Genomic DNA, 144,179 nt, shown 5'->3' on the forward strand with positions numbered 1-144,179 from the left:
TTAATCATGTTGAAAAATTCAAGAAATAGTCCTATTCAAAATTGCTACATAATTATCTAGAATTAAATAATCCAAAAAAATGAAATATATCCATTAGGTAAACTCTAAATTCGTTTAAAGCAATTGAAGATAAAATACAGAAAAAGTGGAAAGATATCCCAATTCATGGAATTGGAGTAAAAATACTGTTGATTGTACACACCCCATGAAACCACCTGAGGATTCAATGCATCCTTTGCCAAAGTTCCCGTGACATTCTTTACAGAAAGAGAAAGCATAAACTTAAAACTCACAGAGAGCCAAAGGGAAACTGAACATGCAAAGCCACCTTCGCCCAAAATAGCACTGCCTGGTCTCATCTCTACCTGCACATCAACATGTACCACAGGTGACAGCAGCCTAGAGAGCTGGCCCTGCACGGAACCCACACACAGATGCAAGGAGATTTTGATGACAGGGTGCAGCCACACACATGTAGTCCACTGGGTCTAGCAAAAAGGTCAGGAATCCTTATTGGAAGGATGGTTCTTTACTGAATAGCTCTGGGAAAACTGGACAACCACAGGCAGGAGATTAGAATTAGACCCCCACTCTCACCAGGTAAAATCTCAGCTCCAAATCAATGCAAGACTTACACACAGGTCCTGAGATGTCAAAGCCATGGAAGAAAACTTAGGAGACACTGAAAGGTGCTCACACAGGAGGAGAAATAAGATAAGAACCTAAAAACAAAGGCCATAGAGTAAAAGTGGACAGATCAAGCAGCAGGATGCTCCACAGCAAAGGAAGCTACTGACTGAGGAGAAAATCTACACACTAGCAGAAAATTTATTTGGAAAGCTGTTGCTCCAACAAGGGTCAGAAATGCAGAATGAGTGGGAAAAGCCAACAATTCAGTAGCCAAAGATAACACAGAGCAAATACCCCACAGTTTACTGCACTTGGGTAAATTACCTATGTTCACATCTATCAAAGATCACATAGAAATAACACAAATAACTTATCAAACGCTCAACATCACAAATCACCAGGAAAATGCAAACAAAACCACAGGGAGATTTCAATCCTCCCTGGTGAGATGGCTCCTTGAAAAGGAGGAAGATAACAAATGCTCACAGTGGAAGGGGTCAGGGTACTACTGGGAATGTAGACTGTGTCATGGAGAACACTATGAAGCTTCATCAGAAATAAAATCAGGTCTCACCCATGATGTAGCCACCCAGGTACTGAGTGTTTTTCCATAAGAAATATAATCTGTACATCAAATAATTATTGGAAAACCATTGATTATTGAAACACATTTCACAATCAACAAAGGAGTCATTCAGGGGTAGATGGATGAAGAACATCCACTATGCACAGACCAGGAAATATTTTATAGCCAAAAGAATGGCATCCTGTCCTTCCTGGCCCTGGGCATGGCCCTGGAGCACATGGTCCTAGCTGAAATGAGTCAGGCAGAGGGAGACCATCACCACACCATCACTCATGTGGGTAGCCTACTGCAGCAGGTCCTGGAAAGAGAGAGGACAGTGGCCTCTGGAGATGGGAAGGTGCAGGGAGGGTGGGGGTGAGGGTGGGTGGTGAGGGCCACGTGCAGAGAGGGCCTTGTCCTGGGGCTCTGCAGCTCACAGGGCACTTGTGGCCCACAGCCAGGCTGTGCTTCACAGTGAGTGGGACAGAGCAGCTGGTGGGCTCCCCAGACTCAGGAGGGACAGGTGATGGACAGCTGGGCGTGCCCAGCCTGGGACCCATCATGGCACCTGGCACCCCTTGTGTCAGGGTGCTGTCTCCTCTGCCTCACAAGACTTTACAAGGTTTTAATGTAATCATGAAAATAAAGCTGGAATGGCCAGCTGTGTGTCTGAGGGAAAGAAATGGTGACATTCACAGTGATGTTGATGATCAAACACCCTCATGTGTGAACAACAATATACAACACATCATTATTTATTCAGATCCTTCAAAATGTATTACACTCTCAAGTCCTAAATCTAATTTGTATAAGTACATCCATGTATTATACTCAGAGAAACAGGCTTAAGCCATCAAATACAGGCTGTCTTCAAGTTAGGGGCATTGTGTTTAGGGAAAGTGATCCCAGCATCCACCTGGGCGAGGAAAGAACTGTGTGAGAATGCAGAGCAAGTCCTGAGGTTTCAGTGAAGGAAAGAAGACAGAAATCAAACCATTGGGGGAAATAAATCATTCAGAAATGCCCTCTGAATGCAATTGGGTTCTTTTTAGTCATTAAAACACCAACATTTGTACAATGTACAATAAGAACCTCAGAGACATATAACAAAGGAAAACTGTTGTGTTTTCTTTCTTTTTTTTTTTTGGTCAGTTAATATTTAATTTTAATAATACCTGTTATGTTTGAAGAGTAGCAATGCACAAAGAAAAGAATCCTCTGTGAATGTTTACACCCAGTGTGAACACATGCTTTAAATATGCAGTGGGGAAGGAGAGAATTCACAGTTAACAAAGCTAAAAAACTCTTGTTATAAATTACACAAAGCATATAAAAATATTTCTCTGAATGCATAGATTAAGACTTTAAACTCACCTACCAGCAACTGTGCAGTCTAATCCCACTGCCAGAGTCACTGACCACAGAGGATTCTATGGAGAGAGAGGTCAGGGTAGGGCAGAGCCCTTGCTCCCTCTGCTTCTGAGCCTGGAGAACAACTCTGTAGGCCACCTCCTAACCAAGGGCCTCCACTGCTTCTGAGAATCTCTAATTAATCTAGGTGGCTAAAAGAGTTTTAACCCCAGTAATTTAGACATGAATTAATACTGAACCATTTCTTGAAGGATAGAACCATAGTTAATTGTATCAGTAAGTTGTAACTTTTCAAAGTGAAGGAAGAGGTTAGTACATCTAGATAATGTAGTTTCTGATTGGTTGAAACACAAGGGAGGTTTCTTTAAAGCACTTAAGAGAAAGTAGGTAATAAAGTAACCTTCACTATGCTATGCACACTCCACAAGGATAAGTCACCAGCAGTAAGGGGGGAGGGGATACGAGGAAGTCATTAAACAGAGTGACTCCAAGAAGTTGGCCTTGAGGAATATGTCAGCCTCATTTCAGTACGTAAGCAGCAGCAGGAGGCCATTATCTTAGTACAACATTCTCTTCCATTGACATCTTCTGCACCTTCTTACTCAATTATAGTGTTCTAATAAAATTAAGTTAACACAATCAGGAAGTTAAGTTTCTTTGGAAACTATAGGCACTATGGGGAGAAAGCTTCTTAAGACAGCAGGGATGCTCTCCAACAGCTGGCTTCAACCCCTGCTCTCCTGTCTACCTGGGCAGCTCTGATTTCTAAAGCTAAGCTGTTTGTTTCAACGAGACAGTAGCTTTTCTTTCACCTTAATGATGCTGAAGAAAATGAAAAGAATCCTCAAATGCATTCTTGAACAAAATTCTTATGCCATACTCAATAGTTTAATCAGGTAAGTTTTGTTTTTAAGTCTGGTAGACTCACAACTGATTTTGTTGAGTGGATTGGTGGTGGCAGTAGGGGGAATTCCTAAGATCAAACGATTTGTTTAAAAAAGCAACAGATTTCAGAGTTGTGTAAAAATCCTAATAATTTCAAAATAACCTTTATCTTTGTTACAAAAATAAAGATGCTAACTCCTTTAGTTCAATTTCCCACAATAACCTGTAAAATAGCAACAGATTCAGGCTCAAAAACTGCTTTTCATTTCTAGTGGAAAATGAGAATGTAGAACACGGACTGGCAATGCTTGTGCTCTTCTCAAACAGTGCAATTAAATACATTGATGACAGGAATCGCCTCAGTAAAAATGCAGTGGCTTTTTTAGAAAGCCTCAGAGAGCCCTCTAGTGACCGTGAAGAGGAGGTAAAGCAGAGATGATAGTGGAGACAGAAGCAGTTGTGAGTGTTCGCAAAGGAAAAGTGGGGGAGGGGAAGCTTTTGGTTAACAGCCTATTTACAATTAGGTAACTGTATACTTAAATACTTTTCACCTGAGTAACATTTATAAATATGTTCTAAGAAACCTCACAGCACAAGTCACACCAAAATCCCTTTGTCCAGTACCCGTGCTTTCCCCAGTCTTCCTCTCTAGTCAGTTTGCAATTTCAGGAGAGTCAAGAGCATGCAACACTAAGAAAGGCACGCCCTGCCCTTCAGGTGCACTGTCAACAGGAGTGGCCGGAAATAGGTTCTGTGCTCTCTCAGCTTCTGCTTAGACAACTCTCTTACATTCTGCACATAAAACACACTGGATATAGAACCTCCGGCTTCTGCCTCTCCAGACCACTTCTCAGCTGTTCAGAGCTTCAAGCAATAGGTTTATTGTGCACCAAGAGGCTTGGAAGAGTGGCACCGCTGCTGGGGGACAGGGGCTTCTTGCCTTGGCAGAACAACGATGTTAGTGTACACTACGCAGTGGCACCAGGGAACCTCGTGGGCATCCGAGGCTTTTGGATCAATGGCTTGTCCTTGCCCCAGAGGTGACATACATTGTCACAATACTCAGCGATAAAAGTCCCTGCTGCATTAGTACGTCAGTTTTGAAGCTCTCCTGTTGTAGCAAGGCCTTTCAGTCAGTGTGGAAGCAGCATTTCTGAACAGAAAATTGTTTTCACTTATCATCAGAACCAGTTCCAGCTCCTGGAAATCTTGGAGTCGAGCGACATCTTTGTCCTTTCTTAGCAGTGTATTTGGTAACTTTCTGATCTTCTCCACTTGATCTGGATTAACACCCAGCTCACAGCAACTCACTCTGAGCAGTTCTTGGTATGTAAGCTCTTGTCGGTCCAGTTCAATTTCAATGAAATCATTTTCTCTAAGAGATGGCTTCTGAATCCTTACCTTGAGTACAAGCTCTTGCATATTAAATGAAAATGTTCCAGTAAAAAAAAAAATGGCTGGAATGCTGGCTCCGGTCCTGTATAAGTCCCATTTTGAGGCTCCAGAGTCACTGGTGGCTTAGATGGGACAGAAGAGAAAAGGGAGCGGGTCTGACTCACTGGTGGCTGACAAACAGGACCCGGTTTTGTGCTTTCTGGTGTTCTGAGTATGGCAGGGGGGGCAGTCACATCACAGTTCTGAACCAGTGCCAAAGAAGGGTGGTCCCGGGGAAAGGCTCCTAGCAGGGTGGGTTCCCCAGGGGGCAGCAATGGAGGTGAGCCATCTGTAGGAGGGGATACTGGGGGTGTGGAGGAGCCCCCATTCTGCAACTGGGCTGAATCCTCTGCTCTGGGAGTATAGATAAAAGGGAAGGCTGGGTTGGCCAAATAATTGGGAACAAAGGGCAGTTCTGACTCCTTCTTCAGCTGAGGAAGGGTGTCGTCATCATTATCATATTCTTCCACTCCCATGATCTTCCTGATTTCTCTCCTTGATGTTAACTGCACTGGCATTTCCCCTTTTGTGGTAAGAATTTCTTTGTCAGCACCTGACTGTAACAGGTATAAGACCACCTGACCATGGTTGCGTTTACATGCCCAGTGTAAACAAGTCCAGCCGTTGACCTCATTTTGGGAATTCACATCAACCCCGCTCTCCACCAGTTTCTGCACCTCCCGAATGTCCCCCAAGGCCGCGGCCTCCCGCAGCCTTTCCTGCTGCTCCTTCTGCTCTAGGAGGGCGTTCATCTTCCACTAGTCCTCAGGCCCCCCCGCAGCCCCGCCCTGGCCTCTCAGCGCCGTCGCCGCCTACGCGGCCTGCTCCCGGCCATGGGGAGGGAGCGCTGGGCTCGGCTGCCCTGCTCGCTCCGCCGCCCGCGCCAGGCCCAGGCCCGTGCTCCCTCCCGCCCGCTGCCCGCAGCTCCCCAGGTGCTCCCGGCCAGCAGGCCCCTGTGTTTTCTTTTAGTATGACCAAACATATATAATAAATTGAAAAGATGATGACAGGCAGAGAAATTTAAGATATACAAGGTACACAGGTAAAATTGCTCTGCTATAAAATTGTGTATATGCATTTAAAACTACATCAAAACGGACTACACAATTTTTATTTTTATAATGCACAAAAAATTAAAGAAATTTTAAAAAATGAGATTGTTAACGATAGATGTAGAATTGACAAGCATTGTTACAAATTTTAGTAGTATAAATTTTAGCCACTAGCAAACTTTATATTTAAAATCAGTGCCATAGCTGTCAACCAGCCCATATTTTTCAAATATTCCCAATAATTTAATATTCTGGAATGAACCTGGAGTAGCTTAGGATGATCTGGGATATCAAAATTGCCACTGTTCATCTTCACCCAGACTGGAGCTGGACTTTCAGGACAGGGTAGACACTGGTGTGAGTAGTAACAGAGCCCAGGGTGTCCCTCTCTGTGACCCTGCATCCAGCCACAGTGGCTGGAAACCCAGGCAGGCTCCAAGCTGCCTCTCCCCAGCACGTGTCCTGGAGCTTCTTGGACTTGAGGTCACCTCACACCAAGATGGGAACAGAATGGTCCTGAGCAGAGCATGTCTTCAGGGACCTGGAGCTAGTTTCAGAGCCACCTTACAGCTCCCACAGTCTCCTACATAACTGACCACGCTCCCTCCTGGGTCTTTGCCAAGGGAGCCCCTTTCTCTTCAAGACCTTTCTCAGGTCACCCCTGTCCACAGGCCATACAGAACTTGGAGCCCTGGGTTTTGGAATTGGGTGTCACAGAGCATCATCACTAGGATAGACAGCTCACATACATGAAAGTTTATTCTGAATATGCATATTTCTCTGCATTTTAACTGGGTTTAGGCCTTTCTATCACTGCTTCTCAGTTTCGTACATAGCCATTTGGTTCAAATAATGCCTTGTTGTGGGTAGTATTGTGTGATGGCTGGAGGTTTGGCAGCTACAATGGTACCTAACAACTAATTGCCTTGGAAAATTTCTTTTTTAACAGAAGAGAAAACAAAACTGACTCCAGACATTGCCAAAGGTCCCAGGGGTGAAAGGTTCTGGCAGTATGTGGGCTCTACTGTAACATGTGTTCTATGACCTGACCCATAACAGGAAGCACACTGAGCAGATTGAGAATGGGAAGGTGTCATGAGGAGAGAACAGGGGATCCATCTGAGCATGGAGGGGATAAGACATGGCATCAAATGTTTATAAAGTTAACCTGGATGTGGTAGAGCTCACCTTTAATCCCAGGTACTCGGGATGATGAGGTAGGAAGATAACTAATTCAAGACCAGCCTGGGCCTCTTAGAGAGAACCTGTCTTAAAATAAAACTGAGGCAGGGCTAGGATGGAGCTCAGGGTAGGGCCCCCTGATATGAAACCCTGGTACTGAAAAGATAAGTTTATAAAGTTTACGTTGCAGACACTGGGCAGAAAATATCATTAAAAAATTAATGTTCGGGGGGGGGCTGGGGTTGTGGCTCAGCTGTAGAGTGCTCACCTAGCACACGTGAAGCCCTGGGTTCGATCCTCAGCACCACATAAAAATAAATAAATTAATTAAATAAAGGTTAAAAAAATTAATGTTCATCAAGAAATATTGTTCAGTAGCCTGTGCTGAGCAAGAGAATTTCATACAAGCCTGATTTAGAGAAGGACAAACTTCTGAGATTCTGAGACAAGAAAGATGTAAATAATCTCTATTCATGGTAGTGTTAGGGGGTGTGCTGGCTGGGAAGAAACCTCAGGACATGAGGGGAACTTCACTTTCTTCCCTCTGACCCTGCTCTGGAACTGACCCTGTGTGCTGAGCGCCCCCTGCTGGCCATGGGTGCCCTGCAGGAGGTTAGTGTCTGGGCTCACACTGAGGTCCCCTCACTGTATCTCTGGCACAGTAATAGGTGGCTGTGTCCTCAGTGGTGAGGGAGCTCAACTGCAGGGAGAACTGGTTCTTGGACGTGTCTCTGGAGATGGACACTCGGCTTTTGAGGGATGGACTGTAGTTGGTACCACCACCACTAGTTATGTACCCTATGTAGTCCAGCCCCTTCCCTGGGGGTTGACGCATCCAGCTCCACCAGTAATCACTGGTTGTGATGGAGTAACCAGAGATAGCACAGGTGAGGGACAGGGTCTGCGAGGGATTCACCAGGCCAGGTCCTGACTCCTGCAGCTGCACCTGGCACAGGACACCTGGGGACAAAGACAGTCATACCCTGTCAGTCACCTGCAGCTACAACCTCCCCATGGATACAGATCTGACACTGGGGACACTCACCTTGGGGAGCTGTGACCAGGCACAGGACAAGACCCAGCAGCCTCATCTTCTAGACCACACCTGCCTTCCAGAGAACTAAGCCCTGTCTGAGCAGAGAGCTGGGAGCTCCCACAGCACAGAGGGCATTTGAACCCAGGGCAGGAGGAGGGATTTGCATGTGGGTGAGGCTCTTCTGATATCTGGAGAGGCTGAGTTCAGGCTGCCCAGGTCCTCTGTGCTCCTGAGATGTATCCCTGTCTTGAACCCAGGTGGACCTTTACCTGTGAGAGGAGAGCAGGTGGTTTCAGGGGTTCTGGAAGGCTGTCAGAGGGGGAGCCTACCCTCCTGAGCCCAGGCTGCCTCTTTCAAGCCCTTCCTCCCTGCACCTGGGAGGGTCTCAGAGTGGCAGGAACATGCCCAGCATGTAAGAGGCCCCAGGTTCACCTCCCAGCCCTGAAGGAGAAGCCCTCAGTGATGACTGAACAGAGCCCAGGGCTGAGGATGGGGTTCCCCACATCCAGGAGAAGAGCCCCCCTTTGTTCTCAGGACTAGTTCTTCTCTTTCATCTCTGTGAGATTTGGGGGCTACAGACTGAGCAGGAGAGGAGTGAGCAGGGTCTCATCCTGCTGTGTGCCCAATGCCCTCCCCCACCCTCTGTCCTGCTTGTCCTCCTGACTGTCCAGCCAATTCCTGTGGACAGCAGTGGGTGGGAATCTGCTCTGAGCTCTTACCCTCATCTGTCCTGCCCTCTGGTCTCCACCCAGAGAGGACAGCAGGGAGGTGCTGGGCCAGGTGTGAGTCCTGGGAGAAAAGGCAGCTCTCAGCTGCAGCCTGAGGCTGAGAACCACTGAGTTTACTCAAGCAGCATAGCTTGACATCAGACAGGGCTGGCATGCAGGGAAGTATGGGGTGAGGGAGGGAGCCCCAGGTCCAGTTCCTTGTGCAGTGTCACTGCAGTGAGACCTGTCTTGCCCACAGCCCAAGACCTTGCTCATCTCCATGATTTTACCACCTAAATTCATGAGTGCCATCTGGTGAAGTTTCTATGTCCTAGAAAATCTTCTAACTTAAAAAGCTATTCTTCCAGGCGTACTAAAGGGGAGACATCTTCAGATGATCTTAGCCCTGACCTGGGGAATCTGGACTCTTCTTTAGGATTCTCATTCCCACTTCACCTGTGTCAAGTGTGAGACGGTAGACTCCATCCTGCCAGGGCTTCATATGGCCCTGCTTGAGGTAACATTTCCATCCAGTCTCACTTAGGCTGAGCTCTGCATTTCTGTTATGATCAAGGTGCATGGATTCAATATCTTGTCTCTCAATTCTCCTCCATGAGTTCTGCAGCCAGGACTCACGTTCCTTTGGAACTTTTCTGAGTGGCCTCCTTTTCAGCTCAGATGATTCTACTCTAGTTTGTGAACATTGAGAGTGCTGACTAATTAAGACAGGATCCATTGCCAAGATCACTGTGAGTTATAGCTGAAGAAAAACTTCCTGTAACTCATTTGCTTTCTGTCAGCTTTTTTCATCCTTCTTGCCCCTGGGAAATTCTTTATGATGAATGCAAATAACCAAATCCAAATTCACAGACATTGCAGAGAATGTGGCCCTCCAATGTGGTCAGAAGAAATTTTGTTCTTAACAGAAGACAGTAAAACAGGATACAGTGAAGGATCTTCCTGGGATTGGGTGTGGGTGGGAAATGCTTTCTCAGGCAGCTCATGTTATGGAAAACTGCAAAACTACAACAGTTTCAAATGTGAGTTTGACCTGGATCCTAGGGACGAGCAAGTCTGACTTGGCCTCCAAAGCTGAAACACTCTTGCTTTAGAAGTCTGGAGCAAGGCAAGCCTCGTGTTCTTATGTTCCTATGATGCTGCTTCAAATCCTCAGGTGTGCCTCTTTCTCTGTGTGCACAGCAAATAAGGAGAAGGAATCACACAATATTTAAAATTCTTTAGACTTATTGATATAGTTATCAAGGCTGAGAATTTAATGTTGAAATTCATGAAAAATGTTGAACCTCACAAGTACATGGGCCCAGAGTAGGAAAACAGAATATTACTTACGGATAATAACATTTAACATTTAAGAACTGCAATCAGACAGAGAAATTGGAATTTGTATAATTAGACAAAATATCTTAATACAAACACTCCTCTGGACAGTTCTTTACCTTATCCTGGGGCAGAGCTACCCTTGATAGCCCTGAGCTCCCCCTCCTTGTCCTGAGCTCCCTGAGTCCCCTGAGTCCCCTGCTGATTCTGAGATCCCCTGCTGGTCCTCAGCTTCCTCTGCTGGTCCTCAGATCCTTGCTGGTCCTCAGCTCCCCCTGCTGGTCCTCAGCTCCACCTGGTGGTCCTTAGATCCCCATGGTGGTCTTGAGCTTCCCCTATAGGCAGGTTAGTGACTAGGCGCACACTGAGTTCCCTCACTGGGTGTCTCCCACTGGAATACACAACCATATCCTCAGGTATTAAGCTGTTGAGTTCTAACGATACCTGGCTCTTGGAAATGTCCCTGGTGATATTGACTCTCAGGAGTATTGATTTCAACCCCTGCAGGTGCAATTGGGAAAGACATCTGGGGAAAAGAACCAGCATATGCACAGGTACATCAGGGAGTCCTCAGGAACAGCAGGGGGCTCAGGAACAGGTGTGTAATAGTATCTGCTTCCACCACTATATGTTCTTCTAGCATACTCCAGGACCTTCCCAGGATCTTGGCAGATCCAACTCAGACCATAGGTGGGAAATAAGAATCCAGTGATATCACAGGTGAGGGACAGGGTGTGCAAGAGCTTCACCAGGCCAGGTCTCAACTCCTGGGCTGCACTTGGGACATGACACCTGGGTACAAGAAACATCACCTCTTGTTAATCACAATAGCACCTGCATAACCACAACCTTCTCAGGAAATCCTTGTACATTCTCAAAGAGAGGTGTCACCAGGCAGAGGAGCAGCACCAGAACCTCCAGGCTGCAATGAAGAATTAATGAGAAGGAGAGGGGGGCTGCTCAGCCAAGGCTGGGCTTTCAGCTTGAGATTGGGAGCTGCTTTGCATGAGGAAGTCCTAGGGTACAAGTAGGGAGCAGACGGCAGTGCCACCATCTTTCCCAGGAAGAGTGTTTGCCTTGTGCTTCTCAGAGGCACCGGGAGACAAGCTGGGGAGTTCTTTCATGCTTCCTGCTGGTCCTCCTCCTGCCAGCCATCCAGAAATGGGAAGGCCAAGTGTGCAGGGATTGCTAGCATCACACCAATAAGGGATGTTTCCTGCAGGAGTGCACAGCCATGCAGAGGTGAGTTGCAGCCACACAGAAAGGTTCTGGATGAGTGGTGTGGTGTGCTTGTGGGGCTCTTGCAGGTGCAAGGGCAGCATGGTCAAGGGTCAGCTCCCATCCTTGTTCCCCCAGGATCAGTGAGGTCACTCTATTCTGCACTACTCCTTTTTAAACACCTCGTGATGAAGCTGCTCATACCCCTGGGATGCCTGAGATTCTCAAGTTCTCAGAGGACGTCTGAGGCCTGCCTGTGTCTGTGCCTGCACAGCTGCTCCACCATGAGAACTCCGGGCCTGAAGGTCAGCCTCCTACATTTCTCTCTTCCAGTCTGTCCTCTTCTTATAGAGCCCATAACAAAACAGGAGATACTTAATGTCCTCATTTGTTTAGTCAGGGGTAGAGTTGAAAAATCATATATTTTAAAGACATTCTAAGAGTGACCAGAACAAGAGGGCAACACAGAAGAGGATTTTGTTCCCATGCAGAGACCAGATGCCTCTGGTTGCTACTGTGACATCACCAGCAGGAAGAGAGTCTGATGTCATCTTCTGTGGGGCAGGAATTAACCTTGATTCCTGAGGCTGCAGAACCACCTGTGGATAGTGAAGGGATCTTGGCACAGAGCAGAGGCTGTGGAGGATCCGTCTGGACAGAGGGCACCACAGGAGGAGAGCTAAGTGGGAACCCTCAGTACCCCATGCTGTGCCCTGGGGAGTAACACTTAAAAGAGGAGGATGGGGTACCAGCCTTGAGCAGCTGCAGAACCACCTGTGGGAGAGGTCTGGAGAGCAGGGAGGTGGGAAGGACGTTCAGCTAGCTCAAGTGTGTTCAGGGTCCAGGGGACTCACCAGAGGGCAGCCTCCAGGGAGCACTGAGAGTGCAGGGGCATTTCATAGGGGAAAAGGCACTAGGAATGGAGTGAATGTGAGAAGATATTCACCATCAGTCCAGCCTTTTTATAAACCAGATAGATCCTAATGTAACAAGATATCAGGGGTGTAGTAAAAGTAAAAAATCTTTAGAAGAAATGCCAATCACATTGCACACCTAAGAGTTAACATTGGAGAAAAGCCTTTCACATGCAGTGAATGTGGAGATGGTTTTAGGCAAATTCCACACCTGCTCAGCATCACAGGCTCCATGGTAGAGAAAGTATTTTTGTGTGTGTGCAATGATTATGGTCAGGTCTATAGCCACAAGTCCAGTCTGATTTTTCATGTGTTCTCACCCTAGTCAGAGTGGTGAGTCAGCCTGCCCACACTACAATCTCCAGGTATTTGACTGAAGAGTAACCAAACCCATTTTAATAGCCATGGTAAACTCAGTGCTAGAACTCTTCAGAAAAATCCTGGCAAGCTGCAAACTGAAGAGCAGAGCACAGTAAGTGAGCCACACCTGTCAGGTGGGCCTGGGATGCCTCGACAGATAAAGGAGCAGTTCACTGTGATTCTTTCCTCAGCACAACAGAGGCCAACAAGAGAGTATCTGCACAAGCACAGAACCTATCACTGGATGAAATCCAGCAATTTCTAAGATCAAAGTAACATGAAAGTTTCGCAGGAGGAACACAACAGTGAAGTGAATCCTGCTTTAGTGGGAGACTGTGAAGGCTTTCCCCTGAGACTGAACTAGGGCAAGAAAGCCCCCCTCAACTTTCCTGTTCCACTAAAGTCTGGGACCCTGACAAAGCAATAAGCCAGTAAGAATGTTGAAAATCATCCAAGTCAGAAAAGATGAAACTAACCATGTATGTTGGCTAATGATGTGAACACATGGGTAAGAGTCTTAAAAAATAAACCAACCAACAACATTATAAAGTGCAAAAAAAATCAAGATCAGTCAATGAGGACGGTGACAATCAGAAGGTTCTGTACGGCCCAGAAGAAATGTATATGCATGGAGAGAGAGCCTAGAGACTGGGTGAACACCTCTGCTCTGCTCCTCAGAGAGGGATTAGTACCCAGAATATATAAAGAACTCAAAAGCCTCAACCTTCAAAAACAAATAATCCAATAGCTTATGGGCAAATAACAGACACTTTTCAAAAGCACAAATACAACACACTAAAAATATTTTTTAAAAATTTGCATTTCTAGCAATCAGAGAAATGCCAATGAGAATGACAATAAGATTACTTCTCACTTCAATCAGAATGGTAGTTATCAAAATACAAATAAAAATATGTGCTGTAGAAAACATGGGGAAAGGTACACTCTCACATTGGTGGAACTGCAGATGAGAGGTACCCTGAGGGAAGCAGGGTGAAGATCTCTCAAAATAGCATGGATGAAGCCACATTGTGACCCAGCTCTCCTGTTACTTGATATTTATCCAAAAGACCTAAAGTCAGCAAACTACTATGACCCAGCCACTTCTGGGTTTACATAGTACAATTCCCAAGAGCAAGGTTATGCAACCAGCCCACATGCCTATCAATAATGGATGCATAAAGGAAATGTGTGTCATATACCAATAATGCAGCTCTTCTCAGTCATTAGAAAGCATGAAATTATGATGAAAGAGTGGAGATGGAGAACATTAGGGCAAGAAAGTCATGGTACAGTGTTTTCTCTCATATTTGGAAGCTAGAACAAATAAGGAAAATAAAGGCAGGTGGAATCCCAAGAAAATACAAGAGATCAGTGGAGAGGATGAAGGTGACTAAGGGCGAGTAAGGATGGACAGGAAATAGGAGGAACCAGGAGATATATATATATATATATATATATATATATATATATAGAGAGAGAGAGAGAGAGAGAGAGAGAGAGAGAGGTGTAAACATATACATAGTGTTTATTTAAACAAACGTATAAAACATGGAAGAAAAATCAATAAAGTAATTGGGGAATTTGAGGAGAAGGAAAGAGGAGTCACTAGGGCAGAAAAATAGCTTTTATATTTAATGAATTATATAATCATATCAAAATGAATCCCAATGTTATTGTTTGAATGTGAAGTGTCCCCAAAAAACTCATGTGTGAGACAATACAAGAAGGTTTGGAGGAGAAATTATTGGGTTATAGCTTTAACCTAATTAGTGAATTAATCCCTAATGGGATTAACTGGGTGGTAACTCGAGAAAGGTGGTGTGTGGCTGGAGACAGTTGTTCACTGAGGTGTGGTTTGGGGTATATATTTGTATCTGGCAAGTGGAGACCTCTCTCTGCTTCTGATCCCCATATGAGCTGCTTCTTTTTGCCACACTCTTCTGCATGATTTTCTGCCTCAGCTTGAGTCCCAAGGAATGGAGTCAGCCTTGTATAGATCAAGGCCTCTGAAACAGAGAGCCCTCAAATAAACTTTTATTTACCTAAAATTGTTTTGGTCATATCCTTTAATGGCAAGGTCAAAAAAGCTGGCTGAAATACCAAATGAGTACAATACCGATGCACTATTTTAAAAGAGGAAATACATAACAAAAACAGAATAATTATCTTAAGAGATATCCAGAATTAGTATAGGCAAACCCACAAATCTCCCCTGGGAAGCTGATACATGGAGAGGCCCCCAGATGCAGGAAATCAACCTCCAACCCTCATCTGCACCTGCTCCTGTCCTGGTAGTGATCTCCTGTGTGCTTAGTGCCCCCTGCTGGCCCTGGGTACTCTGCAGGGAGGTTTGTGTCTTGGCTCACACTGAAGTCCCCTCAATGTGTCTCTAGCACAGTAATAGATGGCTGTGCCCTTGGCTCTCAGCTGGCTAATTTAGAGGTAGAACCTGTTCTGAGAGTTGTCTTGAGATGATGAATTGGTCCTTTACCAGGTGCATAGTTGATGACCCCTCTACTATTGCTAATGTATAAGATCTATTCCAGCCCCTTCCCTGGAGCCTGGTTGACCCAACTCATCCAGTAGCTACTGAAGGTGAACCCAGAGGCTGCACAAGAGAGTCACAGGGGCCTCACAGGCTGCACCAGGCCTCCCCTGACCCCATCAGCTGTATGTCACACTGGGGAATCAACATGCTCCACTTGTTCTTTGGTCTCTCTGACAGAAAGACCAGACAGTCTAAGCTCTTGTGGCCTGTGGAGTGGCCCTCATCCATAGCACTGTAGACCTAGCAGTTGGCCACCTGGCCATTATCACAGGTGGTGGCCATGATGGTCTTTCCATGTTGGAGGCAGTGACAAAAACACAGCCCCTGGTAGTGCAGACAGTGCAGGCTGCCCCTGTGACCCCATGTGATTTGGCCATGGTGGGAAATGTGTACCTGAGAGTGAGAAGGAGCAGGAGAGGCCCTGGCATGGTGAGTGACAAAGGCTGCAGCCCTGGGAGAATTCAGTCCTCTCAATGGTTCCCATTCTTTAAGCCCAGAATTTCCTCCTCTAGTCCAGCAAATGTGCTGATGAAGACTGACTACAATGCCAAGTGGCCACAGTTAGGAAGGCTTTTAAATTGTGTCAGTGTTCCTGTACAATTAAGGACATGAGACCAATTGTTGCTCTCTGTGTCTATTTATCATCTACCTTTTAATCTCTCTGTTTCATTATCTATCATCTATTATGTATATATTATCCATAATCATCTTATATTTCTGCCACGTATGATCTATTACATAGTTATCTATGTCTATAAACTATCTTATATAATTGTTATCTGTGTATAAAGTTATTTATCTGCAATCTATGTGTCTACCTGGTGTCTCTCTGTGTCTCTATCTACCTTTCAATATCATCCTCATCATCTGTGATTCATACCTCAGTTTTTTGTCCTTGAACTGTAGGATTTGGGGAAATAGTCTCTCTGTGTAGAACAACTATTTTGAGATCCTCCCGAAAACACAGTCACCTGACAATGAACACCTGAACATTGTTACAGATGGTTCCTATGATGTTTTTACTTAGACTTGGTTTCAATAACAGTAAAGTAGATGCTCTCTTTCACCCTGCAATTATTTGGAGCAAAGTAAATGAAAGAGGTAGAATTAGACCAGAATATCTGCAATTGTTAGAATAAACTGTTGACTCCATAGATAAACACATTTGCCCAAAACTAAATTTCTAAACAGGTTTCCAAATATAAAAGAAATAAAACCAAGAATCAATAAGTGTATATCAACATAGAAAGCCTCTCTGCACAGCACTGAAACCAATTAAGGAATGAAGACAGAACCTACAGAATGTGAAAATACATTTGCCAGTTTGTCCCCCAACATAGGATTAGCATCCAGAAACACAGAAAGACCAGAAAAAAACTTAACACCCCAAAATAAATAACTCAATTACTAAATGGGCAACAAATGTAAGAATACTGATTCTGAGGTCACCTGCAGATGAGGCTAGTGAGATTGCAGGTAGATATGGAAATCCTCCTGGACCCTGGCCTGGAGACCACCTCCACTACACCACAGCAAAGAACTTGTACCATTTTGTGCATGATGTGGCACTTGGTGGGAGCTGGGCTCACTCAGGCTGGAGCAGACTGTGGGATGGACTACCTCAAGGGCACGGGGAGGCCCTAGCATGTGACCTCCTGATTGATGTCAGGCCATGTGCAGGACAGGGAGGGGCAGAGAGGGGAAGTGCAGGCAGAGCTGGTGCTTGCACTTTGTCCAGGAGAGCAGCACACTTGTGGTGCTGCCCAGGAGCTGTGGCCAAGAGGGTGAGGCCAGCAGCTCCACTGAGAGCAGCCAGGGCTTTGCACCCAGAGGATGGAGGAGGTTTCAGGACCCCAGGGATCAACAAGGCCCAGCTTCCCCAGCTCAGAGGCAGAGATGAAGATATGAAGGACCCTCCAGGGCAGGGCCTGTGGGAGAGAGTTCTGGGCTCCTGACCCAGGACTGCCCAGGGCATGGTTTCAGCCAGCAAGGGGCTCAGAGTTTCCCAGCCCTGGTTCATGGGAGGCCAGGACCTGCTTTCTGTTGAGGCCAACCTTGTCCTCAGACAGGAACAATTATACACATTATAGAAGAAATTTTAGGAGGACTCTTCCACAGCCATAGAGGGTAGCACTACTGCTCCTGCATCCATTAGTCAAGGGTCACAGCTGAGAGCCTGGGGCCACTTCCAAGTATCCAGGATGACCCAGAAAGAGGCAAACCCTTTGTAACATGAAAAAATAATAAGAGTCCCTGCTGTCTCTGGCCTGGAGGACCTGTTACCTTTCTATCTTTCTGACATATTGATTTGGAAGGAACCATGTGTGTTCTACATCTGTCCTTCCACTTGAGTGTGGAAGCAGGTATGTCCTGTTCACTTCCCTGGCAGTTGTACAAATAGCAACAGCAAATTGGTTCAGGAGGATTGATTAGGAGGGAGACTATAGCAACAGGGCCAAAGGAAGATTGATTAGTAAATGGGCAACATTTACTAATCAATCTGATTCTAATGGCCCTCTGGTCTGCAGTCTCCTAGACTGTCCTGATTGCCCTAGTGAGTGCTTCCACAGCAGAGAGCTTTTGGCTGGGTTGGGAATGGTGGTGGATATTTCCTGGGCCATAGCTCAGCACTGCAGTAATGAAGGTACTTCAGAGTCACCCATTCATCAGCTACTGCCACAGATGTCATTACACTTGCTCTCCTGGGAAGACAAGTCGCTGGATGTCCCTCAGGTCTCTCCTCTGCCCCTCTTAGCATGGTTTGAACAATTCAGGTATTGGGCCACCTGGAATCTTAGGCAGGATCTGGGCAGTCAGGTTCCTGTTCTGAGGTACGATGTCTGGCAAATCAATTCCAAGCTGAAAGAGCAGTAGTGGAGATATGACAAATTTTCACCTCAATTTTTTTGACAGAGCTATAGTAATAAAACCAGTATGGTGCTGGGGCCAAAGCAGAAATTAAGATCAATGAAATAAAGTAAAAGATACAGAGACAAAACACATAAGTGCAGTCATCTGGCACTTGACAGAGTTTCCAAAATTTTGGAGAAATGACAGCCTTTTTTAACAGATGGTATTGGGAAAACTGAATATCAATATGTAAAAGAATGTAATAGGTCACTGTCTCTTACTTTACAAAAATTCAACTCAGAATCAGAAATCTGAGAATTAGACCAGAAACTTTGCAAGTGCTAGAAACAAATATTGCATCAACCCTCCTATGTACTGGCACAGGCACTGATTTCCTTAACCAGGTTACTAAAGTGCAAGAGACAAAACCAAGAATCAACAAGTAGGACAGTATCAAATTAAAAGCTTCTGTACAGCAATGGAAGCAGGCAAGAATGTGAGGACAGAGCCTTCAAATGGCAGATCTTTGCCACCTACTCCCCAAGTAGGGCATTAATATCCAGAATATATAAAGAACCCAACACACTTAATGACAAGACCCAAGTAACCAAATAAATGAATGGGAAAAAACTCAACAGACACTTCTCAAATAAATAAATAAATAAACAAACACATGTGGCCAAAAAAATATAGGAAAACATAATATTTCTAGCAATCAAGAAATGCAAATCAAAACTACATTGAGAATTCATCTCACGCCAATTAGAAGGCAATCATCAAGAACACAAATAATAACATACGTTGGCAAAGATGCAAGAAAGAGATCACAGATGTATTATTGGTGGGACTTCAAATTAGTGCTGCCATTGTAGAAAGAAGAATGGACATTTTATGAAAGACCAGGAATGGAGCCACAATACGGCCCAGCTATCCACTCCTCAGTATTTATCCAAAAGAAATAAATATACAGCATATCATAGCTGTATAGCCAAATCAATGTTTATACCAGTGGATCTGACAAGAGCTATATTATCTAATCTTAATGTATTCTCAACAACAGAAGAATGAATAAAGAGAAGGTGGTGTATATACAGAACAGTGTTTCACACAGCAAAAAGGAAGATGGAAATTATGGTATTTACTGATCAATGGATAGAACTGGCAAATATACTGCTAAGTTTAAAAGGCAGATTCAGAAGGTGAAATGTCAACTGTTTACTCTCAAATGCAAATTTCAGACCAAAAAAGAGAAAAAGTGCTGGGAGGAATCCCATGGAAATAGAAAGAGATTAGGGACAAGAGTAAGGGGATTAAGGGTGAAGTATGATGAACAGAAATGGGAGAAGCAGTTGAAGGAAATTGAAAAAAATATCCTGTGAACCCGTATGAGGAGACCACAGTGAATTTCCCTTTTATATACTCTAAGAAGCACTAACAAACAAAATTATTTTTTTAATAAAGTCTGTTGATAACAGAAAGGGGAAAACAGTAAGGATGGAGGGGTAAAGGCGAGGGGAGGAAAAGGGAAAAGGCAGCGGACTGAAGTGGAGTAATTATTTTTCATGATTTCATGTCAAATCAAAATGCAAAAATATTTTACTTATGATGCATTAATCAAAGGGAAATATGAATTGAAAACCAGAATTGTTTTCTTCAGAGACATAACATATTAGTAGAGACCAAAATTCCAGAGCTACCTAGGGAACCTCGTTCAAGTTGAGGAAAACCAGATGCAAGAATCCAGCCATCAATCTCTATTTGCACATGCTCTTGAGCTGAGCCTTAGCTCCCTGTGTGCTGAGCGCCCCCTGTTGGCCATGGGTGCTCTGCAAGGAGGTTTGTGTCTGTGCTCACAATGGGGTCCCCCACTGTGTCTCTGGCACAGTAATATGTGGCTGTGTCCTCAGATCTCAGACTGCTCATTTGCAAGTACAGCATGTTCTTCCTGTTATCTCTGGAGATTGTAATTTTTTTTTACACATTCATTGTGTTCCATGATATCACTATTAGCTTTGTTTCATGTAAGAGCAAACCACTCCAGCCCCTTCCCTGGAGCCTGGTGGACCCAGTTCATGTAGTGATCACTGAAGGTGAATCCAGAGGCTGCACAGGAGAGTCGCAGGGAACTCCCAGGTGGCACCAGACCTCCACCAGACTCCAGCAGATGCACCTCACACTGCACACCTGCAAACACAGAGGCAGCCTTCTCAGGACACTGTCACTATTCACTCTTTCTCTCACTCTTGTCCACTCACACACTCAGGATCTATTGTTCTTCATTCATTACCTTTTTTAAAAGCCACAAGGAAAAACCCAGCTAAACCACAAGGAAAACTCCATGGTGAACAGCCTATGTTTAGCTCGGATCACTGAATGGGATAACCTGGGAGTCCAGGGCTAGACTCCTCTGCAGAGCTTCAGGGTCAGGTGGGCTGGTTTTCATGAGCAGAGGGAGGCTCTATTTGCATGTTCTCCTGCTATATAGCAGCACTGGGTGGAAGGCTCAGTTAGAGTAGCACGGAGAGCATATGGGAGTTTCATGGAAAGCATGGTGGATGGAATAACATTCAAGAAGGTAGAATTTTTTAATTTTGATCTGTTATTTTAATTTATTTAATATAAACATAAAAACATGCAATGGAAATATCATTGTTAACTTCATTGTGCAAAAGCAAAATCACACAGAGAAGCATGAATGTTGGTTCACTGTGTCCTACAGTTCATGTGTGGCAAAAGTGACTGAATATTTGGGGTTTTTGGTCTTTTCCTGGACATGAATGCTGCCCTGACCCTCCTCCAGCCCCCAGGTGCACACACTGGTGAGGTCCTCAGAACTGTCCTGCATTGGAAATGTGTTGTGTGTCTTCCCCCCTCTGCTGCCACCTGCTCTCCAGGGAGGCATCCAGCTGAGGGCCTCAGAGGCTCCCTGCAGTGGGAAGGCTGTGCCTCCCTGTGAGGGCCTCCTTCAGCTCAGGAGCATCCAGTTGTCACAGAGCTCTCAGGTCCACATGCTGCTGCCATCTGTGGTGGGCACAGGGCACAAGTGTAGGCAGGGAGAAATTTAGCCTCCATCCTCACTTTTAGTTGTCATGAGCTGAGTCCACAGGGGCCCACATGTAGACCCCTTTTGTGAAAGCATGGACGAAGGACCAGCCACCATCCCCATGGACCTGGTGCTGTGTTCAGGTTCTGGATTAATATACTTTATTTCACTATCTATTTATTTTCTAGGTATCTCTCTCTCTCTCTCTCTCTCTCTCTCTCTCTCTCTCTCTCTCTCTCTCTCTCTCTCTCCATCTATCATCTATTGAACAACAAGCACCAATAATCTATCTACATATATTCTATCATCAGTCATTCTCTATCTATCTATCATCTATCATTTGTGATCTAGGAAGTAACTCTTCCTCCTGTGCATTGTAGACCTGGGGCAAACAGGGTCTAGGTGACTAAAGAAAATGTCTTGGGATTCTCTTCAAAGGATCCATCCCAAGACAGCTACCTTGTCTCCCTCAGCATGTTCATGATATACCAAAATGGAGAAAACAACTGACACCCTGGGCCAGGCCTCCTAGATTCCCTGAGGGCTGGTAGAGTGAGTTCCCAGCATCCTGAGCCCCCAGGGTGACACCAGCACCACTCAGGGGTTCCAGCCCTGACTGCATCTCTTTGCCTCCTGCCTCCTGCCTCCTGCCATGCAGTGGTGCAGCCTCAGGAAGGCTCTGGTCAGGAGCACCACCTTGATGTTTGAATCCTGATTACCAGAGCCTGCTGCAGCACAGTCCTCTAATTATAAATCATCAGCTTCAGGAGCTGCTCAGAGCTTCAGAGACTGAACTCAGTGTTGGGGACCAAGGTGGTTCCTATTAAACATCTAAAGATGTAGACACAGCCCTGGAAATGTGTAAACTGTTGTTCTATGCCAACTCTGATCTGGGTGATGAATAGTCACTCAACAGCTAACTTGGCAGCACCCATGGGGCTAACTCTGCAGACACACAGGGTGCCAGAGTGTGAAGGTTGGTCTTCCTCCACTTGCATTCCAGAAGATGAACTGAATAGACCCATCTCAGGCTGAGCTTTGTCTGAAATGTGTCCCCTACACAGTATCCCACTAGGGTGATGTTTAGTAGAGCCTGGGAAAGACCTCTAAGGCCCCAGCACTGTAGGTATACCATTAGCAGGGCCAACGTGGAAGGCAACAGACAGGAGACCCTACCATGTGCAGCATGGCCTTATGCCAGCAGAGACATGTGGTGGGACAGACTGAGGCTTTGGAACAGGAACTCTGTCCAGTGTGCACAGCAGGTGAAGCTTGATGTCCAACAGGTCTGTTCTTAACTCCATTTTAATGATCAAAAAAGGAGTCCTTCATAGGGTAGATGACTATGAACAAGTGCCATTTGTAGAGCACTCCTGGGATGTGACTCCAATGCTGAGAAGCTCCAGGACACCTGGACACTGGGGAGAGGCAGCTTGGAGCCTGCCTGGGTTTCCAGCCACTCTGGCTGGATTGAAGAATCACACACAGGGACACCCTGGGCTCTGTTCCTGCTCATGTCAGTGCCCACCCTGTCGCTGAGAGTCTAGCTCCAGTCTGGATGATGGTGAGTATTGGAAATGTTTATATCCAGATTTCCTTAAGGTACTCTTAGTTCATTTCAGAAAATTAAATCATCTGTGCATTTTCAAAATATGTGTTTAGAGCTATAGCATTGAATTGTATAATAAATTTGTAAGTTTGCAAGGTAAACTATTATGTTTTATAACAAATGTTGCCTCTTCTATTCCTATCAAGAAAACTTGCAAGTTTTCTTCATTTGAATATTTTAATTGTTCTGTATAATTGTGTAAAATTGTGTGGTTTATTTTGACATATTCACAAACACATAAGCAAAATTTTGTAGCTGAGATATTGCTTCATGCCTATATTTTCTACCTGAAATTTTTCTATATGGTATCTTTTCTATTTATTATTTAAGGTCTCTTCGAATAAATTACAAATTCAATGATGTTCTTTTGTTGTGTGTCTCTGCTGGCCTGAGAAATGCCTGAATAATAATTTAATACTGTACAATATGTTGTAATTTAGTGAACAAAATGGATGTTGTATCTAAATAAAGAGAGAATACTCCAATGTTTTATTTTTCTCAGTGGTTTAGATTCTGTCTCTTTTGCCTCATTGAAACCTCAGGACTTGCTCTGAGGGCCTCACTCAGCTCCATCCTTAGTCCAGGTCAATGCTGGAGTCTCTTTCCCTAATCATGATGTCACTTACTTGCAGATAGTCTGTATTTGATTACTTAAGACTGGTTTCCTGGTTAAAATGTTTAGATTTAGTTATGGAAATTAGATTTAGGGATTGAAAGTTCGATATATTTTGAAAAAATCTGAATAAACATTAATGTGTTGTATTTTGTTTTATTTTACAAGTGATGGTGTTTGATTACCAACATTACTAAGACTGTAAGGATCTCTCTCCAATAAAATAAACCTGGCCAGTCCAGCTTTATTTTCATAGTTAAACTGAAATGTAGTTCTGTTGAGGTAGAGGACAGCACCTGACACATGGGTGCCAGGCACCACAATGGATCTCAGGCTGTGCACACCCAGCTGTCCATCACCTGTCCCTCCTCGGTGTTGGGAACACATCAGCTGCTCTGCACCAGTCACTGTGAAGAACAGCCTGGCTGTGGGCCACAGGTGCCCTGTGAGCTACAGAGCACCAGGACAAGGCCCCCCTTTGCATATGGTCCTCAACCCTCATTCTTACCCTCACACTCCCTGCACCTACCCATCTCCAGGGGCCATGGTCCTCTCTCTTCCCAGGATATTGATGCAGCAACTTCCCCACATGAGTGATGGTGTGGTGATGGTGATGATTTTTCTCTGCCTGACTCATTTCAGCTAGGTTCATGTATTATGTTACCCAAGAGAAAGGTTATGCAATCAGCCATCATGCTCATCAATAATGGATGAATAATTGAAATGTGAATCATATACCAACAATGCAGCTCTACTCAAACATTAGGAAGAATGAAATTATGGTGAATAGACAGAACTGGATAACATCATGGCAAGTATAATAAGAAAGGCTCAGAGAGTTACAGATGAGTGTTTTCTATCATACGTGGAAGCTAGAACAAATAAGGAAAATAAAGACAGGTGGAATCCCAAGGTAATAGAAGAGATCAGTGGAGAAGTCAAAGGTGACCAAGGGTGAGGAAGGAGAGACAGGAAAAGGGAGGACAGGGAGAGAACTGAGTAGATGTGAATGGCCAATTCTGCACACATATGAATACTGCACATGTAGACATGTACCACAGTAAGTTTCTCATATATAAATGTTTACATACAAAGTTAACTCAAAGAAAACTATAAAAACTCAGAAGGATAATCAGTGGAGTAAAGGATATGGGGAGGAAGGAAAGAGGAGTTACTGGGGCAGAAATGGAGCTTTTATATTCAATTAATGAATATGACTAAGTTAATGGAATCTCAATAATAAGGATAACTATGATGTACTAATATTAAAAATAAACAAAATATATCACAAAAACCAGAATTCATATTTTCAGAGGGACCAAAGATAGTCCAGGTGGCTCCCTGGGAAGCTAGTTCATGGAGAGAAATCCACATCTAGGAAACCAGCCCTCACCCCACAACCACACCTGCTCCTATGTGACTCTGAGATTCCTGTGTGCTGAATGTCCCCTTACTGGCCTTGTCTCTGGCACAGCAGTAGGTGTAAGGCTTGTCTGAATTTCCACTGTCAGAGTAGACCACTCCACAATATTTTCTGATTAAATTTTTCTGACATTTTCCACATAGCAACATTTATATGAATGTTATAGACTTGTCTTCTCAGTATCAGGGATGGAACACAAGATGTGATAACCCTTACCTCCAACCCAGCCCTGTTTATGTCTTAGTTTGAGGCAGGTTCTCCCTAAGAAACCCGGGATTGGCTTTGAACTAGTTGTCCTCCTGCCTTAGCCTTCTGAGTACCTGGGGTACATGAGCTCCATCATGGCTGGGTAAATTTTCTGAACTTCTGATGCCATATCTTCTCCACTCAAGCTCATTTGGGTCCCCTGTCCCCTTCCAATGACTCCTTCCCATTCCCATTCCACTCACTGTGATTCCTATGATAGATCAGTTCATCATACACATGTCATTCTATAACTCATATAATGAAGGAAACTTCCACCCGTGGGGACATTTGGCAATGTCTGGAGTCATTTTATTTCTCCAATGTTAAGAAAGTGATAGTCCAATTTAAAGACCATTGTGGCTGCTAAACCTCCAGCTATCAGCCTAGCTTCTGCAGCAAGGAAATAACTAACCCAAATGTTCGTAAACCAAACTGAGGAATGCTGACAGGAGGCCCTAAACTTTATTAAATTCCACATAAATGTGTATGTTCAGAGTGATCGTTGGTGTATATGAAATGTCTATTCCTAAAAATGATGAGGCTGTGTGACATTCATATCCCACACCCAGAGCTCCAAAGGGCAGAGGAAATTAATAAAGAACAAGAGACCCTGAGTGCGTGAGTGAACATAGTGAGAGAAAGAGTGGATAGTTAACAGTGTCCTGACCAGGCTGCCTGTATATTTCTAAGTGTCCAATGTTATGTGCACCTGGTGGAGTCTGGGGGAGGCCTGGTGCAGCCTGAGGTTTCCCTGCAACTCTCCTGTGCAGCTTCTGGATTCACCTTCAGTGACTACTGGATGAACTGCTCTGCCATTTTCCAGGGAAAGGGCTGGAGTGTGTTGGAGATATTAATAAGAATGGTGGTACAATAAACTATGCCAACTCTGTGAAGGGCCAATTCACTATCTCCAGAGACAACACTGAGAATATGATGTGCCTGAAAATGAGGAGTCTGAGTGCTGAGGACATGGTCACCTATTGCTGTGCCAGATAGGGGAGCAATCCATTGTATCATCCTTGGCTCTGACAGGGCACATCAGAAGTTGAAGATCACACCTGTAACAGGTCATTAGGCTTTGGGTACATATTTGTATCTGGAAACTGGAGACTTCTCTTTCTCTCTGCTTCCTGATTACCATGCAATCTGCTTCTGTCTGCAACACTCTTCATCATGATGTTCTGCCTCACCTCCAGCCCAAGGAATAGAGCCAGCCTTATATGGATTAAGACCTCTGAAACCATGAGCCCTCAAATAATCTTTTTCTCCTTTAAAATCATTCTGGTCAGAACCCTTAGTCACAACAGCAAAATGTTGATTAAAGCAGGGACCAACAAATCGAACCCCTACTTTTCAGATGAAGAGCCTGATTCATGTTGGAAAGAGATGGTTTCCAAGTATCATAGTTGCAATTTAAGACATCCACGTTCCCATGCTGTTTTCCTATACATTCACTCAAATGCACTGACACACTCATACACATACACAAAACTGGTTTTTACTAGTTTTCTCTAATGACAAGAACTTGAGAATGTGACCATTTTGGACTGTAATCAATTCCACTAATTTGGAAGTTAAGGCTGGCAGAAAATAATGCACAGCATTTCAGACAGCAGTTGAAGTTGAGTCTGGGCAATATCTAGGTGTCTTGACCCCTGGTCTCATGTTCAGTTCACACCTCTCTTTCTCTGTGAAAAACTGTCCCAGTCAGACACAGGATGCTTTTATAATCAAAATGTCCCTATCACGATTTAAAGTGCTGGCTAAGCCCTCTACTAGGGCTGAGGCTGGGTAGGATGTGGAGGGCTGTGGGCTCAGCTTCATCTCTGGTACTGTGCATCTCAATGAGTCCAGGAGAAAACCAGAGTCCAGGTGGACAGCACTGAAGGCCACTTGTGAGGCATAGGGCCACTCCCATTGCTTCCATGTGGAATCCCATCAAGCTTGAATAGATGGGTGCCATGTATACGTGGAGGCTGACTCAAGAACAACCTATGGCAAGGACACTATCAGACAGAGGGAGAGGGAGGAGCAGCAGCCACAGCAGGAAGACTTGAGTCTCCCACCTCCAGAGGCACTTCAGAGAGTGTCTGGTCCCAAGAGAGGCCACTATCATCTACAGAATCCAGGTGCTTTCCACAGAATCCCCATAAAACTGAGGCCAGCTCCTGATGGCCCCTAAGTCTCCAGACTGCAGAGGCAACCTTTTCTTTCAATGTTTAGGACAAGCTGCCTTGAAAGTTTGCCTTAAGTCAGGAAACTCAGAGGGCTTCTCAGGTCTCCAAGGACTCTTAATACGCTCAGAATTTTTCTAATCATTCTTGGCTCTGAGTTTCTTCTTCTGAAAGATTTATTTGATATGATCTTGAATTTCACAATGAAAATTGGCAATCAGATAAAAATGAATAGAGATAATCAATCGCACATCAGCTTCAACAACTTCCAATTCACAGTGTAATATTTCAATAAATATCCCCACTTTTTACCAAAAGAAGCCCCAGACAAGCCCTGTGCACTGGTGCACACCTGTAAAGACAGCTGCTCAGGAGGCTGAGGTGGAGGACAGCAATTTCCTAGCCAGCCTCAGCAACATAGTGAGGTCTTATCTCAGAATAAAATATTAATAAGTTCTGGGAGTGTGGCTCTGTGAGAGAGGATCTTTGAGTTCAATCCAAAGTCATATACACACACTTTCACATACTCTCACACACACACACACTCATACCCATCTCACAAACCCACAACCCTGACACTCATGTGCAAAACCACAAACACACAAACACATACTGAAACACTTGCACATATTCTCACAAATACACATACTCACACTCTCACACACTTGTACACAAACATTCATATACACACATTCACACACCCTAACACTTTTACACTCTCTCACACTCACAAGCACACACTCACATGGACATGAACAAATATACACTCACAAACACTAACACACAAATGCACAAACTCATGCACTCACACACACCCACTAGTGCACTCACACACACACACACACACACACACACCTTATGCACTCAAATGCACACACCCACTCACAATGCACTAAAACACTCACACATGCTCACACACTCATGCACAATCACATATACACACCATACACTAATAAATACATACACACTCACACATGTACACTCACACTAACACACCATTGACACACACACATTCACCTACATTCACTCACATGCACTGACACACTCATACACATACACATGCACTCACACACTCATATACTCACATACACACCAGCACACTCACACTCACATGCACACAAATGCACTAACACACATTTACACACACCATTCTAAAGGTGCCCCATGGTCTCCATTTCATGGTGCACATATCCTGGTGTAGTAGGGGAAGGCTGTGTGACTTACTTGTGGGCAAGGTATGTGACTTACTTGTAACTGACACAACACAGCAAACATGACAGAATGTATCTGTTAAATAATGTGAGACTGTCATAGCCATCTTTCTGGTAGACTAAAGCCCTAGGCTGCAAAAAACAAGCTGTCATGATGTAGGTATCCCAACATGGCATGGAATCCAGAGCTTGCAGCCTCCAGCTGACTACCAGCAAACAAAGTACAGTGCGGGAGCTGGCCAAAAACCAAATTCTCACTCCATGGCATAAAAATGGAAGTGCACACTTCTTTAGGTAGCCTGGGATGAGCCCCAGCCCTGGGGACACCCTTGTCACAGCCTCAGACAGAAACAGCTGAAACATGTACAGACAGTAGTAGATGGTGCAGTTCTCAGCCTCCAGGTTGACTGTGCATTACTTAATGCAGACCATAGATGGGTGCTGTTCTCAGTCTCCAGGTTGGCTGTGTGTTAACTAATACAGACCATAGATGGGTACTGTTCTCAGCCTCCAGGTTGGCTGTGTGTTACATAATACAGACTATAGATGGGTGCTCTTCTCAGCCTCCAGGTTGGCTGTGTGTTACTAATGCAGACCATAGATGGGTGCTGTTTTCAGCCTCCAGGTTGGCTGTGTGTTACTAATGCAGACCATAGATGGGTGCTCTTCTCAGCCTCCAGGTTGGCTGTGTGTTACTAATGCAGACCATAGATGGGTGCTCTTCTCAGCCTCCAGGTTGGCTGTGTGTAACATAATACAGACCATAGATGGGTGATGTTTTCAGCCTCCAGGTTGGCTGTGTGTTACATAATACAGACCATAGATGGATGCTGTCTTCAGTCTCCAGGTTGGCTGTGTGTTACCTAATGCAGACAATAGATGGGTTCTGTCCTCAGCCTCCAGGTTGGCTCTGTGTTACCTAATGCAGACCATAGATGGGTGCTGTTCTCAGCCTCCAGCTTGGCTGTGAGTTACATAATGCAGACCATAGATGGGTGTTGTCCTCAGCCTCCAGGTTGGCTGTGTGTTACCTAATGCAGACCATAGATGGGTGCTGTTTTCAGCCTCCAGGTTGGCTGTGTGTTACTAATGCAGACCATAGGTGGGTGCTGTTCTTAGTCTCCAAGTTGGCTGTATGTTACATAATACAAACTGTAAATGGATGCTCTTCTCAGCCTCCAAGTTGGCTGTTTGTTACACAGCACTGGTTGACTAATATAGTACAAGTGATTGTTTATTTTAGGTGTCAACTTGATCAGATAAAGGAAACTAGATGGTTACCAAATCTTTGTTTTGGGGTATGTCTATGATGCTGCTTGCAGAGGATATTGGTGCGTTCATTTTCATCAGTCTGGGTAAGGATATCTTCCCTTAATGTGGGAGAGCACCTTCAATTAGCTGGTAGATATAAAGATAAACTGATAGGATAGAAAGGTAGTGGGATAATGAATCACCTTCTTTCCTGGAACTGGGTCCCTCTTCTCCATTCCTGGACATCAGCTCTTCAGCCCTTGCACCAACCCCACCCCAGGGTTCCTGGGCCTCCAGAGTTGGATTAAGTGCTTCCCCAGTGGCTTTCCTGGTTCTCAGCCTGTGGTAGTGAAGTGAGATTTGCCCTGCTTCTCTGAGTATCCACCTGGCAGATGGCCCATTGTGGGACTTTTCAGCCCCATCATCAAACAAGCCAATTCTCTTAATAAATCCCTTTCATCTCTCTACCCGTTCTTTTCAATGGGATACTCACACCACAGTGGCCTTCTTCTCTAATGTCAGCAAGAGTATCCTAGAATGATGGCTAGATAGTCTTCTATTATTTAATATATAGTATTGGTTCTGTCCTGAATCCTGACTAATAAATATAATATGTATCAATAAAGAGTTAAAAACATTACCGTTATCACCTGTGGAGAGTGGTGACAGTGAATGGTAGAGCAGTGCCTGAGACTGGGTTCTCTTATGACTTCATGGCTGTGGCATACTTGGTGCCTAGGAAAGTTTCTGTGCAAAGGTGCAGGATGCTGGTTGCTATGATAATTCTCTCCATAAGGAGGCTCTGTGCTAGAGTCTTACCAGCCTCAACCTTGATCTCAGGCACACAGCTCCTGAGAATAAAGAAACCCTTTTGCTAGACAACCTCAGAGTTTCACTGGCTCTGCTGCTCCTGAACCTTCTCCCCTAACAGTAACTTTAAACAATAGGCTTTCCTGAGAGCTATACAAGCCTCCCAACATTGCACATTGCAATTGTAGTATGTAACTGAGGAATAAGCTGCACAATGTTGCAAACTCTATAAATTTGATGAATTCAAAGAATAATGATTGCATAGACTTTAATCTGATTAATGAGACAGATATAATAAAGACTGCTGGTATAATTCTTTGCACCTGCTTCTACATCATAGAGCTGCTGTTATCTTTAAAATCTCTATATGTGAGTCTTTATTCTTCTAATCTCTCATTGTCCCTCACAGGAACCTGCTAGTTTGGCCACATCAGTCTTGGCAGTAGCCTGGCATGGTGGCACATATCTATAATGCCAGCAGCTCGTGAGGCTGAGACAGGAGGATTACAAGTAAAAAACCAGCCTGAGCCCAAGCAAAAGCATGGTTCTAAGCAACTCAGTGAAACCCTGTCTCTAAATAAAATACAAAATAGGGCTAGGGATATGGCTCAGTGATCCAGTGTCCCCGAGTTCAATCCCCAGTAAAACAAAACAAAACAAAACAAAAACATTACCATGGTACAATTACCACATCTAAAAATAATATAATTCTTTCATGTCATCAAATACCGAATAGTTCTCCAAATTTCCATGCTTATAATTTTCTTTTACAGATCATTAGTGCCAGTTAAGAATGTAAGTCCACACAAAGTCTTCACTTTTAATATCTCCATATCCCTCTCAATTTTTTGATTAACTCTTTCTCCTTTTTTAACATTTGTTTACTGAATAATTGGTCATGTATTTTATATGTGAGTTGGAAGGCTCTCTACCTTCCAATTCTATAATCCCACTGCTTCTCAGTGGGATTGTCTGACTTGGCCTGCAAGCCCCTGTGTGTCTGTTAACTTGCTAGATCATGAGGACTGATCAGATGCTGATCTTTTGGAAAGGTGGGGATTACTTCCTAGATGTCTATGCAGCACTGACAGCAACACATGGGGAGACTCCTGATATCTGGATGCCCATTTTCTGATACTAACATGAATCTCTGGGTTTGGGTGTTGTCAGCATCACTGACTAGAATGAAGTTTCCTGTTGAGCTTTCACTCAGGGAGCAACATTGATGATAACCTAGTTCCATTATTTTATCACAGTTGCACAAGGGTGAGCAATGTCATTGCCTATGACCCTGTCCATCTCCTCTTCCATGGTCTGCTCTGTGGACACCATCCCTGAGCCTTAGCATCCCATGCCACTGTCTCAGGGTTGTGCTTGTGTCAGGCTTCTGTGGTGGTTCAGACATTGGGGGGGATTCTGAAGCTGCAGAGCAGTAAAGCCCACAGTGCCAGCTTCAATCTGGGTGTCTCTTCCTTTCCTACTGTGGTGCTGGGGTCACTAGCCTGTTGCAGCCTGCCTGAGGTTTGCCTGAAAACCCTTGCTCCTTAGTGGATCTTTCTTCATGTTGACGACTTTCTCTCCTGTGACTCATTTTCCTGCCTGCACTATTTATACTCAACTCCTCAAATCTTAATAGGGCAATTTGTCCTCTACACACTCCTACCCATTAAAGTTGTTTCCAGAGGCCTCATCTTCCAATGAGCCACCTCCATAATGCTCTGCTCAAATATCCAGGCTCAGCTCAAAAAATGATAGTCTATCATATTCCCACTAAGTTGAAGGTCACTGTGAAAGAGGGCTTTTGTATTCTCTTCTTACAGATGAGAAAACTAATGCAGGAAACATGGGGAGAAGTGAGATCAACTGAGGTTTCCAAGAGAGGTGGACACCTAGGTGTAAAAGAGGGAGGCCAGGCTGTGACCAAATGGGAAGGGAGGCTGGGTCTGTTCTGCCCTGCAAGGCCGAGTCCACCCACAGACAATCAAACCTCCACTGACACTTAATTATGAAAAGGACACAATTGATTTGTGTTTGGGGTTGGAGAAAAACTGGAGGTAAAACACTCTGAGGAGACTTGGAGGTAAGAAGCCAGGTGAATGCTCTTCTAGGATTTGCCCCTTTGCATTTGGCTGGTGCTACACATCCAGCTGTGGGAAAGTCAGTCAGCATCAGAACATCCTTTTCACTCTCCTGGGGAGGCTGCAAATATGGGTTTTCACACTTCCATGAGTTCTTAGATGGGCCAGCACCAGGCTGCCTTCCAGGGAATGCTCTTGGCTTGTGTCATGTCCTTGTGGTACAGCCAGGAGAAGGCAGCCTGGCTGAGGAAGGAGCAAGCTGGACTCACAAAATGGAGGCCCAGGCCCACTCCCAAGTCATCTTCTCTGGCCTCTGCCTGGCAGGGTGTTTGGAAGCAGACTCACATGCTATCAATAGGCAGTGTGCCCGCCAGGCAAGGGATCCTGAGGATGGAACAAAGCTGGCAAGTAGGCCTGGGCTCACCTCCTGCATCTAGCATGCTGCACAGTCACCACACAATATTCATGGTGAGGGGAGTAAGTGATACCAGGGACTTAGACACCTCAAACATCATCGTCATTTTGTTGAGGTGCAAAGCAAAGGTCTATAATGACTCGTCCTTGGCTGTGAACATGAGGGTGGCAAAGCTGGGAAGCTAGCTCAGGCCTCCTGAGACCTGGCATTTGTTCTGCAAGAATGCAGTGCAGAGTGCTCCTGTCTTCCTCATTGGATGTGAGAAGAGTCAGACCAGGGTTCCCAGCACAGCTGGCATTCACGCCCCCGAGAGGCTTTGCTCCCTGCTTGTGGCCCAACTCCTCAAGCCACTAGCCATTTTGTCACTCTGCTGCAGACATTCCTGGTAGAGAGATCCTTACTTCACACACAACACACACATTACCGGGCTGTCTTCTTCAGAAAATGTCTTCATCCATTAAACAAAATGCTGTTGCCACTGTCACACTGTAACACCTGACGGAAGATGCCAGAGTTATGAGTGAATCTCAGGTGAGTCACAGAATGTGCAAACAGGAGCCTGCACTTCCCACAGCAGGGAGAGCCTGGTGGGTGCTCAGGCACCTGGCCATGGTCAGTGTTAACCAGGCACCTGCTTCAAATCCCACCACAGTTGCAGCTGTGACCTTTGAAGGATTACTGAAGCTCTCTGCCCTTCAGTTTCTGTATCTTATTCAATGGAATGGTTTTCTTAATTGCCCATTTTAAGTAAGATCATCCATGCAAGACCCAGTGGACAGAGTCTGACATACTCTGAGCACTCAAACCAAGAGAGTTCTTTTTGAAATTAAAAAAAAAAACAAAAGAAAAAAAACAAAAGTTCAGCCTCTCTCTAATAAGGGTGAGAATAAGACCAAGCTTCCATAAAACACTTTGGAGGAGGAGAAAAGATGTCATGATATTATGGTGTAGATGTGTGGTGTCTCCAAAGCTAATGTGTGGGACAATGCATGAAAGTTTGGAGGTAAAATTCTTGGGTTATAGGCGCCTAACCTGCTTTAGTCCACTAGAATACTGGGTGGTGACTATAGCTGGTAAGATGTGACTGAAGGAGGGGTCCCTGGGGCATGACTTGGGGTTTATATTTCATCCTTCCTGAGCTAAGCAGTCTCTCTCTGCTTCCTGGTGCCATGTTCTGAGCTGCTCTCCTTCACTGTGCTCTTCTGCCATGATGTTCTGCCTCACCTCAGCCCCAGGGCAGTATCATTGGCTATCTATGGACTGAGACCTCTGAAACTATGAGCCCCAAGTAAACTTTTCCTCCTCTAAAATTGTTCTTGTCAAGTCTTTTGTCAAGTGCCAAAAAATCTAACTCAAACATATGGCAAGAGTTAATATGTTTTAATTTAAAGTGGAAAATTGTGCAGGGAGAAAAGACTTATCTTCCAGAGGTTAGTCCCAAAGCTCACATTTTTCAAGTACTTTATCTCCAAAACTTACCTAGAATGTGAAGGATATCTGCATCTGGATTCAGCAGCTTACCCATCATTACCATGGTGACATTCTGGATTCAGCAGCCTCATCCATGTTTACCACAGTGACATTCTCGATTCAGTAGTTAACCTGTTGTTACTATGGTGACATTCTGGATTAAGTTGTGTCACCCATTCTTACCATGGTGACATTATGGATTCAGCAGCTCATTCTTCACCATCATAGTGACATTCTGGATTCAGCAACCTGCCTATTGTTACCATGGTGAAAATATGGGCAATTACTTGAACTTGAGTCATGACAGCTAAAAGAAAGAGGAATGAATATGAAAATCATTAAAATCCATAGAGTTTAAGGCTGAAATTTATAGCTACTTAAAATTCAAACACAAGTTCTGGTATATTTAGGAATCAGCATAAATCAGGATATATCTTCCAAAAGAATATTTCAATTTTTTTAAAATAACATTAAAATCTACCCATTTATCTTTCTTGGACAAATACTCTTCTGGTGATGAGACAAACAATGCACCAGCGAATGGAAAAAGAAATATAGGCTGAATCAACCAACTGCTGCCTGCATTGCTTCTGCAATTGCTGCTGCCTCTGATTCCACTGCTGCCAACCTGAGATCTCTTGGAGGTCTTCTTTCTGGGTGCTGCTGCTACAGAAGACACTACTGCCCCAGATGCAACTGAAGTCGATACTGCTGCTGACCCCTGGAGATTGTCTGGTGACACTGTCCCCACAGCTGCAATTGCAGCTGCTGCTGCAACTGTCACTGGGGCTGACCCCTTACCTGCCTCCAACAACCACCATCACTCGCACTGCTGCCACCACTTAGAGGACTGCTTCAGGGGAGATTCTAGGTTTGGTTGCACATGGCTACACCCATTTTGGAACACCAGCCTGACCTGGAGCCTGGATGCCAGCAAGTTTACCACCACAAGAGCCTCTGTCTGGGGACCCCATGTGGAACTGCCATGTCCAGTGTGGGGGTGCCTGCAGGTTTGGAGGAGCCTGGGGTCTTCCTGGTGAGAGTGCTGGTGGCTCTTGTCTTGCTGCTGCATCTCAGGGTTGCCACTTAGTATGAGTGTATCCCTGGTGGTCTCTCTGTAAATAGGAGCAGCATTGAGATCTTGAGACTGCAGCATGACAGAGCCTGAGTATCTGAAGCCTAGATCAGTGGGACAGAAACTGGGTTTGTGAGGGCTGATCTGGGTTTGGTGATCTCATGGGATGTCAGAGACAGAAATGAGAAACTGTTGAACACTGAGGGAGACAGTTTGACCTTCCAGCAAGATATATTTTATTTTTTAATTTACTAATCTCACTACCATATTTGGAACAGGATGTTTTTATGAATTAGTGTGTGGAGGACAATGATATATGAATGATGTCTTGCATTTTTGTTGTATTATTGTCTTTATTTATTTTTTGTTTGTTCATATTCTTCCTCTCTCATCTATTTTCTTCGATTTTCTTTCCAACTTTTCTCTAACCAACAGCCAATCTCTGTTGGCTCCTCTTCTACTCTTCTTGTGAATTTTTACTTCTAACTCCTCTCTTCCTCTCTTGCAAATATCACATACTACACTACCTCTGTTCTTTCATGTACCATTTTAAGTTGTAAACCATTTTAACAAATTTTCTGTTTGTACTATAGATAGTTATTGAACCCGTCATTTGGGTTTAATATGAGAAAGCAGTAGACACCTTACTAGATGCCTAATAAAGTTTAAGGCTATATATTGTAGTATGCTGGGTGCTGTTGATATTGGTCTCACCATGAAAGATGAAGCACTGGAAACCTTTAGGGACACTATAGGTCTACAAGGTAGAATTTATCCTGCCTTAGATCCATACTTCTAGATGGGAAAATACACTAATAACATGGAAAAAACAAGGGAATAAAACACCCCAAACAAACCAAGATGCTTCAACGACAGAAGCCACTGATAACAGAGTAGAAGAAATTTCCAAAAAGGCATTTAGATTATATATAGTTAAATTGATTTGTGAAGTAAAGGTTAGTAGAAAGAGTGAAATCAAAGAAAAAATACATGAAATGAAAGACCACTTCAATAAAGAGTTAGAGATCATGGAAAAAAGCAGAAAACCTCAAAATGAAGGAAACAGTAAACCAAATTATAAATTTAATATAAACATCACCAACAGACTAGACCACTTGGAAGATAGAACCTTAGACAATGAAGACAAAATATATAATCTTGAAAGTAGAGTTGACTATGCAGAGAAGGTGGTCAGAAACCATGAACAGAACATCCAAAAATTATGGGATAACATGAAACAAATGAATTTAAGAGTTATCAAGATAGATGAAGGATCAGAGATACAAACAAAAGGAATTCATAATCTGTTCAATAATATAATAGCATAAAATTTCCCAAACCTAAATAATGGAATGGGGGCTGGGGTTGTAGCTCAGCAGTAGAGCACTTGCCTAGCACATGTGAGGCACTGGTTTCTATTCTCAGCACCACATAAAAATAAATAAATAAAATAAAGATATTGTGTCCAACTAGAACTAATTTAAAAAAAATTAATGGAATGAAAGATCAAATACAAGAAGCTTACAGGACCCCAAATGTACAAAATTATAGCAGACTCACATTATAATGAGAATGACTAACAGAGAATAAAGCTAAAATTTTAAAGGCTGTGAAAGAGAAAAAAATCAAATTACTTACCTTCGTAAATTTTCTGTAGACAAAGAATGCAACACATAATTATTTTTTAAAGAGAATAACTAAATGAGGAAGCATGAACACAGGGACTTGTAACTATTAAAAAATAGAGTGGGGTGTGGTGGCCTGTACAGATGCTGATACTCAGAAATAATAAAGTGTCCAATGTAAATTAAGCAAGAAATCACAGAACACATACCGTAAATGATAATCAGTAAAAAGCTAAATCCTTTTAATATTTGATTAATTAGGCCTGAAGAAAAAGAAGTGGCCCCATAAGTTAAATTGGTTTTTCTCCCTCTCTCATTGCAATTAGAAAAAATAATGGGAACGCCTAAAACATTGTGTAGGGTCTTCTATTTATATTTCAATATTATGATCAATAGATTCAGACAACTAGTAGTAGGTATGGCTAAATTTAGTTTCCTTTTAAAACTTTACATAGTTGCAGATAGAGTGTAGGCTGCTGATTTGGGTGTAAATTTTGGAAACTACTGTTTTATATGGTACTAGGGATTGAACTCGGGGTGCTTTATTACTCATGTATATACAAAATTATTTGATATTTTATTTTGAGACCTAGTCTCACTTAGTTACCAAGGCTGGTCTTGAAGTTGTGATCCTTCTGCCTCAGCCTCTGATATTTGGGATTACAGGTATGTACCACTACATCAGGCCTGGACACTACTTTTTTTTTTTTACATGCATCTAATAATCAAAATTATTGTAAATATTTTTGCCTTTTCTTTGATATAAAATATTCAATACTATCTTACCAAATTGCTTTTGACCCTAATATTTTTTTGAAAAGGCAAATATTCATGTTTAGTAGTTATACTTTTTTTTTCTTACCATAACAAGATTTACTCATTAGATTCTATCCTGAGTTAGCAAGTCAATTTTATCTGTGTTTTAGAAAAAACAAATTGCTATAAATTTTTCTGGTAAGTATTTTAATAGAAGTACCTTCTTCTTAGTCATAATCAAAAAAAAAAAAGATAGGAGAAAATTTAGTAAAGTCAAAAGCTAAGATCCAACATTTGGCCAGTTCTTGTTTCAACCAGATGTTTATGATTTATTGTTTCTCTTTTAAATTTCTTCTTCTGATTTATCTGATGGCCTTTTCTATGATATTTAATAGTCAGCTTCATTTAAAAGCACTTGTTTATGTGAAAAGTGGATACTAAGGGAAATAAATATCTGAAACCAATTCATAGTACTCAATATGTTTCTCATGATTATATACAGTTTCCTCCCACCATTCTGGGATTTCAATTTATAGAGCTTTACATGACTTCCATTCTTCACTATATTTCACTATCAGCACATGCAGAAATAATTTCTCAACAAATTTATATTACATAAGTAGCAATTTAGAGAAAACCAGATATAATTTATACCTGTGAAATTAAACAATATATGTGGAAGTTTGCTAAAGAATACTTGGCATATTCAAAGAATAAAATGAAGAAATTTATCAGAATTGTTGCTTTCCTTTAAGTGATAGGGCTCAGTTTATTGACATGTTGTTTCAAAAAGACATTAACATTTTCCTCATGAAAAAATAGTTGTTATTCTTTAACATAAATTTTACTTGATTTTTTTTATTTTTACCCATTTATCTTGCACACTGAGAAGGTTTCTGCTGGGGTAAAACACAGTGAGATACTGATCAATCAATTGTATTTTCAACTAATGTTGTAAAATGCATCTCTGACACATTTGGTTGTTTTCATTTTATATAATAGCATCATGCACAATCAGCATGAGAAGAGTTTGCTCATTATTTTGGTATCAATAGTGGGTTAGGTACATTGAAAAGATGTTGAGAAAATTACATCTATAATGGTGGAATCTCCAAGTTCTTTGTTTTTATCTTTCCTGTGGTGCTTCTGCTCTTGATATTAGTATGTTAATTTTAATTTGCATTGTCCATACAGTTTCTTAAAACATAAGACACTTAGAATTGAGGAAATCACACATAGTAAGTTTATTTCATAAACTGATATAAGACTCAATGAAAGACTTCAGCATTATTAATGTACATTTTATGAAAATTCCATTATATCACGATGGTATATACAGTATTAAAATTTTATATACCTAAAGGTTTTTTTAAACAATGAATGACAGGCACCCTAAGCAAGTATGTAGTTCAAATTATTCATTTACTGAGCTTCATTCATTCATAATATAATAGTTGACAAAAAACACACATCAGAATGTCTGTTTTTGAAAAAATTGTTTGGTGAATTACTAACAATGCAGCATAAATTTTTTATTTATTTTTGGATCATTATACCCACATCTTACTTACATAGTAAGATTGTTATAATATTCAATAAGTTGTAGCTAAAATCATGAAATACCACATATGATATTGTACAGATTATATAAATGCTCTTATTATTGCTTCATTCTTTTTCACAAATATTTATCAGGCACTTACTATATGTTAATTAAAAATAAGTTCATTATAATTATTTCACATATTTGTTTAAAAAAACTGCAAGACCTCATTTGAAAAGAGCAATATAGATTTCAGAAGTAACTACTGCTTCTCTAGTGAATAATGTGTATAGAAATCTGCTAAGGTCTTGGGGTATGCAAATATATTTGAGATGCATCAGAGAGTACATATGAAAAAAACAGTACTATTTATTATGGAGGAGAAATCAGCAGCCCATAGGGCTTTTGAAAGTGGTCTTATGTGAAAAGAGGCTCAGGTGTGGGCACAGGAAATGACATCATTGCCTTGACAATGGATCAAACAGAACATGGAACCCTGGTATCCAGGCACCCACTTCACTGACCAAGCCATCCGAGGAGCTCATTTGGATGGAGACACTGGAGTGAGAAGGATGTTCCCCTGTCCTTGCAAACAATGCCGAGCCTCAGACTCCCAGGAATCTCAGGGGGGCCAACTAGCCCTTTTGTGGTTACACTGGGTGAGGCTTCATCTAGACGCCAGATCCTCTGGCAATTGTCGCAGAGGAGCTCAAGAGTAACAGTGAGTAGCACAGGGCAGGTGAGCCCAGCAGGCCCTCTAGTCTGATCCCTGATGAATGGCAAAGGACTCCTATTCTTACTCTGTGTGTTTGTGTGTGTGTGTGTGTGTGTGTGTGTTTGTGTTTGTGTGTGTGTGTGTGTGTGTGTGTGTGTTTGTACTGATGGGAACTGTCCCATTGTGCTTTGACTCTAGTGTATTGGCACAAGTCATTTTTCTGTTTGTCACCGTTTCCATTTTGAACCCACCATTCTTGGTTCCAACCCAGGGTGAAAATGATCAGAACACGGAGGAGCCCTTCAGGGTACAGAGCCTTGAACCATACAGGCAGGACCAGCTTAGGAATGAGCTCCTGCCTGTCATTGGTGGGAGGAACCTACATTTCAGCAGCAACATGGGGTTAATCTCCTGGGATTCCACCCCAACCCAGCAGGTGCTGGATCTCTTGTTCCCAAGGTAAGCACCAGACCACCAAGCCCAAGTGTGCAGCCCCCTCATGCCTGGGTCTTGCAGCTTCCATGTACCTCTCAGGGACCCAAAGGTTTGTGATACCTAATGAGATAGAGGACCACACTCATAGTGGAATGTCAGCCCCGAATGGGACGAGTCCTGGAGGTGCCTGCCACAGCCTTGCAAGGGGAGTGAACTTTCCCTCTCAGGCAGAGAAACCATCCTGACTCCAGCTGATCCACAGAGGTCCGTGGAGCAGTCCCCACACACTGGGCAACACAATTCAATGGTGTGCACTGAGCTCATTCCCAGGTGGACTCAGTGAGGCCAGGTGGCCTTTCTGGTTGATGTTGGCTTTGTGAAGAATGTAGATCTGTGCCAGAGGCGTCTCAAACCTCAGGCCTTCAGAAAAGCACTTTTGGGTTAATAAAGACATGTTAGTATACATAGTGGGACAGAGCGTCCTAGCTGGGACATAGCTGGACAGGGGCTTTGGACATGGCAGCTCCCACACCCAGAGATATGTGGGAATCAGCAGTTTGGGCTCATTCACTGATGAACATGGAGAAAGCACCCACTCTGTGAAGACACGTTTCCAGTCACGTTTCATAATTCAGTGAAAAATGGGGTGCAAATGACTGCCATTGTGTCCCTTTTCATGGGGGTCAGCCTAAAACCGCAGGTGCCATGAGTACATATCCTACATGTGACTGCATCCCTGACTCCATGAGGCATAACTGCACGTTGTCCTCTTCAGTGACTATGGTGGACCCCTGGACCAACTTCAACATAGAATGGGCTTGGGGTCAAGAGGGTGGGCTCCTGTTTCCAGAATAGGGACCTGCAAGGTGATTTGACTTGGGAAGGCTGAGGAAAGACTGCTCTCCCGAATTCAGTTTTCTGCCTGCAGTGTAAGGTGTGGGGCTTCAACAGTAGGAGGGGTAAGGCGGGGAGTTGTAGGTGGAGTCATGGTCCTCTGGGAAGCCCCTGGGACAAGGGATCCCCCCACACTACACCTCCCTGTCCTCCCCCAGGGCCACAGAGATGTGGTCTGCACTCATGGGAAAAGAGAGGTCCACCGCTACTCAGGGGGACTCAGTGATAGCTCACAGAGAATGAGGTAGCATTGCAGCCCACGCCAGGGGAGGAGGTGTCTCTTGAGCCCCGAGAAGAGTGGGCAGGAGGACAGACGCTCCCGGAAGGTGCATTCCAGGTTGGAGAGCACGTAGCCAAGGGGAAGAAGAGTGTCAGGCCTGCCCAGAGGAGGGGAGAGCTGGTCATACCATGGATCTAACGCTCCTTGGTTGAAGGTTCTTTGCCTGTAGTGACCTGTCCTGTCCCTGCCTGTACAGCCACTGTGTCTTGTCTGAGGTGGACTGGTGTGTTCAGAACCAGGGACGGTTCAGAAGTGTAGGGTCAGAGGTTCTCTCTGGAGGCCATGGCGAAGGCAAGGCCAGGGTGTTGCTGACTCCACACCTGCCTCCCCACAGTGCCTCACCTTCCTTCCTGGGGACCTGGGTGAACTTCTACTCCCAGGCTTCCCATCAGCCTCCAGGCTCTCTGAGTCTGCAGCAGCTGCTGCCATATATGGGTCTCTTGCTGGTTGGCTTGTACCTGGAGCATCAAGCACACCACCTGCTGGCCCCAACTGAAGATGGCATATTAAGCCAGGCAGAGCCTGAGAGCCAGGCGGACCGGGGTGAGTACCTAAGGGTATATGAGGAAAGGTCTGACTCTTGTCCCACTGCAGGGAGTCTGTATGCCTGGTGTTGGGCTGGAAATTAGGATAAGCCTTTGTCCATTCAGGAAGTGACCCCAGTCTGCAAAGAGGTCCTGTGTGGGCTAAGGGCCTGAGTCCTTCCTGGCAGCAGGGGTATTGTCTGTCTGTGAGAAGCTCAGGGCAAGGCAGTCATGTTGGCATCTTTTCTCCTCTAGCTACAAGCTCAGTTCCTGTCACGGCTCCTCAGCCAACCCCAGAGCCAGAGCCTTCTCCCTGGGAAGGGGCAGAGCCAGAGTCCAGGACATCAGGGGTCTCCACTGGGTACTCCCCACGGCCCCAGTACAACAGGTGGGTGAGAGGCAGGTGCCTCATTCAAGTCTACCTGGAAAATGAAAGGACGACACAGTATAAGAGCATCCTGGTGAGTCTTCGAGCAGGGGAGTCTCCTGGGAGCCCACACTGGGGAAGACCGAGTCCACAGGAAACACCTTGGACTAGGCCTGTCTTCTTGAACTGGAGCTTATGGAAGGTCAGGAAGGAGAGCATAAAATGAGGAAGAGAGAGGCGGGAGAGCAGCAGCATGCCAGGTCTGGGTGCAAGTGGGCCTGCGTGTTTTGGGGTGTGCAGGTCAGAAGTGCAGGAGTAAGTGCTGGGTTCAGAGGAAGTCAGAGAAATATCGAGGGTACAGGCCATCCTCTACTGATTTTGGTATTGAGGAGGAGTATATTGAACCGTGGAGGTTGAAGCAGAGGAGTTGGCAGTCATTTTCTTGTGTGTGGGAGGGGATATGTTGCTGGTTGTTGAAGGGAGCTATTGTAAAATGATTAGGGTGGGTAGGTGTGGGTCACAGACAACTGGGGGCCTTGGAGGGGCCCATTAGTGTCCTAGTTTGCATGTATGTGAATAGAGATTTAGCGGGTCTCTCTGCAAAATTTTCCTGGGTGTGGAGTATTCATCCTGAGACTCTGGTGTCCACCTCCAGGGGAGACTTTTGGAACCACTGCACCTGCTGGGTCCGAACCTCCTGACACCCCAGCAAGCACTGACACTCTCGAGCCCAGCAACTTCCATGCCTATCATTAAAGAGTCCTAGTGTGTGTTGTGCCCTGGCTGTCAAGATCAAAGCACCTAGGGTTTGTGCCTGGTCCACACAAAAATGCAGCTGCATCCCAGACCAGAGCAGGGATATGGAAGTCCACTGGACCATTCCTCCCATCTTGATGGGACTAGAGTGTGTCTGTACAAAGCCTTTTGGTCCTTATTCCCTTGACCCTGTAGGGCATAGCAGGTTGAAGCAAACTCTTGTACCAAGATTGGACTAGAGGCTCATAGGAAGACCCCACATGATCACATGAAGGCCTCAGGTAGCAGGGTAACAAGATGGTGCCCTTGTGTTGAGAGCTCTCTAGTCTCTGATTGTCCTTGAGCACTGTCCTCTGGGTAGCTACTCCCAAATTCCCTCTCTGATGAGCTTTCTCCAACCCTGCTCAGGTGACCTGCCAGGACAGCACTCCAGTCATCATCCGCAGGGCCTTAGATGCACACTTGCTCCAGCAGGAGGATCCAGAAAACTATGAGCTTCTGCAAATTGTCTCAAACCATCAGAGAAAGTGGAACCATCAGAGGGTAGGGAGCAGTGAGTCACAGTGGGCTCACGATAACTGGGAGCCAAAACACAGTGTGCATTGACCCAATGCCCAGGAAGAGTATGGTGGGACTTGTGCACAAAACAAAATGTAATGATGAGGCATAAATCTGCAGGTTCTTCATGTTCCCCAGGGGCTGTGGACCTGCCTATCATGTGTTCTTTCCTTGGCCTGAGGAGGCATTGCAAAGCTATTATCCACGTGGGGCCAAGAAGAGAGGCTTCTTTGTCTTGTGTCAAAGAAGACAGACAACCACAGGGTGCCTACTTTGGCAGCCTTTCCTGACCTAGACGAGTACATGAGAAAAGCAGTTCAATGAAGAATCATTTCTGGCTTCCAATCTTTCTATTCACTGCAAACTGAGTCCACTTAGGACCAGAGGCCATTTCTAGAGAGAAGTATGTAGTAGAATAGAACCCTTCACAGCTTGTAAACCCTTCTTGGAGAGAGAGAGAGAGAGAGAGAGAGAGAGAGAGAGAGAGAGAGAGAGAGAGAGAGAGAGAAAAGAAGAAGAAGGAGGAGGAGGAGGAGGAGGAGGAGGAGGAGAGAGAGAGAGAGAAAAGAAGAAGAAGGAGGAGGAGGAGGAGGAGGAGGAGAAGAGGAGGAGGAGGAGGAGGAGAAGAGGAGGAGGAGGAGGAGGAAGAGGAGGAGGAGGAGGAGGAGGAGGAGGAAGAGGAGGAGGAGGAGGATGAGGAGGAAGAGAAGGAGGAGTAGAAAAATGAAAATAAGTTGAAGGAGGAGACCATGAATAAGAAGGTCAAGATGACTATAAGAAGAAGCATGAGGAGAAGATGAAGAAGAACAAGAACAAGAAGGAGAAACACAAGCCGAAGAAGAAGTATAACAATAAATTGATTAAAAATGTGAATGAGACTTATACTCATGAGGAGGAAATGCAGAAGTGGGGAAGTCAAGAGAAATATATTGCTCTGGATGGCACAGCCCTGCTGTGGACACCCTCCACCCACGCTCAACACACCTCCAAACCACACCCCTCAAATTAGTGTAGCCCTGTATGAGTGGATGAATCTACTGGCAAGGTGGAGGCACCCACCATCAAGTGCTTTTCCCCAAACCCACCTGTCATCATTGCTGCAGTGGGGAGAAAACCTTGAACACATGAGTCTTTGGGGACCAATCCAGATACAAAGTCTAGCTGTTTCTCTTTGGTGGGTCCAACATGAACTAAGAGGTTCTGGGGTACAAGGGGCTATTTCCTTGAAATGTGTTCCTGTAGTGGACCTCCTGTGCATAGAGGGTCCTCAGGGAGGAATCAGTGGGGAGTCTTTGGTGGAACAGTAGCTGGATTCGGGGGCTCTCAGGTCTGTGTGTGAGACCTGAGCTGGCAGAGGCTCTCAGTTGTGGGGGATGTTGGGTAGTGTATTCCTTGAGTGTCACCTACCACACCTCTGCCCCTGCCTCTCCATAGCTGAGGATCCCTGCTGATGGGAAAGTATATTACGACCTGGATGGAGGAGTGGATTATAACTTTCTTCTTCGGGAAACAGCTGCCAGCAAGTCGTTGAAGGTCAAGCCAAATGAGGTAAACAGCCACCTTCTTCACTCTTTACTCCTGGTGCCACTCCACATCCTCCAAGGGGCAAGAACCTCAGGTTCTGAATGGATGTTGTAGAACGCCCACAGAACCAACTGCCAGGGTGGGTGGGGTGCAGTTTCTGGGCTTTGCTGATGTTGTCATCCCCCACAGTTCTTGGAGCCTTCTGTGGCAGTGGCATCCATGAACCCAGCAGCTGTGAGCAGCATCTCTGCAGTGGCTGCAGGATCATTGCCCCAGGCCACCCAAAGCAATGAGTGCTGCATGAGAAAAGTCACCAGTAGCAGCTCCTCACTGCTTCACTCCAGCGAGCAGGTGGAAGACAGCCGCTTTGTTCACGTCCTCCTAGAGGGACAGAGCCTGAGGGAGACAAAGTGCATTCTGGTAAGCCCGACAGCAGGGCTGCCTCCTGGGTGTCCACACAGTGGAAGGCAGGAGACACAGCCAACCCCGGGGCTGTGGTGGGAAATAAAGAAGAGAGAGGTCCGTCTTAAGGGCTTGACCTGAGGAGGGAGAGCATCAGCATGCCCAGCTCCAGTGGTGAGTGGGCCTGTGTACTGTGGGTTTTGCAGGCCAGAAGTGCAGTCGGAAGTGCTGTGGACAGATGAAGGCAGAGATATGTCCAGGGTGCAGGCTGCAGTGCCTAGAACTTTGTATTCTCAATGAGTGAAGTTGGAGCAGAGGAGGTGGCAGTGACTTGTCACATGTGTAGGAGGGGATGTGTTCCTGGTGGCAGGGAAGAGAACCTCCTTAGCACGACTAGGTGTAGGAATTTGGGGTCGGGATCACCTGGGGGGTCATGCCAAAGCTTCGGAATGTTAGGCTTTGCATGTATGTAAATACGGAGCTAAAGGGGTTCTTGGCAGAATTTCTATGGATGTGCAGTAGACACTCTAATCCTGCAGGTGTCCAGCTGCAGAGGAGACATGTTCAGTGACTGCCAGTGCTGAGTCAAGTACATCATTACAACCAGACCCGCACCGAGCTTCCAGAGGCCAGGGCCTCTCAAAGCTATCATGAAGCACTCAAGTGCACACTATTGTATCTGAGTCTGTTTTGTGTCGTGGCAGTCAGGACCAAAATTTTCAGTGCATCTGCCTCTTCCACCCACAAAGGCAGCCTGCATCCCAGAGCACACTTAGTGCGCAGATCGATGGCCCATTGCTCTCATCTCAGTGAGATGAGAGTGTGTCTGTGCATAGGCAGATTGGTCCTTTGACATGAGTGGAATGTGGCTCCCCAGGGGGAGGGGAGATGGCAGGTACAGGCAGATATTTGTACCAGGATTGTTCTAGTAGCACACTGCAAGAACCCAGGGGGTATATGGAGGACACACTCGGGTAGCAGGATAACAAGATTGTGCCCTTGTATATGTAGCTGAGATTTCTCCTAAATGTTTGACCACAGGCTTCTGGGTAGCTCCTCTAAAAGCCATTCTCTGATGACATTTGTCCCACCCTGATCCAGGTGACCTGTCAGGAGATGGTGACAAGCCTCATCCGCAGGGCCTTGGACCAAAATTTGTTGCAGCATGAGGATGTGGACAACTTTGAGCTGCTGAGTATGATGTCTGAGGATGAGAGTAAGTAGGGCAATCAGACAGTGGGGAGACATGATCCACAGTGGGCTCAGGATAACTGACAGCCAAGAGAAAGTGGGCCTTGGCCCCAAAATACCAAAGTGTCATGGGCCTGGCAGAGACTCTCAGGGGTTGTGGGTGTTTTGTGGTATAATCCTTGAGTGCCACCTAACAATTCTCTCCACTTCATTCTGCAGAAATCAAGGTCTCTGACCACTCACTCGTGTGTCTGTCCATGAATCCGGGAATAAAATATTTCATCTTGAGGAAATGCCCCCAGGTCAAGGGAAAGGAGGTAAACACCTACCTTATTCAAGCTGTACTTGTGCTGCCATTCCACTCCCACCTGAGGAAATAAGAAGCCTCAGCACCTGGACATATGTGCTAGAAGCCCATAGAGCCAACTGACAGGCTGGGGTGGCTTTCTGTTTCTGGGTTTGCTGATGTTCCATCCCCCACAGTTCTCAGAATCAACCTGCAAGTCCTCCAGGCCGCTTTCCCACAAGCAGGTGGGAGACACCTGCTTAATTCATGTCCACTTAGAAACACAAAGTCCAAAGATGGCCAAGAGTGTTCTGGTAAGCCTGGGAGCAGGGGTGTCCCCTGGTGCTTACACCTGGGTGGGGAGCAGACACTGGTCCAATACCATGAACTACTCATGCCCTCTTGAATTTGGAGCTTCTGGATGATCAGGAGGATAGATGGGAATCAAGAAGGGAGAGGTCAGTGTGAAGGGCTGGAGCTGAGATGAGGGAGAGCAGCAGCTTGTCCACTGCCATGTCTGAGGGAGTCTGTGTGTCAGGTGGCAGCATGCAGTCCAGAAGGGCAGGGGCAGGTATTGGTGACAGATGAGAATAGGACAGGACCTAGGTTGCAGGTTCCCCCGTATGGGATGCTGACGTCTATGGAGGAGGACAGCAGTGTGAGGTTCTCCATGTTCCTTGAACAAGGAGCTGAGAGAGTCTCTCTGCAGAGTCGATATGGATGTGGAGCAAGCACACTAAATGTCCAGGTAACCCAATGACCAAACTTGCCGGATGAGGTGACCTCCTACATCCCAGCCAGCACTGAGCCTCTGGAGGCCAGGAGCTCTCGTGGCTATCTTTCAGCACTCCTGTGTGTGGTCATGTTCCTGGGTCTGTTTTTGGCCCTGGCAATCCAGACCAAAGCCTCTAGGTTTTGTGCCTAGGCCATTCCCAATGCCGCCTGCATCCTCGGGCAGACCTGGGATCTTGGAGGCTATTGTCCCATTCCTCCCAACTTGTGGGATGAGATTGCATCTGTATGCAGGTAGTGGGGTCCTCTCACTCCGAGAGGAGTGCAGCTCCACAAAGAGCAATGGCAAGCCCAGGAAGTCCTATGTACAAGGATTGGGCTAGTAGCCTATGGGAAGAGCCCACACGATGAGCAGGAGGTCAGCCTCAGGTAGTAGGGTCATGGATGTTGCCCTTGTATTTAGAGTGGAGGTGCCCCCGGAATGCCCTGCCCACTGTCCTTGAGTAGTCAGTTCAAGGCCCATTTCCTTAAGGCCTGTCTCCCATGTTGCTCCAGGTGACCTGCCATGATAGGGCTCCTGTCATCATCCGCAGCGCCCTCGACCTACACTTGCTTACTGAGGAGAAACCAGAGGATTATGAGCTGGGCCAAATCATCTCTCGCCGTCAGAGTAAGTGAGACAATCAGATGGCAGAGAGCAAGGTTCAGGATGTGGACTCAGGTCAACTCTTAGCACCAAAGAGTAGTCTCTGACCCCCAAGAACACTCCAACAGGTGTGTTGGGTTCGTGCACAAAGCCAACTGCACTTCTGCTGATGGAAGGTCTTGAGGTCCAATAGTATACCCCAGTGGATATTGCAGCTCCCCACCAGGTGCCCTCCCCTGGACATGAACAGGCATACAAAACTGACATCATTGAGGAGTGAGGAAGAAAGCCTCTTTCCAGGAGCAGTATGCTTTCATGGTCTGTGATAGGAGTGGTTTCAAAGGAACATGGGAATGCATGGGCTAAAGATGGAACTGGCATTTTGTGGATTGAAGCAGTACTATTGAAAGCCTTCTGTGTGACCAGAAATCCACTGCCTGGGCAGAGCATTGCCAGGATTCTAGCAAGCAGTAACAGGAAGAAATTGGGAAGAAAACACAGCCTGGGAGACAGCCTGAATCATTTGTTTTTGCATAAATTCCATAGTCTTCCACACCTGAGTCCACTTGCCAAGGAGTGATCACAATAGCCAGGTTGTGAGATCCCTAACTAAAGTCAGATGAGGGCTTCCTGAGCACTTAGCCACAAAGCTCATCTGATAATAATGCCAGTGCTTTTTCTTTGGTTGGTTGGTTGGTTTTTGTGAGCCAAACACCACAGCAGCCATTATCCCAGCCTATGTACCCTGAAGACCACCATCCCTATGAGTTCTAGGATCACTTGTCTCCTATCTTAACCTACTGTTAGGTTAGTAGAGTCTATGGAAGAGGAAGTCTGTCTGGGGCCTTGGTAGCCTAAGAAATTCATAGCAGAGATCCCCACATCCAACCCAGAAGTGATGGAGAACAGGCTCTAGGTTAGAGGAGGGCGACAGGAAACAGGTGTTCAGAGGAAGGAGAAGCAGGCTGTTGTATTCCCCAACTCGGGGTCATGGCACCACTGGGCCATACACCATGTTGGAGGGAAGCAGTCCCTTTGCTGTTCTTTGGAACCATTGTTCTCAGTAGGGCAGCATTTGGAATGTAGCCTCCATTCTCAGAAGCCTGGTTCACATGGAGGCGGGCTCCACCAACGCAAAAGCATGGCTCTAATGTGGTATCCATGCTGGTCAGCCTGTCCTCACTGTGGCCATACTTGAGGAAAATAACTCAGAGGAGGAATCCTAGGCCTTTTCTCTGGGTTTCATAGCTTTCTCTTTGGTTGTGCACTGAGGCTGTCCTTAAAGCTCTAGGGTGTGGCAGTGGAGAGCTCCTCAGCCCTTGCCACACAGGCATAGACTGGGAGAGAGAGAACGAGGCTGGCAGAGAGGGAGAGAGAGAAAGATGGAGAGGAGAAGGAGGACCTCTACTTGGAGAATGAGGATTCAGTGGAGCCAACAGGAACAAGGTACTGTTGCCCAGGGCGCAACCCTGATTAGGTCTTCCTCCAACCATGCTCAACCTTTCTTCCAGGCCCTCCCACCTCCCAGTAGTGTATTCATCTTGAATGAGAATTTCATGTTGACATTAGAGCACTCACCATCCAATGCTTCCCTCCAAACCTACCTATGAAGATGGCTCATGTGGGGACTGAATCTTTGGCACAGGAGCCTCATGTGGGAGATTTCAGATGTAAATCTAGTGGTGTGCTTTGGCAGATGCAAGAGGACCTGAGATGTTCTGGAGTCCAAAGCCTTTCGTAGGAACAGACTTTAGGTCTGTTGAAGTGCTCTGCTTAGTTCTTCCTCAGGGAGGACTGTGGAGGCTGTCTTTTTTGGTATTGGTGCTGAATTGGAGAGCTCTCAGGTGTGTGGCTCTGGCCTTTTCTGGCACAGGCTCTCAGATGTTGGTGTGTCCTAGGGAGCACCTCCTGAGTGCCACCTTCTTTTTGTACACCCCTCTCTCCCCAGAGCTGAGGATTCCAGCGCAGGCCAATGTATTTTATGCCAAGAATCCTCACAAAAAATCCAACTTTGTGCTGAGGAAAAGGAGCCTCTCCCAAAAGAATGATGAATGGATCCAGCCTCAACCCCCCTCTTGTCCTGCAAAGAAGGCTCCAGCCCTCCTGAGGATGCTTGCGAAACCATTCTGCTGCTGTGTGCCTGGGCGGGGCTGAGGCAGCCCAGGAATATTTACATTGATGATTATTTGCTTCAAAGTTTGAATCTATAGTTTGCCATTGTCCTTGACCTTGTTTAGTAACACAGTTGTTACTCTATCCTGTATTTGTTGTTTCCATTAATATATTATTATTTTAAAATATATATGTTTTTGTTACCTGATCTACTCTGATGATTTGAGTATACTAAATGTAACAGTGATTCCTAAAGGACACATCCAAACCAACAGGAAGGAATGTTTCATTCTATCAGCAAGAACTTTGGTTTTTAGGAGTTTGGCGGATGGCATTATCTGAGTCAGTTTTCCAATGGGGGCAATGAAGTATTGGCTATCATGGTACAAACACAAACAAAGACACACAAACACACACAAGAGCACACACACTCACTGAGAGATAGATAGACAGATGGAGTTGGTCTCTGCTGAAATACTTTGGAGACGTGGTTCTGATTTCTCTCCTTTTGGAGTATTTTCAAGTGCACAAGGTGTCTTGCAAATGAACCCATGTCTGAGGAAGACATGCATGTGTACTTCACATGCCACTTTTCACATAGCAGGAAGGTCATGTCATGTAATATTTTTCATGCAGCTGTCTTTTGACTGTGAACCATCCCATGAGGTCAGCTGTGGAATTTTCAACTTGTAGCATCACAATGGGGATCCACTCTTTGGATTTGGGGATATTTCTGATTTTCTTGATTCAGATTGGAATGATATATATATATTAGTTTTTGATGAAAATTCTGCATTTGATGGTAATGAATGCCATGCATCTAGGAATCTGTAGACTGCAGACAATGAATGGATGCCTACTGTTGCCTGGACTGGTCTGAAAAGTCCTGTAGCATCTGAGCATGTGTGAGGGCTGTACAGGTCTTGCAAAAAGTCCAGGTCAGATGATCCTGCACAAAGCTGAACTCATAGTGGTCTCTACAACAGTGTAAGGGCCAAGGAGAAACACACTTCCACACAGAAGTTGGGAAGCTACCTTATGAAGGTGATCATAGATACGGGATCCTCTTGGTAGGACCCATTTTCTATTGGGCCAGAACTGTGCTCTGAATGTGGTTGCTAAAAGAACTTGGAATTTTCTAACTGAAGCAGTTCGTGCAAGCTGCTTCCACTTTCAGGAACAAAGTGTGTTCTCGTTGAGCACTTTAGGCTGTCCCTGGTTGAACTAGAGTGTCAGAAGCACTTGTAATGATTGGCATTCACGGTTTCACATTGAAGCCTCTGTGCCATCTGTCAACCAGTGATGGCTGCAAGTGGGGAATGGAAGCCATTTGCTGCAAGCAGTTTCAACTTGCAGGACTAACTTTGTTGTAAGTGGGCACATGGTGTTTTTCCTGTGTGAGCTAGAAGAAAGCAAAACTGCTTCTTACAGGTGACAGGCATGCTTTCACATTGAAGCTTTGGTGCTGTTGATCCAAAACAGCTCACTCATGTGGGCACCTGCACTTCAACTGTATATTGTAAACAAGTGTGACAAATGGATGTCAGTGAGACTTTGAAGAATGGACCTTCTTAGCTGGTCTTCTTTCCTCCTGCAAGTTGGTGATCTTTTTCTGTCACACTTTGTGTTTCATGCCTGAACTGTGCTCTGAATGTGCTTGACGAGAACAGTTTAGAAGTGCAGAAGTGAAGCTGTTTGCAGAAGCAGCTTCAATTAGCACAAGCTAACTTGTTCTCAGTGAGCACATGGAGACTTTTCCCTGGTTGAAGCAGTGTGAAGGAGAATTGCTTCTCAGAGCTGGTAGGCATGTTTGCTTTTGGCAAACATTGCCATCTGTCACCCAGAGTTCCTTGCATGCAGAAACCTTCTTTTTAAGTGTTCTCAGAAAGGTCTGATGAGTGGATTTCCATGGAATTTTGTGGAATTGATCTTTTCAGCAGTCCTCATTGGCTTCTCAAAATTGGTGATCCTGGGTGCAAGGACTCTCTTGCCAGCCAACATTGTATTTTGGGCCTGACCTCGGATCTGAATGTGCTTGCTGAGAGTAGTTTGGGAGTGCAAAAGTAAAGCAGTCTCTCAGCAGCTTCAACATTCAGGAGCTCATTTTGTTCTCAGTGAGCACATTGGAGTTTGTCACTACTTAAACTAGCATGAAGAACCACCGCTTCTTAGAGGTGGCAGTTTCCCTCTGAAGCGTCTGTACAATTGGTCAATGTGAGTTCAATGCAGGCAGGCACTTGGATTTCAAGTGAATTCTGTGACAAACAATTGAGCAATGGATTTCAATCAACCTTGGGAAATTGCTCTTCCCAGTGGGCCCACAGTTCTCCTCCAGTTGCTGAACCTAGGTCCAAGGGCTCTCTTGCCAGCACTCTTTGCATATGGGCTGAAACTGTGCTCTGAGTGTGCTTCCTGAAAATATTTTGGAAGTGCAAAACAGAAGAATTTTGGCAAGTAGCTTTCATATTAGGAAATGACTTTTTTCTCATCGTGCCCATTGAGCTTTGTACCTGGCTGAAGTAGCCTTACATCCAATGGCTTCTGAGAGCTGGCAAGCCCAGTTTCCATTGGAAGCAACTGTGCTCTTGGTCAATGGCAAGTTGGTTACTGTCAAGTACCTGCAGTTTCAATGAGTTTTTAGAAGAAGGAGACCAAGGGGATAAGATGAAACTTGTGTAATTCATTTCCTAATCAATGTTGGTGATGCTAGACCAGAGTGGACTTTTGCAATGATACTTTCTCATGTTTTTTGCAGGAAATGTGTTCTGAATGTGCATCCTGAGATGCATTTGTAGGGGGCAAACAGAAAAAGTTTGTGCACAAAGTAGATTTGTTCTCAGTGAACACATGGCGGGTTTTCCTTGGTTGAACATGCAGGAAGCAGAACCTCTTGTCAGAGCTGATGGCACCATTTCACTTGGAACCATCAATGCACTCAATAAAGCAGAGGTCATTGGAGAAAGGGTCATGCAACTTCAAGATAGTTTTCAGAATCCGTTTGAGGAATGGATTCCAAAGAATCTTTGAGGTATTGACCCATCCATGAGACCTATCACTTCCTATCTGAGCAAGTGCTCTGAGGTACAAGGGCTCTCCTGCTAGCACACTTTGGATATTGAGCCTGAACTGTTCTCTGAATGTGCTCAATGAAGTGCAGAAGAGAAGCAGGGTGTACAAACAGCTTCAATTGCAGGATGTAAAAGTGTTTCTAGAGAGCATACTGGGATTTGGGCTTGGTTGAACTAGTAGGAATTGGAATCCTTCTTAGAGCCAGCAGTTACTTGCTTTACTTAGAAGTTTCTGTGTCTTGTATAAAGCAGAGTTTGTTGCTCATGGGTACCTTCGTTTCCAGTGAGTTTTCAAAAAATTTGAGAAAAATATTTCAATGAAACTCTGGGCCATTAATCTTGTCAACCATCCAATGTTCCACGTGAATATTGGTGATGTCCCAAGGGATCTCTGGGTAGCACAATTTGCACTTTGGGTATAAACGTCGTCTGAACGTGCTGGCTGAGAAAAGCTTGGAAGTGCAGAACAGAAGCATTTTGTGCATGCAACTTCCAATTGGAGGAACGGTCTTGTTCTCTGTAAGCACATTGAGGTTTGTTTCTGGTTGAAGCTGCATGAAGTGGAACCGCTTCTCAGAGCCGGCACTCTCAGTTTCTCTCTTAAGCATCTGTTCCATTGGAAATGTAGATTCCCTTCAATAGGGCCTCATCTAGGGAGCCTGCCCATGTGCCTCCCACTTGATTCAAACTTCTCCAGTGCACTTGTTGTCAAAGCAGGGACTCTGAGGAGAGAGGGGCTCTCCATTCTCCACACTGAAATCTCTCAGCAGGGAGGACTCCTCCATGCTTGGATGGCAGGGCTGTGATCACCTGGGAAGGTGAAAATAGGAGGCTGGTGGTGTTCCTAGCCAGGATGCTGGTGACTGCAGTGCATTTAATCTATGGATCTCAAGGAGCCTTATGCTGCAGATTTGTGTACTTCTGCATTTGTATGCACACAGTTCTTCATGTGGGGAAAAAGCAGTGTTCTCAAAGTTTGATTTATATTATACTTAACTGGTAATTTACAAACCCCAGTGTCCCATCTTAGCCCAGAACCATTCCATCAGCCCAGGGCCAGTGGGTGGTCCAGCGGTCAGTACTATGCACAGCTCCCAGGTGGCTCCAGTGTGTAGCTGAATTTAAAGCCAGTGTACTGTAGGATTTTCCCTTGAGGTTAGAATTCATTGACTTCCTCTTATGTCATTTGACTAGTCAGGATGTCTTATTAACTATTTGTGAAATCTTCAAGTTAGCAGTCTCTGGTCATTTCTACCCTCTGAGGAACCTGATTCAACAGTTGGTCATGGTCATGGGTAGTCCTGGGTCACAATGAGGGAGAAGAAGACAATAATGTGGAATGGTGGTGTAGAGAGTCAGGGTGGGGCCAGAGCCCACACTGTGGTTAGGGTAGGGAAGGGATCTGAAGAGACTACCTTGAAAGCGAGCTCTGGCTGCAGTTAACCAGGAATCAGGGCCTGGAATTGGAAGCCATGACAGGGCTTCTGACTAGAAAGGACACATCCTTCTGGGCTGAGTTGGAGGTCCATCCAGGCAGAGGCAAACAGAGAGGATGCAGGAGAGCGGGGGATGATCTAGATCACAGAGCAGCTCCGCCATCATATCTTAGAGAATGGATTTTTTTTCCAGTTGTTGGTAAATGCTAATTCATTCACGTGTTACATTCACATCCACCTCATCCATTGGAAAAGTTGTTCAACTACCACAGGCAGTGATATCTTGGTGGATGTGTGCATTCTAAAAGGAGGTGAGGTTGGCGCCAATAGAGTGTGTGGGAACTCAGGCATTGGCAAGCTTGCTTTGGAGAGTGAATCCTCTAAATATTATTGGGATGGCTTTTGAGAGCTCCTGTGGTTTGGCTAGACGTAGAATTCTTCCACACAATTTAGCATGGTGTATAGTTTAGAGAGCATGATCACTGAGAAGCAGTTTGCCAGTTTGAAGCCGTGAGCATTAACATCTATCAAGTTTCTCACCTGGAGTTGGCTACCTACAACTGGTGACAGTGTTTTGCTACTGCTGAGCAATACTGAACAAGTCTCTGGGCCAGTAATACATTGCTGAACTACATCACCAACAAAAAGACACTGAGTGAAGGTGAGGACCAGAAGAGCCCGGGAACCACCTGACAGCAGCCCTGAAGTCCTGAGCTCTGGCACATCATATGCCAACTCAACTGGGTATCAACCTTGTCCTCCTGGGCTCATTAGAACTGTGTGCTTCAACTTTCAGAAGCAAATGCAGAATGACAGAATCTTCTCTGAGGACACTTTTCTAAGACTTGTTTGCAGCACGTCTTCTAAGTCTTATTTGCAGCATGTCTTCACTTGAATGAGTAGGCATTCGGCATTCTGTTGTACTTAAAATTTCACGAGATTCTACCCCTACTTGGTAGGTTGTGTGAAAGTGACTCGGCCTGAATGCATTTTACATCCCAAAATATGGCTTGTCTTTCCTCCTAAACCTATCAGGGCAGTCAGAGCAGCCAAGGAGTACTATAAATTCAGACATAAAATGGCCAGATAGACTGGGATCACTGTACATCTTTCTAGAACCTTCTTTCATGCTCTGGCTTCCCTGAGGTAAAGTGTGGGAACTCTGGGATCCAGATTTGTTAGAAAGTAGTTTCCTTGGAAGGCGATGCTAGAAAACTCCAGGTGGGAACAGGAAGTGATTAGGAACTGGAAGACAGGGTGTACCAGCCAGTTGTTGTCACTGAGTGACTAAGCACAGTTCTGGTAAGGAGTGCTGGGGGTCCATGTAGATCATGCTCCTAATAGAAGCCTTCCTACAGGGTGAGAGAGCTGGGGTTCTCCACCCAATCCTGCCAGCTATGGCAGGATTCTGCTGCTGGCCTTCACTGTAGGCAAATGGGCCATGGTGCTGGGGGCTCTAGGTCAGCTGGGGTGTGAAGAAATGGCATAGTGCTGGACAATGTCATCCAGCTTTAAATCCCCAGACTGGGATCTTTAGCAGGGCAAGGTCAGAGATTGTACTCAATGCAGCGTCTACTTCTCAGCATAGTGCCAGGCACACAGCAGAACTTCATCAATACCCGTGGAATGCGCTGGCTCGCCCCAGCCCTGCTCCAGGCCTCTCTCAGCTGGGCTATCTCTGCTGGTCCTGTCTGTTCTAGTATATTCAGCTCTTGCTTCTTTGTATTTCGCTTTCCTGAATTATGTCCTCTTTCTCCACACTCCTGTGGTCACTCTTTCTCTACACTCCTGTGGTCCCAAATGGCTGTCTGGTGGGACTGTGGCAGAGAGATCTCATTACTACCAGTGATGGAGTTTTTAAACCAAATAAGATAGGTGCTCTGCTGCTTAGGATTGTCTTCAGCTTAACGTGAGGTAGAAGGTTTGAAATTAGGATTGTCCTCCCAATCTTAAGGCATGTAATCCCTGTGTGCAGACCAGGAAGTGCCCTGGGAAGAAAGGCAGGTGTGGGTTTGGAATCAGACACCAGCATGAGAAGAACACTTTCACTGCTTACTAGACAATGAGCTTGGGCATGTTCTGTAACCTCTTGAGACCTCAGTGTTTGCATATCTGAAATGGGGATAGTTGTACGACTGACTTCAGGAGGTGGGTAGAGAGAATCCTAGAAGTAGAGGAAGAAAACACACAGCATCTGTGAAGCAACCCGCCACCATCATTAGTCTTTCCATGATTTTCTAAGCATGTGTTGATTGACGGTTGGTTACAGCATGCCTGTAGATCTACCTGAGGTCCCGTCTAATCCACATGGATGGAGAAGCTCACTTTTGCTCAGTTGCCACATTTGCAAGGACACCTTCTAATAGAATCGGATCTAGGAAGCTGGGGTCCCTTTGCAGAACATACAGGATCCACAGCAAAGTTCAAGCCCCTGAGACAGAGGGTTTCTGCTGGTGTCCTCATGTCCTCATGGTCACTGCAATGCCTTTCTCCACCGATGTTCATTGAGAGCCTGGTCCAGGCCAGGCCAGGGCTCCCTGCTAAGGATGTGGCAGAGAATGAAGCACATGCCTGGCTGGCTTGTAGGGAACTCAACAATCGGGGGCAAGACAGGCCAGTGATGGTGAAGACAAGACCAGTTAGTTGACTTGTCCGAAGGTCTTGGAGCCAAGCACTCTTCTAAGCACCTTATCATAAAAGCTTCCTGATCCCTCAATAGTTGCAGGAGGAACAGTGCTTTGGTTGTCCCCATTTTCCATAGGTGACAACTGAGGCACTGAAAGATCAGGTCACTTGGCCAAGGTCATGGAGATAGCACAGGGGGAAGTGTTGGCTGCAAACCCTCCCAGGTGGCTACAGCTTTGGGCTCTTTATCACCCACAGCCTGCAACCTCTTGGTCATGCTGTGGCCCCTGTGACTTGTCTGTCACCAAACAGTGATTCACTGCAGGGCCTTTCCCGAGTCCTCTTCCGCCTCGGGCCTTTCCCGAGTCCTCTTCCGCCTCTTCCGCCTCACAGAGAGTTAACCAGTTTCCTGGGCCCCACTGGAGTTCCTGGTTTTGCCAATCTGGGGTGGGGTCTGAGAATGTGTGTTTGTAACAAGGTCTCAGGTGACCCTGAAGGTGATGGGTCTCAACACAGGTGACTTTCCCCCTCCCCTTGGGTCATTTGACAATGCCTGAAGACCTTTTGTGTTATCACAAGTCAGGGGTGCTGGTGCAAAACTCAGGTAGAGGCCATGGGTGCTGCTGAATGTCTACACTGCACGGGGAAGACCTCTGCAGACTAAGAAGGATATGGTCTGATGGGCCAAGGGTGCCAAGGTGAGGAACCCAGTGTGGAGTACAAGCACATGAACTTGGGTGTGTGAAGGTATGGCCTTGGGGCTTGTTTCAAACGTGGCTTCTGTCAGTGCAAAACTCCAGCACCTCTGAGTGGCAGCGTTTCTGACAAGCTCTGAGCAGGGATGCTGGTGCTGATGACCAAGCGACCACACTTTGAGTAGCCAAAGTGAAGTGGAGTTCTTAGGACACCATGAACTTCTCAGAAATGCAAAGTGGACATCTCCTGCATTGGTTCAGAATGAAAGAAACACTGAGTTGGAATAATCCTCTTTGGACTCACCTAGTTGCAAATTTGCCCTTAAAGCAGCGCTGAGACAGCGGGGCCAGGTGGGGGACAGAGCTCCACTCCTCTCCTAGCCGCAGGCAGAGGCCTGCTGAAAATGAGAAGTGAGCAGAGGTGGATGAGAACTACTTTGCTTCAGTCCCCAAGCATCCAGTCAAGTCTATTGTCACCTGGAATGGTGGCTTCTTTTGCAGGGCCCACGCTAGCATTGGGGTTTGCATCTGCCTGAATTTCAGTTCTGCGAATGGAAGGTGGGAACTGGCTGCTTGAGACATGGTTGCTCTCTTGGGAGAGGGTATGGGAGAAATGACAGGACGCCCAGCCCTCCAGAGCCCGCACCCCTGCCCCTGTGATAAATGGCAGCATTAACAAGGTTTGGTTGAGAGGGTCCCCCAGATTTGTGACTTCCCATGTCCGCCAGCAGATGTCACTATGGCTGGCAGAACAGAAGGCCTTTCAAGAGTGAGCAGAGAGGGGAAAATATCATCAAATAGAAGGCAGAAGCCAAAAGTACCCTTGGCCTAGCGGGATATGGTCCATACTATCATTTTAGGAATGGGGGACATTCTCCAATAAACCCACTATCAGAACTTGTCACTGAGGTCCAGCTTCTGAGATTTAGGCAGAAACTCTCCAATGAAACACAAAGTTCCTGGCTTCTCTCAACTGAGAAAGTCTCCAGGTTTTGGCTCCTGGCCTATATGTATCAGGAAACATTTTCTTGAAGGAAACAAACACGTTGCACTGAATAAACATAAATTTGTTGTAGCTTATCCTGAGACATCATATTGATGGGTTTTAAAAATTGATTCATTTTACAAATTCAGCAGCTTATTCTGAAGTTCCATTGCCCTCAAAATCCCTTATGATTGGCACATTAGCCAACAAGCTGAATTCTCTGAAGCCCCAACAAGAAAAAAATAAAGTCAAATTCCTGTTTGTTGACATTTGAGGAAAACAAGGGAGAAGCAAGGGGCCCCACTCATTGGTGACAAGGTCTGGTTGAACATCTTTTATCTAATGCTTACCAAGAACGGTAGCAGAAATAGCACCGGTTCCTCAAACAGGGCAAGAGAGAGGTTGACACAGATGAAGAAGTATGTGGCTATCCGCATGGCCCAGTGATTATAAAAATAGTAAAGTCTGGAGAGGAAACACAGTAAAGGTGGTTATAACCACTGAGCAGGAGTTATATAAAAACTCAAACTTCTGTGCTAAGAGGAACAGGGGCTCGTGGTGGGACAGCAGCTCAGTGGTAGAGCAGTACCCAGCATGCACCAGGTCCTGTGTTCCATCACCAGCACTGCCAAATAAACGGGTAAATAAACAAATAAACAAATAAGACTCGTGATGGGTCACATGCCCTTTAGGTTCTCAGGAGCAGGGGTGATATTACTTGAGCTCAAACTATAAAACACTAACAGAAAACATCAAGACGATGATCATATCTCAAAGCACACTTGATGGACAGTCTCGAGCCAGCTTTAGCACCTTCTTCATGGGGTTGTTGTGACAGTAATAAGAGAACACTCTGAACCAGAGACTGACAAGGTGAACCCTCAGTTAAAGTGACCTAATGCCATGTGGGCGTAGCTGAGTCCAATGTGAAAATGCGCACAGCCCATCTCAACGCGGTATACTCAGGACAGATGTGGCTGCCACATGCCAGATCCCTGCAGGGTGGGACAGTCCCCCACTCCTGCTTGGCAGTCTGGGCATATGAGGTGTTTGTTGCTTTTGGAGACACTGACACCAACCGCTGATGTAAGAGTGGGTTTTTCCTTACTCTAGCCAAGGGCTTGGTCTTAGTTGAAACTTTAGGGGGAGATAGAAAAGGCTGGATTCCCAGGAAAGGAGTGAATGTGTGGGTAGCATTAGGAGGTGACAGAAGGGAAAAGAGAAGCCCTCTTTTGCACTCCAGGTAACGCTGGCTAGAAAGAAAGGTGGCCATGTGCTCCCAGCTTGGGCATTACATCTCCTGGCCTTGGTGGTGTCCATTACCCCCGATCTGCTCTTAACTGACCAGATGCTCCCTGCACGTGGGACACTGTGCTCTTAGAACTTAACCCAAACCAGCAGGCTCAGGGGCTGGGCTGCAGCTCCGGGGTGGAGCACTTGCCTAGCACAGGCCCATCTCTGGGTCAGCTCCCAGCACCACAGAACAAAACACTCTTGGGTTTTACCCAAATTATGTGCAGTACCTAGACCCCTCTGAAAAGTTTCTGTAGAAAGAATACCTCCAGGTTTGTCTCAACCTCTAGAACTTAAGGTGGACAAGTGGGACAGCTAGATGATTAAATTACCTGATAGCCTGAGGGGAAGTTTGGAATGGAACGTTCCTGTTGTACTGGGAATCAGAAACATAGGCAGCTACAAGAGAAGGTTCTGGAAGGGAGAAAACGTCAGCACAGGAACTAAACTGCTTTTTCCTTGTGGGAATGCATCAGGCATGGAGGGGAGCCCTGCCCCTCCACCTCCAGCCCGGCTCCCTAGAGGTTGCCACCATCAGCAGAGCCATAGGTGCCTTTCCTGGTGGGTCCCCTGGGTCCAAGGATCCTGCAGCAGAGCTGGCCACGTGCACACTGCATTTTCTAGAACTCAAATACAGGTTCTCATTTGAGGAAGGAAAATAAGAAAGCACTCAACAGAATATATACATGGCTTACATGGCATATTTACACATAAATAAAGGTTGCGTCTGTCCAAATATACATATGAGTATATGCACACAAACCCAAGTATAGAAACCCAAAATTATATTCAAGCCACTTGGTGGGTGATTGAAGGGATTTTTGAGGCAAAATCTGACAAGTGAATTATCCATGTCTTCCAAATCTACTTAAGGTAGATCTCTATACATACATGGAACTGAAAACCAGTCACAAGGCTTTCATGTAACTCATGGTGGACACTTTTCAGCCAATATATTCTGGACTTTATCCCCCTGTCAGGACACAGAGTTGTATTCTTCTTAACAAGCAACTTATCCTTCTGATAGTACTCATTTTTTTTTCTATTCAAACATAGTTGCATTACATATTCTTATGGGGGTGGGTACGACGGAACTCAAGGAGGCGACAGGAACCCGGAATCTGAAGCTGCTGATGGAAGTGCTTTGAAAACACACTAACATGTCTTGATGATATAGATAAGAAAATCAGCAAAACTAGCCCTATCTCAAGGTCAAGAGAAGTCCCCACACATCTTAACTTACATTCTTCCACTCGGGTTTTTCCTCCCAATGCCAACACTCCGTCTGTCACTACAAACAGTCTTGCCCCCGTCTTGCCTGACTCCACTCCTGCCATAAACTCATCCTGCACGTGGATAAACAGAGCAGGCCCCTGTTTCCCAGGGCCCCCTGTCCAAAAGCTGCCAGTGACTTCTCTTCCCTTATAGCTACTCTCCTTTGCCCAGATAACCAAGTGGGAAATCCTTGGCTTGGCCTTTAGAGGCCCCACAATCCCCTCTCTCCAACTTTCTCTCCCTGGCTTTCCCTCCAGGAACAACATTCTCTGGAAAAAACAGATGGGATTTCTTGTCCACTGCCCTCCACGGGCCCCCCTCCATGCCTGATCTCATGCTCAGGCACTACCTTAGAGTGTCCTTCCTTGGACTCCATCTCACACTGCAGTCTCTCCAGGAGGACGAGTGATCCCACATTTCCACATTGAAATACCACCCGGAGAAGCTGGGGCAGTGCCCATACAGCAGGCATCCTGTACAGACAGCAGCCACAGGTGGAGGGCACTGGCCACTCTGGCAAGAAGGGTGAGTGAGTGAGTGACTGCAAACAGGCATTAGGACAAACACCTCGTGTCCCTCAGCATAGCCACTTGCAAACCAACAACCCACAGGCCAAGTGCAGTCTAACTAAAGGTATGTTTTTTTTTTGGCCTGTAGAATGTGTTTGGGATGTTGGCTACTAATTCAATTTTTTTCAAAACTGGAACTTACACAAAAATTTGAAATTATGATTTCTATTTAAAAGATGGATACCATCTGGCAAGGTGGGACTGTTATACTTAGTTTTTGCTGCTTGCCCCAATACTTCATCACCTGAACTTCATATTCTCCCGTGTTCTGTGGGTCAGATGGGCAGTCCTTTTGGAGTCAACTTAGCTGATCCTGAAGGTCATGAGCACTGGGTGTTCTAGGAGGATCTTGCTCACATCTCTTGGCCATGTGCATCCAGAGCATCGAGGGGGCAAGCATCAACACTCATGGGCTTTGCACACCTCTGCTGTGGACATCTGCTAATGTCCCATTGGCCAAAGCAAGTCCAATGGCCCACTTCAGGTTCAAGGGCTGCAGAAATGGACCCTAGCTGTATGGAAAGGAATTGCAAAGTCACCTTGCAAAGTGGCCTGCAATCAAGGATCAGAAGACTTGGTGAGCATTTTTGCAATCTATGATCAACCCCATGACACAGCTGGAGGTGGGTGACTGTGCTTTTCTTAGGGCAAGGGACATGCCCTCCAGATCATCACAAGGCCTGTCCCCTCTGTCACTGAAGCATTCCCTCCTAGCTGGCCGGTTTTATGTTGCTCTTGAGGGCACTGCAGATTAAACCAACACTGCTATCTGGTGAGCCCAGGGAGCCCTAGCCAGCCCTCTGCAGGCTTCTGGTAACTGCCATCTTCCCCTGACATGAACTTTTCTGCAAATGGCTATAAGGTAACACCAGGGACCCAAGAGCTTGAAAACAGAGTAATCACAGACCTGCATGAAAAAGTTGAAGAGTGAGAACATTCAAATAGAAGCACACAAAATATCAAGAGGTGACCACAGAGGACAGTTGACAAGAAACAGCATGGGCACAGGCTCTCAGCCCTGGCTGCGCCTCAGAATCTCCCAGCAGCCTTGAAGTTACTGGTGGCATGAGCCACATCCTCACCAGTAAAATCAGAATCTCAGGGGCAAAGCTGAACAAAGTACCTTCCTAAAAACTTCCCAATGAGTCTGACCAACAGTGAGGTTGGGAATCCCTAGCATTGGGATATTTCTATTTCAACTCTGAAAGTGAGGGATGCTGATGCATTTTTCAGACACTATGCAGTTTCCGGTTCTGTGACCCAAAGCTAACTTACAAAAGATTAACCCAGTCAACTGGCCACCCACCTCCCCAGATCTAGATGTTCTGCCGCCTCAGAAAATATGGGGCTCTGCTGAGGACTGTCTGTTGGTACCAGGTGCATTACCCTTAGTGCCTGCTACCTGGAGGAGGTCTCTTAAAGACCTGGAGTCGCAAAATCTCTGGCTTCTGTAGACATGCATTAAACAAAACGGCTCACACTGGAGTCAGCCAGGACTCTGACTTATTTTCTGTTCTTCTTCTATTTGCTAAGTTGCTGAGGCTGGCTTTGAACTTGAGATCCTCCTGCCTCAGCCTCCCCAGCCACTGCAATTTCAGGCCAGTGCCACCATGCCCAGCTGTATTTCTTGATCTCTCAAAGTATTAGTCATTTGCATGTGTCTCTTATTTAGACAAAGAAATATGAAACACACAGAGGGAGGGCATCGAGCATCTCTGGCTAAAATGATTTTCTCTCCACTGAAGGCTCTCATGATCACAACGAAGCCTGTCATTTTGTAGATGCTGGGACCAAGGGCAAGACTGGGAACCAAGAAACCATCTCCTCCTCCTGTCCTTTGCCTGCTCACTCATTCATTCACCCACTCACTCACAGAGAGGACTTAGTAGAATTCACCTGTTGGAAGGGGCCTGACTTCTGTGGGAGAACAGCAGGCCAGATGGGAAACCCAATGTTCCACCCCACACATAAGGGCCCTGTGGACTCTCTCCAGCAGGCTACTAGCCCACTGGGAAGCAAGGGAGCAGGGGACGCCATTCATCCCAGAGTTGAATGACAGGGCCAGCCCAGGAAAGATGGGAAGCAGGACTAAAACACTCTGACCTCCTACACACTTGCATGGCCTGAAGGAAATGACCAGCATCACTGTGTGCCAGACACTGGGCTGGACCCAACCTGCGTGGTCATCCCACAAAGTGACTGCGATTTACCAATACCACCTTACAGAGGCTCAAGGAGGAGACCAGCCCGTGATCTGGAAACTGCTCCATCAGAACAGGGCTTCTTGCCTCTCTCTCCACCCTCTGTTTCTTATCCCGCCAAAGGACACAGCCCAGGAGCAGCTGCTTGGAAGCTCCAAGTCATCCAGAGGAGCCTGTCTGTCACAGCAAACACACAGAGCCCACTGTGGAGCTGGGTCCCACAGGCCCAGGAAGAGCCAGGACTGCAAACCCCATCCTGCGCTGGGACCCTTGGTTGTTTTCCTTCTGGTACAAGGCACAGTGCAGGGCTCTGGAGCCAGGCCAGCAAGACCTGGAATCAGGTCTCCACGCAATCTGGCTCACTCCCCGAGGATTGGAGGCCTCTCCTGTGGCACAGGCTTGACAGCTCAAAGTGACCCCCAACTCGCAGGGCTGCCCTCCAGCCCACTGTGCGCTTCTTGGCTTCGCAGCTCTCCAGAGCAGCCTGGGCTCTCAGGGCACAGAGGACAGAGAAAGCGCCCCGAGCAGAGAGGCTCCAGGTCCCATGCAGCCGGTGCTGGCTTTTAGCCGGTTCGTTTTCTCCCGGGGGCTTTTCTCTGGGGAGGCGTCTGGCGCGGGGAGGGCAACCAGATGCGCTGCTATCCGGGCGCCCTCAGGCACCGGGGACGGCGTCCCTTACCTTTTGGGCGAGAGGCTCATCGCGGGGCTCCAGACTTAAGCAACTCACCCCCACCGCTGGGCCGGTTTGGGCATCGCGGCTGCAGCGCACCAGAAAGGGATGCTCCAGCGTCAGGGCTGCAGGCTCTATCTTTGAATTCCCAGCACCTGACCTAGAATGGTAAAGAAAATTCACACTGGCTGCTGGCCAAGGAGCCGTCTACAGGATGTATCCAAGACTCACCTTCGCAACTGTTGATTGAATGGATTATATAAAACTGCCTGCCTGCTCTTGAGAAAGGCCAAATATTCCTTTTCTATCTTAAGTGACAACTTACAGAATGGTTGTTTTATGGTAGTGTCTTTTTAAATGGCTTTTTTTTTTTTGTAAATGTGTTCAATGTGAAGAGTTAAAACAACTAATCAAAGATCGAGGCCACTGTGAGCACATTTTGATGGACAGCCTTCCCTACAGCTCCTTATCTGCACGTACACAAGCAGGCACACGTGCTTCTGTAAAACAAATATCCTACCTGCACCACTGTGGATGGCCTTCTACCCTGCATCCCAGGCTCAGGTCAGACTTTCACCCCTCTGTGTGGGAGGCCAAACTTAGGGTGACTGAGTTACACTCCCCAGCTGGGTGCTGAGGCACTTAGTCACAGAAATGGGTGTGTCTTGCTACAGCCCCATGGGTGAAGCTATGCTCACCTGTTCCTTTGTAATATAAATCCTTGCCCTGTTTAGGATGGAATCTTCCATGGAAGTGCCTTGTGTGTGTCCCCTCCTCTTACTGTGCCCTTGGGTATGGCCTACCCAGGTGTCAGTCAACCTGCTGACAGTGGACATCATGAAGATACTCAGCCCCCTGAAACCTGACCCCTTGCCTCACTTGAATAGCTTCTCCTCAATATAGGGGTCAGCGCATGCTCTCTCTCTCTCTCTCTCTCTCTCTCTCTCTCTCTCTCTTTCTGCAGACCCTTAAGGTCAGAGGAGCCGTCACAGCAACCCCAAAGAAATAGGTATTTGTGTCTCTTGTGTGGTTATTTCGTGCAGCCCACTTAGCCCAGTTTAACTAGAGTGACCCCTGAGCCTTTTAGTCACGAGAACAGAAACCCGGCACCTCTGTCCACAGGAGGTTCCTCCTTGATCTTGGTTAGTCTTCACAGGGAACTTTCCATAAGGCAAGTACATGACTGAAGTTTGCTCAAACTGACTAAAAAGAAGCAGTGGGTTTAAGGGGAGAGATGTCCTTCTCTCTTCCTCTCTTGCGCCTATGAAAGTAGACTTTAAAAGCATGTGTTTCTGGCTGGGTGCAGTGGTGCACGCCTGTAATCCCAGTGGCTTGGGAGTCTGAGGCAGGAGGATCATGGGTCAAGGCCAGCCTTAGCAGTTTAGCAAAGTCCTAAGTAACTCAGCAAGACCCTGCATCAAGGAGGTTTACCCAAGGCTTCAGTGCCCAGAGGTTTTCTTGGGACATGGTCACAGCCTGCATGGCTAACCAGTAGACTGCCGCCTATCGCTGGGCTAATACCTTTGGTTTGGTTCTTCTAGAGGTTGGAACTAATACTCCATAGCCCAGAGCCCCCAGGAAAACTCAATGTTTCTGCCCAGCAGGGTGTTCCCAGTCCAGAGGATCTCCTGGTGACTGAGGGCAGAGGCTAGATCTCTCTTTGGCCAGGGTTAGTTCTTCACTACATACTTGTACTTATATTTGTTTTCTTTTTGCAAATTCTCTTCTTTTACTATTTATTCTCAAAAGGATAAAACAATCTAAATATTCACTAAGAGGGAACTAGTAGAATAAGCCAGCTAGAAAAAAAAATGGGGGATATACCTATAGACCATGAGGCGATGGCCAGTATGTTACTCAGCTGTCCATCCCTATAACGAAATATAGGAGATAATTAACTTATAAAGAGAAAATGGTTATTTGGGGCTCAGTTTTGGAGGATCTAGTTCATGTTTGGGAAGACCCAGTATATTTAGGCTTCTTAGTGGGATTCCTGGGTGGCAATGATGGGGAGCACGTGGCCGAGAAAAACTGCTCACCTCGTGTCCAAGAAGCAAAAGAGAAGATGAGGGGGCACGGTTCCCAAATCTCCCCTAAGTGTGTGCCCCAGAGACCCAAAGACCTCTATTAATTCTCCCTCTGAAATCCTCTACCACATCCCAATAGTGCTACCCTGAGGACCAAACCTTGAATACACAGGTTGCTGGGACACTTAGCCAAACTGCTGAAAGGAACTATTTAGTGAAAAGAGAAAGATGATGTTCATAGCAGCACAATTCACAATAGCTATACTGTGGAACCAACCCAGATGCTATTCAATAGATGAATGGATAAAAAAAAAATATGGCATTTGTACACAATGGAATGTTACTCTGCACTAAAAAATGACAAAATCATGGAATTTGCAGGGAAATGGATGGCACTAGAGCAGATTATGCTAAGTGAAGCTAGCCAATCCCTAAAAAACAAATGCCAAATGTCATCTTTGATATAAGGAGAGCAACTAAGAACAGAATAGGGAGGAAGAGCATGAGAAGAAGATCACCATTAAACAGGGACGAGAGGGGGGAGGGAAAGAGAGAGAGCAGGGAAATTGCATGGTAAAGGAAGGAGACCCTCATTGTTATACAAAATTATATATAAGAGGAAGTGAGGGGAAATGGAAACAAAACAAGAGAGAGAAATGAATTACAGTAGATGGGGTGGAGAGAGAAAATGGGAGGGAAGGGGAGGGGAGGGGAGGGGGGATAGTAGAGGATAGGAAGGGCAGCAGAATACAACAGACACTAGTATTGCAGTATGTAAAAACGTGGATGTGGAACCGATGTGAATCTGCAATATGTATATGGGGTAAAAATGGGAGTTCATAATCTGCTTAAATCAAATTAATGAAATATGATATGTCAAGAGCTTTGTAATGTTTTGAACAACTAATAATAAAAAGAAGAAAAAAATTAAGAAAAAAGAAAAGAGAAAGTTGGAAAAGACCTGGTTGGAAAAGACCTGTACATGTCATAACATGTCATATTTCCGTTTACCTGGAGGGGCTTGAATATGTAAACAGTCACTCATAATAAAGAAACGAAGGAAGGTGATACTAGAAACCTTTTTAAAGGTCAACTCGTGGGAAAAAAAATAAGGTCATCTTGGGGAATAAGAGAATGAGGCATCTCCCATGTGCAGATGCAGTTTTTAAATAGTCCGTATTACTAAAAGGAGAAATGGCTTATTCCAGAGAAGGAAATACTCTAGTCCTTGACTTGCAATGGGGTCACAGCCTAATAAATCCATCATAAGTGGAAAATGTGGGGCTGGGGTATGACTCAGTGATACAGCACTCATCCCCCATACATGAGGCCCTGGGTTTGTTCCACAGCGTGCGTGCACGCGTGTGTAAACACACACACACACACACACTCACACATTTTTAAGTCAAAAGTGCATTTAATAACCTCACCTATGGAATATCATAGCCTAGCGTTGCCTACCTTAAGCATGTTCAGAGGACTTACATTAGTCTACAGCTGGGAAAAGTAATCTAATGTGAAGTCTGTTTTATAATGAAGTGTCAGGTATGTCACAAATTTACTGAATACTGTACAGAAAATGAAAAGCAGAGTGGCTGTGTGGGTATACACTCACATCATCCCACAGTCAAAAGATTGTTAGCCTGGAGTGGTGACATGCCTGTAATTCCAGCAGCTACGGAGGCCGAGGCAGGAGGATTGCAAAGTCAAGGCCAGCCAGACTCAGCAACTTAATGAGGCCCTAAGCAACTTAATGAGACCCTGTCTCAAAATTAAACAATTTTTTTAAAAAAAGGGCTGGGTGTATTGCTCAGTGGTTAAGCCGAGAAAAAAAAATTGTTAATTCACACCATCATTAAGTCAGGGACCCACGGTACACAAATGAGCCTGGAACATCTTGTCATGCCAGAGAGCAAGGGGACTGACCCGAGAGGACTGGTCATGTATGGAAGGATTCAGGGACCAGCTTCACTGGCCAGAGATGACATCATTGGAGCACCAACAAGGGCAATCATAGCCACAGGCTGAAACATGAAGTAAGCTGAACTCTGTGAGCTCCTAATGACATAAAGAGTTCAGCCAGAGGGGCCCTGGAAACCAATTCATTATTTGGAGAACTGGTAAATGAGGAGAAGACCCAACATCTACCCCAACTTTAATCTCATTTAATCAAACTGTATTCAGGATACCACCGGGTGGACGGCAGGAAGTTTCTCCTTACTGCCGTATTCCAGGTGAGAAGTGAAGAAGAAATGAAGCAGTAGAGCATGACCACGTGCAGTTCCTGCTGAGCTCATGGGTCAGGGCCAGGGCCACCATGACTCCTGACATCATTACACGTGCCTCTGCCTCCCCGTAGCACCTATGATGTACCCAGGCTGAAAGTGAACTTGACAAGGTCTCTACACCTAAACAATCACTGTGAAGAAGAGAGAAAGAAAAAAAGAAAGTGAGGGAGGGAGGGAAGGAGATGGAGTGAGAGAAGGAAGGAAAAGTGGGAAGGAGGGAAACAGAATAAAAAGAAGAGGGAAGCCAGGTGCAGTGGCACAGACCTGTAACCTCAGCAGCTTGGCAGGCTGAGGCAGGAGGATTGCGAGTTCAAAGCCAGCCTCAGCTACAGTAAGGCGCTAAGCAACTCTGTGAGACCCTGTCTCTAAATAAAATACAAAATAGGGCTGGGGATGTGGCTCAAGGGTCGAGTGCCCCTGAGTTCATTCCCCAGTAATAAAACAAAAAAGGCCTGAAAAATTCCTCTAGGCATGGATTTTATTATTACATGCAAGTGTGTGGAGTGGTGATCATACACACACCACGTACAACGTGATTAGCATCGCCCTCCTCTTAAACATTCACCATTCCTTAGTGTCAGGAAGCTCTAATCTCCTCTCTTCTAGTTCCTTATAAATTTGTGATACGCTGTTGTAAACCACGATCGCCCCACTGTGATCTAACTGCACTTGAAACCATTATTCTCCCCAGAATGTAGATTTGAAGAAGAGTTTTGATTCTCAAAAAGTCGGAGTACTGTTGATGCTTGGTATTCTTGTCCTAAAGTCCCTGACCACTGAATTAGCCATGTTGACTGCTGCCCCTCGGGGTAGGTTCCTATGGGCTATGATCACATTTTCATCCACTGGTCAGGCTGCAGCCCTGTTCAATGTGCACTTCTGTTTCCCTCACGTAACTCACAGCTGACAGCACTGTATCTCATGCCCCAGTGAAGCTTACCTAGCATATTTTCCCCACAGGCAAGTCCCAGATCTTGCTCTTAGGAACACTACACAGCACTTCAGTTCTTGCTTGGGGCCACTTGAAACAGCAAAATCTCCAAGAAAAAAATGCAAATATGCAAAAAAAAATCGTGGACTCAATAGAAAAGGACACTTGTTTGTAGCAAGTGAGAACTGAAGCAAAAAGTCAGAGTACCACTTTGAATGACCTCGGCTGGGAGTGTGCATGTGAAAGGACCCAAGGCTTGGCAGTTCTGCAGATGTCTGCAAATTCCTGCAAAAGCGCTATGAGAATTGAGTACTGCAGGTGTTGGTTTTGGAGTTGCACATATGTTTTAGCAGGTTGTCAAATTCACAGAATCTGGAGGAATGAGGAGTAATTGTATTTCATAGATCCAGGATTGTAGCTAAGTGAACGGACTTGCTCCAGGTAGGCAGTTTTTGAAAGAGCCATGGTGGTTTTCCAGTGATAAAGACCTTTGATGCAGCCATAAGAAGTTTGTGCAAGCTTCTCTGCCCACCCGAGAATCTTCCTCCACAGTGTGGAACAACCCCCTCCCCAGTGCTGTCTCTAGACAGCGGATGGTCCTGTAGCCATCGGGTTAGTGCTGCCCACCTAGTCCACAGGTCCCACACAGTACCCAGATCCATCTATACCTGGTGTCTTACTCTTTCCCAGCCACTTACTTCTCTGTCAGTCTCCCAGATGTGCCTTGGGTGCTCAGAAAAGGTGTGTCAACTGACAGACACCAGGCTCTAAGCTGGACCGCTGAACTCGAAGTGAAATACAGAAGAAAGACCAGGTGTTTGGGGATGGAGGTGGAAGGATGTGTCACTCTGGGCCGGTAGGGGAAAAGTAAACAATTAAACTAGGAGGATCTGAGGCGGGTTTAATTAAAGGATGACTTATGAAAGGATAGGGGCTCTAGAATAATCTTTAGGGCTAGCCAGGCTGATCTGGCACCCTCCTCAGCCCCCTCCCCAGGCCAAAGGGAGAGGGAGACACAGCTGCTTCCGCGAGGAGGAGCAGGGAGGATGGAGACATGTCTGCCTTCAGGGGGCCAGAGCAGAGTAAGAAGGCAAAGCCCTCTGTCCAAAAGGCACGGTCACTGAGAGGTATTACAGTGTCTTCAGGGGGTCCTCCTCCTCCCCTCTTCCTCTCTCGCATTTTCCATTCTCCTTCTCTCTCTCTGTCATGTTGCTTTTCATTGACTATTTAGAGTCGCACTCCCTCCAGAGAGGTTACAGACCCCCCCAGGCATCTGCTCTGGATCTTAGCAGACCCTTCCTCCCCACTGCAGGGTTCTGCTGCCTCCAGCCACAGGACTGGGTGGATGTGTCACACCCCAGCAGGAGGCGAGCAAGTGGAGCCAGGCATCCTCCATTCCCAAGAGCTGCCACCCCAGCCAACATGGCAGGAAATGCAACCCCCCAGGAATTAAAACCTTCACCCCAGGATGCACCAGGCACCCGCATGAACTGGGGAAAAGGCTCAACCCTTTAAGAGGTGCCTATGGAAATGGCCAGGGTGCTACTGACTTGTGGGATGGTGGAGGATGGCCACAGCCATGCCCCAGGTGTGGGCACCCTACCCTAACCCCCCATGCACCCACACCTTACCTGGGGGGTAGCATGGCAGCAGTTGCTGCACCAGGGGAGAAGGGAAGGCCATGTGAGGCCAGGGCACTCAGTGGAAAAGCAGGTGGCTGAGAGCCCACCTTGGGAGATGGGCCTCTCCTGAGGCAAGGCTCCAGGTCCTGGCACATGCTCCACTATTCCGATTGAACTTCCCTTTAAAATGAAAATTCAAAGCAAATTATTAAGAATTTCAGGATGGCCACTGCAGAGCCAGGGCCATTCTGAATATGGGACCCTGTGTAGCTGTGCCAGTCCTACACCTATTAAGCCATCCCTGAGAGGAGAGGGACAAGATGAGCTGGAGATGACACCCTAGAAGGGCAGTCAGGGAATAAGACCCCACCCTCGCTTTCCTCCCCATTTCTGGGTGGGTTTCTTCAATGGGAGAACCCAAATGCCAGCCAGAAGGCAAGATTGCCAGTGGAACAGAATACACAGAGGTCAGCCTCCTGGGGAAGAGGGAAGGACGAACTATGTGGAGAGTCTAATCCCACCCAGTCTGCACCTTCGAGCCTCAATATTCACTCTTTAATATGGGTGGGAAAGAGCTACCATATCACTGGAAGCTAATGTCAGCTTGGTCATTGGTATGGTCTGAATGCTTGTGTCCCCCAGATTCATGTGTGGATCCCTAACCCCCATATGATGGTCTTAAGAGGTGAAGCCTCAGCGATATGAGGGTGGGGCTTTCAGGAATGCAATTGGTGTCCTTGTAAATTTCCATTGTTTATAAGCTACCCTACCTATGGTAGTTTGTTATAGTCACACTCCCACCTGAAACCGAAAGGGAGCCACCAGCGACATCCTCTATATAAAGTAGTGGGACTGCAGGCAACAATGAAGTAACAGCAGCAAGACTGCAGAAACCCTGCTTCTGTAGCTGGCCCCAGGACCTACGGGGTAATGACATCCCTTCACCTGCTCCATGATCCCCTCAGCCTTTGCTAAATAGGGATCTTTAGCTGGCAGAGTGATACCACCTTCCTCTCCTACGGGAACTCCACTGGCAGTCCCGTCTTACTTGGGTTGCTATAGTTTTTTTCCATAAACTTGTACAGTGGGACATGGAAATATAACAAGAGATGTCCAATGCACCTCCAAGACTCCAGACCTGGCTCTCCCTGCCCCACTGTAGAGCAGATCTTCCCTTGGCCATTGGGACTACTAGCATAGGCAACATAGCACCCCTCCCCGTGCATGTTGTTTGGCAGCACGAGGAGCCCAGAATAGGCAGGGATATTCCACTTGCAGTGCTTCGGTACCTGGTAGAGAGAGTCTCCCTTAATTTCCAACACTGCTTTGGTTTGTAAGAGTGTATCCCACAGGTCCATGAGATGGAAGCTGGGTCTGCAGGGTGATGCTATGGGGAGGTCCTATGGGCCTTTAGGAAGTAGGGCCTAGGTCACTGAGGGAGCACCCCAAGGTACATTCTGGGACCTCATGCCCATCCTCTCTTTTTCTTTGCTTCCTAGCTCATGATGTCAGCAGTTTGTTCCATTGTGCAATCCAAAGCCCCAAAGTAGTGGGGGAGTCACAAGGTATAGAACCATGAGCCCAAATAAACCTTTGGGCTATTATTACCTTCTATCCCTGGCTAAAGGACCACCTTGCACATGAACCTATTTTGAGCAAGGGCCAGGGAGATAAGGGAATGGACGTCTGGCACCCACAGGAAGGGCCATCTTGCTAGCTGGCTTGTTGAGCACCTTCTCTGTGTCAGGTGTCCCCTGGTGGTCATCCAAAACAGGTCCACTCATGAACCAGGAATGGGATGTTTCCAGAAAATTCTCCCAGTCCTCCTGAGCATGCAAGTGCAGGCTGAGAGAGAGGCAGGGAGCTGGAGGAGAGGCCAAGGGAATTTTGAGCTGGTTGCTCACACAGTCTCCCTGGGCCCTTGAGCAGGCCCAGGCCCAGTCTCCCACTTATTATTCTCTCTTAAAAATGAGGCCCTGATGTATATACCCAGTTATCAGCCATCAGTAATATTCCTTTCACAACAGTCCACTCAGGCTCCAGAGTCCTTGAGATCCCACAGGCAGGAGTGTAGCTTCTACTTGGGTTGACCAGCAACACAGGAAGTGCTGTACTAAGAGCATTTGCCACAGAGGAAGACAGGAGGTCTCCCTTGCAGTGCTCTACGTGGGGCTCAGCAGAAGCTCCTCATCTCATCCTCGTCACTGCCACAGATACTCCCAGTGCCAGAGCTGGCTCCATGATAACAACCAGGGGCAGAGCAGCTCGCCAGTCAGTCTCATGAGCTGCCTGGCTGGAGCAGCACCCCAACCCCCAGACCCAAATAGACCGGCCACTAGATGTATTGCCAAGCACAGCTACTTCCCGTTCACTTTAGAAGGGATATCCTGACCTGCCCAAGCCACTGGACACCTGGACACTCACCATGCAGCTTGACCCTGAACTTAGCTGTCTCTATGACCTTCCGACTTGTACCTGTCCTACAAAGGCACCCACAGTTCCTACTATTTCCTGTTACCAGCCCATTGCCATAAATGGACCAGCATGCTATTTTGCAGGATTTCAAGATTGTCAAGGTTCCTCTAAACAAATGGACAGAACCCTGAAGCAAGACAGTGAAAATATAAGGCTGTCCCTGCAATAGAAATGCAAATTGCTTTTGACTTCTACTCTGACGGGAATGGGAAAGAGAGCCTTTGCCAGGTCAATCAAACACTATGGTGAATGCCAAAAATCCATGTGCAGAGCTGCAAACTTCAGACTTCAAACTACAGTCTGACCACTCCAACATTACTGTAGCATTGTCTAACTTGAAGACATATATATTTTAGTATATAAATATATTTTGCCATTTGTCTATGCTTAGTAACAAATTTGCATTTTTTATTTGATATAACAAAGGCTTTGATGTAATTTCTCTTAGATTTTGCATTTTTCATTATTCTTATGCTTAACCTCAAACATATTGATTCTTACATAATTGTATTAGTATTATGAACAAACACGTGAAATGTTGTGAATATAATTATAGGGCTTTTTTTCATTTAGTATGAACCTTTCCATCAGTGTGGAAAACTAAGAAAATTTCTTCCCGATGTATAATCTGGGATTTGTAGCTTAAAGTTTGTTTTTCTGTGAATAAAATGTACTCAATAAATGCTTATATAATTATATCAAAATGGATTCTGCTGTCATGTATGACTAAAAAGAACCAATAAATTAAAAATATATTCAAAAAATGCAAATAAAAAGATGAAAAAAAACCTATGGTGTTTAGAAATGAAATATTTGGGAGGTGATTAGGATTCAATAAATTCACCCCAATGAAGTCCCCATGATTGGATACAGGTGACTTTATAAAGGGAGGGGAGTGGAGATTTCGGAGGATACTCATCCTTACACTTGTGGTTCTCGCCATGTGAAGCTCTGCCCTGGCTCGGGACTCTGCCACCAAGAAGATCATCCTCAGCTGCTGCCCTTGCCCCTGATGTAGATCTACGAAACAAACCTCTCCTCTTTATACTCCTCCACTCTGGTACTGTGTTATTAGTGACAGTGACTGGATTAATAGAAGGCGAATGCTCTGTTTTAATCAGATCACAGATTCATCTTTTATGGGCACATTCAAGTATAAAGTGATCACTTTACTGCTCAGAGCCTGGGATTTGCAGAGGAAAGTAACATCATTTATATACTTTAAATGAATTTACATAAGCAGCAAAGGTTCAGTATGGTACATGATAATGTCTTTTCCCTTGGTAAGTGCTTCAAACAGCAAACTCAACAGCAGCAATTAATGTATCCTTCAAAAGACACTCTGTAATCAATTAACTCATGACATTTGACTATTCAGCCTATTATTAATCCAAATTTAATATTCACCTCAAAACCAGTTTGCCATTATCAAATCCACTAAAATGTCCTACTGAAACAATTTTCTAAGGTGAAAAAAATACAAAGATTCCAGCTGGGGACATGTTGGCTTCTTAAGAGGGATTTTAAGATTGTAGATCTTTGTCTCTTCCCAGCAGTTCTCTGAATATGACCCCAGTTTCCTCATGTTAAAATAAGGGCCTTGCATAGTCTGGCTGGCTCTGCAGGTCTAAGGCTCCCGTGTCCAGGATCTGCCTATTTTTAGCCCAAGGCATCTTAGGGATGAGGCCAAAATTCCAAATGAGGTTCAAATTTGCAACAACACTACTGGCCCAGGTACACAGTCTCAGAAAAAGACTCCAAAATGACTTAAAATTAACACATCATACCAAACTTTTTGTTTTATAAGTGAGAAAACTTAATTAAGGAGAAATTTCATGTTTTCTTCTGATTAACCTACTTATCTTTCAAAATTCAGTTCTGAGCTGGAGGTACACAGCTCGGTGGCAGAATGCATGCCTAGTCAGTGGGAGGTCCTGGGTTCCACGCTCAGCACTGCAGAGAGGAAGAAGAGGAAGAGGAAGAGGGAAGGAAGAGGAGGACAGGGGGGAAAAGAGAGGACCTGAGAGGAGAGACTGATTTAATTTAGTCATTCACCCAGAAGATACAGCTGACCACTCCCTACTGTCATCAACATCAAATATTCACTCTGTGTCAGTTATCTGCCAGTCCCTGTTCTAAGCACTTAGGATTCATGGTGTACAATGGAGATGAAAATCCTTGCTCTCAAGTGGCTTATATTCTAGGTGGGGGGGGGGAGGGCCGGAGGCACTGCACTGTAAGTGTAATTAAAGTAAATCATGCTGTATGTGGCAGGGAGCCAGTACTAGAGGGAGACAGAAAAGGACCATGGGGATCAGGAACACCAAGAGTGGGAATGGCTGAGTTTGTGAGTGACTAGCATAAAACAGCACCCCAACCCGAGGTAATAACGATACGCGGTGGCACGTGTAGTTTCGCACACCCGGGGCTTCAGGAGTTTGCAACCGCCGCGGGCACGCTACCGCTCTCGCCTTCTTCCCGCCAGCAGTCGGCAGGTGGGCGGGGCTAGAGGGCGGGCGCAGCTTGGCGTCATCTTCCAGCGCCGCCTTAGTCTCCCTGGCAACCGGCGCGCGCTGGGCGCCGCAGCCGAAGAGGTGCTGCCACGCAGGCCGCGGGATCCGCTGCAGGCGTGGCTCCGCAGTCAGCAGCTGAAGCAGCAGGTACGGTGGGGCCGGGCGCACCCCAGGGTGGGCGAGGGGGCGCGGGGCGCCGCGGCGCTTTCCTCCCAGCGACCCCACTCCCTGGGAGCCGGCGTCCGACCCAAATGCTCCGCACCCGCGACCTCCCGGCGCCAAACCCCGCTCCAGCCCGCGCTAAACCCCGCTCCAGCCCGCGCTGCGCCCGGCCCAGCCACCCACGGAACCTCCCGACCTCCACGACCGACCGCGTCCCCCGCCCTGACGGCCCCCAGCCGCCAGGTCTGCAGCCCAGGGCTGCGCTGGAGCTGCCCTACCCGCGCCCGCCCCGCGCTTTCCAAAGGCTTCCCAGTCCCTGGAGCCACTGCTCTTGGGGCCCAAGCCTCAGGAAGAGTCCTACTGTGTGAGGACTGCAGGACCTGGAGGGCGAGCAGGGACGTTAACTAGAGGACACACAAGTGATGTCAGCATGAAAGTTAACTTCAAAGATAAACCAGTGGCAAAGGAGATGAACTCTCCCAAAGACTGAAAATGGCCACTCTCAGTCTTGGGGAAGGCATGGCCGGCCTGGCACCTAGACTCACTGCTCCAGGGTGTCAGGTTCAGCTTTCTGGAAAGCACTGTGACAAGGTGTAGCCCATGTGCATGCGCCCAGGCTGGGTAGTGGAGTTCCAGAAACCTGCCCTATGTAATAATGAAACGTTGGGACAGAGATTGATAGATAGTAAAAGTACTGGTCTCATTGTTGCTTAATAGAAAAAAAAATGATACACTTTAAAGAGAAGGAATAGGGGAATGAATAACTTTTGATGGGATTTAATAATACTATTACTAAACTTTTGTTAAATCTTAATGTGTTAGGGAAAATATTTGTGATCAAATAGCAAGTTAACAAAAACAAAACGGAATAAAAGGTATCTTAATGACGTTTTTCTATATATAGTACATGAAAACGATATAAAAGAAAACATGCTGAAATGGTATCTCTGTGGTGGAATGCTGGGAGTAGTGTTTTTTCTCATTTTTAAGTAAACCGAATGCCTATGCCTTTTTTTTTTCCCAGTACTGAGATTGAATCCAGGTGTGCCCTATCACTGAGCCACATCCCTGCTCTTTTATTATTTATTTGTTTTTGTGGTACTGGGGATAAGTCTGGGGCCTTGTGCATGCTAGGCATGTAAGTGCTCCACCACTGAGCCACATCCCTAGCCCTTTTTATTTTTTATTGTGACACAGAGTCTGGCTAAATTGTTGAGGCTGGCCTTGAACTTGTGATCCTCCTCCCTTAGCCTCCATAGTAGCTGGGATTATAGGTGTGTGCCATTTCATCCCAGGTCTATTACCTTGCGAGAAAAAAAACTAAATAGCAACAAATAGGTTCATTTTTTTTTAGATTATTTGTTTGCTAATTTTATTTTGTAAAAAGTATCTATTGCCAAGATTTTACTCTAAATAAAATCATTTTATATCAGTTAAAAATAAGCCAGGCACAGTGATGCAGGCCTGTAATCCCAGCAGCTCTGGAGGCTGAGGCAGGAGAATGGTGAATTCAAAGCCAGCCTCAGCAAAAATGAGGTGCTGTACAACTCAGTGAGACTGTCTCTAAATAAAATACAAAGTAGGGCTGGGGTCATGTGCCCCTGAGTTCAATCCCTGATACCTAAAAAGAATTTAAAAAAAATAAATTTTAAAATGTACCAAAGAATTTGGCACATAAATGTTTAAGTGACTTTGTATTGGAATCACAGTGGTACAGCAAAAGCAAAATTGTCTCCTGGTAGAAATGAAAAATAAAACTTGATGGAGTATTGACTTACTTACCGGTAACTTACTGTGGTTCTGCACTTAAGTGGGACATTAAGAGAACCAGGAAAATTTTCAAAAGTAAACTATAAAAGCAGTTAGTAAAGCAAAAATAAAAGATGATTACAAAATTATTCAACTTGGAGACAAATTGATTCAGGAACCACTTGATACCTTGAATATCTGGAAAGGGTGTTTTAATAGTATTAGCTCATTCTTTCTTGTATCCACAAAAGAGACCTGAAAAGAAAGTGGACGGGGCTGGGGATGTGGCTCAAGCGCTAATGTGCTCACCTGGCATGCGCTGGGGGCGCTGGGTTCGATCCTCAGCACCACATAAAAATAAAATAAAGATGTTGTGTCCACCAAAAACTAAAAAATAAATATTAAAAATTTCTCTCTCTCTCTCTCTCTCTCTTAAAAAAAAAGTGGAATAAATTTCCAGCATGGTATCCATGGGACAAGGAATCAGCTTCCTATTTGGGTCACTGAGTGTATGAATTTTGTAAATAATTCAGGTGGATGCCAAATGATAAGGACAGAGAAGAAGCTAGTGGAATTTACTTTTTTTTATCTACTTTATCTTTTCCACATAATCTGCAGAAAAGAAACCAAAGAAAGGTGTGCCTTTTTGGAGGGGTACATTGACAAAGAGGCAAATAGTCTTTAGTAACACAGGAAGTCAGGACAAAGTCATGTAACATTGGATGCAATGAATACTATTTGGTAATAAGGAATAAACTTATGATACAACAGTGTGGAAGCATAACATTACATGGTTCATGTAGACAAGAGTTCATACTGTACAAGTTCATTTATATAAAAGTTCAAGAGCAGTCAATATTTAGGGTGGAAAAAAATCAAGACAAGTTTGTCCCAGGAGGAATGGGATGGAATTTATTAGAAAGGACAGTGGAGTTCTTCTATGAGGTTTCAGTTATAAACACACACATTTGTCAAAATGCAGCAGATATACCTTTTAGGTTTGTGCATGTCTTTGTATGTTTTACATCAAACATTCAGCTCTCTTAGTGGTACCTATAGCACATTATTTAGGGGGCAGTGTATTGGTGACTGCGGTTGACTTCAAAATGCATAAAAATAAAGTGGGTTGATGGATAGACAGACCAAATAAGTAGGGTAAAATGTGAACAGTAGAATCGAGGTAGTGGCATATAGGTATTTGCTATAAAATTCTTTCGACTTTATTGTATGCCTAAAAGTGTTTATTTCATAAGGGGAGAAAAGTAAATTTTTTTATTTCCTAAGACAATAGACATAACTGAAATGTAAGAATCATAACTTAATATGATGTTTTAAGCTGTGTCTGTTTGCCGTAGGTTGATAGTCTGCTTTCTGAGAGCCGATTGAAAGAAGCTCTAGAACCTAATAAAAGTCTAGATATTTACCAAAGGTAAAGTATGCTCCATTATTGGGTTTTCTCGGGACTAAGCTTATATCTCAATGAGTTGGATTAAAGGCACAGAAGTTGTTTGAGACTTTCTTGCCCTCTTTCCCTTCCTTTCTTGCTTTTTCTTTTTATTTATCTATGTTTCACCCAAAAGACAAAATAATAATGGTAGATAATATTGAGGTGACAGTGAATAAGATTTTCTAAAATGTACTTTTAAATATTTCCTATCATTATCTATATCTACCTGGTCTTAAGTTGAAATGATAAGATCAAATAAAGAATACTAAATATTAAAAAGAAGCACCCTTCATTTATTTTATACCCTGTATGTGCCAGGCATTATAGTCTGTACTCCTCAAACTTTTTCTTAAATTTTTTTCAATAATACCATAAGGTACTTATTAACATAAATAAGAAAATCAAGGCTCACAGCAGTTAGTTAATGCATCTAGCATTACTTGGCTTTAAGACACTAAAGTTGGGAGCCTATGAAAATGTTTTAAGGTGGCTAAGAAATGCAGAATTCCTTGAAGCAAGGGAGGGCACTTGATGAGAATCTCAGAGGGGCAGGGTTTATTCCATTACAACCAAATGGAAGGATTGCAGGGTGATGTCATGAAGGTCTAGAAGGAACCAGCTACACCTAGTGGTTGTGGGCTTGTTGCTATTGTGCAGCAACTAAAATCTGCTCAGAATGCACTGTGGTGGCTCACGCAGAATTACCCTAGGCCCTTGGCTCATGTAGCCCAGAAATGATCAGAAATCTTCCTAGAAGCAATTTGTCTTTGCTTGGGATAATGACCTTTAATTTTCTTGAAAAGGTACTGTGTTCTCTATATGAGTAAGTAGTTTCTGGTTTTAATCCCTGGGAAATTTTAACATTAAATAGACATAACGAACTAAACTGAACTAGACTGCTAACACTTTTGCATTAAGTTCAGAACATCATTAAGTAAATCTGCATATTTGGGGGTATTTGAAGAGTTTATAGCATTCAGAAGAACATGAGAAGGGGCACCAGGAGATAAATAATAAATACTTAAGTAATAGACCATGGGGAAGAAAAGAAAAGAGCATGAGATTCATTCTACTAACTTAAATCATTTATTAGAAGTATTTGGAAAAGTGTTACTTAAGCCAGGAATTCAAAGTGCCTAAAGGCAATGTAAAATATAAATGATTTTTAAAATGTCAAATGGAATTTAATTTACCATTATTGGCAGGATTGATTGTTTAAGGAATTATTTCAAATTAAGTTAATTAATAATAGTGAAGAAAATAATAAAGGTAATCGTGCTTGCTTTGCTAGATTTAAAAACAAAATAATATATACAGACTATATTTGAAGCCTTGGGGAAAGCTAAGTTTTGAATTTTTCTTTTAAAAATATTAAGCATTGGGGCTGGGGATGTGGCTCAAGCGGTAGCGTGCTCGCCTGGCATGCAGGGTGCGCTGGGTTCGATCCTCAGCACCACATAAAAATAAAATAAAGATGTTGTATCCACAGAAAACTAAAAAATAAATATTAAATATTCATTCTCTCTCTCTCTCTCTCTCTCTCTCTCTCTCTCTCTCAAAGTAAAAAATATTAAGTGTTTATGGGGAGAAGAGATTGAACCCAGGCCCCTTTGCCACATGGTTACATCCCTAGTCCTTTTTATTTTTTTCTTCTGAGACAAGGTCTTGTTAAGTTGCCCTGGCTGGCCTCAGACTTTCAGTCCTCCTCCTCAGCCTCTAGAGTTGCTGGGATTGTAGATGTGTGACACCCCGCCTGGCAATAATAAGTATTTTTAAGCCATAGTTAGCTTGTGAATAAAATGATCCCTTCGCAGTCCCTTAAAAATTCACACTGATGTTTGCAAGTCTGAAAATGTCATTTTGCCCTTATGTTTGATTAAGAGTTAGCTGGTTATAGAATTTAAAATAATTGCTACTAAAACTTTTGAAGGCATTGTTCAGTTTTCTTTGCATGCAGTGATGCTGGTAAGTCCAATTATTGTTCCTTAATAATTAGCCTGTTGACTTTTCAGCCTTGGTGTTTTGAAATTTTAGCAGAATATATTTCGGCATTGTTTTTATCTGTTTAGCACCAAGTGGATAGTTTCACTTTGAAAACTCATATATTTCTCATGAGCTCTGGGAAATTTTATTTTACTAAAGATCACTTCTTTACTTCCATTTATCTATTTTTTCTGAAACATCTTTGTATTGAATATCTTGGATAGATTGTCTAGGTTTCTAAACCTCTCTAAACCTCTCATGAATACTTTTGTTGCTTGTCTTTTTCTTACGCCTGGGAGATTCTCTTGACTTTTTTTTCTCCTAAATGGAATTGTAATTGAGGATTGGGTAACAAATACTGACAGTATTTTGTGTAGCAGCCACAATTAAGTCCATCAGACATTCCCAATAAAACACTAACAAAAATTTTTATAACTTGTATGAATGTTTTATTTTAATGATCATATTGTTCATTTACTAGTGTTTTTTCTTGTTTTCAATTTTTTTTATAGTATCATATTCTTGCTTTCAGATTTTCTCCTTCCGTGCTTAGGTTTGTTTTTAAGTTTTCTTCTGTTCTTTGAATTGTCTTTGTTTCCTTGGTGCTCGGATTCCTATTTATTTATTTATTAATTTTACATTTTATCCTCATGTTGTTGGTTTTCTTTATTTAGTCTGGTGGCCCTTTGCTATTCATTTTTATTTGAGAATGTGAGCCTGGGTTGGTTATTCTAGAGCCCTTTATCAGGTTCTTCCACTGTGGCATATCTTGGTGTCTTTCCTGTTAGCACCATATGCTGAATGCAAATCAAGTTCTTTGCAGGTGGACAGGGCTCATCATGGGGTCAGGAACCAGCCTTTAGTCTGAGGAGCCTTCAGTGGAGGAATAGGTGTGCTGGAAAGTTCTTTAGTAATTATGATTCTCCCCAAATCATTTATTATTATTATTATTATTATTATTATTATTATTATATTTTAAGAAGAATCTTCTGGTTCAGTGGGAAAACAGAAGGTGAGATAAGAGAAGAGAGCTAACAGGCTCAGGATTTCTGTAAATAAACTTTAAAAAGTTACTACATTTATTACAAAAGAGCCTTAACTAAATGTAAACTTAATGAGAATCTTTGCTCTTTCCCCGAGTAATACAAAGACCCTTGATGGCTTTAAGACTGATTTCCCTAAACGTGCACCCATGTGCATCCTAGACAGACCTTCATGATCCTGGAGTGTTCTGCCGGGTGTCCCTTGTGCCTGTGTGACACTTGATAAGAGTGTCACTTGATAAAAGAACATGTTTCTGTTTTTTCTATGCAGCAGAAATTTGTTGCCCTTTCTTGCTAGCCCATGATCCTTTCCCATTCTTTGCTGTTTGGGGTTATTACATTCGAAAACACTTTAGTCATTTTTTGTTCGGTTTCAGAAGGCAGCGAAGATGGGTGTGTGCTTAGTTTTTATCCTGAACCAGGAATCTTAAGTATCTGGGCTGTTTGAGGATTTGATAATTTTATAGATATATGAAGGAGATAATTATAATTATTTTCTTGGATTGTGTATTATAAAAGAATCATTTTGCACTCTGGCTCTCAAGTGAGATTTCTGAGTTCTTTCATTCAACAGGACTTCTGTCAAAATAAGCAGCTTTACTAAATCTCATCTGACAAAACTCTGCTGCTGGATTCTCCTGGGTGTGTCAGTGGCTCCTGATGTCCCAAGACCAGCGGTTGGTGACATTCTGTCTCTTCTGCCAGCCTCAGCTTGTTGATGATGTCTGTCCTCAGAATTGCAAAGTCCTTAGGGGGCAGTATTTAAGAGCAGGAAGGGGAGGGGGTTTCTTAATGCCTTGCTGTAGAGACTGGGGGCGGGGGCATCCTGAGCATGCTCTTTTATGTTCTGTTGGCCAGCCCAGGTGTCCCCCCACCTCCTGCAGTGGAGGCTGAGAACAGAGGTGCCAACAGAGGGCAGGTCACAGGATAGAGGAAGCCAGAGGAGGGTTTGGGGCAGGCACCTGGCAGGGTCAACCAGTTTCATGTTGCCATTTATCTTTTTCTGCCCATTTCACAAAGGACTTTTGACTCCTACCCCTTTTCCCTTTTATGTTACTTTATGTCATTTCACTCACATCTGTTAGAGAAAAACAGCTCCAATAACACAGAAGTCACTTTTCAGAGAGTGAGAGAAAAGCCAGGGCTCCGAATACTAAAAAAAGATTTGATTTTTGAAAACTCTTCTGGGTGCCACGGCACACACCTGTGATCTCAGTGGCTTAGGAGGCTGAGGCAGGAGGATCATGAGTTCAGAGGCAGCCTGAGCAACTTAGTGAGTCTCCAAGTAACTCAGGGATACCCTGTCTCTAAATAAAATGCAGAAAAGGGCTGGGGATGTGGCTCTGTGGTTCAGTGCTCCTGGATTCAATCCTTAGTATCAAGAAAAAGAAGGAAAACTCCCCTATCATCAGTTGTACCCCATTTTTGGTCATTTTTGTATCTCTTCTCCGGGTGTCTGAGACTTAAACTGAGATATATGAGCTGTCTCTGTAGCATTGCACCTGTCCCGAGAGCCTGTTCAAAAGGGGTGTGTAGTGGCACTGGCAGGAAGAGGCAGCCACTGCCACTAGTCCGAGTGCTCACTCGGAGTCCGAGAGCCCACCTGCCCTCCCTGCTGCCCTCCCTGAGACCCACTGTGGTTCTTTTTAGAACCTTATTTTCTCTGCCTGGAGTCGGGTTTGTTGGGAGACTTACACAGCTGTGGTGGGGGTCAGTTGTGTCTCATGTCCAGTTCCTTGGCCTTGGGAACTGTAGAGCTGGGGAGGCGTCTTAGAACCCAGAGCCCCTCCTCATTTTAGACTCAGGAGACTGAGGCCCCAGGTCCCTGACATTTCTGAGCCTGGTTTTCCTGCCCAGGGCCTTGGAGCGCCCCTTGGATCATCTAAAGCAATGGGTACAAAGGTTTTTACATCTGGATTTTTAAACATTATTCTTAACAGTAGCCAATGGCCTTGCCTGCTTAGTGATTGAATGATTTTTTTAAATAGCTTTCTAGTTGTGACAACAGAAAAGTCATTATATTTTCTTTCTTTTTTAAAATTTAGATGTATCCAGTTAAAACAGGCAATAGATGAGAATAAAAATGTTCTTCAAAAGCTAAGAAAAATAAGTATTATGTGAATCATATTAGAAAAAAAACTTTTTATATAAATATTTTCACTAAGAGAAATGAATTGGAGTTGGTAAGTTCCTGGGTTTGCATTAGAAATAAAGCCCAACCCAGAGGTGCTGAGTGGGGGCATGGTCTCCCAGGTGTGCTTCAGAGCAGAAGAGAACCTCCAGCCCTGCTGAGCTCTTCAGCATTAATTACCCAGAAACCCAGACACTGCCTTTCAAATGTGTGCATTGTATAATGCATTGTATAACTTAGATGAGGTGCAGTTTAGACCCATTTTGATTTTAATCCCACTGTGGGTAGAGTCTAGCCCCGGGTGAGTGGAAGGAAGTCTGGTCTTGGGGGTGGCTCTCACAGCAATGACTGCCAGATTGGAGGAGCAAGCTTTACCCTTGTCCATCCCTTCAGGACATTTTTTTTGTATGGGCCTGAGTTTCATCTACGTGTCTAGGGCTAGTGGCTCATGGAGCTAGTGGAAGTCACCTGAAAGTGTCCCCTGCCTGTGTCTGAATCCTTGTTACTGCATCTGAGTGTCTCTTCTGCATTTCTGCAGTGACACAGAACTTTTCAATGCAGGAGGCAGGCTCGCCCTGAGTTTGAAAACCTAGTTAACCCATTTCACAGATGGGAAAACAGCCTTCAAAGGTGAAGAAACAATGTCTCTGTCAGTAAGCATCAGAACCTGGGACCAGCCCTCTCCTTTCTGACTCTGGAGCCAATATCCTGTCAGACCCTGTCCCCTACTTGACTCTAGAGTGTCTGCAGTGCTCAGCAAGAAACAAAACGAAAACAAAACCATGTGGTTTTGTGTTTTCATTTGGCTTGCATTCCAACTCAATTACTTAACTACATTTCTTGTAACTCTGATGTATTTCCCTAAGGTAAGTATAATCTCACACTAGTCTTTATTTTGTCCTACAGCACTTACTGTGGTTTTTATTGTTATTTTTTAAAAATGAATGTAATTAGGAAACTAAAATTCATTTTTCAATGAAATATTCTCTCCTAGGTGGATGAGTCTGCACCTGCTGGAGAGAATGTTAATAATCTCTCTTACAAATTACAAAGGATTTGTAGGTATAAACAAACCCAATTTGTAAGGAGCAACAAAATATCAATTATTTAGACCCTTCAAATGCTGTTCCCCAGCTTTTTACACTGTGGGAAAAATGCTAAGAATATTGACTCGAAGATTCTAGAATTTTCACTGAATTGTAGCATTAAGAATGTCAGAATAGCTGATATTTTACTTAACTTTTCCACCACAAACAACTATAAAATCTGTGCAAATAAATAATATGCATTCTTTTCAATTGAACATATAACATTAGCCAAAATGAGCCATATAGGACCAGAGAGAAATTTTCAATAAATTTCAAAAAATTGAAATTGTATATATTTTTTGATCTCTTAGAATTATATTAAAGCTCAGTAACAGAAAAATGAGTAGATATCATTAAAAGTCTGTAAATTAAGTTACAAACTTTATCTGTATGACCCATGAATTCAAGAAAGTGTTGCACTGGAAATTGGAAAATATTTCAAATGATAAAAATGTATGACTCTGGGGCTGGGTTGTGGTTCAGCAGTAGAGTGCTTGCCTAGCACGTGTGAGACGCTGGGTTTGAGCCTCAGCACCACATAATACCTTTATTTATTATGTCCAACTACAACTAAAAAAATATTTTAAAAAGTATGTATGACTCATGGGTTGCAGCCAAAGTAGTGCTTAGAAAGGAATTCATAGCTTCAATGAATAATTTTAAAAGATACCAAAAATCAATTATTGAAGCTGTTAACTTAAGAAGCCAGAAAAAGAACAAGGTAAGCCCAAGGGAAAGGAAAAAATACAATGGGAACAGAAAACAGTGACATCAACAGATAAACAGTAGGTGCAATCAGCAAAGCCAAACATCGACTTTTCTGTAAATATTCATCAAATTGATAAATTCTTAGCAACACTGATTAAGAGGAAAGAAATACAATAGTGATGAAGATAAATGGCTCTAGGTATATCCAGATACTCCAGTATACATTCAAGAGCTCTACCACTGAGCCACCGCCTCAGCCCTCATCCTAACTGGCTCTGATGGGAAGCTCACTGCAGGCAGACATTGTTCTAAACACTTTACGGATTGTCACTCACCTGATCCTCATGACAGCCTTAGGAGTCAGGTTCTGTTGTTATCTCAACTTTTTGAAAGGGAGAGCTTACAAGAAGGTCACCCACAGAAGAGAGAGAGCCAGAATGAAAACCCCCACTTGTGTTTCAAGCACTGTGTGAGAGCGCTCAAGCAGCGTGTCCTGAATGGGGGACCCAGGCTGTGGGTGGGGTGCTCTTGTAGCCCAGGCCTGGCTCATATCAACTGGCTCCTTGTCCACCCTCAGTCCTTCAGGTCACGTGTGCTCAGCACGGTTGTGGGAACCATTAGTTGTACTTTCCTTTCATTGCTTTTTTTTTTTTTTGCCAGCTCCAAAAATGGAACAGTTCTTCAAGGTACAGAGGTTCTGCTCCAACTGGGTTTGTACTCGCATGTTTTTTCAAGAGATCTCCTCATACAAATGCTTTTTGTAGAACTGATGTGCTTACTGACAAAGAGGAAGATGAGGATGATGACGAAATGGAAGAATGTGGTGGAGAGGAAGAAGAATCAGAAGAGGAAGAGGAAGAGGAACAAGAAAATGAATCTCCTAAACAAACAAGTAGAAAATACATTGCTCTTGGAGATTTTACTGCTCAGCAAGTTGGGGACCTTACATTTAAGGTAAGTAGAGAAGACGGGGACCTAGTGTAAGGAGAATGTTTCTAAAGGCTCAGTCTGTTTAAATAAGGAATTATGATTTACAAGCAGTAGTTATGTGAGAGTCTATTATTAAAGTTACCTGTTCTAAAGATTTTTTAAAGTGGCTTTAGTATTTATAAATCTTAACAAGGGGTAAAATTTCATAATTAGTTTCTGAATGTCATATGTACCAAGTTATTCAGGTGGGTTAGGCAGTGTCCTAGCTGAGGTAGGGGGAGCACTATCACACTTCTTCCTGTTGGTTTAGACTTGATGGAGCGCACGTCCATTGTAGGCCTGTGCATAGATAAGAGGCAGGTGGGATAGAAAAATGAAGTTGTGGGGTCTTGTTTGTTTATGCAGAGCAGGGATCAGACCTGGCCTAGCCAGGCAGGTGATCTACCCCTGAGCTACAGCCTCAGCCATGCAGGTGTGGTTTGTAAAGGATTTGAGACAGTTTTCTGCTAGTGAAATGATTCAAAGAAATTTTTATTGAATATATAAATCTTGATCTTTTGTTAAACTTCAAAGAGTGACTCTCATTAATAGTATATTCAACTATTATTGAACAACTAATATCTTTATTGTTTTTTGTTTGGTTTGGTACCAGGGATCGAACTTGGGAGTGCTTTACCACTGAGCTACATCCCCACCCCTTTTTTTATTTTTACTTTGAGACAGGGCCCCTTGCTAAGTTGCTTACAACCTCGCCAAGTTGCTGAGGCTGGCCCCAAACTTGCAGTCCTCCTGCCTCAGACTCCCAAGTCACTGAAATTACAGGCATGTGCTATTGCACTCAGCTAATACATTTTAATTCATAGGTTGTTTTTTTTGAACTTTTCCTGGAAAAATGCCACCAATACTAAATAATAATGTATATTCTAAGAAAATCTTTGCTTTTACATGTCTTCAGTAGTGGAAATTACTGTTTTTCAAGGATGGATTATATTTCGTACACAAACAAGTATTGTTTTCAATGGACAAGTATTGTTGAAAACATGGATTAGGTAGGTAGGAACATTGGGTAAACTATTTTTGTTTCAAAATAGGGCTTAACTTAATAGAATCATTTTTCTTCAGGGATTTATATGATACTCTTGGAAGAAATTTTCCAAAGAGAGACTTACAAATTCAAAAATATTTTCTGCAATAATGAAATTGCTAGAAGTATGGGTCCTCATAAATGCTTGTGGAAATGGTCCCCATTTGCATGTAGAATTTGAATGTGTGTTGAGCAACCCAAAGGAATGATTCATTTATAGTCACAAAGGTATTGGGGTATGGCAGTAGGGAAGCATCTGATAAAAGTTAGGATAAATATTGAATGAAGGAAATATTTCCTTTTTTCAGTGTATATTTTAAAGCATTAGTAATGAAATGCTACTCATGACTATTGAGCTTTAATTTTAAATTTGTACTTTGTTTTGCGTTAAGAAAGGAGAAATTCTTCTTGTAATTGAGAAGAAGCCTGATGGTTGGTGGATAGCTAAGGACAGCAAAGGAAGCGAAGGTCTGATTCCCAGAAACTACCTGGAGGTGAGTCTTTGTTGTTTATGCTTTCTCCTTCAGATAGATCTCATTTTCAGTTAAACATTAAGCTATATTCTTGGATCAGTTGACTAGAGAATGACTTGAAATTTAAATTTAGTTTTACAGAGACAGGGCGTGGGGAGGACATTGTGTATTGAGGTCGTGGGGGCCTGTGAAGAGCTTGGGTGAAAGTGAGCCCGGGAGCATTCTCAGCAGGAGGTGGCTCTGTGAGCTAGTGATGTTTATAACAACTAAGAGGCATTTATTACCATAAAACATGGCCACTGTCCACTTCGTGTTTACTTCCACAAATACATGACCCCCTTACCAAAATATCAGCATACTGTCCATGCCTGCTTGGTCCTGAGTCACAGCACATGCTGCGTGGTGCAGACACCTGTCTGGATGAGCTCTGTCAGATGGAAATACTAAAACCCACACATGGGATTCCAAGTTTTCCAGTGACCACACTGAGTTCCTGACGGAGGGGCGGGGTTATTCTCTGACACCACGGGTGTCATTTTCCATATCAGCTCCTTAGCACCAGCCAGTGTCCAGCAACTCATTTGGATTCTGGCCTTAACTCCTGGATTTAGCACAGGTGTCACACAGTAAGGGCACAGTCCCACTAGACTGCCCTCTGTTCAGATGCCAGTCACATGTCCCAGCAGCCACTTGTACTTCTGACTGATTGGCTAAAAATTCAAAAGTCTCCTCTCCTTCTGCAGGGGTCTGATGATTCCCTAGGGTGACTCACAGAACTTGGGAGAACACTTTCCAGTCTGTCCTCTGTATCTGAGGATACACAGCAAAAATATCTTAAAACAGTTGCACCTATATTGAACATGTACAATTCTTTTTCTTGTCATTATTTTCTAAGCTATACAATATAATAATCATTTATTTGGCATTTACATTGTGTTACAGATCATAGATATTTTGTATATGATTTAAGGTATGTGGGAAGATGTGTACAGGTCATATTCAAATACTGTATCATTTTATATAAGTGACTAGAGCATCCTTAGGTTTAGTATCCATGGGGATTCCTGGGACCAATCCCCTGAGGATACTGCGGGACAACTATACTTGGATGTACCAGTTTATTATAAAGGATGCAACTCAGGAACACCAGTGAAGAAGACGCACAGGGCAAGATGTTGAGGTGGGGAATGCAGGACCTAAGCATGCTGTTCCCCAAAGCCTTTGTGTATTCACCCACCTGGAACATACCCAAGCCCCAGCCTCCCGGGGGTTTCTATGGAAGTTTGTTTATTCTCATTAACTAAATCACTGTTTACGTGGACAGCACATCTCAACCTGTGCTAATGTGAAGAGCTCAGTAGCCACGGGTGGCGAAGGGCTATTCACCATGCAGGACAGGTCTAGGTCGTCCTTTGGAAGGCAGCAAGCATTCCAGCTCATGGTGACATTTATTCAGGGTGTTTGCAACCTATAATCACCATCAATTATGCCACAAAGAACCTAAAATTAGCTTCTATGAGTTACCAAAAAATCTCCCCAAAGCAGCTCACCTGAGGTAGCTGTGTCTTCTCCCACGCATGGAAGGAGTGTGGAGATGGCTTTCTGGTGCTGGTTCAGGCCCCACCTGGAACTCCATAACTCCAAGTGAGGCAGCTCTTCCTGGGTTACCTCTTTAGTTAAGTCAGTGGCCAAATCCTTTAATGATTCTGAGCAGCAAAAGGGAAAAGAGGAAAGAATCAAGAAATATGAGCTGCTATATTAGGAGGTAAAAAGTTTTCTGGAAGTTAGAAAACTTCAGCCACGTCTAGACATATTTAGTCCCCAGGCCATACCTAGCTGCAAGGGAGGCTTGCTGGCCAGATGGAGTCTCAGCAGGCCTGATGAGTCAGCGGTTCTGCTAGAGAGGAAGAGATGGAGGGTGGCCACCTGCAGCCTGTTTGGATCAGTCTTCATGTACCTCTTTGTAGACTCTTGGTTGTTCCTCTTGGGTGAAATCCTACATGCTTGTCAGTGCTTCAAAGGATTTACACCTTTATATCTTGATTTATTTTGCCAATTTTGTCTTGGCAAAATTATGACCTCCAATGTCAAGAGGGCTTATTTCCCCATGCATCTGCCGAGGCTGGCCAGTACCAGTCTTTCTTAGCCTTTGCCAATGTGACCTACAAAACAGCCTCATAGTTTTTATTTGTACTTGTGATACTCCGAATGAGGCTGAGCATCCTTTCATATGATTTACGACCATTTGCATTTCTTCTTTGTGGATAACCAGTTCAGTTTCTTTGATCATTTTTCAAATGAATTTTTTAAAAAATCTTTTTCTTGATTTATAAGAGCTTTTTATAAAATTAACCCTTAGAACTTGGTGTTAATGGTTTCTTTATTGACCTTCAGCTTCATGTATTTTTTACTAGTGAAATCTGCTAGCGTTTCCATTTATGATTTTTTAAATTTTGGTATCATAACTGCAAAGGGCATTACCCCACATTTATTTTCTCCTATCAAAGGTAATTCTTTTAATTTTTTTCATTTGAATAAATTCTACCTGGGATTTATTTTGGTGAACTTGCTGTTTACTTTAGTCTTTGTCATTGTTTCACATAGTGAAGTTATCAGTCTTGGGTTGAAATTTTTTTCCCTGTCTCATATAAATTCCCCCCTGTGCCTGAAAGTTTCTGAAAGTCGTAGCATTTTTATTGGTTGATTTTTGTGTTAGTTGGAAAGCACTTCCTGTTTCAACACTTTTCCAGCCCTGTGATAAAGAGGAGCAGGCGACATGTGAAGAGGGCAGTGAGGAGGACACGGGGGGGGGGGGGGAGACAGAGGGTGAATCCGAAGCTAATCAGAGGTACAGAGCGTGGGAGGGCGAGCAGCTTCTGCCGACTTTTAATTTATTTTTACTATTAAAATAATGCAAGATTTTCTTGAAATGGAGTTAACTTATACCTAGAGAGCTTTCACTAAAGGTCATGGCTACTTTAGTTTTGCAATTATTGTTAGTGCATTTAGTTCTAGCTTGGCCTCGCCTAGAGATTGTTTGGTCTTCAGAATCTACTGAGTGTTTGTACTTGTTCTCTGATTTGTGTGGTTAGGGGCAGACGCTGCGCCTGCACTTACCTGCTCTTTCATTTCCCCAGAACTGATACTCACCACAGTGCTGTTCAAAAAGCTATCTCAGAGGTTGGTATCTGCTGTCTTATTAATAATACTTTATATTTGATGCCTTATAATATTTTTGGCAGTTAAGACATTTGGGATGTCTTAAGTGTTTTATTACCTATAGTTCTGGTTGAGTTCAGATTCAAACCAGGATGGAGACTCTTCCAGACTGCCTAGATCTACCCAGGCTCAGGCGTGGAAGGTGCAGGGCAGAAGCCTTCGCTTTCTGCCTTAGCAAGCCTGAGCTGCAACCAGCATTTCTCATTAGGGCTTCTGTACAAGAAGAGTAGATCATCTCATTCATGGCGTGATTTCAGAGCTCGGAATCTTTCACATTGATCCTATCCAGATTATTTATCATTTTGGCAAAGGCTGGCATTAGATTTTAGTTATTATTTGAAAAGTCTGAAAAACCCAGAAAGGTAAGACACTATCTGTAATCCTGTCATTTAAAAAAAATGACACGACAAAATGAAAATTCTCCACCCCATGAGTAATCACCATGAACGGTTCAGTTAGCATCTTCCTTACCTTTTACTGCTCTTCTAACTCCCAAGAAGATGCTCGTGGTACAGGTGGTTGGGGGTGCACTTATGCAAAGCACCTGAGAGCTCCTCGGGCATCAGTAGCGGTATCATCTGCTGAAAGGGAGTGCAGTATGGGGTGGGGCTGGAGCAGGAGCATTACAGTCAGAATGTACTTGAAGCAGTGATCTAGAAACACAAAGCTCTGCGCCCAGCACTATGTGGGCCCCAAGTCCTCGAGAGAGTGCAGATCCAGTGATGGCCACGTCCTCTCAGGAATTGGGTCACGTTGCAGCACTTTCCCGACATGTGCACGTGGTGTTTTTCCGTTGGGTTGGGCTTGCTGTGGTGCTGAAGGGACACAGTGGAGAGGTGAGCAATCATGGATGGAAACGAGCAGACCACTTTTGTTTGTCCTCTCCTCGGCAGATGAACACCGTGGATGTGTTAACCAGCATGGGGGCTATCCCCGAAGGCTTCAGGCCTTCCACACTCTCCCAGCTGCTGGAGGAAGGTACGGTGGCGCTTGGCCTCTGTAGCCATGCTTGGAGGCTAATTTTTCTCTGGTAGTTAAAACAAGTTGAGGAAGATGCCGAGTCTCACTTCTCTTTGGAGCACGTCCTTTCCTTGTCCCTCTTGTGACCATAAGCAAGGACTCCGGTTCTATGAGAGGACCATCTGTTTACCTGCATTGTGGGCTCCAGCCCTTCCCTATTCTCTTTAATTGCCAGCCCTATCCTGCTCTCTAGCCTGCCTGTCCTGCCTTCCCCTGCGACCACTGTGAACAGTGCACCACAGTGCCACCAGCCCATCCCGTCCCAGCGAGGAAGCCTCCCTTCCTCTGCTCCTCTTCACAACAAGGGCTCTCCTGGAGCGTCTTCAGTGGGCTTTCTGATTCCTGTTCACCCTGGATTTCCCGGTACTTGGCAACTTTTGTCTAGAAGCTCATCGTGAAGGGGAGTCATGAGGGGCAGGCTGGCTCCTGTGTGCCTGAGCCATTAACTGTTGGTGGAAGGGCTGCTTCAAGGTTACTTCTGCTGGGAAGGTCCTTCCTGCCCCTTCCCATCCTGTAGTCTCAGGGTCCCTTCTACCTTGGTAGCGATGCCCGCTCTGGCAGCGCGGCTTCCCTCCCACCCTGTGAGCACACGCACTAGTCTCATGTGCCTACTTCTCTGTTTCCCTCACTCAGCTGTGGTCAACAAGGATTCTCGACTCCATTTCCAGCTCCTAGCATAGCCCATGGCACAGGGCAGGGACTCAAATGATTTCTTAAACAAAAAGTGATTTTATAATAAATGTTCTTCATGACAAACTATGGAAGAGAAGTATAAAAATGCTTATGTATCTCCCATATCCTGCGTGGGCAAGGGAATGGCTTCCCTCCGGAGGGATGGGCTGGCTGGGAAGTAAAAAAAAGTACCACGAGATGACCTCAGAACACAGGAAAGCAGTTTCAGAGCAGGGGCATCAAAGGGCAAAGCTGACCAGGTGGGTCTAGGTCCTAACAAAGAATGAAGCCCGCACTTGCTTTATTTATATTGGAACACATCAAAGACTTTTGGTAGAAATTTCTTCACCAAAGCAGGATAGAGGTGGGGACAGGTAGGCTGCTCCATTCCTGACAGGTCATACCCATCTCCGGTGCTGCGCAGGACCTTTTGGCAGAGTGGAGGGGGAGTTCGCTTGCATTGGGTGGTCTTGATAGCAGAAGTGCCACTATAAGTTTCCAAATACGAGACCTACCCGCCTCGCTGGCTTCAGTGCTGAAAAGGTCCTCGTGCATTTTGTGGATGGATTCCTGCACTTTTGTGTTGTGAAGTAAAACTAGGTTCTGGGGCCGGATTCAGTGTAGAGCGCTTGCCTAGCACATGTGAGGCACTGGGTCCAGCCTCAGCACCACGGAAGAGCAAATAAATAAAATGAAGGTATTTTGTGCCTCTACAACTAAAAACATATATGTGAAGAAAGAAGCAGGGCTGGGACTGGGGCTGGGGCTCAATGGCAGAGCACTTGTCTAGCATGTGTGAGGTGCCAGGTTGGATCCTCAGCCCCACATATAAATAAATAAAAATAAAGTTACATAAACAACTAAAAAAATTTTAAAAAGAAGCAAAACTAATGGTTATGTATTTTTTCTAAAATATATAAAAAATGTTACAGATTTCTGCATTTTATAGAAATATTTGAATAAATCATCTTCACTGTGAAGCATGTTGTTGGTCTAAAGTCTTTAAGATCTTCCTTAAAACTATCTTAAAGTAGTCTTTTATCAGTTTTTATCTTAAAATTTTGAGCATGATTCTATCTTGCTTCATCTGTCTTGGAAAGCAAGTTGCTAGTAAGCCCCTTGGCATTTTGGAAATATCTGTTTCCTAAATTTGTAGCATAATGTCTTAGACTTTTGGTTTTGAATTTCATTCTTCTTTTCATAAGAAAATAAAGGAAAGCTGTTTTTTCATGGAATCAGTTTCGAGCAAGTTACTTTCTGCAACCTGAGCTCACGGCATCACAGCTTGCCTTCAGAGATCTGATGTGGGACGCAAAGACAGGCACTGTGAGTACAGCGACAGCAGAGAAGCTGCAGCCTGGCAGCTATTGTCCTGGGGCCAGCACATGAGTGACATGTGGCTTTAAAGCAGTGGTGTTCACATAGCCAAGGCAGCACCTAGACTTGGGCCCCTGATTCTGGTTTCTCTTAGTGGTTGTGCCCTCCTCCCATCGCCACAAAGAGTGTAATACTGAGTCTCCCTGTTCATCATGCTTTACCTCAGTGTCTTCATCTGGGAACAGGGATGACAGTCCTTCTAACATCGAGCAGTTGTGAGAATTTATGAAGGCTTTGGCAGTGCCTGGCAGGGAATGAGAACGCAGTCAGTGTTGGCCATCACTGTGCTTTGGATAGGTGCCCCACGGCCCATGGGTCAAGGCTTGCTGCCAGCCTGGGGGCTTTTGGGAGGCGGTAGGACCTGGAGCTGGGGCCTAGTGAGGGGAAGTTACATGGCTGAGCCACACCCATGAAGGGATTGTGGGACCCCAGCCCCTGCCTCTCTCCCATCTGCTTCCTGGCTGCTGCAAGGTGACACATCATGCCACCATGTGCTCCCCGCTCTGATTCCCTGCCTTGCCACTGGCCCCAAAACAGTGGAGCCAAGCGACCATGGACTGAGACCTCTGAGACCAAGAGCTAAGCAGACTTTGCTCTCTGCAAGCTGCTCATCTCAGATCTCTTGCAGTGGGAAGCTGCCAGCTCCGTCAGGAAGAGTGGAAGTGACATGATCTTAGTTGAGTGGGAATGAAAAAGTCGGCAGAACTTCATGATCACACTTTTTGGGTACCACCAAGAAAAAAAGATTTTTGCTATCCCAGTATTTGAAGTAGAATATGCTCTTGATCTTTAATTCTACTTTATATCTGCCTGTAACAGATATAAAGTGCATTAGAGTATGTCACTCCCTTCCCATTTACCTTGACTTTACCCCTCAGTGGTGGCCGGGGTGGTAGGAAGGGGGGTGCAGAACTTGGTGCCCCTAATCCTCTGACCCTGAGCATCAACTGGCGACTTAGTAGGAGGTGCTGTATTGCAAGTGGGCAGAGGGGCTGCTTGGTGCACCAGTGCTTGAGCAGATCACAGTTAATGCCATGAACTTGTGCCCGGGAACTAAAAACCCAGCTCTCATTACTTAAATAAAAAGGTGACAGATTATTGATATTATCTTATCTTTTGCAACAATATAAATTATTTAAATGAAAAGGCTTGTGATCATAAAGCAGAATGTAAAGTTTAGCTAATTGAAGCTGTTCTTTAAAAATAAAAATACAGAATGCCAGTTTATTTATTCACAATCTGACCTTTATCTGTGAAATAGATTTGAACAGTCAGACCAAACATGACATTCTATGTCAAAGCATCTAAGAGCCAAAGAGGAGGTAGCTGGGTGACATTAATGCCAGGTATCTTGGTTGTCATGCTAGGGTCACTGTCTACAATTCCACACATCGTATGGGAATGGACCTGGAGACTAGAATACAGTGATTCGAGGGTCAGGTCATATATTTTACCTGCTAGTACTAGTAGTCTTTCATTGAAGTTTTTAAATAGTTGAGAAAAAAATGCAAATATTTCAAATATAACTTGATGTAAAATTTACCTGAAATAACTGGGTTTGATTTTGAACAGACTATTGAAACTCTGTGTATGTATATCCATGTAAAAGTTTTCCTTTTTGTATTCTGCGTATATCTTCTTAAGCTGTATTTTTCAAATGATGCTTTGGAAATGGATTTGTACTACTAATAGGTTTTTGTGTTTTTCTTTCAGATTAAGTCAAGGCCAAGTCGTGTTTCCTTGATCCTCACCCTGTGGAGCTGTAAGATGATTCCTCTCCCAGGAACGAGCATCCAGGTGCTCAGCAGACATGTTCGCCTCTGTCTGTTTGATGGCAGTAAGGTAAGCTCACTAAGTTGAACCATCTCACACAGGATGATGGAGAAGCCCTTGTGTGGTACCACACATTAAATGTGGAGTGCACTGTGTGTGTGAGTATGTGGTATCACAGTGGGTTAACCCTGGCTCTTCAGTGTGTGATGTTGGTACACACACAGTTAACCCATCTGGGCCTTAGATTTCTTCACTTATGAGAGGGACTGGTACCTGTCTTCTAGTGTTGTGTACAGTTCAGGTCTAAGTATAGAGTATTGTATTTTTGAAAATGCAATGTATATCCAGCTCCCCAGGCAAGATATGGAGCATCGCCATCTCCCGTGAGGTCTCCTGGAATCCTTTTCTGCTCAGCTCTTCCCTAATTCCTAAAAGACCATTTTTACCTAATACCAAATGATAGTCTGAATGACTTCTAAAACAATAATGTATCTTTCATGAGATGTAGCTTAAGTGGTGCTTAGGTAGAAATCCGTAGCTTTAATTGCATATACTAGAAAGAGAGTGGGTTTAAAATCAGTGATCTAAGCTGGGAACTTAAGAGACTAAAAATTGAAGAGTGAGTTAAACTTAAGAATGTAGAAAAGAGGAAATAACAAAGAGTAGAAATTAATGAAATAGAAAACAGATGGACAGAAGAAAAAAAATCAATGGAGATGAAGGTTGATTCTTTGAAGAGATTAATAAAATTGAAAGATGCCCAGAAAGACTGATCAAGATACTTTAAAAAGAGTGAAAGAAAGCTGGGCTAGGTGGCACATGCACACCTGTAATCCCAGCAGTTCTGGAGGCTGAGATAGGAGAATCACAAGTTCAAAGCCAGCCTCAGCAACAGTGAGGTGCTAGACAACACAGTGAGACCCTGTTTCTAAATAAAAAAAAAATAGGGCTGGGGATGTAGCTCAGTGGTTGAGTTCAATCCCTGGAACAAAAAAAAAAAAAAAACAAATTATCAATATCTCCCATTGAAATAGAAACATCATTACTGATCCTGCAGACACTGAGGACAATAAGGGATATTATGAGGAATTGTATGCCAGTAAATCTGACAACATTGATGAAATAAATAATTTTATTAAAAAACATAATTTACTGAAACTGATATAAGAAGAAATAGAAAATTTGAATTTCTCTTTTAAAGAAATTTCAACTTCAATTAAAAAACTTCCTACAATGAAAACTCCAAGTCCTTATGGCTTCACTCTAGTGACTTCCCACAAACATTTAAGGAAGAAATAATACCCATCTTATACAAACTCTTCCAAAGAATAGAAAAGGAGAAAACATTCCCTAACGTATTTCCTAAATCTAGGAAAAACATGACACCAAACGATGACATTACAAGACCAGTGTCCTTCATGGATATAGAAACTAAAATCCTAAACAACATTCTCAAGTTGGATCTAGCAATTTATAGAAAGGACAGTAGGTCATGACCAGCTGGAATTTCTCCCCATGTTCAGATGTACACACCTGTGCATCCAGCATTGGACATGGGAAATTGTAATGTTATTTCATCATATTAGTAGACAAGAAAAAATCATGTGAACATCTCAATAAACAAAGAAAAAACATTGACAAATTCCAGTGCCCGTTCACGAGTTTTAAGAAATTCCCTACAAACTAGGAACAGGTGGGAACTTCCTCAAATTTATAAAGAACAAGAAAAACCTAAATTTCTATCATTGACAGTAAAATGTAGAATTTTTTTTTTAGTCTAAGATTAAGAACAAGTCAAGGATGCTAAGAAATAAAAAGATAACTCAGTTTTTTAAATGAGCAAAAACTTGAACAGGCCCTTCAAAAAAGAAAACATGAGAAACCAATAGGCATATAAAAATATACCTAACATGTAATACATTATTAGGGGAATGTAAGAGTTTACAGTGAGAGACCCACTTAGATGCTCCATACAAGAAGCCCACCTTAAATAGAAAAGGTAAGTTAAAGGGAGGAGGGTTCCCTATTCAAGATATTAATGTCAGGCTGGGAATGTGGCTCTGTTGTCTCAGGCCTGGGGCGGGGGCAGAGCCATGAGCTGGAAGGACCCCATGTCCCTGTGAGCCCTCTGCTGGCTAATAATATCCCCCTGGGCCTAAAAATATCCCCTGGGCCAGGGATGAGGAAGACACTGCCTGGGTCAGCCCGATGGACGGCTGGCATTCCACATGGCAGCCAGGAAGTGCGCCCAGTGCTTCTAGAAACTTGGTATTCCGTAAGACTGGCCGCTGGAGACCCATACCACTCATTGACTTATTCTCCCTACTGGAGTCTAATACTCCCATGCCTTGAGGCTTAGAGTGATTTCACATCGAATAGCAAAGGAGGGCACGAAGGCAAGTCCACCAAATGTGATCATCTTGGGCCAGTGCTGATCAGAGTGGTCACCGTCACCCGGAACCTAGGAGCAAACCGAGTTCCTGGCAGGAGGCAAAGGAAAAGGAGGAGAATAAAACTGATGCCAGGCCAGCCCGTTTTCTGTAAAGCCCCTCCCTAGTCCTGCAGCTGTCCACATGGTGGTCCTGGCCAGTAGCAGAAGCCATCCTCACAGAATGGGTGTCACGAGCAGCTTCCCCCAGCAATAATAACCTAGAACTCCAGTGAAACTCAGGTGGACGAGGAATAGAGAGCTGCTTGGCCTCATCTGCTTTTCTCCACCAAAGTTGACCCCATTTGAAGCTGTCCTGGAGGAGCAGGCCAGTCTTGGACAGAGGTGGCTGCCAGGCATCCCCGGAAGGGAGGCTGCCCTAAATCAAAAAGTGAGGCTGGGCCAGGTGTGCTGGTGCAGGCCTGGAATCGCAGCTACTCAGGAGGCTGAGGCAGGAGGATCACAAGTTTAAGGCCAGCCTGGGCAATTTAGAAAGCCCCTTACTGAAATGTTATTAAAAAATCGCATTTTAGGGCTGGGGTTGTGGCTAAGTGGTAGAGTGCTTGCCTAGCACACATGAGGCACTGGGTCGTTCCCAGCACCAGATAAAAAATACTATATACTAAATATTGTCATTCTACAACTAAGAAAAAGTTTTTAAAAATAGCATTTTTAAAAAGGGAGTGTGGATGTAACTCAGTCTAACATGTGTATGGCTCTGGGTTCCACCCCCAGTATAAAAAATAATAATAATAACTGAGGTTGGGGTTTATCTAGGGCTCTGGGGTCCAACTCCTGGGTATGCACCTTGGTTGTGCACCACTGGAAGAGTGACTTAACTTCTCTATGCTTCAACTCACCACCTATAAAGTAGGGATAGAGAAAGTTCCTACATCAAGGATTGTGGGTGGGATTTAATAAGGAATGGTTAACACACTTGGGTTAGCATTAGCCACCAGCACGATGACTGTCACGCTGTCACATGCAGGGCTAGGCTCAGGGATGAAAGTGGCTCACGCGTCCCCAGGGAGCTGACAGCCGAGTGCTCTTAACCCAGCCTCTGGCTCCTCTCTGCTTCTCTCCTCCTCAGTTCCCAGAGAACCCCACACCCTTCACATGAGTTATATCCCTGGTTCCAGGTTGGGAGTGTTTGTAGCTCCCATGTAAGATGGTTTTCCATCGGCTTGACCTGGGGAACCACCCAAGTGCAGCCACCTCTTGCCACGACCCCCTTACCTCTGAATGCTGAAGATGACCCTTAGGAGCCAGAGGATGCTCGGTATCAAGACAATATCCAGGATCTGCTGACTGTTGTATTTTCTTGCTGGTAAGAGACACAACCCTTTAATAATGCGCTTCCTCAGTCTCTGCCCTGGGGGGACTGGGACTGTGGGTCCCTGGGCAGTGATGCAACTTCCTGTCAAGATGGGAAAGGGGGCTGGGAGTGGGGCTTAGTGGTGAGCACTTGCCTAGCATGTGGGTGGCCCTGGGTTCTAGGCCCAGCACTGAAAAGAGAAGAGAGCAAAGGTCTGAGCACCAACGAAGAAGTGCAGCCTTGAATCCGGAACCATCTCTACAAGTCAGAGCCAAGGTGAGTGTGGAAGCCAGGCTTCCCTGTCCCCAGCCCCCAGCCCCAGAGCTGTGCGAGCAAATATAGACTGTCCTCAGGAAGTGGCTCCAGTTCTACAGAGCACATTGCAAGCGAGCCTTCCTCCCCCAGAATTCTTTTCATCAAGTTCCCTTAAGAAGTCTTAAATAATCCCAAGCAGGGTGGAGGTAGGTGTGGTAGGAAGAGGCGGGGACAGGGTCGGTGCAGGCTCCTGCTGTGGGGAGGACTTGGGTGGGAGGCCAAGGCAGGCAGGAGATGGAAGGGTAGAGGGCAGCCCCAAGACACGGCCCAGTGTTGGATAGATGACCAGGTAAGAATCTGGTATGATGGACTCCTACACGCGAAATCCCTAAAATACTGCGTGGCTAGACACACACAAAGGCACCATCCCTCTCAAGAGCATTGGATATAAGTGTGTGTGTGTGTGTACACACATAGGGACATATATTTCCTCCCAGTGTTGGGGGTTGAACCCAGGGCTCCACACACTAGATTAGTGCTCTATCACTGAACCACACCTCCAACCTGAATACGGAACACTTTTAATAATTTTCTGGTGTCCCCCCTCCTGGCTCCCAAATCTCCACAGTGCAGGGTGGATTTTCACCAGAGAACTGAGTGAGCACCTGATCCTCCATGAAGCCTAGAGCTGGAGACACTGACCTGACTGAATGGTGGCATCAGCCACCGTGGCCATCAGACTGTGATGCTGAACAGCGTGTCAAACCTAATAGCAAAAGCAAAGTCCATTAAGAATCAAGTGAGAGGCATGTCAAGCTCAGGCTCTGATGGGTCCCCAGAAAACTGAACCAACAGCTTATGTGAGATAACTAACCAGTGCTGAAATTCATTTCTGGAACTTTTAGGTCACTGCATGGGAAGCAAGAAACACTAGGCTTGAACCATCCCATGATCATCCATTGGCTACTCTGAGTCACCCGCAGAGATGCAGGAATCACTAACCCACATCACTTCGCCTTCCACAAAAGTCTATACTGGTGAAGAACATTTTTATTTTTCTATTTTTTGGGCACCAGAAATTGAACCAGGGGGTGCTTTACCACTGAGCCACATCCTCAGCCTTTTTTTTTCTCCATATTTTATTTAGAGACAGGGTCTCGCTGAGTTTCTTAGGGCCTTGCTAAGTTGCTGAGGTTCGCTTTGAACTCACCATCCTCCTGCCTCGGCTTCCCAAGACACTGGGACCACAGGCGTGCACCACTGTGCCCATCCGGTGAAGAATACTTGCAGAGGGCACAGTAGGTCTTTCCTGGTATTAATTTTACTATGTGCATTACGACTTAATGGAAGTAGAATTCATCATGCCATGACTTTCCTGACAGTGGTGCTAAAGGAGAAGAAAACACCGACCAGGTGCCCCCCAGCCACGTGCACTTTGGGAGAAGTTTCCTGGCACTAAGAGCAGTGGTCACAGGGGTCAGACCCTGCCTAGCTGTGCACCACCAAAGTCAGCCTGGGCTTGCGTGTCTGTGCCCTGCAGGGCTCGACACACAGCAGCTCAAGACGCACTGGCTGGCGCACAGCACCAGGGCCGAGGGTGGAGACCAGTGGCCTGGAGAAGGGAAGGCTCGTGGGAGACATGTCCACCGCCCAGAGGAGGGCTGGCCAACAGCCCACTGGCCAGCTACACAGGCTGAGTTTCTGACAGTGAGGTTAGGGAGTGGGCTAAGGAAGCTGCCAAAGGAATTGCCTCCTTGGCCATGATGTTCTAGGATGCCTGGCCTTCATTCCTAGTCTCATGACCTGAATGCCTAAGAGCCTTGTCCCTCCAGTGATAAGTGACAGAGGTGGAAGGAGCATCCTTTGCTATTCATCACAAGTCCTTTGTCAACCCCACCTGAGCTTAATGAGGTCGCCCTGGGAAAGCCCCTCAGGATGGGGATGTGAATCGACAAGGGAACCTACCAGGCAATCAGAGAACTAGAATTTCCAGCCCCACCCCCATCCTTGCTCCCTACCTCTGGGGAGGGCAGAGGGGCTGAAGATTGGGCTGATGGGATTACAGGCATGCACCAACACACCCAGACCTTGATATATTTTTAATACCTCTTTTAAATAGATTTTAACCAGTAGCCTTAAGTCTTTTCTAATATATGTTTGGATTGAATCCATAACCCAAAAATCAGTGAAACAGAGAATCTAGTTTTATTTCCAACACTGTTTCATCTTTTAGAGTGTCTGAGTTAAGATTACCCCTTGAAGAATTTACTGTATATTGTGGTTTCATTCTGACCTCCCATATGTACCTCGTTCTGAGTTTTAGAAAAGTCTGAGAAAAGGTGCCCAGAGATACCAAATATCTTGGAGTACTTAAAAAACACCACTATCTGAGTCTTGCCTTCTAGGGACCAGTTTTAATTTTAAGTGTGTAGTTTCTAAAGGCACTAGTTGAATAACCTGCAGCTGGAAAGCATTTTCTGATAATACCTTTTATTTAAAAGGCACATAATTTGTTTCCTTTTATTAGATACTGTGAATAAAGATATAATAAAAATAGAAGTGCAGCAATATCTTCAACAAAAGGATTTCAATTGCTTTATATACATTGTAAGGGTCCGGTGGAGTATCAGAGGGAAAGACCACAAGAGACTGGCTTCATGCAATATGCAGGAGGGAGTTTACTGAGGATCGATCCAATTCAGTGTGCTGAGGCTCAAGACTCACTCAGGAAGGGAGAGCAGCCCAGAGCCTAGAGCGGAGGTCAAGCAGAGCTTAAGTACACGTTTTTGGGGAGGGCGGGGCTTTGCATACATAAGAACAAATCATGAGATGCGGGAAAACTGAACAACAACTCTGAGACATGATAAGTCTCATTCATTGGTGGGAACAGATTGGATGGGGGTGATTGGTCACTCCTAAGCGGGGTACACATTCAAACTGATTGGTATTGGGCCTGCGATGCCTACGTGACATATTACACAGAATCCCAAGTTATTAGACAACCAGGGAGTCAGTGAGAATATTTACTGGGCAGTTCTAGTATTGTCCTAACAGCTACAGAGATTACAGGTTTTGGGGGTAACAGAGGAATTTTAACAATACCTGGTCTTTTACTTTTTAAATCAGGCCCTGCAGTTTAGAAACTTTATAATGCCCAGTCTTTTACACTTTAACTCAGGCTTTGCGGCTTAGAATCAGCTTAGAAATTTTACCCTTACAACATACCCATAATTTTTAAATTTATTTTTAATTTAAATTACATGCAAGTTCAATCTATCACTTTCTCTCTCTTATTGTATTTATTTACTTATTTGTGGTACTGAGGATTGAGCCCAGGGATTAACCCATGGAAATTTTACCAATGTTCTACATACCCAGTCTCCACCACTTTTGTTTATTTATTATTGAGACAGGGTTTACTGATATGCTTAGGACCTTGCCAAGTTTTTGAGTCTGGTCTCTAACTTGAGATCCTCCTGTCTCATCCTTCTAAGCCACAGAGAGTACAGGCATGTACAATGTTGTGATAGTACCCCAAATTATTACTAGTGGATTATGTAGCATTTTTATTTTGGGCTTTTAAAGAACCTGAACACTTTTATCAAAAACATATTTATTAAATTTATGCTGTTGCCAACATTTTTTACATGTTTTTGTTCCCTGAATCCTTATGTTTATTTTTTTTAAATTTTTGGTTTGGTGCTGAGTATTGAATCCAGGGGTGCTTTTACTAAGCCACATCCACTGTCCTTTTTATGTTATATTTTGAGACAGGCTCTCACTATGTTTCTTGGAGCCTTGTTAAATGAATGAGGCTGTCTTCAAACTACCAATTCTCCTGCCTCATTTTCCTGAACTTCTAGGATTTCAGGCATGTGTCACCACACATGACAATTTTAGATTATTATAATAGCCATTGCAACAGCACTGTACAGGCTGCAGGAAATTCATTTGATTTATGAATTAAATTCCTGAGGTAATTTTATGTAAAGTAGCCAGTGTAAGAGTGTTGTGTAAAGATTCCTTGGGAATAACAGGGATTTTTTTTCCTAACTTCTTTTGTGAATGACTGTTGGAAACCATAGTCATAAAAGCCCTAGAAAAAAGAATGCAAATTTATTTGTTTGCAGTTTACAGATATTTGCACATGCCCAGTCACCTTTTCATCTAAAACTTTACACTTCAAAACATAATAACTTGAACAAAATTTGTTAAATTTGAAACAGTGCACAAACAAATTTCTTTTAGGAGCAATTGGTAGTTGTGGAGTTATTACTGTGGTCAGCAAAGTTGGGCCAGGGCTCTGGAAGGTCTAAAATCTCACTCAGGGTATTGGTGATTTACTTTATTCTACACTATTATTACACCCACAATACAATACTGCCAGCAATAGTAGTTGAGAAAATATGCTGATAATGTCTTGAGCTAAACTGGCACCTTTGATATTTGCCTACTTCTCTCCACTGATCCCAGCTGTGTAATTAATATGGAACCAGAATGTGAATAGGGTGTTTTCTGGGCTTATTGTTTTGGGGTAAGCTGCTCCATTAGGGTGGTGGTGGGGGTCTGAAACCAGGCTGGTGCAAGTATTTTTGTATATGTTCATTTGCTCTGGCTGAGGTCTATCATTTTAAATGACAAAAGATTTAGAGTAATTTGATTGGAATTATTTTTCATACACTTTACAGTTTACATCAAGAAAAAATGCTGCAGTCTGGATGGGAACAAATAACGGAGCCACCACAAAGCCTTGTAGGTTCAAACAGCAACTACTTTATTTCAACTTTCACTGGCACTGCACGTGCACTTTTTGCCAATGCCACCCACGCAGCCCTTCCAGCAATCCAACCAATGGGAACTTTCCGGGAATCCCCAGGAGAACTCCAAAGCAGCAGAAGAACTCCAAAGTAGCGGGCACCTGAGGCAGCAAGAGCTGCCCCATTGCCTGGCAGTAAAGGTCAAATATACAATACAATCAATCCAGCATCACAGCAATTATATATAGCTTAACTCAAATCATCATCTCAATGGTTCGCTGGCATCACATTTCAAACATTCCCTCTTGCAAATGCCAGGTGTCATTCTGACTGGCTTTGGCTCTCAACAAAGAAACAACAGCTAGAATTTATCTCAAGACCCCTTTACATACAAAATATAGGTTGCCATTGAATATGTTGGAAGTTTAATCAAGGTTTATTAATTAGAGAACAGGCTGATCTAGAGAGAATGTAAAGTACCATCAAGTCCTTTGTTTTCAAAACAAAAAGAAATGTGAGCTATATAGGCATGCAGAAGAATTTTTTTTCTTTTTTCTTTGTTTATTTTATTTCATTTTTTAAATAGAAAGCAAATAGAGGAAAAAGGAAACCAAGGTGGGAAATATAATTACTGGCAGGAAATGAAACATCAAAAAATAGAATCTAGATTTCAGAAAAGAAAGATTTGACATATTGTATTTGGAGATGTGGATGGCATGAGTGTCCATGATAAGAATGTTGTAAGCTTCTGAAAGAAAATTGATACGGTGAATGAAGCTTATGTAACCCAGATCCTTACTTAAGCCATTTTCTGCCACCCAAATAAGCCATGCTAGGTAAACCACTGCTTGACTCTACTGCTGAATACTGAATAAAGAAAAGATTGCCATTGAGAGGTTTTCTTCTTACCTTCCACCTTTGTCATGTTTGTGTCATTTATGCTATAGTTAATCAATCCAAAATTATACAAACAGTAATGACATTTCGGCCCCTTTGAAATTTGTCAATGAATTCCTAACATTTTGATGGAGGCTCACAGCAGGCCTAGCAGGTGCCCTGAAGAAGACTTGGACATGGATGGCAGCATTAGAACCTTATTTTCCTCCTGAAATCAATCAATATTTTGAGATAACTTTCTGGCTGGAGGCAGAAAACAGCAAGCATTTCAGAAGAGTTGAGTCAGCTCCAAAATGTGTAAAACCCAGCTGGGCACTCTGGCTCAGTAGTTGACTGGTCAGAAATATCTACAGTAGCCTCATGATGGCATCCTTGCACAAAGAAAGATCAACCTTGGTGCTTGCCTCGTTTCCAGGTAAGTCACATGGATCCCAGGCATTGGGCACTCACCTGCCTTCCTAAAAAACCTGCAAAGCTATTACCCAGGTGTTCATTCTTAATAGTTGCTGAACACTCTGTGCTTTTCAAGGCGAATAAATAAATAAATGACAGCACCATGACTGCTCACCCCAGCCTGCTTGTTTTTATGCAAATAAAGTTGATCTGCTTCAAAACTGAGCTAAGTGGGGCTGGGATCCTAGCTCAGTGGTAGAGTACTTACCTAGCATGTGTGAGGTCTAAAGATCTTTTGGTCACTCCGAGTGTTGTGGTCACTTTCCTTTCATTGGTGCCGAAACCCGGGAGAGGGTTAAAACCCACTTTTGGGTCCCTCTTCCTTCGGAAGTGCCACTCACCGGATGGCCTGAACCCATTTTCTCGACTGCCAGAACTCCATCCACCACCGACCTTCGATTGGTGAGTTTCCCCTTCCTGGAGTCCTAAACCCAAATGTCAGGAGGATTTGACCTTTGATTGTCCGGCAAACCTCTTTGCCCACCTGCGGGGAGGAAAACACCCCACCACAGCCTTCAAGGCCACGGTGGCCCTCAGGGACTCCTTCCTAGGGCAGAATAGACTCCTGGGTTCAAAATTATTCCCTTCCCCTCCCAGCTGGTAGTTTACCAGCATAGGCTTTGCAGGTCTCCCTCAAAGGACTGTGTAACCTTCGGGGACACAAAACAGAAAACTGAACATCACACCCCACCCAGACCTTCATGGAGGCGCCTCGGTGGCTCTCCTAAAATCCTAGTCCTCACACCTTCAAGACTCGGCCGCCAGAGAGATGCTTACCCTCCCCTTCCTCCCTCTTCCCCTGTCTCTTTCTTTCCCCTCTTTCCGGCACTGCGGCCCTGCGAGTCTCCAGCCTCTCCAGGAGAGGTCCCGAAAAGAAAAGCCTTGGCCAAGGTCTCCCACTGCTACGGCTCCGTCCAGGACGAGAGCCTCGACTGTCAGGATTCGGTGACAACCAATCTCTGCAGCTCGAACCTGCCACTAAGGCACTCCTGATTTTTGGCTCTAGCGGGGACGCCCCTTTTGCCAATAAATGAGTTTCCTCCTTCTCTCTTATACTACAGTTGCGTCTCCTTCCTTCTCCTCTATACCAAGTTTGTGTCCCCTTTCCTCCTCCTCATACTACTTTGCGACATGGGTAATGTGTCCTCTCTGCCAGTCGACTCCCCTACAATGCCTCTTGGATAACCTCAAAACCCTCTCCTTGAAATCCAGACATAAAACCCCCAAAATTGATCAAATATAGCACCCAGGCATGGCCCACTTATCCCTTAGACAACCAAAGCAGATGGCCCCCTTTTGGGCCCCTGGATCCCTCCATTCTAAGGGATCTCTACAATTACTGTGAGCATTCGAAAAAATGGGTAAAGAGCTGCTATATCAAAGCTTTCTTCTTGCTTGTGCTCTCTGCACCTCTTGCAGACCTCTGCAAATTTTTCTAGCTTGCAAACCAAAACCCACAACCACTGATCCCCAATCTTCTCTTCCAGACTCATCCACTACTTTTGACCCTACTGATGAATTTCCACCCTATCACCTGGCTCAAATAGGTCCTCACCCTCAACCTTCTGCCCCAGCCCCTCCACTGTCTTCCCCACCTGAACAACCTGACTTCTCCTCTCCACTCACTAGATCAAAAACTAAACAACCACCTTTCCTCAAACCATTGCCTCTTTTCTGAGGTAGCAGGTACTGAAGGAATCCCTTCACCCACTCACTCCTCTCTTCTTCTGTCAGCGCCCACACCAGGTCCCACCAGGTCCTCTTACCAGCTAACTCAAAGCTCAAACAAGCTGAAGAGAGCCCTTGGACCCCTATCAGAGATCTGGTAAAAATGGCCTTTAAAGTTGCTTTGTCATCACTGAAAACAGGTTACTAAGAATTGTTCCTTACAGGCTTTTTGGGATATTCACTCCTATCCTTCCCTCTGCTCTACCTGTTCTACTGCTCAAGTTTTCCTTGCTAGGGAAAATTCTATTCTTTTATATCACTCCTTCCTCATTCTCAGATCCACGGAGCTGCTCTCAGCCCCGCCTTCCCATCTTCCCCCTCCCTACCCAGGCCAACAGAAAAGGCTTAACTGATCTTCTCCATAAATCTTCACCATGGCTGATTTTAGGACTTTCAGCAAAAAAATGTCTACAAAAAAGTTTAATGTAGATAAACTTCCTATTTTCATGTTGCCCTGTTTTACTTGGTCACTGAAAAAATCAGCACTCAAAAAGCTAGACACCCCGTACTAGTTTTTCACAAAATATGTAAAACAAGGCCTCTGGCTTTGAGCTGGTGCTTCACAGAGAAGGCTACATGTCTAAGATAAGGAGGTTACCAACTGGGCTCCATGATAACAGCCGGCAGGGGTGGGGAGGGTGGAAAGAAGAGGAGAGAAAGTGAAGAAAAAGCTCTCCCCCTTCCAAGTGTCCTTGAAGGGTTAACTTGACCAGAACAGAGAAAAAAAAATAAAAAACCTGCTTTTTGTGAACTTCTGCAGACTGTGAACTTCTGAGCCCCTCCCCTTACATGTTGGGTACAAAATTCTGAAACAACCTAAACTTGGGGTTCAGGAGATTAATTGATTACAACAGAAGCAATGTCCTCTGAATCCGGTTGCAATCAAATAGGACTATTTCCCTATCTTCGGTGCTATCTTAGGTGCCTTGCCTTGTCTGTCCCTACAATTCTATATACCTAAACATTTTCATGTTTTCATGAGATGGTCAACAGATGTGATTAATTGTGTGTTGCAAATAACAAAATATCTCTTGTTAAAATGGAATAACTTGCCTAAATTCAGAAATTTACAAGGATTGTTTCAAAGTGTGAATAAAAAAGAGTTAACAGATAGGAAAGAGAAATTAGAAGGTTCTAAGTATGGATTTAATACAAGGAAAATGTGTTTCTGGATAAGAGAGTCTATTAAGTAAATAAGAGGGTTTAAGCAAGTGATAAAGCAGGTCTGTGTATGCTGGCTATATAGGTTTAAGTAAGTGCTAAAGAAGGTCTGTGTATACAACTATGGTTAAACAACAACTGTTATTTTGCAATATTGTAATATGTTATTTCTTTAAAAGCTAGACTTGATTAATATAAAAACATCAATAGTAATTGTGGTACTATTACTCTTCTTTGTATATTAAATGCATTCATATTTTCCAGGTATATGTCATTAAGATAGAAGCTTTAAAAACTATATCAAGCTGGTGTTCTCCAAAAGGTTGCATGGTTATTTTAGGTTTATAAAAATAACTTATTGGAGATTTATTTATATCATTTAATGTTTTATAACTGGACCTGTTATCAATAAGATTAATATAAAGTTCTATACACTGGGTACAATTTAAATGTAATATACTGTGTTACCTAGTATTCATGTGACATCAAGCAACAACATATATGTAAACTTTATAAAATAATATTTAAAAAAAAAAAGATCAGCTTCAATACTAGAACACTTTACCTAAGATTTAAAGAGCCCTGGCTTACTTGAGATAAGGCTGTGCCTCCCATCTTACTACATGTCAGAATGACTCCAAAGTAGGCCAGACTTCAGTTAAAGCCCAATACTCTTAATTTAGGGTGAAACTGACTTTGCTGGATGTTTATGATCAAGATTTAAAGTTAAATTAAAATGGCCAAGAAAACCAATATTTGGCTCTGGCCTTCTGAGTCAGTCTGAATCCAGGGAACAGGGAACTTCTCTAAAGAGCTTTGCAACTCTGGGCCACATAACCTCCTGATCAGGGAGATTAATGAGACCACTGGAGAATGGAAAGCCAATCAGTGCATTTGTTGTGAATAGGAGGGTCATTGGAGACAGGAGACATCCCTGATGCTTCCAAGGGAAGCCACATGGTCAAGCAAGACCTGGACCCATCCTAGCGCAAAAGCACTAGCAGAACTGGGAAGCTGCTCTCAAGTTCCCCCACGAGTGACCCCTATGGGGACTCGGCTGACTCTTAACAATAGATAGAAATAAAGTCAATTTTGACCAACTTGATCTTAAACACCTACCAAAACCAGTTAAGCAAAAACACAGTCATTCCTGGGAGTAATGAAGGACAAGAACAGCTAGAAAAGAGGAGACAGCAACTAGCCAACAGGCTCCATGGGGAATGTTCAGTCAAGTATGGCCTGGGCTCCTCCCCCTCACAGGACCCCTATTAGTCCTCTCTATGTTTCTCCTAATAGGACCATGTCTATTAAATTGCCTACAGAAGTTCCTGCAAGATCAGATACACAAATTCACCAACAAGTCAGTCAATCAACTACTTCTTTAAGACTACCAGCCCTGGTACCCAAGATGGAGACCTACGACTCATGACCAACTCCTCTGGCTCCAGAGACTCTGTGCCCACCTAAAACCCTCTTCTTCTTTTACTAATCATTATTCTCTCTCAAGTTTTTATCTCAAACTACAGATACCGCTTCTACATCAATGTGACTTGACACCAGGATGACACCACCCACTCTCAGTTTATGGGTCAAGGCGATTGCCCTTCCACTGGCTACAATCAGGCTGTCACCCTGAACATTACTGGATTCAACGAAGCCACCTCCAATACTTCCTAGAGTCCCTGCTACAGGACCAGTGGCTGATACCAAGAATCTCCTCCATCCAGGACTGGTTTGATGCCATCGAGGACTTGTGGCTTCAAGAAACTTTTATGGTCTTTACCCCTACCATGGTAGTTGTCTGTAGCCACTGAGTGTTATTTCTGGCTGCCCTGGTGTTCTCAGACCTGTCCCCCGAACATTCCTCCACTTCCCCTTCTAGGTCTAACGCCGTCCACCATTAAGCAGGAAGAAGTCAGAGGACTTTACGCCCGCCATCCCCCATGTCACTTAGAAAAACAAAAAGGGAGGAATGTTGGGTGCAGAGCAGGCTGAACTGTGTTGTCTGCAGGGCAGGCTGAACAGATGTTGGCTGCAAGATAGCCCATGTACTCAAACCCCCCTCTATCTGGTCCTTTATCACCTGTTTGTGTCAAGTCCCGCTCAAGGCTGAGCACTCAACCCCCCTTGGGCCAACAAGGCAGCTTGCAGACCCAGAGGCCCCATTAGATTTGGGCTATAAAAACTCCCTCCTGCCAGGCCCCCCTCTCTCTTGCTCTCTTTCTCTTGCTCTTTCTCTCTTGCTCTTTCTCTCTCTTGCTCTCTCTCTCTCTTGCTCTTTATCTTTCTTGCGTGCACTCTCTGTCTCTCTCTTGCTCTTGCTCTCTCCCTGTTCATCTCTTCTCTTCTCTTCTCTTCTCTTCTCTTCTCTTCTCTTCTCTTCTCTTCTCTTCTCTTCTCTCTCTCTCTCTCTCTCTCTCTCTCTCTCTCTCTCTCTCTCTTTCCTTCCTTCTTTTCTCTTTGTTGCACTGCTGCAATAAAGATCTTTTGGTCACTCCGAGTGTTGTGGTCACTTTCCTTTCAAGGTCCAGGTTTCGATCCTCAGCCTCACATTAGATAAATAAGTAAATGTATTGTTTTCATCCACAGCTAAAACTTATTTTTTAAAAAGAGGCTAAGTGTTCTGTTTTGCTCCCCAAGTGGTGCAAAAAGTCACATAGTCATTAAGAGAGACTCAAGAAAGGTGCGGGCAGTGGGCGCCGGCAGGAAGAAGTCCACAGCTGAGTAGGGTCTGACTCCTAGCACTCAGATCTTTCTAGAGGTATAACACTAATAAAAATGTAAAAGGTAAAAATAAAAGGAAACTTCATTATCTGTTTGATAAAAAAATAAAAAAAGAAAAGAAAAGGAACCCAGCTCCTCCCTGGGAACTGCGCCCCAGCGGTGGCAGCTGGGTCCCATGTCAGCCAAACTGGACGGGTTTCCAGAGGGTTTCTCCAGGTATCCAGTCCTGGGAAGGCAGTGTCCCTCTCTTGGTCTTTTTTCTTCTTTTAGTTCGCTCTGGTCTAGGGTGGGCACCAGGTGAGAAAGTTGCCTCAGGAGTCAGAGTTCGCCCATGCCAGGGCTGGAGGGCAGGACCGAGGGCAGCAGAGCCTGGCAGCAGGGGAGACTGGAGCTCCCAGTCCCCTCTGTGGAGATAGCAGGAAGCCTGTATTGACTGCAGGCTGTGCTCCAGGCTCCATGCACCGCGCCTCGTCCCCAGATCGCTGGGCTCCGCAGGTTCCAGGGCTTGAAGGTGTCTCTGGCACTCTGTTCTAGGGCTCTTACTTGTCGCTCTCTGTCACTATGAAGGGACCAGTGTTGGAGCCCGCTTTCCTGAGGCTGTGGGTGCTGCCTGCTGTGTGCCCTGGAGGCCAGGCTTCCTGGCTTCTGGAAAGGACTAGAGCGAAGCTTCTGCTCCAAGACCCTGAAAGTGCCTTATTGGGGAAACCAACTCCAGTATGGAGCTCCTGGTCCTGAAGGGATCTCAGGGGACATGTGAGTTGGGGCGTGGCCTGCAGAATGTGGGTCTTGGGAGGAGTTGGCAGATCTTAGGTCAGGCGACAGCAAAGAAGCCCCCCAGTTTACTGTCTGGGCTGGCTGGCCAGGCACTGTCAGGTAGGGACACCTGGGGACGCCGGTGAGAAATCAAAAGGATGAAAACAACACCTCTATTCCCGGGATGGCAGAGCCTAGCAGAGGGGCATTTTCTAAAAGATGAAGAGATGGAAAATGGTCAAAACTAGTATATTTTAAAGTTGAAATGAAAGCTTGCAAAATTTTGGGACTGTACAGTTTTGTACCTTGTGCCTAAAGAAATATTAGGTCATTGACTCCCTTCTACTTTTTCTAGTTTCTGTTTTTATTTTATCTTAGCAAAGAATTGGTTTTGCCAGCATTTTCCTCAGGAGCTGAGCATTACCCACACCAGGGAATACAAACTTACAATTCTCAGGTTGCTTTTGACTTCAAGTCTGGGCTCCAGCACTTCTAAATGTAGAGAAAAATAATTTCTTGCTGTATTTTCTATGTGTGATTCCTTCCCTTATCCTCAAAAACCCAGTGCTATTTGTTTATTGGTTTCATAAGTATCTATTTCAATGTAGTTTTTGTATGAAATATTCCCAGTTGCCACAGGATGTAGTTTGTCAGAGAAAGTTGCTAGTGGCTTCATTTTCCAAGAATGTAAGTCATTTCCTTTCTTTGATTCCAGCGAGTTGATATTACACAGCATCTGAACTTTGTGGGGACAATTTTCTATAGTAGGTCATTAAAAAGGCTTTTGGGTTTCCTTCCTAAGAGCAGTGCATAAATTTAAGCCAAGCAAAGTTAAAGGATAAGAAGTTTTTCAGCATCTAGAGTATTATAAGACTACTGTAGAAATACATTTTAACAACCAAGACCTACAAATGGCCTGCAGGATGTAGAGTGCTGGAGGAGAGAAGACCAGAACAGGGCAGGAAAACAGATGCCTTTGCTCTTGTCCTTTGCACTATAAAACTTGTAGCACTTGTCATTTTCTTTGGGTTTAGTTTTGGGAAATAAAAGTTTTATGTTTAAAAGAGAATACTTCACAATATGAGACAACTGACATTTGAATGCCTTTTGAATATGTTTGTAAACATATTGGATTCATATTACATGTTAAAATGGACTTTTGGTAGGATTATTAGATGTAAAGGGTCTCTGAGGGGAATATATCATATCAGGTTATCTGCAGGATATCTTCTTCAGAAAGCAGACTGGCTATAATATGAACTAACCCACCCTGCCATATCCCCCTTTGAATTCTTTGTAACAGTCCCTGAGATTTGACATTGATAGGACACAGTAAGCAGCAGTTCTTATAATGCTCAAAACATTTTAGGAGACAGGAAATCTTTCTCTATATCCAGTCCCTCCTTTAGGTAGGTATCATTGAAAAGTACACGATTTGAACTTGCAAATTTAAGATGCCAGTGGTTCTTAAGAAAAATGCCTGAAAACAACATGGGCTATGATACAGACACTGCTTTTGAAAGCAAATTCCAGTGTGCCAGGTAACAGTTTCTAGCTACAAGTTTCTTTAAAACTATCATTAGACTGGGCTAGCTGAATTAGAAGTGAATTAGAGCTTTTTCTAGATTCTGGATCCTGATTCCACTTTTAACTATGTTTATAAAGCTTTTTGATTTCAGAACTTATGACATAATAGACTGTATAGCCTTTTGTGGCAGATACTTGGAATGAGAGTTTCAAACAGAATTGTTTTTGACTGAGCTGTCAGTTTTAAAGTTTAATGCAAATGAATCCTGTCTCACAACTAACTTTTTTGATAAAGGAATTCTTTTTGTGGTTTTCAACTGAAATATTGCACATTTTAATTTCTAAAGATATGGGTTTTTTTAATAAAACCTGCAAACAATTCTTTATTACATGGAAACGAGTACCAAGAAAAGATTAATTCAATCCATATGTAAAAATATATGTGAATTTTAAATGTGGATAATCTCAACAATTTTTGTTTTTGATAATGAGTTTGCCTGGATCCCAGATGACACTCACAAATTATCACTTAGGTTGTATTCTGAACTGATAACCAAATTTATGGGCATTCTCTAAATCCATTTTACCATTATTTTAAGTCTTTAAAATGTAGAAAGTGGAGATGTTTTTTTTTCTAATATTTATTAATACATACTTCATATTGCTCTAGTTTGGTACATGAAGCCTGTTTCTCAAGTGGAAAAATTAGTTACTTAACATTTTGTATCCTTATGGGCAAAGTATAGAGACTTTCTTTTTTATTCATGCAATTTCAACTTTTTTCTTTTACAGGAAAAAAAAAGTTTTAGTCTTCAAAGGAATTGTGCTGCAATACAGTTTGTAGTTTCAGGTGAATCAATTAGTTCTTGTATGAAGGCCCTCAATCCTCTATGGCCTTCTTACCCCTAAAAACAAACAACAAACATAACTTATAAGAAAACTTCACTGTATTTTTTAATCTGTGTCCCTAACATTGGAATTTCAAATGGTATTTGTGGCATACTTACAGTTATATATTTTTAGGAAGTTTTTGTATGAAAAAAAATATATATATACAAACACACCACACACACACACACACACACACACACACACATTTTGAGAGTTTACTACATTGTGATTGTGTGTAAAACAGAAGGAGGAATAAGAGAAATATAGGGAAGAAATTTATAATGAAATTTTAGTTAAAATATATCCTTCCTAAACTAAGCAAGGAAAAGGGTATTGTGGGCCTCTGTGGTTAAACTTCAACGTAGGGGGTAGTCTCTTTAAATTGTACCTTATCCTGGGGTAGAGACTTGGGAGGGGGCTATAATAATAAGTAAAAACAAGTTAAAGAGATAATTTGAGATGAAGGAGGAAGTAGAATACTGGGCATTGGGTTGCAAGGAAAATTTAAACTTAGAAGGATAAGTATTTAAAACAAGGCTGACGTAGGGAGAACTTTTAATTTAGATATGGGAATTAAAGATTGAGATCTTTTTTAGTTGAGGAAAAATGACTAAATGATTGGAATTGAGCTGCCTTTAAGCATGGGATATGTGTTCCGGTTGATAATTGCCTTGGAAACATTTTCTGCCTCAGTGTTGTGTTGAATCACTACTTTGATGTTATATAATGTACAGAGACTGGGTGTTTATTTCTGTCCCCTACATCTACCAAAAGTCAGTTTATGTTTAAAAGATTGGGAACATATTTTGTCTAAGAGCTAATGATGAAATAAATACAAATATTTATTTAGTCCCCCAGCATTTGGGGAAGCTGCCAATGCCTCCCTCCTAGGCTGTGGGACCAAAAGGACTCTACAGCAGTAACAGATTAAGTTATTATAAAGTTTTGAGTAAAAATGAGCAATCTGTACTTTTCATTATCTTATGTAATTTAGGGTATAGTTATTTCTGATGAAAGTTTGTATACTATCAATTTTTATATGAATCATATTGAGCAATCATGCAGTACACCATATTGATCATAAAGGGACTACAGAATACTGAGGAAGGCAATGAATTAATTGATCTGACAATTGGTCATATTACCTTACCAAGATAAAAATCTTCTAAACAAATTCCTAGATGAACCCACTATAGACTTAAGGGGAAGGGAGTGCTTTTCTGGACATTTCTTTGAGTTTTATATCATTTTCTTGAATGTCTTTCCCCACCTGTGGCCTTACCAGTAGAGTTCAATCACTACAGCAGGAAACTTGGTAGAGATTGGGTCATTACTGAGGTCCTTGCATTAATGTGGTGATAGTTGGGATGATTTTTAGACCCTTAGTATTCCAGATATTTTAAGATGTCTTCTTGTTTTTTTTAATTTTATATAAAACAACACCTTATATTAATTGATAGCCATAGTTTTATGTGAGAGAAAAATTCATTGTAAGAATGAATTCTGGAAGATTTTAAGAAATGAATTGAAGTTGCACAGTTAGCTTTCTAAGTGGTTTTCTTTGTGGTCACATTAAATGATACATAATGAATTTTCTCCCCACAGGTAGCAGCATTTGTGGTATATCATTTCAGTAGATGTCGTCGTCATCGTCATCGTCATCGTCATCGTCATCCTCCTCCTCCTCCTCCTCCTCCTCCTCCTCCTTCTTAGTGAGGGTGGAGACTCCTTATGTTATTTCTTCAAATTTATTCTTGAATTATTACATATAGCCAGGAAAATCCACAAATCAGAAGCATTCAGCACAAAGTGATTACATTTGGGCAATTAGCATCCAACTCAAGGAACAAAAAAAACCTCACTGTATTGTCATAGTCCTTGTCCCAAGGTTAACTACCATTCTGACTGCTAATGTCATAGGTTAATCTGTTGTTGGAATGAATGTAAATTCAATCAAACATAAGATGTCATTATGGTGTCTTCTTTAACTCAATATAATACCATGTAATATGTCCGAATTAATAAAAATAGCAACAGTTCTTTTTTATTTGTGTGGTTGAATATACCTAATTTATTTATCCATTCAGCTAATGAACATTGGTGGAGTTTGGGGATAGTATTTTTGGGTAACATTTTGATAGCTCATACAGTTAATATTTTAGTTTGGAAGTCTTATGATTGTGATTAACAAAATTACTTCCAATTTTTTCAGAATAGTCCATTCATTAAAAAAAAAGAAAAAAAGCTGCAAAGAAGATTCATTTTTGCATTCTTCCTATGTTTATGCTTCTCCCCTCTTCAAATTTCTTTGCTTACTCTACACCACTCCCTCCAAATTAAGTTATCTTTTCTTAAATACCCATGAAAATATTCAGTCTTTACCAAAAATAGCAGTGAAATTCTGATGTTAAAGTGTGTGGTGGTCCCCAGAAAGCTCTTTGTATAAAACATAGGATTATGATTTCACTGAGAGATCTAATAAAAGAATGCAAAGTGCTTGCAAAGGAGGACTATTTGTACAGATATTTTATTTTATGTTTACCTCAAGAATAAAGAACATTTCATGTCAAGAAAAGGGTCAACCTTTTAGTTTAGGCTCATTAAAAGATAAAAATAGTATAAAATTGTAGATGTTTTATAAGTTTGTAGTAAATATATCCTGCTTGGATTAGATACTGCTTACAATAGCAGAATTTAGCATGTGTAATGTTAGATTTTTTTTATTTTAAACATTCTCATTAGAGATTCACTTTGATAAGTTGCTCAGTGAGTTATAATGATATATTACATTTTAAACACAGAAGAGAGGCAAGAAAATAAAATGTTAAAAAAGAGACTTTTGAGATTAGTTTTTGGGATCCAAATCCAGTTCTGTTATTCTCCATTATTATGTAACTTTGGGAAAGTTACTTCAAGTCTCTGAATCTCTTTTTTCATCTGTAAACCATGGGTAATGATAGTAACTTCCCACAGAGTTGTATTGATTATTAAATAAAATGGTGCACATAAAACAACTGGCCAGATCTTTTCCATATAGTAAAAAGTCAATAAATGTTGGCTATTATTACAGAAGACAAAAAAATTTATATATAGAAAGATTTGTGAATAGAGAGAGAGAGAGAGAGAGAGAGAGAGAGAGAGAGAGAGAGACTCAATGCTCTCTCTCTTCAAGAAAAAAAATGGCATTAATTGTGAGTCCAAGAAAGCTGATCACAGATTTTCTCATTTTGTAAAAAAAACTCTATAGACTTGACAATAAATAAATCTATCAGGACTCTTACTAATTCACTAAAATTCACCCTGCTCCTCTTTGCCCTAATTTAACATGGCAGGCCTTCAGACTTCTTGCCTCAGTTGCTGGAGAGGCTGAGGCAGAAGGAACAAAAGTTCAAAGCCAGCCTTAGCAAAAGTGAGGTGCTAAATGACTCAGTGAAACCTCCTCTCTAAGTGAAGTAAAATATAACCCTGAGACTGAGCCTCAGTAGTCAAGTGTTCCTAAATTCAATCTCTAGTATCCACCATAAAAAATAATATGTACCAGAGGGCTGGGGCTGGGGCTCAGTGGTAACTGACTTGTATGGCACTTGGCTTAATTCTCAGCACTCCATACAAGTAAATAAAATAAAAGTCTATCAACAACTAAAAAATAGGGTTTTTTTTTTACATAGTGTACCTATTTGTTGACAGCCTGTGACCTAATTTGCTGTGTACTTTAGTTTTTGAGATTGAAGTTGGCCATGCATGGTGGTTCATGCCTGTAATCTCAGCTGCTTCAGAAGATGAGGTAGGAGGATCCTGAATTTTAAGTCAGTCTCAGCAGTGGTGAGAAGCTAAGCAACTCAGTGAAAACCTTTTTCTAAGTAAAAGTAAAAAATAAGGGTAGGGATGTGGCTCAGTGGTAGAGTGCCCATGACTTCAATCCCTGGTTTTGCCTCCCAAAATATGGGACTGGGGATATAGCTCAGCTGATTGAGTGCTTGCCTTCGGAGCATGAGGCCCTGGGTTTAATTCCCAGCACCACAAAAAACAAAAGAAAGAAAGAGAGAGATTGATCTTTCAAGTAGTTTAAATTTAAGTTAGTCCCACTTTGATTTTCCTGCCACACTAGAGAAAGGTGTTTACTGAAATGTTTGGAATGTTTCTATGGGTCAGGGCCATTTTAATAAAATGGTCTTACATATGAAAACAAAATGAATTGAGGACCTTTATTGGGACACATAAACTACACTATGCCATTTAGAAGAGATTAATTCTTTTTAATGTCACCTAATTTTATTCTGTTTTTTCATATGTAAAAAGCTTGGATTGTTGGTAAAGACGGTGCCTGAAGGGGCTGGGAATGTGACTCAAGTGATAGAGCACTCACCTGGCATGTGTGCGGCCCAGGTTGGATCCTCAGCACCACCTAGAAACAAAGATGTTGTGTCCACTGAAAACTAAAAATAAAGTTTAAAAAATTCTCTCTCTCTCTCTCTCTCTCTCTCTCTCTGTCTCTGTCTCTCTCTCAAAAAAAAGATGGTGCCTGGAGCATTTCTCTCCCAGGAGCTCTGGTCGGTCCATGACACACTGAATGGCGTGGGAACTTTTAATGGCACAATGGCACACCTCCAAATCCCCAAAGTGGAGTGAACTCTCAGCCAATAAAGAAGAGCCCACTCTCCCCTGCTCCTCCTCATCCCCCGTTGAGCTCATAAATATCAACACCCTCTCCCTTTCCCTCTCCCCAATCCCTCTCCCCGTCTCTTCCCCCCTCCCTCTCTCCCCTTCCCCCTTCCCCCTTCTCTTCTGTGACAGGCCTCTACAGTCCTGCTTGTTGAGTTTATGAAGTTTTTCCACCATTCCTACACAGATGATAAATTAAAACTTTTAAAAATTCTCTCTAGTTCTTGAAGAAAAATGAAATGAAATATGGGAAAATAGTTGTTGATAATGTTGAAAGTGGAGTTTTGAGATGAAACAAAATTTCTCATTTTGCCAATTGCATCTGGGTGCTTGTCTCACAAATTTTGAAGAACGAAATCTATTTATTTAATCAAGTCAAAATACAACTCTCACCCTGTGGGATGGGTAATGATACCAGATAAATTCATTTTTTGTGTGTTATTTTAAAAGTTTACAGATATTTTTCAGCAAACATGGAAAAAACTTATTTAAAATAAGTTTTAGAAAAGGCATTCTGACTACCATATGGGTTCATTTTCTTCTTTTCCGTGACCCATCTTTCCTCTTGCAACTTCACCACTGGACAAAGGACTTTGTTGAAGGTGTTCCCAAAAGTGGTCATTAGGGATTTTTACATTTGAAATAGGCCTTAATGGTGCTCATTAACATAGCTTCCAGTTAACCTGTAGCTGTGGTAGAATGAGGTTCATTATCATGATTACATTGCCATTTTACTATCCCTTCTATCTTATACTTATTCACTATAAAAAAATAACCCTAGATTTGAATATGTGAACAGAGAGCTAGAAAACTAGAAGTTTATTCTCAGACCTAGGAAGAGGTAATTTATATTGTTGTTCTTGTAAGAGGGGTCCAGCGGATCGTTGGAGGGAGAGACCACACAAGAGACTTACTCCATGCAATTGGCAAAAGGGGATTTATTGGGGATCCATTCCAGCGCGCTGGGATTCTGTGCCCACTCAAGAAGGGAGAGTAGCCCCAGAGCCCCGAGCAAAGGTCAAGCAGAGCTTAAGTACACTTTTTGGAGAGGGCGGTGGGCTTTGCATACATCAGAACAAATCATCAGGAGGCGCAGGAAAATTGAACAACAACTCTGAGACGTGATTGGCACATTCATTAGCAGGAACAGGTCGGGTGGGTGTGATTGGTCATTCCTAAGTGGGGTACACATTCAAACTGATTGGTTCGGGCCCTGTGACAAACTGCACAGGGCCCTAGGCTAAGTGGCCAGTAGGGCATAGTCTTAACTATCTCAGGAATCTGGGTGTAACAGAGGAACTTAATAATACCTAATTTTAATTCAAGCTTTCCAGCTTAGAAACTTTACCCTTTCATTCCCCACTCCTTTTTTCTGACTACTTTTAATCTTAAAAGTAATGAATCATAATTATTGGGGAGTCTCATTTTTCATCTCTGTCAGTGGAGCATATTGCCTTCTGATTACCAGGGGTTGTCCTGTGTTTCCTAGAATCATTTTTAGCATGGCCTCCATTTTAGATTTCACTCAGTATTAGACCCCAATTTATCTAACTACACTGACTACCTAACTTTAAATCTGGCTTCATTCCCCCCTCTAATTTGGGAACTCCTTACTGCTGTGAGGAAGGGGGACGAAGAGGATCTCTCTGGCTTCTTCAGGCTGAAAAGGGATGGTGTGGGGCAAGCAGTTTGGAGTCCCCCTTAAAAATAACGGGTCTATCGAGTGGTCCATGCTAACAGTCCAATTGAGAAGTAATAGGCTGGAAGGCCATCCGAGTGACAGGTGGTCTATAAGAGAAACAAGAATTCATTAGTACTGGAACCAGATTGATGCAGCAAGAAATGCCACAGCACAGAAATATGCCAATGAGTATAATGGCCAAGACAGATTAACAATGTTTTCTATCAGGCAGTACAGGCGTGCACCACTGCACCCATGCTTTTAAAGTCTACTTTCATAGGCGCAAGAGAGGAAGAGAGGAGGACATCTCTCCCCTTAAATCCGCTGCTTCTTTTTAGTCAGTTTGAGCAAACTTCAGTCCTGTACTTGCCTTATGGAAAGTTCCCTGTGAAGACTAACCAAGATCAAGGAGGAACCTCCTGTGGACAGAGGTGCCGGGTGTTGGGAAAAGTGTAAACAGCAGCCATACCCCAGAGAGAAACCCCAACATGGCGTCTAAGGACTTCTTCTTCCTACCTTCTTCTTCTCTGCAGTGGCGCGAAAAGTTCCCGCCCTTGTGAATTCTCCCGCCTGCGCCAATTTTAAACCCTGGCGCCAATTTTAAACCTCGCTAGCGGGAACCTTAGCCCCAATGAGAACTAATTCCTGGGCGCGGGAACTGATATCTGGAAGAACTTGCCAATAAATGGGTGTCCTGCCATTTATCTAAGCCCTACCATCTCCCCTTTAGTTCTATATAAGCACACAGCTTTTTGCAATAAAATTGGAATTCTCCCGGCGAAGTGTCTTTGCTTGGGGATTCTTTCACCTGGTTTCTGTTCTCGTGACTAAAAGGCTCAGGAGTCACTCTAGTTAAACTGGGCTAACTGGGCTGCATGAAATAACCACACAAGAGACACAAATACCTATTTCTTTGGGGTTGCTGTGACGGCTCCTCTGACCTTAAGGGTCTGCAGAAAGAGAGAGAGAGAGAGAGAGAGAGAGAGAGAGAGAGAAAGCACGTGCTGACCCCTATATTGAGGAGAAGCTATTCAAGTGAGGCAAGGGGTCAGGTTTCAGGGGGCTGAGTATCTTCATGATGTCCACTGTCAGCAGGTTGACTGACACCTGGGTAGGCCATACCCAAGGGCATAGTAAGAGGAGGGGACACACACAAGGCACTTCCATGGAAGATTCCATCCTAAACAGGGCAAGGATTTATATTACAAAGGAACAGGTGAGCATAGCTTCACCCATGGGGCTGTAGCAAGACACACCCATTTCTGTGACTAAGTGCCTCAGCACCCAGCTGGGGAGTGTAACTCAGTCACCCATAAGGTTGGCCTCCCACACGGAGGGGTGAAAGTCTGACCTGAGCCTGGGATGCAGGGTAGAAGGCCATCCACAGTGGGTGTAGGTAGGATATTTGTTTTACAGAAGCACGTGTGCCTGCTTGTGTACGTGCAGATAAGGAGCTGTAGGGAAGGCTGTCCATCAAAATGTGCTCACAGTGGCCTCGATCTTTGATTAGTTGTTTTAACTCTTCACACTGAACACATTTACAAAAAAAAAAGCCATTTAAAAAGACACTACCATAAAACAACCATTCTGTAAGTTGTCACTTAAGATAGAAATGGAATATTTGGCCTTTCTCAAGAGCAGGCAGGCAGTTTTATATAATCCATTCAATCAACAGTTGCGAAGGTGAGTCTTGGATACATCCTGTAGACGGCTCTGTGGCCAGCAGCCAGTGTGAATTTTCTTTACTATTCTAGGTCAGGTGCTGGGAATTCAAAGATAGAGCCTGCAGCCCTGACACTGGAGCATCCCTTTCTGGTGCGCTGCAGCCGCAATGCCCGAACCGGCCCAGCGGCGGGGGTGAGTTGCTTAAGTCTGGAGCCCCGCGATGAACCTCTCGCCCAAAAGGTAAGGGACGCCGTCCCCGGTGCCTGAGTTCGCCCAGATCGCAGCATGTCTGGTCGCCCTCCCCAGAGAAAAGCCCCCGGGAGAAAACGAACCGGCTAAAAGCCAGCACCCGCTGCATGGGACCTGGAGCCTCTCTGCTCTGGGCGCTTTCTCTGTCCTCTGCGCCCTGAGAGCCCAGGCTGCTCTGGAGAGCTGTGAAGCCAAGAAGCGCACAGTGGGCTGGAGGGCAGCCCTGCGAGTTGGTGGTCACTTGGAGCTGTCAAGCCTGTGCCACAGGAGAGGCCTCCCATCTGCGGGGACTGAGCCGGATTGCGTGGAGACCTGATTCCAGGTCTTGCTGGCCTGGCTCCAGAGCCCTGCACTGCGCTCTGTACCAGAAGGAAAACAACCAAGGGTCCCAGCGCAGGATGGGGTTTGCAGCCCTGGCTCTTCCTGGGCCTGTGGGACCCAGCTCCACAGTGGGCTCTGTGTGTTTGCTGTGACAGACAGGCTCCTCTGGATGACTTGGAGCTTCCAAGCAGCTGCTCCTGGGCTGTGTCCTTTGGCGGGATAAGAAACACAGGGTGGAGAGAGAGGCAAGAAGCCCTGTTCTGATGGAGCAGTTTCCAGATCATGGGCTGTTCTCCTCCTTGAGCCTCTGTAAGGTGGGATTGGTAAATCACAGTCACCATATGGGATGACCACGCAGGTTGGGTCCAGCCCAGTGTCTGGCACACAGTGACACTGGTCATTTCCTTCAGGCCATGCAAGTGTGTAGGAGGTCAGAGTGTTTTAGTCCTGCTTCCCATCTTTCCTGGGCTGGCCCTGTCATTCAACTCTGTGATGAATGGTGTCCCCTGCTCCCTTGCTTGCCAGTGGGCTAGTAGCCTGCTGGAGAGAGTCCACAGGGCCCTTATGTGTGGGGCGGAACATTGGGTTTCCCATGTGGCCTGCTGTTCTCCCACAGAAGTCAGGCCCCTTCCAACAGGTGGATTCTACTAAGTTCTCTCTGTGAGTGAGTGGGTGAATGAATGAGTGAGCAGGCAAAGGACAGGAGGAGGAGATGGTTTCTTGGTTCCCAGTCTTGCCCTTGGTCCCAGCATCTACAAAATGACAGGCTTCCTTGTGATCATCAGAGCCTTCAGTGGAGAGAAAATCATTTTAGCCAGAGATGCTCGATGCCCTCCCTCTGTGTGTTTCATATTTCTTTGTCTAAATAAGAGACACATGCAAATGACTAATACTTTGAGAGATCAAGAAATACAGCTGGGCATGGTGGCACTGGCCTGAAATCGCAGTGGCTGGGGAGGCTGAGGCAGGAGGATCTCAAGTTCAAAGCCAGCCTCAGCAACTTAGCAAATAGAAGAAGAACAGAAAATAAGTCAGAATCCTGGCTGACTCCAGTGTGAGCCGTTTTGTTTAATGCATGTCTACAGAAGCCAGAGATTTTGTGACTCCAGGTCTTTAAGAGACCTCCTCCAGGCAGCAGGCACTAAGGGTAATGCACCTGGTACCAACAGACAGTCCTCAGCAGAGCCCCATATTTTCTGAGGGGGCAGAACATCTAGATCTGGGGAGGTGGGTGGCAGTTCACTGGGTTAATCTTTTGTAAGTTAGCTTTGGGTCACAGAACAGGAAACTGCATAGTCCCTGAAAAATGCATCAGCATCCCTCACTTTCAGAGTTCAAATAGAAATATCTGAATGCTAGGGATTCCCAACCTCACTGTTGGTGAGACTCATTGGGAAGTTTTTAGGAAGGTACTTTGTTCAGCTTTGCCCCTGAGATTCTGACTTTACTGGTGAGGATGTGAGCTTGTGATGACATGGAGGGCATGTCCCTTGCCCAAGGAAATCCACAGTCACCCACCTCCAGCTGTGTCATGGAGTCGATCATAGATTGCAAAAATGCTCACCAAGTCTTCTGATCCTTGAATGCAGGCCCCTTTGCAAGGTGACTTTGCAATTCCCTTCCATACAGTTAGGGTCCATTCCTCCAGCCCTTGAACCTGAAGTGGGCCATGGGACTTGCTTTGGCCAATGGGACATTAGCAGATGTCCATAAGCAGAGGTGTGCGAAGCCCATGAGTGTTGGTGCTTGCTCTCTTGATGATCTGGATGCACATGGCAAAGAGATGTGAGCAAGATCCTCCAAGAACACCCAGTGCTCATGACCTTCAGGATCAGCTAAGTTGACTCCAAAAGGACTGCCCAGCTGACCCACAGAGCACGGGAAAATATGAAGTTCAGGTGATGAAGTATTGGGGCAAGCAGCAAAAACTAAGCATAACAGTCCCACCTTGCCAGATGTTATCAATCTTTTAAATATAAATCATAATTTCAAATTTTGTGTAAGTTCCAGTTTTAAAAAAAATTGAATTAGTAGCCAACATCCTAAACACATTCTACAGGCCAAACAAAACATACCTTTAGACTGCACTTGGCCTTTGGGTTGTTGGTTTGCAAGTGGCTATGCTGAGGGACACGAGGTGTTTGTCCTAATGCCTGTTTGCAGTCACTCACTCACTCACCCTTCTTGCCAGAGTGGCCGGTGCCCTCCAACTGTGGCTGCTGTCTGTACGGGATGGGCACTGTACAGGCACTGCCCCAGCTTCTCCAGGTGTTCTTTCCATGTGGAAATGTGGGATCGCTCATCCTCCTGGAGAGACTGCAGTGTGAGATGGAGTCCAAGGAAGGACAGTGCGAAGGTAGTGCCTGAGCATGAGATCAGGCATGAGGGGGGGCCCCGTGTAGGGCAGTGGACAAGAAATCCCATCTGTTTTTTCCAGAGAATGTTGTTCCTAGAGGGAAAGCCAGGGAGAGAAAGTTGGAGAGAGGGGATTGTGGGGCCTCTAAAGGCCAAGCCAAGTATTTCCCACTTGGTTATCTGGGCAAAGGAGAGTAGCTCTAAGGGAAGAGAAGTCACTGGCAGCTTTTGCACAAGGGGCCCTGGGAAACGAGGGCATGCTATGTTTATCCACGTGCAGGATGAGTTTATGGCAGGAGTGGAGTCAGGCAAGACGGGGACAAGACTGTTTGTAGTGACAGAGTGTTGGCATTGGGAGGAAAAACCCGAGTGGAAGAATGTAAGTTAAGACGTGTGGGGACTTCTCTTGACCTTGAGATAGGGCTAGTTTTGCTGATTTTCTTATCTATATCATCAAGACATGTTAGTGTGTTTTCAAAGCACTTCCATCAGCAGCTTCAGATTCCCGGCTCCTGTCGCCTGCCTGCCTGACGGAATCTGGGGCTCGCGGTGGTCACTCCTAGGGCAGGGGAGACTGAAGAGGGCGTCTGCTGGGCGTTTTGAAGGAACGTCCTTGCTCTCCCCTGAGGTCCTCTGGAATCATCTGTGCCTCCTTTCTGTGCTCTCCCCTCCCTTCTAAGGCTTACAAAGTTGGGTCAGGAGGGGAGGGAGGAAACACAACTGTTTAAAATCCAGTTTTCAATCTCGAGGACAAGAGGAAACGTCACAGCTATGAGAAGCGGAGACAAGGGAGTCGGGGAGGTGCATCCCTCACTGTGCAGTGAGAACCGATCTCAGGAGGGAAGCTGCAGGGAAAGGCCAGTGTAGACCCTGCTTCCCACTGTCACTGGACCCTCAAGTCACATTTGAACTTTAAAAAGCAGAAACCAGGTCCCGCCTCCTGTGGGTTCTGACATGGCTGGTGTGGGGTGTTCTTGACACCAGGGTCTTTGAAATCTCCCCAGGGAGTGGACCCCTACTGTGGGGACTGAGAACCCCTGTGTCCACCAGGGCCCTCTGTGGGCTGGTGCAGCATGTATGAGGTGCCTCCAGGGCAGCATCTGTATTTGGTGGTTGCCATTTTCATGGTAGATACTGACAGTGGTTCCCAAGGCTATCATTTGGATCAAGAATGTTCCCCAAAGTCCCATATATTAAAGGCTCCATCCTCAGCCTGTGACTCTCTTGGGAGGTAGTGGAATGTTTAAGAGGTGGGGTCCAGTGGGGGATCTTAGGTCATTAAGGGTGTGCCTCTGAAGGGCATATTGGGACCCTGGTCCCTTCCTGGCTTTCTCTTTCTACTTCCCAGCTGCTGTGAGGTGAGTGGGTAGCTCTGCCATGCTTTGCCTGCCATATTGTGCTGCCTCACTACAGGTCTAAAGCAACAGGGTCAATCAAATGTGAACTGGATATGGAAACTGTGAGCCAAATAAACTTTTTTTCTCTTTATAAATGAGCAACCTCTGGTCTTACAGTGGCAGAAAGCCAACTAATACACCATATGAACTTGAAAAGTATAAATTGTTGGAATGGGATGTCTAAGATAGGTCACATTCTTGAGTTGGGTGAAAAGAATTTGTTTTCTGGGAAGACACAAATGGCTTTAGTACAAGTAAGCATGCTTACTATAGTTCATCTGCTGAGAACAACATTTCCCAAGTGAAATGGGCAGGAGAAAGAAGTTGCACAGTAACGAGAAGGAGGGAAGTAGGCCCAGAAGGCAGAGTAGAGGAGATTGCAAGTGGAGACAGATGTCAGAAATGTGCCTCCTCTTAAGGCAGGGAAAGCCTGGAGAGCACTTCTGTGGGCTGTTCCTGGAGCAGGCTTGGTGTTACAGAGCCTGAGTAGATCTTGACAACCAGGGGTGTCCGGATGGCCAGGGGCACTGGAGGGAATCCTGTGCTGGTCTCATTAAGGTCTGTGTCTGGGTGATGTCTCATGGAGATAACCCCCTGGCCTGGCTCCCAGGGTTGGTGGGAGTGGTATTCCCCATCCTCCCTCTGGAGGGCCTGCAAATGGTCTACCTCAAGCTTGTGAGTGTCAAAGGGCTCCTGTCTCAGGGTCCAGTCATAAGGATGTTAACAGCTTCATTTTTTAAATTTCTTTTCCTGGGTGTCAATGAAATCCAGGCTTTGTACACGCTGAGCACACACTCTACACCAAACCCTGCGTCATCTTCTCAAACCAGGAACAGCAACAACTTTAAAAAGATATTGCTGTAAATACTTTTTTAAAAAGTCAGAATTCTTTGCTGCCCCAGTATGATCTTTCTGAGGTTTAATAGGTCTTAACTTTTTTTTAAACATATATTTATTTTTTTCTTTTTCTTATTTAGACATAAAAGACAGTAGAATCTATTTTAACATTTATATAAGGTAAAGAATTTTCTTAAAGTTGATGTGCATGCACTGAAAAAAGCTAGAAACAAATCAACTCTTATTGATACAAGATGTTTTTACCTAAAACAGAATTCTAAGAGTATACTGGGAAACTCTTTATTGCTCAATATTAAAGATGCTTGATGGAAAAATAATTGATATTAATAGTTTTTCTATTAATATTTTATTAGATATGTTAAAGAAAAATGTATAATGTGTCAAAAACATAGATAGTGCATCTTAGGTTTTGGTAATGTGCCCTGGTGAAGTGTCCTCCTGCCCTGGAATGTGTGAGACTCCAAAAGCGATCCATTCTTAAAGCAGTGAATCCATCTCTATGGATATCGTTCTGCATCAACTTTTAATTCAAGCATTTCTTTTCTGTTTGGATAATTTTTAACAGCTTTATAGAACTATGATTCACCATCTTCATACAGTTGGGAATCTTTTGACCCTATGAATACATGATGCATTTTTAAGATTAACTTGCCTGACCAGTAAGAGACACCCATTCAAAACAGGCAGGAAGATGGCTTCTGTTTACAGTGGATAGCTCAGGCAGTCAATTAGCTTATCAGACTATTTTTCTTTCTGAAGTCTATGGAAAGGGCAAAATAGCTGGTCAGTGTCTGTATGTTCTTATCTCATAGATGCAGAATCAGAATGTGAATCATCACACAGGGAGGCAGCAGTCCTGGTCCTAAGGAAAGGCAAACAAAGTCTCTAGAAGCCCCTTTGGCTGGTCGGTATTAGACACTGTTTAAAATCACATCACCCTTAGTGACACGCAGGAGAACTTGCACGCACGTGTGTATGTGTTTGGGCACGCGCACAAGCGCATGCTTACCTGAACATGTCTTCTTTCCCATACCATTTGGAAGCCTGTGGGATATCTATGTCTTCTTTCATCAAGAAGTAATGCACTTTTTTAATCCTACAAAAACACTCATAAAGCCCCAAGATATTTATGTGTGCACGTGTGATATTCTTGTGTGTGTGTGTGTGTGTGTGGGTGTGTGTGTGTGTGTATAATATACAAAAGAATGTTGAGCTGAGCACATTGGCACAATGTGTAATCCTGTAATCCTAGCACTGGGAGGCTGGGGTAGGAGGATTGCAAGTTCAAATATACCATGTAAGCCATGTACATATTCTGTTCAGTGCTTTCTTATTTTCCTTCCTCAAATGAGAACCTGTATTTGAGTTCTAGAAAATGCAGTGTGCACGTGGCCAGCTCTGCTGCAGGATCCTTGGTCCCAGGGGACCCACCAGGAAAGGCACCTATAGCTCTGCTGATGGTGGCAACCTCTAGGGAGCCGGGCTGGAGGTGGAGGGCCAGGGGCTCCCCTCCGTGCCTGATGCATTCCCACAAGGAAAAAGCAGTTTAGTTCCTGTGCTGATGATTTCTCCCTTCCAGAATCTTCTCTTGGTGCTGCCTATGTTTCTGATGCCCAGTACAACAGGAACGTTCCATTCGAAACTTCCCCTCAGGCTATCAGGTAATTTAATCATCTAGCTGTCCCACTTGTCCACCATAAGTTCTAGAGGTTGAGACAAACCTGGAGGCATTCGTTCTACAGAAACTTTTCAGAGGGTTCTAGGTACGGCACATAATTTGGGTAAAACCCAAGAGTGTTTTGTTCTGCGGTGCTGGGAGCCGACCCAGAGACAGGCCTGTGCTAGGCAAGCGCTCCACCACGGAGCTGCAGCCCAGCCCCTGAGCCTGGTGGTTTGGGTTAAGTTCTAAGAGCACAGTGTCCCACGTGCAGGGAGCATCCAGTCAGTTAAGAGCAGATCGGGGGTAATGGACACCACCAAGCCCAGGAGATGGAGTGCCCAAGCTGGATGCACATGGCCACCTTTCTTTCTAGCCAGCGTTACCTGGAGTGCAAAAGAGGGCTTCTCTTTTTCCTTCTGTCACCTCCTAATGCTACCCACACATTCACTCCTTTCCTGGGAATCCAGCCTTTTCTATCTTCCCCTAAAGTTTCAACTAAGACCAAGCCCTTGGCTAGAGTAAGGAAAACCCCTCTCTTACATCAGTGCTCGGTGTTAGTGTCTCCAAAAGCAACAAACACCTCATGTGCCCAGGTTGCCAAGCAGGAGTGGGGGACTGTCCCACCCTACAGGGATCTGGCATGTGGCAGCCACATCTGTCCTGAGTATACCGTGTTGAGACGGGCTGTACGCATTTTCACATTGGACTCAGCTACGCCCACATGGCATTAGGTCACTGTAACTGAGGGTTCACCTTGTCAGTCTCTGGTTCAGAGTGTTCTCTTATTACTGTCACAACAACTCCGTGAAGAAGGTGCAAAAGCTGGCTCAAGACTGTCCACCAAGTGTGCTTTGAGATATGATCATCGTCTTGATGTTTTCTGTTAGTATTTTATAGTTTGAGCTCAAGTAATATCACCCCTGCTCCTGAGAACCTAAAGGGCATGTGACCCATCACGAGTCTTATTTGTTTATTTGTTTATTTACCAGTATATTTGGCAGTGCTGGGGATGGAACCCAGGACCTGGTGCGTGCTGGGTACTGCTCTACCACTGAGCTGCCGTCCCACCCCGGCCCCTGTTTGTCTTAGCACAGAAGTTTGAGTGTTATATAACTCCTGCTCAGTGGTTATAACCACCTTTACTGTGTTTCCTCTCCAGACTTTACTATTTTTATAATCACTGGGCCATGCGGATGGCCACGTACTTCATCTGTGTCAACCTCTCTCTTGCCCTGTTTGAGGAACCGGTGCTATTTCTGCTACCGTTCTTGGTAAGCATTAGATAAAAGATGTTCAACCAGACCTTGTCACCAGTGAGTGGGGCCCCTTGCTTCTCCCTTGTTTTCCTCAAATGTCAACAAATAGGTATTTGACTTTATTTTTTTTCTTGCTGGGGCTTCAGAGAATTCTGCTTGTTGGCTAATGTGCCAATCATAAGGGATTTTGAGGGCAATGGAACTTCAGAATAAGCTGCTGAATTTGTAAAATGAATCAATTTTTAAAACCCGTGAATATGATGTCTCAGGGTAAGCTACAACAAATATATGTTTATTCAGTGCAACATGTTTGTTTCCTTCAAGAAAATGTTTCCTGATACATATAGGCCAGGAGCCAAAACCTGGAGACTTTCTCAGTTGGGAGAAGCCAGGAACTTTGTGTTTCATTGGAGAGTTTCTGCCTAAATTTCAGAAGCTGGACCTCAATGACATGACCAGATAGTGGGTTTATTGGAGAATGTCCCCCATTCCTAAAATGATATTATGGACCACATCCCGCTAGACCAAGGGTACTTTTGGCTTCTGCCTTCTATTTGATGATATTTTCCCCTCTCTTCTCCCCCCCCCAGCTCACTCTTGAAAGGCCTTCTGTTCTGCCAGCCATAGTGACATCTGCTGGTGGACATGGGAAGTCACAAATCTGGGGGACCCTCTCAACCAAACCTTGTTAATGCTGCCATTTATCACAGGGGCAGGGGTGCGGGCTCTGGAGGGCTGGGCGTCCTGTCATTTCTCCCATACCCTCTCCCAAGAGAGCAACCATGTCTCAAGCAGCCAGTTCCCACCTTCCATTCGCAGAACTGAAATTCAGGCAGATGCAAACCCCAATGCTACCGGGGGCCCTGGAAAAGAAGCCACCACTCCAGGTGACAACAGACTTGACTGGATGCTTGGGGACTGAAGCAAGGTAGTTCTCATCCACCTCTTCTCCCTCCTCATTTTCAGCAGGCCTCTGCCGGCGGCTAGGAGAGGAGTGGAGCTCTGTCCCCCACCTGGCCCCGCTGTCTCAGCGCTGCTTTAAGGGCAAACTTGCAACTAGGTGAGTCCAAAGAGAATTATTCCAACTCAGAGTTTGTTTTCTTCTAAATTAACGCAGTAGATGTCCACTTTGCGTTTCTGAGAAGTTCATGGTGTCCTAAGAACTCCATGTCAGTTTTGCTACTCAAAGTGGGGTCCCTTGGTCAGCAGCACCAGCATCCCAGCTCAGAGCTTGTCAGAAACGCTGCCTCTCAGAGGTGCTGGAGTTTTGCAGTGACAGAAGACACTTTGAAAGACACCCTGAGGCTACACCCGCACACACCCAAGTTCATGTGTTTGTACTCCACACTGGGTTCCTCACCTTGGCGCCCTTGGCCCATCATGCCATATCCTTCTTAGTCTGTAGAGGTCTTCCCTGTGCAGTGTAGACATTCAGCAGCACCCATGGCCTCTACCTGAGTTTTGCACCAGCACCCCTGACTTGTGATAACACAAAAGGTCTCCAGGCATTGTCAAATGACCTGAGGGGAGGGGGAAAGTCACCTGTGTTGAGACCCATTACCTTCAGGGTCACCTGGGACCTTGTTACAAACACACATTCTCAGACCCCGCCCCAGATTGGCAAAACCAGGAACTCCAGTGGGGCCCAGGAAACTGGTTAACTCTCTGTGAGACACAGGCACTCTGAGGTGGAAGAGGACTCGGGAAAGGCCCTGCAGTGAATCACTATTTGGTGACAGACAAGTCACAGGGGCCAAAGCATGACCAAGAGGTTGCAGGCAGTGGGTGATAAAGAGCCCTAAGCAGTAGCCACCTGGGAGGGTTTGTAGCCAACACTTCCCCCTGTGCTATCTCCATGACCTTGGCAAAGTGACCTGATCTTTCAGTGCCTCAGTTGTCACCTATGGAAAATGGGGGCAACCAAAGCACTGTTCCTCCTGCAACTATTGAGGGATGAGGAAGCTTTTATGATAAGGTGCTTAGAAGAGTGCTTGGCTCCTAGACCTTCAAACAAGTCAACTAACTGGTCTTGTCTTCATCACTGGCCTGTCTTGCCCCCGATTGTTGAGTCCCCTACAAGCCAGCCAGGCATGTGCTTCATTCTCTGCCACATCCTCAGCAGGGAGCCCTGGCCTGGCCTGGACCAGGCTCTCAATGAGCATCGGTGGAGAAAGGCATTGCAGTGCCCATGAGGACATGAGGACACCAGCAGAAGCCCTCTGTCTCAGGGGCTGGAACTTTGCTGTGGATCCTGTATGTTCTGCAAAGGGCCCCCATCTTCCTAGATCCGATTCTATTAGAAGGTGTCTTTGCAAATGTGGCAACTGGGCAAAAGTGAGCTTCTCCATCCATGTGGATTAGACGGGATGTCAGGTAGATCTGCAGGCATGCTCTAACCAACAGTCAATCAACACATGATTAGAAAATCATGGAAAGACTAAAGATGGGGGCGGGGTGCTTCACAGATGCCAGGTGTTTTCTTCCTCTACTTCTAGGATTCTGTCTACCCACCTCCTGAAGTCAGTCATACAACTATCTCCATTTCAGATATGCAAACACTGGGGTCCCAAGAGGTTACAGAACATGCCCAAGCTCATTGTCTAGTAAGCAGTGAAAGTGTTCTTCTCATGCTGGTCTCTGATTCCAAACCCACACCTGCCTTTCTTCCCAGGGCACTTTCTGGTCTGCACACAGGGATTACATGCCTTAAGATTGGGAGGACAATCCTAATTTCAAACCTTCCACCTCAAGTTATGCTGAAGACAATCCTAAGCAGCAGAACACGTGTCTTATTTGGTTTAAAAACTCCATCTCTCCTAGTAATGAGATCTCTCTGCCACAGCCCCACCAGACATCAATTTGGGACCACAGGAGTGTAGAGAAAGAGTGACCACAGGAGTGTGGAGAAAGAGGACATAATTCAGGAAAGTGAAATACAAAGAAGCAAGAGCTGAATATACTAGAACAGACAGGACCAGCAGAGACAGCCCAGCTGAGAGAGGCCTGGAGCAGGGCTGGGGCGAGCCAGCGCATTCCACGGGTATTGATGAAGTTCTGCTGTGTGCCTGGCACTATGCTGAGAAGTAGACACTGCATTGAGTACAGTCTCTGACCTTGCCCTGCTAAAGATCCCAATCTGGGGATTTAAAGCTGGATGACATTGTCCAGCACTTTGCCATTTCTTCACACCCCAGCTGACCTAGAGCCCCCAGCACCATGGCCCATTTGCCTACAGAGAAGGCCAGCAGCAGCTTTCTGCCATGGGTGACAGGAGTGGGTGGAGAACCCCCAGCTCTCTCACCCTGTAGGAAGGCTTCTATTAGTAGCATGATCTACATGGACCCCCAGCACTCCTTATCAGAACTGTGCTTAGTCACTCAGTGACAACAACTGGCTGGTACACCCTGTCTTCCAGTTCCTAATCACTTCCTGTTCACACCTGGAGTTTTCTAGCATCGCCTTCCAAGAAAACTGCTTTCTAACAAATCTGGATCCCAGAGTCCCCACAGTTTACCTCAGGGAAGCCAGAGCATGAAAGAAGGTTCTAGAAAGATGTACAGTGATCCCAGTCTATCTGGCCATTTTTTTTAAGAGAGAGTGAGAGAGAGAGGGGGACAGAGAGAGAGAGAAGAGAATTTTAACATTTATTTATTTTCTTAGTTCTCGGCGGACACAACATCTTTTTGTTGGTATGTGGTGCTGCTGAGGATCGAACCCGGGCTGCACGCATGCCAGGTGAGTGCGCTACTGCTTGAGCCACACCCCCAGCCCTCTATCTGGCCATTTTATGCCTGAATTTATAGTACTCCTTGGCTGCTCTGACTGCCCTGATAGGTTTAGGAGAAAAGACAAGCCATATTTTGGCATGTAAAATGCATTCAGGCCTAGTCACTTTCACACAACCTACCAAGTAGGGGTAGAATCTCATGAAACTTTAAGTACAACAGAATGCCGAATGCCTACTCATTGCAGTGAAGACATGCTGCAAATAAGACTTAGAAAAGTGTCCTCAGAGAAGATTCTGTCATTCTGCATTTGCTTCTGAAAGTTGAAGCACACAGTTCTAATGAGCCCAGGAAGACAAGGTTGATACCCAGTTGAGTTGGCATATGATGTGCCAGAGCTCAGGACTTCAGGGCTGCTGTCAGGTGGTTCCCGGGCTCTTCTGGTCCTCACCTTCACTCAGTGTCTTTTTGTTGGTGATGTAGTTCAGCAATGGATTACTGGCCCAGAGACTTGTTCAGTATTGCTCAGCAGTAGCAAAACAGTGTCACCAGTTGTAGGTAGCCAACTCCAGGTGAGAAACTTGAAAGATGTTAATGCTCACGGCTTCACACCGGCAAGCTGCCCCTCAGTGATCATGCTCTCTAAAATATACACCATGCTAAATTGTGTGGAAGAATTCTACGTCTAGCCAAACCACAGGAGCTCTCAAAAGCCAACCCAATAACATTTAGAGGATTCACTCTCCAAAGCAAGCTTGCCAATGCCTGAGTGCCCACACACTCTATTGGCGCCAACGTCACCTCCTTTTAGAATGCATACATCCACCAAGATATCACTGCCTGTGGTGGTTGAACGGCCTTTCCAATGGACGAGGTGCATGTGAATGTAACACGTGAATGAATTAGCATTTACCAACAACTGGAAGAAAAAAATCCATTCTCTAAGATATGATGACGGAGCTGCTCTGTGATCTAGACCATCCCCCGCTCTCCAGCATCCTCTCTGTTTGCCTCTGCCTGGATGGACATCCAACTCAGCCCAGAAGGATGTGTCCTTTATAGTCAGAAGCCCTGTCATGGCTTCCATTTCCAGGCCCCGATTCCTGGTTAATGCAGCCAGAGCTCGCTTTCAAGGTAGTCTCTTCAGATCCCTTCCCTACCCTAACCACAGTGTGGGCTCTGGCCCCACCCTTACTCTCTACACCACCATTCCACATTATTGTCTTCTTCTCCCTCATTGTGACCCAGGACTACCCATGACCATGACCAACTGTTGAACCAGGTGCCTCAGAGGGTAGAAATGACCAGAGATTGCTAACTTGAAGATTTCACAGATAGTTAATGAGACATCCTGACTAGTCAAATGACATAAGAGGAAGTCAATGAATTCTAACCTCAAGGGCAAATCCTACAGTACACTGGCTGTCAAATTCAGCTACACACTGGAGCCACCTGGGAGCTGTGCATAGTACTGACCGCTGGACCACCCACTGGCCCTGGGCTGATGGAATGACTCTGGGCTAAGATGGGACACTGGGGTTTGTAAATTACCAGTTAAGTATAATATAAAGCAAACTTTGAGAACACTGCTTTTTCCCCACATGAAGAACTGTGTGCATACAGATGCAGAAGTACACAAATCTGCAGCATAAGGCTCCTTGAGATCCATAGATTAAATGCACTGCAGTCACCAGCACCCTGGCTAGGAACACCACCATCCTCCTATTTCTGCCTTCCCAGGTGATCACAGCCCTGGCATCATAGCATGGAGGAGTCCTCCCTGCTGAGATATCTCAGTGTGGAGAATGGAGAGCCCCTCTCTCCTCGGAGTCCCTGCTTTGACAACAAGTGCACTGGAGAAGTTTGTATGAAGTTGGAGGCACAAAGGCAGGCTCCCTAGATGAGGCCCTATTGAAGGGAATCTACATTTCCAATATAACAGATGCTTCAGAGAGAAACTGAGAGTGCCAGCTCTGAGAAGCGGTTCCACTTCATGCAGCTTCAACCAGAAACAAACCTCAATGTGCTTACAGGGAACAAGACCGTTCCTTCAATTGGAAGCTGCCTGCACAAAATGCTTCTGTTCTGCACTTCCGAGCTTTTCTCAGCCAGCACGTTCAGACGATGTTTACACCCAATGTGCAAACTGTGCTACCCAGAGATCCCTTGGGACATCACCAATATTCACGTGGAACATTGGACGGTTGACAAGATTAATGGCCCAGAGTTTCATTGAAATATTTTTCTCAAATATTTGAAAACTCACTGGAAACGAAGGTACCCATGAGCAACAAACTCTGCTTTATACAAGACACAGAAACTTCTAAGTAAAGCCCGTAACTGCTGGCTCTATGAAGGATTCCAATTTCTACTAGTTCAACCAAGCCCAAATCCCAATATGCTCTCTAGAAACACTTTTACATCCTGCAATTGAAGCTGTTTGTACACCCTGCTTCTCTTCTGCACTTCACACTCTTCTCATTGAGCACATTCAGAGAACAGTTCAGGCTCAATACCCAAAGTGTGCTAGCAGGAGAGCCCTTGTACCTCGGAGCACATGCTCAGATAGGAAGTGATAGGACTGATGGGTGGGTCAACACCTCAAAGATTCTTTGGAATCCATTCCTCAAACGGATTCTAAAAACTATTTTGAAGTTGCATGACCCTGTCTCCAATGACCTCCGCTTTATTGAGTGCATAGATGGTTCCAAGTGAAATGGTGCCATCAGCTCTGACAAGAGGTTCTGCTTCCTGCATGTTCAACCAAGGAAAACCCACCACGTGTTCACTGAGAACAAATCTACTTTGTGCACAAACTTTTTCTGTTTGCCCCCTACAAATGCATCTCAGGATGCACATTCAGAGCACATTTCCTGCAAAAAACATGAGAAAGTATCATTGCAAAAGTCCACTCTGGTCTGGCATCACCAACATTGATTAGAAAATGAATTGCACAAGTTTCTTCTTATCCCCTTGGTCTCCTTCTTCTAAAAACTCATTGAAACTGCAGGTACCTGACAGTAACCAACTTGCCATTGACCAAGAGCACAGTTGCTTCCAATGGAAACTGGGCCTGCCAGCTCTCAGAAGCCATTGAATTAAGGCTACTTCAGCCATGTACAAAGCTCAATGGGCACGATGAGAAAAAAGTCATTTCCTAACATGAAAGCTGCTTGCCAAAATTCTTCTGTTTTGCACTTCCAAAATATTTTCAGGAAGCACACCCAGAGCACAGTTTCAGCCCATATGCAAAGAGTGCTAGCAAGAGAGCCCTTGGACCTAGGTTCAGCAACTGGAGGAGAACTGTGGGCCCACTGGGAAGAACAATTCCCCAAGGTGGATTGAAATCCATTGCTCAATTGTTTGTCACAGAATTCACTTGGAATCCAAGTGCCTGCCTGCATTGAACTCACATTGACCAATTGTACAGATGCTTCAGAGGGAAACTGCCACCTCTGAGAAGCGGTGGTTATTCATGCTAGTTTAAGTAGTGACAAACCCCAATGTGCTCACTAAGAACAAAATGAGCTCCTGAATGTTGAAGCTGCTGAGAGACTGCTTTACTTTTGCACTCCCAAACTACTCTCAGCAAGCACATTCAGAGCCAAGGTCAGGCCCAAAATACAATGTTGGCTGGCAAGAGAGTCCTTGCATCCAGGATCACCAATTTTGAGAAGCCAATGAGGACTGATGAAAAGATCAATTCCACGAAATTCCATGGAAATCCACTCATCAGTCCTTTCTGAGAACACTTAAAAAGAAGGTTTCTGCATGCAAGGAACTCTTGATGATAGATGGCAATGTTTGCCAAATGCAAACATGCCTACCAGCTCTGAGAAGCCATTCTCATTCACACTGCTTCAACCAGGGAAAAATCTCCATGCGCTCACTGAGAACAAGTTAGCTTGTGCTACTTGAAGCTGCTTCTGCAAACAGCTTCACTTCTGCACTTCTAAACTGTTCTCATCAAGCACATTCAGAGCACAGTTCAGGCATGAAACACAAAGTGTGACAGAAAGAGATCACCAACTTGCAGGAGGAAAGAGGACCAGCTGAGAAGGTCCGTTCTCCAAAGTCTCACTGACATCCATTTGTCACACTTGTTTACAACATACAGTTGAAGTGCAGGTGCCCACATGAGTGAACTGTTTTGGATCAACGGCACAAAAGCTTCAATGTGAAAGCATGCCTGTCACCTGTAAGAAGCAGTTTTGCTTTATTCTAGCTCACACAGGACAAACACCATGTGCCCACTTACAACAAAGTTAGTCCTGCAAGTTGAAACTGCTTGCAGCAAATGGCTTCCATTCCCCACTTGTAGCCATCAGTGGTTGACAGATGGCACAGAGGCTTCAATGTGAAACCGTGAACGCCAATCATTACAAGTGCTTCTGACACTCTAGTTCAACCAGGGACAGCCTAAAGTGCTCAACGAGAACACACTTTGTTCCTGCAAGTGGAAGCAGCTTGCACGAACTGCTTCAGTTAGAAAATTCCAAGTTCTTCTCAGCACCACATTCAGAGCACAGTTCTGGCCCAATAGAAAATGGGTCCTACCACGAGGATCCCGTATCTATGATCACCTTCATAGGGTAGCTTCCCAACTTCTGTGTGGAAGTGTGTTTCTCCTTGGCCCTTACACTGTTGTGGAGACCACTAGGAGTTCAGCTTTGTGCAGGATCATCTGACCCAGACTTTTTGCAAGACCTGTACAGCCCTCACACATGCTCAGATGCTACAGGACTTTTCAGACCAGTCCAGGCAACAGTAGGCATCCATTCATTGTCTGCAGTCTACAGATTCCTAGATGCATGGCATTAATTACCATCAAATGCAGAATTTTCATCAAAAACTATATATATATATATATATATATATATATATATATATATATATCATTCCAACTATATATATATATATATATATATATATATATATATATATATATATCATTCCAATCTGAATCAAGAAAATCGGAAATATCCCCAAATCCAAAGAGTGGATCCCCATTGTGATGCTACCAGTGGAAAATTCCACAGCTGACCTCATGGGATGGTTCACAGTCAAAACAAAGCTGCATGAAAAATATTACATGAGATGACCTTCCTGCTATGTGAAAAGTGGCATGTGAAGTACACGTGCATGTCTTCCTCAGACATGGGTTCATTTGCAAGACACCTTGTGCACTTGAAAATACTCCAAAATGGGAGAAATCAGAACCACGTCTCCAAAGTATTTCAGCAGAGACCAACTCCATCTGTCTATCTCTCAGTGAGTGTGTGTGCTCTTGTGTGTGTTTGTGTGTCTTTGTTTGTGTTTGTACCATGATAGCTGATACTTCATTGCCCCCATTGGAAAACTGACTCAGATAATGCCATCTGCCAAACTCCTAAAAACCAAAGTTCTTGCTGATAGAATGAAACATTCCTTCCTGTTGGTTTGGATGTGTCCTTTAGGAATCACTGCTACATTTAGTATACTCAAATCATCAGAGTAGATCAGGTAACAAAAACATATATATTTTAAAATAATCATATATTAATGGAAACAACAAATACAGTATAGAGTAACAATTGTGTTACTAAACAAGGTCAAAGACAATGGCAAACTATAGATTCAAACTTTGAAGCCAATAGTAATCAATGTAAATATTCCTGGGCTGCCTCAGCCCCGCCCAGGCACACAGCAGCAGAATGGTTTTGCAAGCATCCTCAGGAGGGCTGGAGCCTTCTTTGCAGGACGAGAGGGAGGTTGAGGCTGGATCCACTCATCATTCTTTTGGGAGAGGCTCCTTTTCCTCAGCACAAAGTTGGATTTTTTGTGAGGATTCTTGGCATAAAATACATTGGCCTGTGCTGGAATCCTCAGCTCTGGGGAGAGAGGGGTGTACAAAAAGAAGGTGGCACTCAGGAGGTGCTCCCTAGGACACCCCAACATCTGAGAGCCTGTGCCAGAAAAGGCCAGAGCCACACACCTGAGAGCTCTCCAATTCGGCACCAATACCAACAAAGACAGCCTCCACAGTCCTCCCTGAGGAAGAACTAGGCAGAGCACTTCAACAGACCTAATGTCTGTTCCTACCAAAGGCTTTGGACTCCAGAACATCTCAGGTACTCTTGCATCTGCCAAAGCACACCACTAGATTTACATCTGAAATCTCCCACAAAAGGCTCCTGTGCCGAAGTTTCAGTCCCCGCATGAGCCATCTTCATAGGTGGGTTTGGAGGGAAGCTTTGGATGGTGAGTGCTCTAATGTCAACCTGAAATTCTCATTCAAGATGAATACACTACTGGGAGGTGGGAGGGACTGGAAGAAACGTTGAGCATGGTTGGAGGAAGACCTAAACAGGGTTGCGCCCTGGGCAACAGTACCTTGTTCCTGTTGGCTCCACTGAATCCTCATTCTCCAAGTAGAGGTCCTCCTCCTCCTCTCCATCTTTCTCTCTCTCCCTCTCTGCCAGCCTCGTTCTCTCTCTCCCAGTCTATGCCTCTGTGGCAAGGGCTGAGGAGCTCTCCACTGCCACACACTAGAGCTTTATGGACAGCCTCAGTGCACAACCAAAGAGAATGCTATGAAACCCAGAGAAAAGGCCTAGGATTCCTCCGCTGAGTTATTTTCCTCAAGTATGGCCACAGTGAGGACAGGCTGACCAGCATGGATACCACATTAGAGCCATGATTCTGCATTGGTGGAGCCTGCCTCCATGTGAACCAGGCTTCTGAGAATGGAGGCCACATTTCAAATGCTGCCCTTCTGAGAACAATGGTTCCAAAGACCAGCAAAGGGACTGCTTCCCTCCAACATGGTGTATGGCCCAGTGGTGCCATGACCTCGAGTGGGGGAATACAACAGCCTGCTTCTCCTTCCTCTGAACACCTGTTTCCTGTCACCCTCCTCTAAACTAGAGCCTGTTCTCCATCACTTCTGGGTTGGATGTGGGGATCTCTGCTATGAATTTCTTAGGCTACCAAGGCCCCAGACAGACTTCCTCTTCCATAGACTCTACGAACCTAACAGTAGGTTAAGATAGGAGACAAGTGATCCTAGAACTCATAGGGATGGTGGTCTTCA

At 44.6% G+C, this 144,179-nt stretch overlaps 1 protein-coding gene and 2 pseudogenes across 1 annotated transcript; 1 reads left to right on the plus strand and 2 right to left on the minus strand.

Moving 5' to 3' along the window:
- Positions 1-4,439: 4,439 nt before the first annotated feature.
- LOC144252130 (ankyrin repeat domain-containing protein 40 pseudogene) lies at positions 4,440-5,637 on the minus strand (annotated as a pseudogene).
- A 2,095-nt stretch (positions 5,638-7,732) lies between these two features.
- On the minus strand, positions 7,733-8,210 carry LOC144252183 (immunoglobulin heavy variable 4-30-4 pseudogene; annotated as a pseudogene).
- A 3,224-nt stretch (positions 8,211-11,434) lies between these two features.
- On the plus strand, positions 11,435-113,271 carry LOC144252184 (nephrocystin-1-like). The gene is made up of 13 exons (XM_077794682.1): positions 11,435-11,442; positions 11,508-11,561; positions 77,452-77,935; positions 80,797-80,870; positions 85,960-86,008; positions 88,577-88,795; positions 90,248-90,349; positions 93,079-93,176; positions 93,466-93,508; positions 94,441-94,533; positions 96,479-96,565; positions 98,330-98,458; positions 113,266-113,271. Exons 1-13 carry the CDS (start codon positions 11,435-11,437, stop codon positions 113,269-113,271), a joined length of 1,446 nt encoding a protein of 481 aa, XP_077650808.1.
- Positions 113,272-144,179: the final 30,908 nt, after the last annotated feature.

This window comes from Urocitellus parryii, unplaced genomic scaffold (genome assembly GCF_045843805.1).
Source record: "Urocitellus parryii isolate mUroPar1 unplaced genomic scaffold, mUroPar1.hap1 Scaffold_37, whole genome shotgun sequence".
In the NCBI taxonomy this organism is placed as follows: Eukaryota; Metazoa; Chordata; class Mammalia; order Rodentia; family Sciuridae; genus Urocitellus; species Urocitellus parryii.

Coding starts and splice junctions, on each gene's coding strand:
- LOC144252184 (XM_077794682.1), top strand. Junction 88,796..90,247: donor TTGGGGACCTTACATTTAAG/GTAAGTAGAGAA, acceptor TTTTGCGTTAAG/AAAGGAGAAATTCTTCTTGT. Junction 94,534..96,478: donor TGCTGGAGGAAGGTACGGTG/GCGCTTGGCCTC, acceptor TCATGGAATCAG/TTTCGAGCAAGTTACTTTCT.